Raw genomic sequence first — 144,179 nt, forward strand, 5'->3', positions numbered from 1 at the left:
CTGAGTTCGATTGCTCAACCAAGGGGAGCTTTGAGTCTGTTTGTGAGGGAATACAGGGTTGAGTATCTACACCGGGTGGTAGTCCATAAAATTTCTTGATATGACTCGAGTGCAACCACCCTTTTCTTCCCTCGATTTTCACGGCTGTCCTTGTGGTGAGTAAAACCAACTTCGGTGACTTCCACCTAGGATCCAGTTGGGTCTTCCGGTCAAAGTTCCTGACCAGCACCAGGTCACCAGGAACCACGTCATGGGGCTTCACCTCAGTATTATCGGGAAAAGCTGCGGATACCTGTGAACGACAAGATTGTAGTGCAGACATCAAGGAAGCCAGGTAATCTGTCAGCATATTACAGTCAACGTCAGTGATTTTACGAGGTATAGGCGTCCCCTACATATTTGGTGGTCTACCGAAGATCACCTCATACGGGGATAGCCCTGTTCGAGAATGTGCTACCATTCTCATGTAAAAGAGCGCAACTGGTAAGGCTACTATCCAATCGACTCCTTTTTCTCTACATATTTTGGACAATCTAATTTTCAAAGTTTGATTATGGCGTTCTACGAGACCTGCTGCCTCGGGATGTCGGACACAGTGAAATTTCCATTGATAGCCTAATAGAAGGGAAACGTGTTTCATTAGTTCGGATGAGAACGGCTGGCCGTTATCTGAGTAGACAACACGTGGTAAACCGTACCGTGGGAAGAATTCTCGAACTAACTGTTTGGCAGTAGTCGGGGCAGTGTAATCTGAAACCGGGTATGCTTCTGTCCAACGGGAAAGAGCACAGACAACTACGAGAACATATTTGAATCCTCGACATCGTTCCATCTGGATATAATCCATCTGGAGGACTTCAAAAGCATGATCGGGAGGTTGAAATCCACCCTGCTCTACGGGGATGCTTTTACCTGGATTAAACTGACAACATATCATACAGGTACGAACCTTTTGTTTAGCTGCGGCTCGCAAGTGTTTGTTGAACCAAATGTGTTGAATGCTGTCTAGCATAGCTTTCTCTCCTAGGTGTGCTGGACTATGTATTGTGTTAATGATGACTTGGACCATAGAGTCGGGAAGAAACCATATAGATTTTTCCTTCGTCATCCATCCCTGATCTGTTTGGATCCCTCCTAATTCAGTCCATTTCTTTATTTCTTCTGGTGTAGCATGTGTCTGTATGTCAATTACATCAAGGGCGGGATCCTTAACTGTCATGCAATGTGTTAGTGTCGGGACTATTGTCTTTGTCGCGTCAGTTGTGAGAGTCTGATTCTGAGCAGTCTGTTTAGCTGTTCTGTCAGCTAGGTCATTACCCTGAGAAATAATATCGGTAACTTTTGTATGGGCTTTGCATTTCATAATCGATATTTCAGTAGGTAGATGAATCGCATCTAATAGGGCTTGAATGAGGGGTCCGTGTTGGATGTGGGCACCGTGAGAAGTTAAATAACCTCTCTCTCGCCACAGTACGCCGAAGTCATGGACGACTCCGAAGGCATAACGTGAATCTGTGTATATGTTGACCTTTTTGTTTGTGGCTTGAATACAGGCTTGTGTCAGAGCGGTGAGCTCTGCTGCTTGAGCTGACAAAGTGTTAATACAATTTGTTTCAATGACTTCAGTGTCTGTTGTGACTGCGTAAGCGGCCACTAGCTCTCCTGTACTTGTTCTCATACATGACCCATCTACATACAATGTCAAGTCTGGATCTGACAAAGGGATGTCTGTCAAGTCTTGTCTGGGTTTCGTCGTGATAGTAATAACTTCAACACAATCATGTGCCAATGGATCTGTTCCGCTCACTGGTAACAGTGTGGCAGGATTTAACGTATTACAACGTCTGATTTCTATATGTGGCTGAAACAATGTTAATTCGTAACCGGTGAGTCTCGCTATAGTCAAGTGTTGTGTTTGTGTGCGGTTCAAGAGAACCTCTCCTGCGTGGGGTACTTGTACTGTTAATTGATGTCCTAACACTATGGCATCGCTTTGTCTGATTGCTAAAGCTGTTGCTGCCACTGATTTCAGGCACGCAGGAAGAGCCTGAGCTACTGGATCTAATGTACTAGAGAAATAAGCACATGGTTTGTGTGATCCTGCTTGTTCCTGAGTGAGTACTGACAAGGCAGTACCTTCGCGTTCTGTAACAAAGAGTGTAAACTGTTTGCTGTAACATGGTGTTGCTAGGACAGGTGCTTGGCATAAAGCTTTCTTTAAGCTTTCAAAGGCGTGTGTATGTTCTTGAGTCCAAGGGAGGACAGTCGATGTGGCTGCCTCCTGTGTTGTCAACTGGATGAGTGGTTTTGCTAGAAATGCATATTGAGGGATCCACTGCCTACAGTATGAAGTGAGGCCTATAAAAGCCCGCACCTCCTTTTGTGTCTTGGGTGGTGGCATGTTAGCGATTAACTGGATGCGGTCGGGTGTAAGCTGCCTTCCCTCCTTGGACAGCGAGTGCCCAAGGTAAACAACTCGCTGGACACAGAATTGCAGCTTAGAAGGGGACACCTTGTGCCCCTTGTCAGCCAAAAATTTTAAAACCGTCAGTGACGCTTTTTCACATTCAGGTTCGCTTCGGGCGGTGATCAGCAGATCATCGACATATTGAAGCAAGGCAGTGTTAACTGGCATGTGGATACTGTCCAGTTCTCGTTTCAGTGCTTGGCTATAGATGCTGGGGCTTTCTGTAAATCCTTGAGGTGCGCGTGTGAATTTAAAACTTCGTCCATTTAAACTAAATCCGAATAAATATTGACTTTCCGGATCAATTGGGACACTAAAGAAAGCATTCTTGAGATCAATTACAGTGAAGAACGTTGCTTCTGAGTCAATAGCTGTGAGTAATGAAGAGATATCTGGGACCACGGGGTATTGTGGCACAATACATTTATTTAATTCGCGCAGATCAATAACTAATCGATATACTGGTGGAGCTTTTGGATCCGTTCTTTTAAGAATCGGAATTATCGGAGAATTACATACATTGGAGTCGGTTTCGACAACCACTCCTTGTGCAATGAGCTCGTCAATTATTTGCAGCAAAGCCACAACAGCATCGGGTGGTAACTTGTATTGTCGTATTCGTGGTAGTACTATTCCTGATTTCAGTGTAACTCGATATGGTGTAATATTCAGGCAACCAACATCAGTGGGGCCTTGTGCCCATAAATGTGTAGGTAAATTCTGCAGTCGGTGATCCATGTCTCTGGATACGTAGTGACCTTTAAAGTCACGTAGAAATAGTCGTACTCCTTCCGGAGAACAACATATTATAGCTCCTAGAGCTTTCAATGTTTTTATACCTAATAAGTTTTCTGGACATGATTTAGTAAGCAATAAATCTGTAGTACGTGTCAATGGACCAATCGTAAGTGGAAGAGGTTGTGTTACATCATTAATTATAGGTTTTCCTGAGAATCCAAGGGAAATATTCTGTGAGCCTGAGAGGGGTGCCCCTGGAACTTCACTACGTCTTATAGTTGTTCTGCTTGCCCCTGTATCAAGTAAAAACTTTCTGTCTTCCCCTAATAATTTGCTATGTACATAAGGTCCCTCTTGGTCTACAGGAACCTCAATAAGGGGTAAGCCAACTTCCCTCTCTAGGCTATCTCATGAGTATCGCTGATAATCGGGATAATCTGCTTGTGCATACTGATACATCTGTTGTGTCGTTGCTTGTGTTGCAGCAATAGGCTGCGCTTGTGGTGGTGCTATAGTCTGTTGTGGAGCTCCCTGTTGCGGAGCTAATTGTTGCGGAGCTAACCTAGGTTGTGCATGCTGAGGTATTTGTTGTTGATTCTGATCCTGTCTAGGTGGACGTGGTCTCTCATGCGTTCTACCTGTGGCAATATTATGTTTCAGGACTGGACAATCGTGTATATAATGACCTGGTTGTTTACAATAGTTGCATGTCCCTTTCGCAGGGCCTGCGGAATCACCCTTTTGATGACTATCGGCTGGAACTGACTGTGCAACAAGCATTTTCATTTTTGTATCTTTCATACGTCTTTGTTCGTGTTCTTGTTCTTCTCTAATTCTATTGTGATGATATTGTAACATCTGTAGCATCTGTGATGGGGTATTACCTTGCCAGGTACTTTCGAATTTCAATACTCTATTCTTAACTTGTATCAGAGAATTTTCAACTAATTTTGTCACAAACAGATGTGGGTATGACTCACTACTGGCTTTTATGCCACTATTTATACCAAAACATTTTTCAAATCGGGAATAGAAATCACTAGTATCTTCGTCTGGCTTTTGTTTACAGGCTGAGATTGCACCCCAGTCTTCCTTTTTCGTAGTTAATAAACGTGGCAGTACCTGTATTAGTAATCCTGCTAGTGCTGTAGTCTTTTCCCCAAGCCCTGCTCCTGCAGCTCGGGCCTTTTCTTCGTTTTCTAATGCTGTCCAATCTATCTTTTGGTCTCCCACCTCCCATTCTTTTTCTTTGAGTTTTTCATAAACACCGGCGGGTAGTAGGACTTTTAATATTTTCATAATGTCGGGGTAGGTATACTCTCCCATGAGTAACATGTCTTTTATCTCACGGTGGAAACCTGCTGGGTCTTTGTCATGGCTGGGTACTACTTTCTTCATTTCTAATAATTCTAATTTAGTTATAGGTGTGTACACAAATACGCGTGTAAAATTATCACCGGCACCTCTAATTGGGTGTACTTCGCGTAACGGGTTCTGTCTATCTATGTGATACATTTTTCTTCGCATTATGGGAACTGGAACGTGTTCTGGGCATACGAAATTTAAATATTGGTTTCGGGATTCTAGTATTTCTTTAATCAAATCAGTACCTGACCCTTTCCATATGTTCGTGAGTAGTTCTGTCAATATGTCAGGTAAGGGTCCTGGATCGGAGTGTTGGCTTTTATATAATATAAGGAGGTGTTGAATCATGTATATACTAGCTAAACGCTGTTCATATGGATCTAGATTCAGAAACGTGTGTGCAAGTACATCGTCATTGTATTCGCTGGGACTGTCAGCCCATTGTACTGCTGACCTGGCTAATTCTTGTTCGTCCATGGAATCGAGCATATGGTACCCCCTTCGATCTCGGAGTAATTTATCAGCGGCTTGGAATAAGTGTTCGGGGGATTTTGTATTTAACATAGGGTTTGGAAAATGTCTATTATATTCTGGACGTATTGGACGTACCGGATCATTAAAACCTCTGGTATTATTATGGGGTCTTCCTCTACCTACATAAGCTATCGTTTCTACTTGCTCTGACTCTTGCTCCTCCTCTTCTCTGTTTAGGTTAGCGGCGTCTACCTCTAATCTTTCTTCGTGTATTCGTTCTACTTCTTTGCGGATCTTTCGGTACATAGCGACTATACATAACTGTTTATCATGTCTCCCTTCTGATATATTCTGACCCCAAGTGACAAGTTTTTGCATTTCTTCCGGATTTACCCCAGGCCGGTCTTGATTTCTGATTACACAGTTTATGAGGAAACGTAACAGTTGTCCCTGTACCTCCGCTTTCTGGTACTCCATGGCTCTGCTAATACTTTCAGGACTTCGCCCTGACTGGACAAAGTGATACATATTTTCTAAATGTGTAGTCATTCCTGGTAGCTTCGTTAAATATATTGCAGCTCGTCGAATACGTAATGATGACAGCAGCATTTCGTCCCGTTTACCGGGCACAGGATCATATCTACAATCTACTAGAAGTTCCTTAAGCATGTCGGGAGTTGCTAGTTTGGGCGTACGTTGGAGGGCTAAATCTCTAAGAGTCTGTTTATTTCGCGGCGGAGTGGCAAACATGTCTGTCGTACCCCCTGTAGCACCGTCTGAGGTGCTAGGCACGAAAGGATTCGTTGGGCGTAGGATAGAGATTGTAGATGCGGGAAAAACTGTAGAAACGGACGGGTCTGTTGGAACTTGTGTAGGAGTTTGTAATTGCGGGGATACAGACGGATGCTCTTGGTGTTGAACACCATCGGCAAGCGGTGTGGGTGGTATGGCATTAGCATACTCGGGAGCTGCGTCATCTAAATAGGACGAAAGAAAAACGTCCTTTGCTGTTTTGGGATGTGATTTGGGATGTGCTTTTATCGGAAACAATGGAGGTGGCAAGTCATTTGGTATTTCCGGAGTAGCCTTAGGTAACCCTTCGACCAGAAGTGGATACATACCATTCATAAGGGCGTTTCTTTGTCTATCTACTTGTTCTGATTTTACTCGGGTACCTTCTTCAAGTAATAGATTTTCTCGTGTTTTATTTGAATTCTCTCTACCTTTCTCTTCCTGTCTGCGTGCTTTTTCTGTACGTCTATATGATTCTTTACGCCATAATTCAATGGCATCTTTCTGTGACTGTCTGGCTTTCTTTTTCCATAATTCTTCTTCTACTCTCATGATGCAATCTGCATCCCAGGTCCCCGCTGCGGGCCATCTCTGACTCTCTGGTAATTCTTTGGTGTAATCCACCCATAAATCAAGAAATAATACGGCATCTAGGCCATGCTTATGATACATGAAGTATCCTGGAGTATCCCTAGGTGGAATGGGAACGGCTTCTTCGAGTACACCTTTTCTAGTTTTGATCTGTCTTAGTTTCGAAAAGAGCGGCATTTTTAGATCTTGTTTCTAGAACACACTTTATACAAGAAAACACAATAATGAACAGTCATTCACACCACAATATATAGAACGTATTTAAAACATTTTAACATTTAACAGTTTTAACGAACAATGATAACTAATAGAAAACTAGTTACTGACATAATACTGACACTAGATGATACTTATTTATATGCAAGACATACTATATTACTATATATACTGCTAAGCAGTACAGATACACTGCTAAAACAGTGCAGACCGGATTTGTGTACCCAAACCCGTCTTGACCGGCACAGACTATGTGCACGTAAAATGCCTCCCCGATAATGGTACTCACCGGGTAGCTCGGAACGGAAGGCCTCGAAACGGAACTGAAACGGGACCGGACTGGACTCGACTCGACTGGACTCGGAACTTCGGAACTCGGTGGGACTCTGTATACCTCGGATCTTGCTCTCTCAGCTAGGCTCTGGTCGGGATACTTCGCACTTCTCACCGCCTCGTCTGGGTGTTGATCGCAGCCTCAGTCGTCCCCGCTTGGCCGGAGGGAGATACAGGAAATCCTGCGGGTACGCGTTTTTGTCCGTTCAGCTGTGGCAGGAGACCGGGCCTGCAACGCACCGCCGGCGCGTGAGATGAGAAAGTGTCCCTATTCGGGCGCCAATTTATGTGGTAAATATTTCGTTACCGGTACTATTTTTTATGCGGTAAAGTCTATCAAGAATAACTCAGTAAATAATAAGAGGCAGAATCCGTGGTATTAGAGGTTTAAAAATGCTTTATTCCTATCAAAAGGAAGACAATTCGAATTGTGGGCCTTCTATTCCATCACCACGAAAGTTCAGGAAGGAAGGGAGCATATATTATTGACAGATAGGCAGTTTTATAGAAAATACATTACAGTGAAACAGATGCAAGAGGCGTAACAGCTGATAAAAGGTGCATACGTAGCTAATAGAGGGCGTAATTCAAGAAACGTCATTAAACATGATGTCACAAGTGGGTGGATCCATAAAAGAATCCTGCAATGTCAGCAGAAATGTTTGGCAAAGATGCGCACGCAGCCGCATGACGTGTGATTGACGTGCAACTAGAGGGTGAAGGGGACTTGACATTTAGCTCTACATGTGGAGACAGAAGTCTGGGGTTATGTCAACCTAATTCCAAATCATATCTAATATCCTATGTTTAAAGAACTGTGTTATCCAAAAGGAAAGGTCTCTTAGGATAGAATCTTATTCTATACTGACTATACTGACTGTTAGTGCGTGTACAAGCGTCTAAGTGTCTACACTAGATGCGAGGGGGTAGGAATATTCCATGGTAACGGGGCTATGAATTACTTGCATGAGGACAGCGAGGCCTGGCCCCTTTGCATGGTAGCTGGAGGAATGTTTACCTAAACTACTAGACAGGAATGCATCGGATGAGGAGCGAAGGAGATAATCTCGAAGGTGAAATACAGTTTTTGGCAGGCGACAGGCTGGATCAGGCACCGTTAGCCGCGCAAGGAGTAAGACAAAGTTCATGGTCACAGATGCAGGCTCAGACTGGAGCTTTCAGAGGCAGAAGGCAGGAAAAGGCTTGATGACAGAATTCGGGCCTACTCGCCTGAATCTGTGAAATGTGGAAAGTGAACCACATAAAGTCGGTGGCCTTTCATACTTAGGAATGGAATATCTGACCCATTCATGGCGGATCTGAAAGAGGACATGTTGACGGTGGACGCACATATATTTGCGTCTTCAGAACTGGAGCAGGAGGGAACATACATGTACTTATAGCATGCACATGGAGCCGTTGGGGTCTACGATAGGGGACATAACTGATCACAAAATTCATATTTCCTCAATAAGTAAGACTGTTAGTGCTCTAGTTGTTCTTTAGAGCACTCTGGGAAGCTGCAGTAGAACACAAAGGAATCAACTGACAGTCTCTGCCCTTGTTGGATGTACATGTTTTACTGAGAATGTCAGACTTCATTCTTACATGACTGAGAAAGAGAATGTGAATTTACAGAAAATATGCTCTCAGTTTAGCTTATAGATCACCTTCCAAACCTCTGTGGGAAAAGCATGAGAAAATAGTTTTCTCTCAAACATGGTTCATGATATCACAGCAGAAGGCTTTTTCACATGGTAAAATCACCTTAGAACCCACCACAATTCCTAAAATGAGTATGGTACCATCAACAAATGATTTATAATGTAACTAAAGTCTTAAAACCTTCTATTAACTGCAATGCTTTTTAACGAGGTGCTATCATGTATATTGGTCCCAAGATGGCTGCCAACACTTCTTGGATGAAGTACTGACAGCCAATCAGATCTCACGATGAGATGTGTCGTTAGGCTCTGCCCAGATATGTATGTGATTTTACTTTTGATTTTCTCAGGAACTACTGAACAGATTGACACCATATATGCAAAAGGCACATCCCTGAGCTGAGGACTACCTCTCTGCCAAATTTCAAGTAATTCTGTTCAGCCGTTTGGGCTGTACCTTGGACTAAAGGTCCCTATGGAAAATTGCATGGGAAAAACGTGTTTTAGGACCCCCCTTTTTTCTCAGCCCCCGCTTGATGAATCCACCCGAGACTTTCAGGTCTTTAATCCCACTGTACTGAACTCTAAACTGCATCCGAGAGTGCGTTGCTTATTTGCGCATATTGACGCTGAACCTTTGTAAATATATATATATATATATATATATATATATATATATATATATATATATATATATATATATATATATATATTAACTGCTTCCCACTCCAAACACGAAGAGGTAGAGGCCACTCGGGGATAAGTGCTGGGAAATCTTTATTCGATACAGCTCACGCATAATGCATTTCGGCCGTTATGGCCTTTCTCAAATGCCGCTGTGTTCAAGAAGCAACTCCTCCCTCACTTTTCAATGTTCAGAAGTCAACCCCATTGGCGGAAATCCGTTGACCAGTGGTCACTGCTCGCAACTGCACTGTGGTTCGTAAAGATACTACAGTTCCCAAAATGCTGTTTTTCAGGTAAGTGTTGCTTGGGGGGGACCCTTGAAAGTAAAACCTCTGTAGGTGCTGGTAATAACAAGAAAAGCGTTGAGTTTTGGAGTAAGGAGTCCTTGACAAGATGAATGCACGATTTTCCTCACGTCCCCTTGGATGCTCCAGCCGTGTTCTGCATCTACCAGCCGGGCTGAGAGTCACGGTTTCAGTAAACCTAACAACATCGTTTAGTAACGATCCGCTGTGCGCAGCAGCCCATGGCATGATTTGCAGTTCGTGGCGGGCCGGAGTGATGTCAATACCTTGACAACAACGAAGACCTGCCGTAGCAGACGGTGCCAGTGAAACTCCAGCCTCTTTGTAGAACAGAGCCTCCAACGCGCCTCTGGCAGGCGCGACAACATTAACTGCTTCCCACTCCAAACGAAGAGGTAGAGGCCACTCGGGGATAAGTGCTGGGAAATCTTTATTCGATACAGCTCACGCATAATGCATTTCGGCCGTTATGGCCTTTCTCAAATGCCGCTGTGTTCAAGAAGCAACTCCTCCCTCACTTTTCAATGTTCAGAAGTCAACCCCATTGGCGGAAATCCGTTGACCAGTATATATATATATATATATATATATATATATATATATACCCCCAATAACACAGTCATTAAAAAAATACAAATATAATTACAATTAAAAAAGTAAACAACATACATTATTACATACACAAAAAATAATAATTTAGGCCCTCATTATGATGTTGGATGGACCACCACCGACAGGTCCTTCTGATTCCCCTGGAAGCAGTCTGACCACCAGATAACGATACTGGAGGTCGGAGCGCAGTTGTTGGGGGTAAGGTCTATCGCTTCTGACAAGCTCAAGGAGTCCATCGGTTTTGGTGGTCGGACTGTAATCCCTGCAATGGAGGCGGTGCCTGCACCGGCACTGCCGTAGTGATTATAATGTCCCTTTCCCTCAGCCTATACATGGCGGTTTCCACTGCTAAGTGGCCAGGGGGGGGCACATGTGATGCCCCCCCAAACACCCATGCAACGTGGGCCAGGCACCACATGGTGCCTGGTCCACGGATATGGATAATGTGCTCAATAACATAGTGGCTTGTGCTGCGGCCCTTTTGCAGGGCGGCAGCACAGCCTGCAGCATTATTGAGCACATTCAGACCGCCGTGCTGGCGGTTCTATCGTAATAAGGCGAGTAGGACCTCCAACTCCAGGCGCCATTGAAAATAAGCCCCTAAATTTTAAATAAGGAAAACTAATCTATACACTCCAGGCTATGCAACAGTATGGGCAATGTTTAATTGTGGAGGGGTAACACCCTATACCCCTATAAAATCCACAATCTGTACCTGAAACCTAACTTTAAAAACAATTACTCAATAGTATAAATATTTATCAATTAAGTGATTTATATTAATTAAATATGTATTATTAATTAATTATAATTAATTAACTTCCCACCCTATACTCCTACAAAAACCACAACTCGCACCTAAAATGTAACATAATTAACACAATTAACATAATTAATTATCAAGAATTAATAATTAATATTAATAAAACATTCATTAATAATTAATTATAATTCATTTACGTCCCACCTTGTACCCCTATAAACCACACAACCCACTATGGTACTAAAGATAACAAAAATGTATTCAACTAAATGTAATAACTACTAAAAATAACAACTTTAGTAAAAAACATAAACAATAATTAAAAAACAATATCATAAATAACTATTTTTGGTAAAAGATATTAATGATTTTGATATTTTCAAAATTAATATTACTTACCTTAAAACCGATATTCTTGGCAACAATATTCGTGCAGATGATATTTCTATATCAAAATATTTTAGACACGATATTTTAGTATAATGTTATTTTTTGTTGTTAAATGTTTTGTCTAAATACCCTGTAAATCAAATGCTACTAGTGTGCCTGCAGCAGTGGTGGTGCCACCCAAATGGGTAGCTCTGTAAACAAGTCTCAGGCTGAAGAACCAGGGCCTTATGGGCCTGGCCGCGCAGGGCACGCCTTAATCTCCTGAGTTCACCTGCTTTGTTGAACAGAGACACAGGACATTCTGTTGAGCGTAGAAGATGAGGTTTATTAGCTGCAGCTAAGTACAGTTGACCCAGAAGTACACTCACTATGTTCTTAGGAGACTGCCACTTTACTCCGTGGCGCACAATCTTTTATAGCACATAGATTCACCAAGAACACTCCCAATGCATATATGGTTATCCAATGAGAAGAGTTCGAAAACAAGATATAACCAATGAGAAAAGTTTGAAAACAAGATATCAAGTAACCCAAATAAACCTCTCTTCCAACTGTTTTTGTCACCACTCCCCACAAGTTAATCAGTGGTAGTGTCTACAACTCAACTTGCAGGTGGCAGGACATATTTGTATGCTTTGGAGGACAGTTGTGAAATGAGAGAATACAAGTAGAGAATAGCGAAGGCCAGAAGATAAGATAAAGTCAGGAAAGAATGGTGTGAACCAACAGACAGTTGAGACAGGGTTTAGTCAAACCAGACGAGGATTAGTGGACTCAGCCAGTCCCTGACATCAGTCTCGTAAACAGAGGCAGAAGGTTATTTGAACGTCGCAGTAAGATCAGCAGAAAAACTTTGTTCATTGTGCTGCCTGAGTGAGGGCAACACAAAATGGCGGTGGAACACAAAGAAATGGTGGCTGAATACAAGCGAGATCGAAAATCGAATTTCCTCAGACCCTCCTTTTGCCATAACTCAGGCAAAACACACAGATTCACGTTAATCTGAATCAATGTCAATAGCCATGAGGTCGTCAAACTGTTGCTGCAACATCATTTTAATGTTCTCTGTTTTCTGTGACTTAGGTCTTGGGACACACAGAGTGGCACAAAGACGGCAGATGGCGGGGCCACACTGCATACAGAGACAACAGGAAAAAATGATGGCCAAAACCACTCCAAGGAAGGTTAGTACCTTCCATCCCCATTTAGATAGTAATCCCCAAAACCATCCTAATAAAGACCAATCTCCTTCATCTTGATGAATCGATTCGGAGATCATGTGTAATTTGGAGATGGCTTGGTGTACCGTAGGGGCGTCGTCAGGTATATAAATACAACAGCTAGATCCGATCAATTTACAGACTCCACCACGATCTGCAAGAATAACATCTAGTGCAATACGGTTCTGCAAAGTCATGAGACGATCCGCCTGAAGTTCAGCTGTGAGCTTACTCAACGCTCCCACAGTGACATCTATGGTAGTCTCAACAACACGAACCAGCTGTCTCATGTTTCTGCTGTTGGCCATTGGGCCCCAAAAAGGAAGAAATCCTTTGAGGAAATCACTTCCCTCTTGTCCTGCCGTGTCTTTAGAATCAATAATCCCTCTGCCATATCTGTTTCTATGATGGCCTGAAGGAGCAGTGTATGTAGGAGGGAGAAGAAAAGCTATATAGCATGTTCCTGAAAAATCAGTTGGTAGCCATGTGTAAGCTCTATTGTGGCAGACAAAATATGTGCCCTGGGATGGCACTAACGGCGGTGAATTCTGAGACGTGTAGATGTATGTATGGGAACAAAAGCTTTTTCTTTGTCCAGTGTCAGTAGTCTGGCCATTCATTTGTAAACAGAAATTACCTTGATGAGGGATAGTCCAAATTGGTGGAGATTTTCCCTGTTTAGTTTTATCTGTAAGGCTAGTAATGTAACGAGTCACGTTCCAATTAGTATATGTTTGTCTCTCGTCAACAGGAACCTTATTATTCTCCACAATTTTAGTCATAGCCACCATTCCCTTTATCAGAGAATTATCACTAAATTCTGGCTTACTACCATAGGAACCAACTGGACGTCTAAATCGGCTCTGATATGCATTTGAAAATATTACAAAATAGGCCCAAGCGGAACCTTCATAAGAAAATGGAAGGACTAAATATGGCATCCCTTTATCTGTGGTATGAGGCATAAGTCCACACACCCAACAGTCGGTTGTGTTGACTACCAATTGGTGTTGGTGCAACAATTGGATAAATGAATTATTAAAATATTCTGTTCTCCTGATTAGTTCATGTTGGGGAAGTGTATATAATTGATGTGGGGAGATAGTAGAATGAAGAGGCAAGGAGATAGAATTAGGGACAACTTTTTACTGCATAGCATGAATAACCCAACCTACACAAGCCAATAAGATACACAAAAATATAGAAACACACAATGTTACGCCACATTGACTGTACAATATTTTACAATATTTCTTTCTCATCTCTTCCTTATTATCCTTCTTTCCTAATTTAACATCCATCCTCTAAAATTGTTGCTCACGGCAATCTTCCTTACTCACTTGGCTGTGATTATTAGCCTTCCTATGACACTGCAAGTCCTGGGGGCCTAGCCATTATACAGGTCACAAACCAAGACTCCTACCGTGACCCTGCAACCTGGACAGATGATAAATGTAGTAGAAGAGATGGAAATCTCAGGTGTCCTTGACCAATCTAGGTCTTAAATTGTATCTAGTCCTTGTTGGTACAGTTTGGTCTTGAAATAGGGTCTGTGGCTCTGTAGTGTTTAATCGGAGATGGGAAGGTACGGCTTCTTGTAGAATGTCGTCATCTTCTTTCTCCGATCGAGTTCCATCCAGGTGTGCACTACTGAAAGGTATGAATCGGGGGACTTTTTCTCCTTCAGAATCACCTATACCCTTACGAACCCACTGATCAAAAGGCAAGGGCACTCTTGCAGTGCACGCCGTGGATCCAGTTCTTTTTCCCTTCGACTTTTACTGCTGTGCGAGTTGTCAGAAGAACTTGTCGAGGCGCCTTCCAGCGAGGTTCCAAATTCTTTGTCCTCTGAAAAAAATTTTTTCACACAGACCCAGTCTCCAGGTTGGATAGAATGACCTGGGTCTGTGGAGGCTTCTGGTAAAGCGTTTCGAACCTGTTGGTGAAGAACACGTAATTTAGTGGTGAGGTCATGTAAATAGTCAATCAGCATTGGATACTGTATATCAGAATACTTTCTAGGGCGAGGGACTCCCCATACATTAGCTGGGCGCCCGAAAACAATCTCGTATGGGCTGAGTCCCAAATGAGAATGTACAGCTGTTCTAGTGGACAGGAGAGCCAAAGGTAAAGCATCGGGCCAATCAAGACCTGTGCTGGCTTGTACTTTTGCAAGCTTAAGTTTGAGAGTGCCGTTATAGCACTCTACAAAACCCGCGGACTGAGGATGATTTGCCGCATGAAACATCTGCCTTATACCAACACCGGTACACACCTTTTGCATAATTTGGCCTACAAATTCACTTCCATTGTCACTCCAGACAATGCGCAGCAAACCAAACCTAGGGAAGAACTCTTTTATGGTTTAAATGTTTTTATTGCATTTCCAATATGAGTATATGCATGTAACAGCTCTCATACAGGCTAAAATACGAACCCCCACCGTGCCGGTCAACATCGTTTCTCACATAAGCATCATGCACAGGAGTTGCGCACTACCTTGCTGAGACCCCGCTACTTGTATATGTCACACATAACAGAACATAACATAACCCCCCCAAAAAGGAAAAACCCTGACCCCACCCCACCCCCCCGTGCTCCGCGTCATTACCAACCCCCCATTGCGCTGCTAGTGCCCTCCTTCCTCCGGGGGTTCCGCAATGCGCATCAATCTCAAATATCTGGGACAAGTGACTTCCCTAAATTCATCGGCCAAAATCGACAGGAAGGGCCACCACAATTCTCCAAATTTCTCCCCTTCCCCCTGCATGGACAGCGCTAGTTTTTCCATACCCAAGACGTACCATAGAGGATGCAACCACCCCGTAAAAGTCGGCCCCTGAGGAGTACCCCAGTGACTGAGAATATTTTGGATAGCAGACCCCAGTGCAATGGCCATCAGCCGTCCCCTACGGGACCGCAGCGGGTAAGTCAAGGGATTGGGCAGGCCGAGAAGCACATATGCCGGAAAGCGTGGTATCTCCGTCTCAAAATGCCTGTCTATTTCATCTAACACTTGCTGCCAGTAGGATCCGAGCTGGGCACATTCCCACAAGACATGGGTGAGACTACCCACCACTCCACAACCCCTCCAGCATCGTGCCTCCCGCGCCCGGTCCATCTGGTGCAAGCGCTCCGGGGTGTAATACCAGTACGTCACAATCTTAGGGAGTGTTTCCGTAAGCCCCATATGATATGCAGAATGTCTCGCCCTGTAATATATATCCTCCCACTCCTTATGGCACAAAGTCCTCCACAGTTCTCGGTCCCATCTATTCCTGCTAGGGTTATAGGAGTGTTTATATAAGATCTGCAGTTGCTTATAAAGATCAGAAATGAGGTGTTTATCAGTTGTGCGTGTGATGAGCCACTGCTCATAAGAGGAGAGGCGCCGCTCCGCCCCAGCTCGAACTTGTGGCTGAAGTGCCCAGTGTCTCACTTGCAGATAGCGCAATCTCTCCGTCTCCTGCAACCCAAAGTCCTCCCGCAGCTGGGAAAACGAGTGTACCCCCCCCCCCCATAAACATGGCAAAGGGACCGGCAACCTGCCTCCTTCCACCCCGCAAAGGCGGCCTCCTCCAGGCCAGAGGTGAAGTCAGGATTGCCCGTCAGCGGGGTAAGCGGAGACGGAAAGGTGGTCAACTCATGCAGAAGATTGGTGGCGTCCCAAACCTCGAGAGGGACCCGCATGATATAAGAGGCATATAAATTCGGGGGCCTATGGGGCTTGCGTAAGAAGGGGATCTCCTGCAGAGGGCGTGCTGCGATAGCCTGATCTTGAAACAGCCAATGTTTCTCCGATTCCCATTTACTCCATTCTACCAAATATCGCAATTGGGCAGCTTGGTAATAGAGTCGCAAGTTCGGAACCCCAAGACCCCCCGTCTCCGGGCTCAGCATCGTCAGTGCCCGCCGCATACGTGGCCTCCGCCCCTGCCAGATAAAGCGGGACAACTCCGATTGCGTCGCCTTGATCCAACCTGTCGGCGGACGGAGAGGTATAATACGAAAGAGGTAAAGAATCTGTGGAAGGACGGTCATCTTCACTGCTGCGATCCTGCCCAACCAGGAAAGGGGGCAGTGCCGCCACCTATCAAGCTGACGACGGATTCTGTCGTGCAGTAGCCTATAATTTAGGTCCACCACCGCGGGCAGCGATGGGGCCAATTGGATCCCCAGGTATGAGACCGCAGTAGTCGACCAGCTAATGGGAAGGCAGGTCTGTAATCTCGCACGGGTAGAACTTGACAACGATAAGTCCAAAGCCACGGACTTCTCTGCATTCACCTTAAACCCGGCCGCACAAGCAAACACCTCCAGCTCCTCCCAGGATGCCGGGAGAGCCGACAGTGGATCAGACAACGACAACAGAACATCATCCGTGTATAAGCTTATCGTGTGAACATAACCCCCGAACCGGATCCTGGCTACCTCTGGGTTCTGTCGCAGCCTCTGTGCCAAGAGCTCCATATAGAGGGCAAAAAGGAGGGGAGACAGTGGACATCCCTGCCTCGTGCCTCTCTCAATTCGAAGTCTGGAGGACGTGAAGCCATTCACTCTGACCACCGCGGTGGGAGACCTATAACAATTGAGGAAGTGCGTGCGAAACCGCGCACCCAAGCCCGCCCTCTCTAACACCTGTTCCAGGAAAGGCCAGTGTACGCGGTCAAGCGTCTATGGCCAACATCATAAATTCCCCCGGAACCCGAGTAGCCTTTTCAATAAGATGCAGAATCCGTTTCGTGTTGTCTGCCGTTTGACGTTTGGGTATAAAGCCCGCCTGGTCCGGATCCACCAGAAGTGGCATCTGGGGGCCAAGGCGGGCAGCCAGAATCCCGGTGTATAATTTAAAATCCACGTTAAGGAGGGAGATTGGGCGGTAAGATCTGCAGCGCGAGCCGTCCTTCCCAGGTTTGGGGATGACTGCAAGCGAGGCATCCAGGAGGTCGCCGGGAATCGCTCCCTGAGTGGCAAAAGAATTAAACAGCCGAGTGAGGATTGGGGCCAACTGGGGGCAAAACTTCTTGTAGGAGATAGCCGAAAAGCCGTCGGGCCCCGGGGCCTTGCCAACCTTAAGACGGGAAATGGCGGATATGACCTCCTCCAGCTGAATACTTCTATCTAAATGATCTGCTTGCGCCTTAGTGAGAGCCAGTAGTGTAACCGAGTCTAAAAAAGCCGAACCGTCCCGACGGTCTAGGGGGGCCTCTGCATATAGATTCTCATAGAACTCCCGCGATATCCCCGTCCTCCGTCACCTCCACCCCGTCCGCCCGAGCAATCATCTTGACTCCCTGTCGCTGACGGATCTCACCGAGCTTGTGCGCTAACAGGCGGCCGCATTTGTCTCCCCCTGTATAATAGGCATGTCGTAACCGCAACGCCGCAAACTCTGCCCTATCCTGGTCAAGGGCCGTGAGCTGTTGGCGAGCGGCCTTAAGCTGCCGCCAGACTCTTGGAGCTCCCGCCCGCTGATGTATCCGCTCCCATTTCCTGACTTGCTGCGTAACCTCGCACCGCTTGCTCTCCCGCTCCTTATTGTCCACCGCCGAGATGGAGATGAACTCCCCCCGAAGTACCGCCTTCATCGCCGACCACTACGTAGCAGGCGCGGTGTCCGAGTTATCATTGTCTTTGAGGAAATCCCGAATCTGACGCTGTATTTTTTGGAGCACTGCCTCCCGGTGCAACAGGGCATCTCGCAGGCGCCAAACCCTAGATGGACGCGACACAGGAGGGACGGTGAAATTTGCGGTTACCGGGGCGTGGTCCGACAGAGACGCCGTGCCTATCTCCACTGCCGTAGAGATCGCCCTCGCCGACGAGGAGACCAAGAAATGGTCTAGTCTGGCGTAGGTCTTATGCACGTTAGAGTAAAAGGTATACTCCCTATTCCGCGGATGCAGACTACGCCATAAATCGCAGAACCCCAGCTCCTGCAGGTATAGGAGCCCCTCTTTAGAGATCGCCCCAGTCTGGTGAGAGCGCTGGCTAGATCGGTCCTGGGCATTATCAAAAACCAAATTAAGGTCCCCCCGATGACGATATTTCGATCGGGTGTAGTCGTGGCCTCCAAAAGTGCCATCCTTAAAAAACGCTCCGCCCCCTCATTCGGAGCGTACAAGGAACCAATCGTGAACAACGCACCCCCAAGAGCAAAGCGGTATACCAACAATCTTCCCCTGATCTCCGCTACCTTGTGCAGTACCTCCTCCCGAAACCGCTGTGCAACCAGAATCGCCACCCCCGCTGCTTTGGCTGGTCCCGAGGAGAAGAATTGTGTGGGAAACCTTCTGGACCGAAGCCGATGACAATCCCGCCCCAGTAGGTGCATTTCCTGCAACAAACACAGATGCGCGTGTGAGTTTTCTAAGCAAGATAAAATGGCCCTCCGCTTAACAGGATTGTTAAGACCCTGAACATTCAGGGTCAATATCGTAAGCGTGGTGGATGGCATATTATGTAACCCCTAGACTACCCTGACCCTGTGTGGTGTCCCGTGCTGCAGCGCAAGGGCCTCTGCAGTGTGAACCCGTCAGGCATTTAAAGGCACTCAGGAGCACCCCCACTGTGAAGGAATGGTAGACGCGGAGCCCCGTCCCCCCCCTCCCCTACCCCAAAAACCCCGAACCCAAACAACCCAACCTTAGAATAACTTAGAACAAAAGGTCCATCATTCGTCCATGATCGGTAGTAGGACATTGGGGAATATCCACTAAAAAGTGGAAAGAAGCCCTCCCTCCCGCCCAGGTCTGGATTCACGAAGCAAAGTCACTCAGATACCTTGCGTAATCAGTTCAGTCGTGGTTAGCACCCGAAAGGTCCGAAGAGACAGCCTCCAGCGCTGACAGGCGGCCCCTTGATATCTCTGCGGCCGGCGGTTTCTTGGACCGGCGTTTACACCCCTGTTGACGCCAGCGAGGCCCAGTGCTCTCTCCCCCAACTGTGGGGGACTCCGCCGTGCCGCCTCCTCCAGAAGGTCCACCCCCAGCAACTTGCAGGCCTCCGACAGTGAGCGCAGCTGGTAGAGTTTGTCCTCTTTCCGATACACCAAACGAAAGGGGTGACCCCAGCTGTAGGGGATATTGTTCTGCTGAAGATGTGTCGTAACAGGCCTAAAGAGACGCCGCTTCTGCAACGTTAGGGCGGATAAGTCTTGATACAACACCGGGTTGTGGCCACGAAACTGCAAGGGGTGCATCTTTCTCGCTTTTTGCATTATCAGCTCCTTGGTGCGAAAATCTTGCACACATACCAGAATGTCCGACGGGGGTGAAGACGGAGCTCTGGGGGGTCCCGCCCTATGTGCCCGGTCTAGCACCAACTCCGTGTCCAGAGGGCACTCCAGGATGTGATTAAAGAGCTCCCTCACGTAAGTAAAGAGATCCTTCGATGTATCATCCATCTTCACCCCCTAACACGGATGTTATGGCAACGGGAGCGGTTTTCCAGATCTTCAAGGTGGCCCTGAAGGTCCACTTGCTGGTCGTGCAATCGAATGATCTCTTGCTGCAGTGTTGCGACTTCCTCGTCTCTCTCATCACTCTTACCCGCCAGCTCCGCGACCCTCTCGCCGATGCCATCCACGTCTCGGCGGACCTCCTTAAGTTCCGACTTGAACTCTTGCTTAAAGGACTGTATGTCCGCCCGCAGCGCGGCGAACATCGATTCCATAAACGCCTTAGTAATGGGCTCAGACCCTCTATCTTCCGGGGCCGCCCCGCTCGAGCCCCCGCGATCCGAGGCCGCGGGCCTCTTCCCGTCTGCCCCCCTGACGAACAGGTCTTTAATGGATTTGTCTTGCCTCTTCCTCTGGGTGGACATCACTCCACGCTCCAAGCCCCGGGCAGTCTCGTGGGAGATCCAGGCCCTCTCCGCCCCTCCTCTGCTGGGGAGCCGCCCACTCCCGAACCCCCGTGTCCCAAGGCGCACCGCCGCCACCACCAGCGTTCCCGGCTCCTTCAGCAGCCCGTAAAGATCTCCAGCTCCCCCGTGCACACCAAGTGCTCCTGTCCCTCCACTCAGGCCGCCAGCGCACTCCGGCCGCCGCAGGCTTCAACTCCCACACGCGGCGCCCTTCTCTTCTGTCCGGCACGGGGCCCGTCCCGTCCCGCAGACACCCCGGCACGGCAATAGCGGTTCTCTCTGCAACACTTCACGCTGGTCCCTTTCTCCGCTGTCCATGGAGGGGGCAGAGGCGGGGCCCCCACTGTTCTCCACTCGAGGTCGGCTACTAACAACCCAGCCGGCGCTCCACACACCAGATGCCACTCCACCAGGTCCTCCGTCTCTGCTCTCGGCGGTCCTGGCGATGCAGCTCCCCGGCAGCCAGGGTCAGGCCCCGAACCCCAGGCCTCACAGCCAGGAGCCCCAGACCTCCAGGCGACGCTCCCCATGTGGGTCCGGACTGGGGCTCTGCCCCCGCGGGGGAGAGCGCAGGCAGTCAACTCCCTTCACCGCCAACTCCGGCCCGACCGGCCGGCACGGCTCGCCCTCCCGGGCCTCTCTGCCACTTGCAGCTCCTCACCTCCTGTGCCGCCGCGGTGCTATATGTGCCAGGAGGGGAAGGAAAGGGGGGGCACCACTTCGGGATCCCACACCAGGCGCAGCTGCACGTTGCGAGGCTCCGATCCCCCGGTCCTGGCTCCTGCGTCTCTCCCGGCCGTCCAAGATGGCGGGTCGGGCTCCTCCTCAGCCACGGCGTCACTCCGCCGTTCCCGGGGACTCTCGCCTCTATCTCGGCGGCCCCCTATGAGTGCAGGCGTTCACCACCCCGGAGGCCAGGGGGTCCGTTCGCTGTTGCTCCGCCCTTCGCTCTCCACACCGGGCTACTTCAGCCGCGCGGCTACAGCGCTCACCTGCACTGCCTCTCTCCGCTCGCCCCCTCGTCCACTCCCGATCGCCAACCTTCACTCCGCCGCCGCGGACCCTCCTCCCAAGGGTCCAGGGGGTGCCACTTCAAGGATCTAAGGTGCTATAGTCGGCCTTATGGCCGGTGCTTTTTCCGACCTCGGCGGGAGCTCCGGAGCAGGACGACTGCTCACACCGCCATCTTGGCTCCTCCCGGAAGAACTCTTTTAGAAGAACCTTGGCAGTGGATAAAGCAGTGTTGTCTTTCAGGGGGTAAGCCTCTATCCATCTGGAAAAGGCACATACCACTACCAGAACATATTTAAGATTGTTACATCGATCCATGTGAATGTAGTCGATTTGCAACACCTCAAAAGGATATGTTGGGGGAGCAAAATGACCTGCCGGAGATGGGGTTCCCTTTCCCGGATTGTACATCAAGCAAATGATACAATGCTTCACCACATTATCTTCACATTTTGGAATCCCTTCGTTCAGCCACACTGGAGCCAGAAGTTTACATATTCCTTTTGCACTGATGTGGGCTGGACCATGCGCCATAGTAACTACAGGCAGTATGTAGGCGTATGGTAATAGCCAACGCTGGTGTTCTGACAATTCTATCCAACATCCTGTTGCGTCTAACATTCCTGTACTCTCTTTCCACTTTCTCAACTCTTTCTCTGTAGCATCTCCCTGAATCGATCTCACACTTTCTATTGTGTCCTCACACATCCCTCTTTCCCTGACCCAATTCGCAGGGCCCGCAACATACATGCGACTTGTAGCATCTCTGGCTGTCCTTTTTGCTACCTCATCCGCAAAAGCATTTCCGCGACCAACATCATCAGTAATCTTCTTATGCGCACTACATTTCACAATTGCTATCTGGGTAGGCAAAACAAGTGACTCAAGAAGATCAGTTACCAATTGACCATGCTGTATTTTAGTACAGTGGGAGGTAAGGAATCCTCTTTCCTTCCACAAATGACCGAAGCTATGCACCACACCGAACGCATAATGGCTGTCGGTATACACATTAACTCTTTTTCCTTTAGATAACACACACGCTCTGGTCAAAGCTTTCAGTTCAGCTGCCTGAGCTGAATTATGTCTGATGCGCGCTGTCTCCACGATTGTATACAAGGTGGTAACAGCATAAGCTGAAGTTGTCTCACCATTTGGGAGTTTGAAACAGGACCCATCCACCCATAGGATCCCATCTGGATCCACTAACGGCGTATCTTTCAAATCAATTCTGCCTTTTGTCTCCTCCTCAGTATGGAGAAAACAATCATGTTGTTTACGAATATCTTTCTCTTCTGGAAGAGGTAAAAGTGTGGCTGGATTTAAAATATTACATCGTTTGATGTGCACATGACTAGCCAAGAGCGTCAGCTCATATCCAGACAATCGAGCACTTATAAGATGTTGTGTTTTCGTCCTATTTAGCAAGGTATCCACTGCATGTGGTACCATAACAATGAGAGTATTATCTAGCACCACTCCAGCAGACTGACGAATAGAAATCGCTGCTGCTGCTGTAGCTTTAAGACAACTAGGCAATGCCTTGGCTACTGGGTCTAACGTAGCTGAAAAATAGGCACATGGCCGCTGTTTGTCTCCAAATCGTTGTGTTAAGACTGACAACGCACAACCCTCTCTTTCATGGACATAGAGCGTGAAGGGCTTACTGTAATCTGGAGTACCCAACACAGGAGCAGAACACAGAGCAGTACGTAATTCAGAAAAACTCTTCTGACATTCGTCAGTCCAAGGAAGGGGTTGGGGTGTGTCTTTCAAAGTGAGTGCTAACAAAGGTTTGGCCAACAATGACAAATTCGGAATCCACTGTCTACAATGAGAAGTGATGCCCGGAAAGGCGCGCAGCTCTCTTTGTGTAGATGGCACAGACATTTGCGCAATTGCTTGAATTCGTTCTGGGGTTAATCGCCTTCCCTCCTTTGATAAGAGATTACCCAAATAGGTAACCTCTTGACGGACATATTGTAGTTTAGAAGGCGAAACCTTATGATTAAGATCAGACAAGTGACGTAACAGTGCAACAGTCACATTCCTGCAGACACCCTCTGAATCAGCAGCAATCAACAAATCATCCATATATTGAATAAGAGTAGCACCTGGGGGCAAAGGAAAAACATCGAGCTGACATTTCAGAGCTTGACTATAAATGGAGGGGCTTTCACAATAGCCTTGGGGTGCGCGCTTGAACCGGAAACTTCGGCCTCCTAGAGAGAAACCAAAAATATCCCTACTCTCTTTGGCAATGGGAATGCTGGGGAAAGCATTTTTCAGATCAATAACAGAAAACCAAGCCGCTGAGGCAGGTATCATAGTTAACAGGGCAGTGATATCTGGAACAACAGGAAACTGTGGTACAACAATTTTATTGACCTCCCGAAGATCAATCACAAAACGATAAACAGGAGGCTTAGAAGGATCAGTACGTTTAAGAACAGGAAGAATAGGACTATTACATACATTTCCTCTCGTTTCCTCAATCACACCCTTCTGAACCAAATCATAAATGATATCCAAAAGCGCTCTTTCACCTTCATTGGAAATTCTGTATTGAGGAATGCATGGCAATTTAGCATTGGGCTTGAGAGTAACAACATAAGGCGGGATCTCAAGACAACCAACATCATTTGGACCCGTAGCCCAGAGTGTTGCAGGAAGAGAGAGCAATTCAGGTGGGAATTGATCTTTAGACAAATATATTGAAGAAGTCAATTTCTGCTCTAAAGTAAGATGCACACCAGAAGGAGAGCAATATATTGTTGCATGCATTCTTTTCAATAGATCCAAACCCAACAGATTCTCGCCGCAACCAGTCGTTAAAAGAAGAGGAGCTTCCATATCATAAGGGCCAATTGAAATAGGCAAAGGACAGGAGACCGGGTTACGAACTGGGGCGCCAGAAAATCCTACCGATACATTTGTTAAGCCAGACAAAGGTGCCCCAGGGAGTTTAGAGTGAATGATAGAACTTCTCATCGCACCAGTATCTAAAAGTAACGGCTCTGAAACACCCATTGTAGTGACATTGACATAAGGCCCATCCTGATTTACTGGAATCGATACAACTCCCTCACTTTGTCTATGGCTGTCCTAGTTAGCGTGAATGCTTTCATTTTCACCTTCAACATGATAATCATCATTGTAATACTGTGTAGACTGAGTATTCTGCTGATCGAAGTAGTTCGTAGAATTTGGAGGGGGTAAGGAACGCTGTTCTTGAGGCATCACACCTCGACCTCTACCCCTGTATATTATCTGGAAACCACCACGGCCTAGTGGAGCAGATAGTTCTCCCTTACGTTGCAATAAAACCGGGCAGCTATTCTTAAAATGACCTTCGTCTCTACAATAGGCACATTGGTTAGGACCTAATAAAGGTCACGGAATAAAGGGCTCAGGCTTTTGATACACCCTCTGAAACTGTGGAGGCTGTTGAAACTGGCGCTGAGTATAACGAGGAGGATAAGCTTGTTGCAGAAGAACCTTCGTTTTTAATTCTTTCGTCTTCTTCTCTTGCTTATCTTTCTCCTCTTTATCCCTGTTCTCATAATATTGAGCAGTAGCCAATATCTGGGCAGAAGAAGAAACAGCCCATGAACTCTCTGAGTCTTTCAACTTATGTGACAGTTCGGGAAGCAAATTAAATACGAATTTATCTACAAATAATCGCTGTCCACCCTCCGTAGTCATATCCTGAGCACTGTGATCAATAAACGTCTCCTCAAAACGAGTGAAGAAATCAGAGACACTCTCATCTTTCTTCTGCTTACACGCAGCTAATTTATCCCAATTAACTCGCAAGGCGGGCATCATCGTTTTCATTAAAGTAATAATCTTACCAGGGAGTTCTGAAATCAAAACATCAGGCTTGGCACCACTCACTTGGGCTGCATCCGCGGCAGTTATAGTAGCCCAATCGCCACCCAATGCTTGGGCGTGATCCTCTCTACGAATCCAAGCCCATAATGCTTGTGGGACTACATTTCCCATCAACATATCAATATCGGCTAAATTCATAATACAGGCATCAACAGTCTGGGACAACTCCTTATAATAGCCAGCAGGGTTTTTAAGGGGATCCGGTAGAGACTGTTTAAGAGCCAAAACTTCAGATCTCTTCCAGGGAACATGTACCCATATACGCTGGAAGTGCGCGGGAACAGCTGGATTAGCACCTGCTTGTGCAACCGCTTCTCTCCACACTGGAGGAACCTCTCTCATGGAATAATGTTTGGATGTCAGCCTAACAGCAGGATCGGAATCAAAAAAAGTCTGTGAGGAAAATAAGGACCTAAAAGTGACAAGTGTCCTTACGGCATCCTCAACCTTAGAACCCACAATGAGTCTCTTATCGAAATTAGCCTGAACATCTAACAAACCCTGAGGAAGTAAACCCAAATCCATATCCTCCCATTCTTTAGCGAGAGTGTCACACATAACATTAAATACATATCTCTGCGTGGGCGCCTCTCACTGATGAAAGGTGGTCATGATATCTTTCACACTATACTGGGGACCCTTCTCGATCCATTTGCGAGCGAGAGAGTCCAATACCACCCGTTCGTCGGAACCTGGGAGTTGACTACGAGACTGTCTTTGAGAAAAAGCCGGGGACATATTCAAAGTCTCAAAGAAAGGAGACAGAAACCCAGAGACAGTATCTGTGATTCGTTTGCGCACAGTAGAAGAATTAGACATAAGAACAGGGGACAAGGTATTAGGTGAACTAACAGAAGAATTAACAGTTATAAGGGGAGCCGAAGGCAAAGGAGATTGATGTTCAGGAAATGGAGGCAAAGAAGTCGGTGGCGGAAGAGGTGGGGGTGGCACTACCGGGAGGGGCAAATGCGGAAGAGCCGGAGCAGGCGGAGGCGCAACTAATGGCTGAACTGGTTGTAACAATGGGGGTGCATTAGCACCTTGTACATAGGGAGGACGCAATCTCAATAAGTGAGACATCAAAGGGTCTTCCTCCGGATCCTTACTTTTATCAGAAGGGGAAATAGGCAACACTGGATAGCATTTATCTATCGCCATACGATGCTGTCTCTCTGAAATTTCCATTTCATGATTAATCTCATTATCTTTAAACTGCTGGGCAGCCTGTATAATCATCATACTTTGTGTTTTCTTATCTCGTTTTGCCTGTTTAATTTCTCTCTGTTTGGCTTCCTTACGCCAGAGGCAGAAAGAGTCAAACATTGCCGGCCGGGTTTTTCTTTTAAACAAAATTGCTTCCAAATTATCTAATATGTCAGGCTCAAAACTACCATTCTGTGGCCACTGTAGAACACCATCGTTCTTCGTGTATAGGATCCATGCCTCATTAAAGGCAATGGGGCCAACACCATGTTTAGAATAAAGCTCATAAGTGGGAGTTCCAACCGGAGGAATTGGACAAGAGTCCTCCAGCCGGGAATCCCTATCACAACCAAAACAACAAAACTTTCTAAACTTACTCAGACCAGGCATCGTTATTTCACTGGACTGTTCACAAACATCAAGGGGTTAAATCAAATAACACAGCACAATCTGTACTCACCCCTCGGCTTCGGCTTTTGCAATAGCCGAATCAAAGGCCCAAAACAAAAAACAAAAAACGAAATAGTGGGAGCTACCCACCAATACTTAACTAAGTGTCTTCTTACGCCAACAGAGGCCCGTCTAACGTCTCGCGATACCATACATCACCAAAAGGGGCCAAAGCAAGGCGGCAGTCAGGGCAGCAGTCATCAGCAGCCGTCAGGAAGGAGAAACCGCGCTGAAAAAGACCTTCGGACCACTTCGACATACAGGGGTCGCTTGACGTGGTTCGCGATTCTTCCAGAATTTTCTTGCGGGGTTCCTCACGACCCTCAGGCAAAATCGCTACCTCTGAAGCCGCCTCACAGAGGGCACCAATTGAAGAACCAGGGCCTTATGGGCCTGGCGGTGCAGGGCACGCCTTAATCTCCTGAGTTCACCTGCTTTGTTGAACAGAGATGCAGGACATTCTGTTGAGCGTAGAAGATCAGGTTTATTAGCTGCAGCTAAGTACAGTTGTCCCAGTAGTACACTCAGAGTGTTCTTAGGAGACTGCCACTTTACTCCGTGGCGAACAATCTTTTATAGCACATAGATTCACCAAGAACACTCCCAATGCATACATGGTTATCCAATGAGAAGAGTTCGAAAACAAGATATAACCAATGAGAAAAGTTTGAAAACAAGATATCAAGTAACCCAAATAAACCTCTCTTCCAACTGTTTTTGTCACCCCTCCCCACAAGTTAATCAGTGGTAGTGTCTACAACTCAACTTGCAGGTGGCAGGACATATTTGTATGCTTTGGAGGACAGTAGAGAATAGCGAAGGCCAGAAGATAAGATAAAGTCAGGAAAGAATGGTGTGAACCAACAGACAGTTGATACAGGATTTAGTCAAACCAGACGAGGATTAGTGGACTCAGCCAGTCCCTGACATCAGTCTCATAAACAGAGGCAGAAGGTTATTTGACACGTCGCAGTAAGATCAGCAGAAAAACTTCGTTCATTGTGCTGCCTGAGTGAGGGCAACACAAAATGGCGGTGGAACACAAAGAAATGGTGGCTGAATACAAGCGAGATCAAAAATCGAATTTCCTCAAGGCCTGCCATTGCAGTGTTTGTGAGTGCAGTTTTAAACTGCCATATCGAACTGGCTAGTGCACCCACTTGCCAGGCCCAAACCTTCCATTTTTCTACATGTAAGGCACCCCTAAGGTAGGCCCAGCTTAGCCCTAACGGGCAGGGTACAGTGTATGTGAAACGTAGGACATGTGCTGGCATGTTTTACATGTCCTGATAGTGAAATACTGCCAATTTCACTTTTCACTGTTGAAAGGCTATGCTACCTCTCTCATAGCTTATCATTGGAGCTACCTTGTAACATCTTACAAGTGTAAGTTTCAATTGGGAAGAGATAGAGAATTTAAAAATACATATTTTAGTGAAATTGGTTTTTAAATTGTGTGTTTGAAAATGCCACTTTCAGAAAGTGGGTATTTTCTTGTTTAACCATCCTGTGCCTCTTCCTGTCTGTGGAATCAATGTCTGGTTTAGACTGACAAGGGGGCCTGTTTATGCATTCTCTCTAGACAGTCACGCAAATGGAGCTGAGGTGTGTCCTGCATATCCTGATGGTTCCTCACCTGACTTATGGGTCTTCCTGGGCTAGAGTGATGGGGGGAGTTGTCACTGACACTTGAAAATGGCTGTGCCTGTCCTCTCGCAATGCTGTCTTTACCCCCCTAGAGTGTGCTTGGAGCCAAGGCTGGTCAAGGCAAGGACTTGTGAACAACAAAGACTTTCTTTTGAAGTATGCCTACTTCAAGGGCCAAAAGTGGTATAAGTATTGGACCTAAAACCCCAGACTTTTAGAACACTTCTGGATCAAGAGGAACCTCTGCCAAGGAGAAGAGCTAAAGAGCTGTAAGGAGGAGTACAACCCCATTTCTGTGTGTTGCTTTTCTGGGTTGACCTGCAGTTGCTGCTTCTGCTTTGGAGAGAAAAGGACTGGACTTTGGCATGTATCCTGCTTGTGAAGTTTCGCCAAGGGCTTGTGTGTGCTTGCCTCCTGTTAAGAAGTCTCAGGGCCATCAAAGACTTCATCAGCAGCATCATTGAACTCCACTGAAGTTCTTACCTAAAAATTGATGCATCACACTTCCAGCGCCTGTTTTCCAATGCAGCAACGTCGTGCTGAAGAAATTTCCATGCACTTCCGCCATGCGGCCAAAGAACTCAATGCAGCGCCTGCCTGTGGCTGAAGAAACTGCCGCAGCATGAGTTCAGCGCCAGTGTCTCCGAAGTCTGAGACCACTGCACTGACTCCAACACAGGCCCTGCTATGCGGCTAAAAGAATTGACGCATTGTTGGACCGCAGCTGAAAAAATGATGCAGAGCCTGTTTACCGCCGCTACATCGACTTCCAGCTTGTCCAGGTTTTCCATCCATTGCACCTGTGTGCTAATTCTGCATTAATGCTGGGATTCAGTAAGGAACCGAAGACTGTGTGTTTCCTGTAGAAACCAATGCATCAACTCCCTTTGCAGTAAGGAACCGACGCATCACCTCCCCTGCGTAGCAGTAAGGAACCAACGCATCACCTCCCCTTGAGCAAGGAACCGAAGCATCACCTTTCCTGCCCGTAAGGAACCAATGCATCATCTTCCCTGAGTGTAAGGAACCGATGCATCGCTATGCTTTCCGGTGCTTCACCTCCCCTGCACCTGTTTTCACTTTGTGATTTTGACGCATGCAAGGTACTATGTACAAAAAGTGAGGCATCCATATTTATATATGGGCAAGTGGTTTTACAATGTAAAAGTGATATTTTGATATATGTATGTTGGATTTTTGTCGTTTTGTTCTTGTTTGGTTTAGATAAAGATATTTTATTCCTCTAAACTGGTGAGGTGTCCATTTGTAGCGCTTTCACTGTTTTACTGTGTGTGTTCTGTTCAAATACTTGAACAAAAATAATATCAATTTGTGTGGCACTCTTTGAATTCCTTTATTTCAACTTAGTAATCAAAAGTGTTCAACTCCTTTAAGTCGGTAGGGTGCAGGCGGGGGTCCCCCTCTGACCAGAGGGCATCAAAGTAATATAATAGAAGATTGCACTGTACAACCCTTGCACAGCATCCCCACTCAGCATTCCATGGGGTTTCAAAAACCCTTCTCTTTCCAGTCTTTCAAAGAACAATTTTTACTCTGTTTCAGGAAATTCCTTATGTTTCTTTATTCACAATGTTTCATCACATTAGTAAACTGTAATTGAACATTTCATTTGCTTCAAGCAAGCCAGACAATATCTTTTATTTTAATCTGTGGCAACTTTAGTTCATTCAAAATATATTTCCAACTTCCTGATGCATTTCCGGACAAAGTCCTTCTTCAGGGGAATGATTCTAAAAATTCAATATGCATAAAATGATTCAAGGGATCCCTCCCCTACACAAAATGGTTCTTAAATTAGTAACTTATAGCTGCAAGTGCTCAGTGTGCTAGCATATGAATAATCAATACTGGTGAAAGCAAAGTGAAAGCATTGTCACTCTACCGTAGTGTTGAAAAAACTTGTTGACTTATAAGTACCGTAACCAGTGTAAAATCGAAAATAACTAAAGTAATCGCAAATTTATTCCAAATGAACGTGCAACCATGAACTATTTATTAATGGTAAATACAGACAACCTCTGAGTGCTCCTCTGAATTTCTACAAGAGCGTACCAGATAGGTATCAATGATGGGTGTCAACACTAGTGGATGCGGAGCTCAGTTCTAGAGGTCGAACAATCTGTGTAAAACAATTTGAGAAGCATGAGTACCTTCACTCAGGTACCCCCCGATTTCACGATCCTTAGTACATTAGAGAACCTGAGGTCTTACCTGTCTATCGTGTGTGGTGTTGCTAGTTTCTACAGTGATCCTGTTGAAACTAGCATATTTCTCGAGCTCCCCGACAAATGCAGATGTAAAAAAGAAGCGTGCAAACTACCGAAGTTAAAGACCAGCTGAGACGTGGTCACTCAACTTAGCGCATGCGCGCAGTTCTAAAAGTCGAACTAGTCAACCAATGGCCATCTTCTAGTGGATAAATTAAACATGAACCGTATTCACAATTATTAGTCATCAAAATAAAGAATACATTACAAACATATTATTTGAATGCACGGTGTAAAAAACGATCAATAAGTGGTAACATTTCAGATAAACGATAAAGACATGTGAAATAATTACAATAATTTGAATGGACTCCGTGTCTATGGTAAAACAACAGAACACAACCTATGTCATAACATGTGCAAGAAGACTCACAGCAGAAAACCCACAGCAAAGAATTAAACATCGGTTACAATACTTCCAATAAGTGACTTCAGAGAAAACAGCTATATTCAACCCGTTCATTCAATCCCATAGGGTAACAAGCGTCAAGTTTTTTTTATCCAGAACAGCTCCCGTTGTAATAACCTTTTTCTGTTGTCTTTGCCTTCTAACAATGGAACCAATTCTAATACCAGAAAACTTAGTTGGCTAATGTTGTATTTGTTGCTGGTAAAGTGTACAGCTACAGGTGATTTTTCAAAATGTTTCCTAATGTTGTTTTAATGTTCAGTCAAACGGATTTTGATTATTTGTTCTGCTTTTCCAACGTATATAAGCCCACATGGGCATGGTTTATCCAATATCTCTTTTTAAATTTCTTGTGCGTTGGTATGCAAACAATGGAAGATGGTCAAATATTCCTTTAAAATCAGTCTCATAGCGGATCATAGGCCAATATTTTAACATGATCTTTTTTATTTGGTACCTCCTTGCAGAGAATTTTGAAACAAAAACCGATCTGTTGCAAGTACTGTCTCTTCTCTGACTTGTCAACAATTGTCTTCTGTCAATTTTTTCAGCTCTTTCTATGGCATAATCCATTATTTTTACAGGGTATTTCCTTTCCTTGAATTTAGTAATCATCTTCCTTTTGTTGACTTCATAGATTTCACTTTTTGACGAGATCCTTTTCACTCTAAGTAACTGCGAGTATAGTAAATGTTTTTTAAGAGCCATCTGGTGACAGCTATTGTAATGGAGTGTATTATTTCTGTCAGTGCTCTTGGTGAAAACATCAGTTTCAATTCTGTTCCCATGCTTTGTGATTGCCACATCCTAAAATGTAATTTGTTCAGTACTCGTAGTGTTGGTAAATTTAATGTAGTCATCGATGTTGTTCAGATGGTTCAAAAATCCTGCTAATTCAGTTGTGGGACCTTGCCATATTAAAGAAATGTCCTCGATGTACCGCCAGTATACAAGTATCTTATGTGACCAATTCGGGTGTGTTAAAATGTTATCAATTTCGAATCTGTGCATGAAAAGGTTTGCGTAGCAAGGCACTGTGCTATTGCCCATTGATGTCCCTGATAGTTGAAGATAGTATTCATTGTTCCACCGAAAATAGCTATGAAACAGCGTGAAGTGAAGAAGTTCTAACAAGAACACTTTCAAGTCTTCATCATTATTATGATTGATCAGGAATGATTCAACCGCTTCGATTCCTCGATTATGTGGAATGGACGTGTAGAGTGAACATACATCGATGGTACATAACGTCACTGTGCTGTTTTCTTCAAATTCCAGGGTGTTGATTTTGTTGAAAAAAATCAGTTGTATCACGTAGATATGTAGACATATTCTGTACAATGGGTTGTAAATATCTGTCGAGATATTTTCCTGTGGGTTCATGGATGGAATTTTTCGTAGATACAATAGGACGAAATGGAGATCTCTGAACATTTTTATGTACCTTCGGTAACATATATAAGTGTGGACTCCTGGGGTATTCTTGTATAAGATATATTTTTTATCCTTTTCTGTAATAGTTCCCAAGTTGCATGCTTTTTCAACAATGGTCTTCAAAATTTTCAAGAAATCTTCAGTGGGAGTTTTTTGCAATCTCATGTAAATTCTATTGTCTTGTATATGGGCGTCGACACTTTGTAAAAGGTAGTATACAAAATAACCAGTGCTCCTCCCTTATCTGCCTTACACATAATGTCAGGATTATTGGCTACTTCGGTGATTGCTTCTCTTTCTTTCACGCTCAAATTCATTTCTTTAGGTTTAGGTTTCTTGTGAATTTCTTTTAGTTCCTTAAGAACTATTGTCTCGTAGGAGTCAAGAATTTTGTGGCTACAGTGCCATAAACGTGCTTTTAGTTTTTAAACCCTTTAGAGTTCCTTCATCTGATGGTATTTGTGTGGTAAGAACATTGTTAAAAAAATGTTTCAAATGTAAATTTCTCATAAATTTAAACCTGCTGATTTCAGTTTCAAGTTCATTAGAATGATATGTCGGCACAAAAGATGTTCCATTTTGTAAAATGTTTGTTTGAAATTTGGTTAATGTAGTACTTGAAATGTTGATAATTACATTCTCTGACTCCGTGTTGACTTGGCTATAAGTTGGTCTTTGCTTTATGCCGCCTTGTCCCCTCCTGGTTCGGCATCTGGATCTTGTCCTCGCTCTCAAAAACGTGCTCCTGTTGACGAGCTGGTGGATGGTTTGGTGGAGATCTCTACTCCAATCCTTATATCTGTTCTCTGGCGGTCTCCTCTGGGACCTAATCTGTCAACAGAGTCATTGGAAGGAGAAATGTCTCCATCTGAAGATCTTGTTGAAAATGATCTTTGTTGTCTTTGTTGGGCATAGATCTCAGCCCATTTCTAAACCTCTCCCAGCTTATAATCTATAGTGTCTCTTTTGTATTTCCTGATCTTTCTTTCATTAATTTCTTTGGTGTAACTTTCACGTTGTTTATTGATGTCATACAACATGTTGTCCAATTCATCTTTGGATAAATTGCTGTTCAAATCTCTTTTTATTTGGTTAATTTCTTTATCCAGTTCTTCAATCACTTTAGATTATTCCTCCACTATCAATAAAATGAAATCCAGTGAGCACTTGTTAAGTATAGCGTACCTATTTTCGGTGAACTTTGGATTGTTTTTACATAACTTAGACTTCAATGAAATTCTCAAACCCCTTGGTATCCTTTGCACTCTGTGGTATCTTATTAAAGTGCTGGCGTGTAGACGTTTAATTGTCTCCCTGTTTGAAATGTATAACAATTGTTTGATCATACTCTGTGTGGATGCCGTACTGCTTGTAGAGGGATCAGTTTCTTGAATCAAGGAATATATACAATTTGTTTCTTCCAAAGTAAAACCAAAAGTTTCTGCTCGATTGTCAGTAATGTTCGCAATTTCTTCATAAGACATTATTACTCGGTAGGTGCTCACAGACAAGGGGATCAGTAAATTTGAACAAAAATAATATCAATTTGTGTGGCACTCTTTGTATTCCTTTATTTCAACTTAGTAATCAAAAGTGTTCGACTCCTTTAAGTCGGTAGGGTGCAGGCGGGTGACCCCCTCTGACTAGAGGGCATCAAAGTAATATAATAGAAGATTGCACTGTACAATCCTTGCACAGCATCCCCACTCAGCATTCCATGGGGTTTCAAAAACCCTTCTCTTTCCAGTCTTTCAAAGAACAATTTTTACTCTGTTTTAGGAAATTTCTTATGTTTCTTTATTCACAATGTTTCATCACATTAGTAAACTGTAATTGAACATTTCATTTGCTTCAAGCAAGCCAGACAATATATTTTATTTTAATCTGTGGCAACTTTAGTTCATTCAAAATATATTTCTAACTTTCTGATGTATTTCGATGTATTTCGGGACAAAGCCCTTCTTCAGGGGAATGATTCTGAAAATTCAATATGCATAAAATGATTCAAGGGATCCCTCCCCTACACAAAATGGTTCTTAAATTAGTAACTTATAGCTGCAAGTGCTCAGTGTGCTAGCATATGAATAATCAATACTGGTGAAAGCAAAGTGAAAGGAGTTTCACTTTACCGTAGTATTGAAAAAACTTGTTGGCTTATAAGTACCGTAACCAGTGTAAAATCGAAAATAACTAAAGTAATCGCAAATTTATTCCACATGAACGTGCAACCATGAACTATTTATTAATGGTAAATACAGACAACCTCTGAGTGCTCCTCTGAATTTCTACAAGAGCGCACCAGATAGGTATCAATGATGGGTGTCAACACTAGTGGATGCGGAGCTCAGTTCTGGAGGTCGAACAATCTGTGTAAAAAAATTCGAGAAGCATGAGTACCTTCACTCAGGTACCCCCCGATTTCACAAAACTTAGTACGTTAGAGAACCTGAGGTCTTACCTGTCTATCGTGTGTGGTGTTTCTACAGTGATCCTGTTTCTATGGCATAATCCATTATTTTTACAGGGTATTTCCTTTCCTTGAATTTAGTAATCATCTTCCTTGTGTTGACTTCATAGATTTCACTTTTTGAGGAGATCCTTTTCACTCTAAGTAACTGCGAGTATGGTAAATGTTTTTTAAGAGCCATCTGGTGACAGCTATTGTAATGGAGTGTATTATTTCTGTCAGTGCTCTTGGTGAAAACATCAGTTTCAATTCTGTTCCATTGCTTTGTGATTGCCACATCCTAAAATGTAATTTGTTCAGTACTCGTAGTGTTGGTAAATTTAATGTAGTCATCGATGTTGTTCAGATGGTTCAAAAATCCTGCTAATTCAGTTGTGGGACCTTGCCATATTAAAGAAATGTCATCGATGTACCGCCAGTATACAAGTATCTTATGTGACCAATTCGGGTGTGTTAAAATGTTATCAATTTTGAATCTGTGCATGAAAAGGTTCGCGTAGCAAGGCACTGTGCAATTGCCCATTGATGTCCCTGATAGTTGAAGATAGTATTCATTGTTCCACCGAAAATAGCTATGAAAAAGCGTGAAGTGAAGAAGTTCTAACAAGAACACTTTCAAGTCTTCATCAATATTATGATTGATCAGGAATGATTCAACCGCTTCGATTCCTCGATTATGTGGAATGGACGTGTAGAGTGAACATACATCGATGGTACATAACGTCACTGTGCTGTTTTCTTCAAATTCCAGGGTGTTGATTTTGTTGAAAAAAATCAGTTGTATCACGTAGATATGTAGACATATTCTGTACAATGGGTTGTAAATATCTGTCGAGATATTTTCCTGTGGGTTCATGGATGGAATTTTTCGTAGATACAATAGGACGAAATGGAGATCTCTGAACATTTTTATGTACCTTCGGTAACATATATAAGTGTGGACTCCTGGGGTAATCTTGTATAAGATATATTTTTTATCCTTTTCTGTAATAGTTCCTATGTTGCATGCTTTTTCAACAATGGTCTTCAACATTTTCAAGAAATCTTCAGTGGGATTTTTTTGCAATCTCTTGTAACTTCTATCGTCTTGTATATGGGCGTCGACACTTTGTTTGTCAAACGTAGTATCCAAAATAACCAGTGCTCCTCCCTTATCTGCCTTACACATAATGTCAGGATTATTGGCTACTTAGGTGATTGCTTGTCTTTCTTTCAAGCTCAAATTCATTTCTTTAGGTTTAGGTTTCTTGGGAATTTCTTTTAGTTCCTTAAGAACTATTCTCTCGTAGGAGTCAAGAATTTTGTGGCTAAAGGGTGTCATAAACGTGCATTTAGTTTTTAAACCCTTTAGAGTTCCTTCATCTGATGGTATTTGTGTGGTAAGAACGTTGTTAAAAAAAATTTTCAAATGTAAATTTCTCATAAATTTAAACCTGCTGATTTCAGTTTCAAGTTCATTAGAATGATATGTTGGCACAAAAGATGTTCCATTTTGTAAAATGTTTGTTTGAAATTTGGTTAATGTAGTACTTGAAATGTTGATAATTACATTCTTTGACTCCGTGTTGACTTGGCTATAGGTTGGCCTTCGCTTTATGCCGCCTTGTCCCCTCCTGGTTCGGCATCTGGATCTTTGCCTCGCTCTAAAAAACGTACTCCTGTTGACGAGCTGGTGGATGGTTCGGTAGAGATCTCTACTCCAATCCTTGTGTCTGTTCTCTGGCGGTCTCCTCTGGGACCTAATCTGTCAACAGAGTCATTGGAAGGAGAAATTTCTCCATCTGAAGATCTTGTTGAAAATGATCTTTGTTGTGTTTGTTGGGCATAGATCTCAGCCCATTTCTAAACCTCTCCCAGCTTATAATCTATAGTGTCTCTTTTGTATTTCCTGATCTTTCTTTCATTAATTTCTTTGGTGTAACTTTCACGTTGTTTATTGATGTCATTCAACATGTTGTCCAATTCATCTTTGGATAAATTGCTGTTCAAATCTCTTTTTATTTGGTTAATTTCTTTATCCAGTTCTTCAATCACTTTAGATAATTCCTCCACTATCAATAAAATGAAATCCAGTGAGCACTTGTTAAGTATAGCGTACCTATTTTCGGTGAATTTTGGAATGTTTTTACATAACTTAGACTTCAATGAAATTCTCAAACCCCTTGGTATCCTTTGCACTCTGTGGTATCTTATTAAAGTGCTGGCGTGTAGACGTTGAATTATCTCCCTGTTTGAAATGTATAACAATTGTTTGATCATACTCTGTGTGGATGCCGTATTGCTTGTAGAGTGATCAGTTTCTTGAATCAAGGAATATATACAATTCTTTTCTTCCAAAGTAAAACCAAAAGTTTCTGCTCGATTGTCAGTAATGTTCGCAAATTTCTTCATAAGACATTATTACGCGGTAGGTACTCACATACAAGGGGGTCAGTAAATTTGGACAAAAATAATATCAATTTGTGTGGCACTCTTTGTATTCCTTTAGTTCAACTTAGAAATCAAAAGAGTTTGTCTCCTTTAACTCGGTAGGGTGCAGGCGGGTGACCCCCTCTGACCAAAGGGCATCAAAGTAATATGATAGAAGATTGCACTGTACAAACCTCGCACAGCATCCCCACTCAGCACTCCATGGGGTTTCTTCTCTTTCCAGTCTTTCAAAGAACAATTTTTACTCTGTTTCAGGAAATTTCTTCTTATGTTTCTTTATTCACAATGTTTTATCACATTAGTGAACTGTAATTGATCATTTCATTTGCTTCAAGCAAGCTGCCAGACAATATCTTTTATTTTCATCTGTGGCAACTTTAGTACATTCAAAATATATTTCCAACTTCCCGAAGCATTTCAGGACAAAGCCTTTCTTCAGGGGAATGATTCTGAAAATTCAATATGCATAAAATGATTCAAGGGATCCCTTCCCTCCACAAAATGGTTCATAAATGAGTAACTTCTAGCTGCAAGTGCTCAGTGTGCTAGCGTATGAAAAATCAATTATAGCGAAAACAAAGTGAAAGGAGTGCTGAGTGGGGATGCTGTGCAAGGTTTGTACAGTGCAATCTTCTGTTCAATTACTTCACACATTGCCTTTGAGATAGGCCTGACTGCTGGTGCAAAGCTACCAAGGGGGTAAGCAGGTGTTATCTTGGGTGTGTAATCCCCTTACCCTGACTAGAACTAAAGCTCCCTACTTGTACAGGGTGAAAGTCACTGCCTACTAGAGACCCCCATTTCTAAAAATCATACACATGCACAGTTTCTGAAATATAGTATAGCGAGGGAACAGAGAGTGGTTGCACACACGGGGGTAGTTTCATTCATCAGTCCATGTCAGAAAGAATGAATGGGGCTGAGTCTGCAGAAGGCTTCTAAGTCACCCTCCAGTTGCACGAGGCCAGCGAAAGCTGTATCCACGAGAAGACGTTGGCACAAATTTGAGACCAAGGAGGAAGTCAAAAATAACAGAAAAAAGTGTATCCCTCTGGGTATTGTGCTGTACAGGAGGAGGAGAGGAGACCTGAGGTCAAGCAGAGGTACCATCATTTGAGTCCTCAGAGTTCGACTGGGAGCAAAATGTAAGACACGCTCTGAAGGGTTTCCAAATACCTTTTGGTCTGGAGGTTGACAACTGTAGTAGAGCACATTTTTCAGTTCATTCATTACTGATTAACATGTCCTGCCAGTCTGAGCTAGTGGGAGCCCTAGTCTTTCCCAACGCCATGACCAACTGCCTCAACATCAGAAGGAGAGGGATTGCAATGAGGCTGTATGTGCCTGGAGGAAAAGATATGGCATAACCCAGGAGTGTGACAAGAGGGGTGGGTTCTATACACCACGAGGTGACATCCTCTATTAGCTGTAGGACAGATAACCAGTATGCATTAATGTGTGGACTTTTCCAAGCCAGCTGTAAAAGGTCTGCATAGTCATGCCCATAGCGGGTGTAATTATGAGGATATGTGTGATCAATCCTATGCTGATGTGTTGGCATGAGGTATGCACAATGCAGAAACTTAAAATGTAGTAGCTTGCACCTATAATTCTTAGAAATATGCTCCTTTTGTGTACATCTGAACGTCCAACAAGACTCAGTGATGGGCTCCCCATGCTCCATCCCCCAGACTGTCTGTGTCCTGCCTGTTCACAAAGACATGCCGCATGATATTAGGGAGTAAAGTCTAGTAACCCGTCTGGTGATATAAAGGGAAATGATGAGTTGCGTCAGTGGAAAGAAGTCCGAAGACTCCCCAGGGCACCCAGAATTTTCTTTCTTGACCGTATCACGGGCCTCTGATAGATAGATACAAATATCCTATGCCGTGGCTGCTCCACTAGAGCAAATGGGCTCCACAGAGAGCAATCTGCCATCTGGATACAAATGGCCCAGCTCCATGAAGACCATTTTAGTGAGAGTGCATTGGACCGGGCATTCCTTGATCAGGGGCAGTAGGAGACTATGATTAAGTTTAAGAGCAGGGGAGTAAAGAAAGGTCCCACCCATCCGGCAGCACAGGCTCTTCCCACCCAGCAGTTGGTCGAAATGGTTTTTACCTCGTTTCGAGGTTTAGGCAGGTCAAATGGGAGGAGGGAGGTGAGTGAATTACCTTCTGTCTGGTCTCGTTTTTGGATGGAGTAAGGTATGAGTGCAACTGGGTTACACCAAAATAATCCATTTCCGTATCAGGTATCTCGAAGCCATGACACGAATATGGGTGCATTATAATATGCCAGGCTTTTCTGGCTGTCCTAAAAGTCCAGACCAGGGTGGGAAGGAGAGAGGTGAAAAGTGTGTATTGAAAGGTATAAGAATAGTTGTAAAAAAGTACTGTAGCTTGAGAAAAATATCCATCTTTATCGGGGCACCCCGGACCATCAGGAACAGCTTCTCCATTAGTGGACCATAGTTTGACTAGACCGTCGGAGAAGGTAAGCGGTGGAGGACGATACCAAGATATTTGACCTGGTCTGTGGCTCAGGAGACTGGATACTCCAGAGTGCAAGGGGTTGTGTTGTCAGTAAGTGGGAATAGGTCAGATTTAGCCCAGTTGATAGAAATGCCAGATTACCCTCCAAGTTAGATGATCTCCCAGATTAACAGGGAGAGATTCATCTTCGGGTTTTTGAGAAAGAATAGGATGTCAACCACATATATGGACATCAACAACCGACTGTGGTGGAATTGCAGACCCCTATAGGCATGGCTGTCCTGTAACGTTCGAGCCAAGGGGTCCATGGCCAGAATAAATACCAAAGGCGACAGATGGCAACCCTGCCTGGTGCACTTGGCCACAGATAATGGGTCAGCCATCAAGCTATTCACATGTACCCGCACAACAGGCCTCGAGTATAGAAGCTGTGTCAGGGTTATTATGTTGTTAGGTATGCCATTCCGTCTCACAGTTTGCCATAAGAAGGACCCTTCCAAAAAGTCGAATAGTTTCTATGCATCAAGCAGCACAGCTACCACCTTGAGTTTTGGATTGACCTGATTGACTACAAATAGTGTGCGCAGTTTAAGTGCAGTTGATCTATGTAGGAGAAAGCCCATCTGTGCTGGGGTGACAAGCTATTCCAACAGGCGAGAGAGCCTAGTGGCCACTATCTTCGCCAGTACTATATCATCAGAATTAATAAGTGAAAGAGGACAGTAGGAAGAGCATATAGAGGGATCCCTACCAGGCTTAGGAAGGATGGAAATGAAGGCCTTATCCATGGAGGGGGAGCGCCACCACTTGAAGTGCATCGGAGTAGACTGACATGAGGTGTGGACTCAGCATATGTTTATAGGCCTTATAAAATTCTGCTGTGAGTCCATCACTGCCTGGCACCTTCCTGCTTGCCAAAGAGTTGATAGCTGCAATGAATTTGTCTTGTTCTATGAGATGGGAAAGAAATTGATGATGGCATTCCTCCAGCCAAACCAAAGCGACCTTATCGAGATATGCATTGATATGATCTTGTGTGTATCTGGTGTTGGTGGAGTAAGTGCTTTAAATGGGGAAAAATAAGTGCAGGTACTCATTAAAATAGGTGTGGCAAGTGGGCGGGGCTAGGGGCGGGGCTAAGGGCAAAATATCATCAAGCCTAGAGACTTCTGTACCAGTTGCAGTACATATTAAAACAAATGAGAAATGTGTTATGTAAAAAACACAGATTAACTCATAACACAAAATGAAAGTCATGATGGCACTTTCACTAGAATGGTCGCTGCGCACCTGATTGACAGTGCAGGGTCTGTCTAGAGACCCTGTCCTGTTAATCACAGCCTGACACAAGCCCTCTCACCTCCCTGCAGTTTGGGGACATTCAAATGGGCGCTGCTGGAATCTTCACCAGCAACTCTAGAATAGGATACTTCAGCCGAGTTAATTACAAGCTCCTCGGAAGCAGAGCGGCCTCTGCCCTGCACTGGAGCTGAAACCTAATCTGAGCCTGCCATGCCGTGGATCAGGGTACCGGTACTCTCCCTGGCTACAGAGAAGTGCCGGTACTGACGGCAAAAATAATCGGAAGTGCCTATACTCAGTACTGGTGAGTACCGGCCCATTTAAAGCACTGGGTGGAGTATAGCTGGGTATTATAACTGACAAATTCTGTGAGTATATGGTCATCCGTGAGGAGGGTGCCAGAGCCACCCTCTATGCCACTGATCCCACCTTTGTGCCTGTCTTTCCTAAGAAGCCAAGCCAACGTCCTCCCCAGTTGCGCGCCTTTGAGGAGACATCCATTTCACCACAGTCATTACAACCACCTACCTTTACAACGCAACTGTTACAACGCAACTGCCTTTACATCACATGCCATAACAATGCATGCCATTACAACGCATGTCACTACAACACATGCCATTACAACACATTATAAAGTAAGTAATGGAGATTTCTTTTAGCATTAGGGTGGGTATGGGTTTTGGGGTACATGGGAATAGTAATTTTTACCCCTACACTATCCAACACTTTCCCTACTGTTGCACTTACTGGAGGGGGAATAGTAATTTTTACCCCTACACTATCCAACACCTAGTAATTTTTACCTGTACACTATCCAACACTTGCCCTACTGTTGCACTCACTAGAGTGGGAATTGTAATTTTTACCCCAAACTATCCAACCCTTACCCAACTGTTGACCTAAAAGTATTATGAGTTGTAATGGTATGCATTGTAATGGTATGCGTTGTAATGGAATGCATTGTAATGGCATGCGTTGTAAAATCATGCACTGTAATGGTAGTTGCGATGTAAAGACTGTGTTGTAAAAGCATGTGTTGTAATTGCATGCGTTGTAACGTCATATATTCGCGCCTTTACAATGCTTCCTGGTCTGAGCATATATCCCACAGTTTGCTCTCTCTCTGTGTGCCACATCCCTATATTGTCAGAGGAGGTCACTCTGCCTGTGTAGGAGAGCATTAGAGGACTGGGAAGCAATTTTCCACTCCAATGTGGCCAGGTCCAACTTGAGGTGTGCCAATTTCTGCCAGATATCCTGAAGGACCCCAGAGTGTTTAACGATCCTCTCCCCTGATGAAGGCCTTGAAGGCCTCTCATAGAGTTGCATGTTTACTGATATTGCCATCATTGAACTGAAAGTATTCTACTATGGAAGTCCTAAGGTTGTCTCCAAAGGGGTGGTAGAGTAGGAAGTTAGCCTGGAAGTGCCACATCGGCTTGGCTTGAAAAGGCATCAGGTACCTCGTCAGCTAAACAGGTGAGTGATCAGAAAGGGTTCAGGGAAGGTGCATCACATTAGTCACGAGTGTCAAATATCCTGAGAATCCAGCCAGTAATCTATTCGGGGTGAGGGTTAGTGGGGTGCAGAATGAAACGGGGCCAGTAGGATGGCGAGAACACCACACATCCCTGAGGTTGAAGAGTTCCATGATGTCGTGCACCGTCTGTGTGTCCTGAGTGTGCTGGGAACGGGATGTACCAGAGCAATCCACCTGCATGTCTAGAGCTAGGTTGAGGTCACCCCGCACCAGATCAGAGTGTCATTCTGAAGCTGTTGCAGCTAAGTGAATACATATTCATGAAAAAGGCTGGATTGTCAATGTTGGGGGCATAAGCATTAGGTATTGCCAACCGAAGGGATTGAAGAGTACCTAGCAACATGAGGTAACACCCCTCTGGATCGTCAAACTTTTGATGTAAGGTGAATAAGTTGTGTGGTCAGATACGTATGCAGACCCCTCTTGCATAATTCCTATAATTTGAGAAATACCAATGTTGAGCCCAACGGGATGCAAATGTATTGTGGTGTTTAGGGGAGCTATGGCTGTCCTGTAGGAAGGCAATATTTACAGAATGCCTGGCTAGATAGGACAATACTGTAGTGGCCTTCCGACAATCATTATGTCCCAGTATATTCCACGTGAGCCAGATAACCGGCTTCTTAGGGTGGGTCATGATGCCAAAAGGACAATGAATGCCTGGGACATGTACAAACAGTGTAGTGCATGTGCATAGAATAGTAACAATGAACCACAAGTCAATAAACAGAACCACATGAAGCCCCATCCCTCCCCCAATACACTGAATGCCCCAACCTTCAGTGCCAAACCATCCAGATGAGCCTCAAAGGAAAATAAATAGAGAGAAATAATAGAATGAAACAAAAAAAGTAGAGTTGTCAAACGGTGATCCATACCCTGGGACGTGACATAGTTCCAGGGCATACTGTAAGTTATATGAGTTAAGTCACCATTGAAGGGGGGCCCAGAGTGGCGATTAGTATCAGGCCCCCAAAGGAGCAAAAACAAGGAGAGTCACATCCGGTAGAAAAGCAAATGGGACTACAAATGCCCCACATAGAAGAAAAGGAGCGGTCCGCAAATATCAGCAGTTGTCACTGCCGCATCCTGTTTCAGTAGAAGCATTCTGATAAAGGTCCTGTGGGCTCTCATGTCGTGGAGTACTACCTGCAGAACGGGCAGACAAGCAAATGTGTCTTGCAAAAGGCCATCACCTCAGTAGGGGTCTCAAATACGCAAGTCTTCCCGTTCAGCTGAACCCTGAGCCATGTCGGATACAGCATGAAATATTTGAGATGGAGCTTTTGAAGCGTCTCTTGAACCAGGGCCGTAAAGTCAGCAAAGATGGAGATATAGGATCCCTAATACCACAATGGCTCTTTTACCCGAGCCAGGCATAGAGTAATTTCATGGTTTCAGAAATTATGTAACAAAGCTATAATAGGGCAAGGAGGTATGCTGGGTAGCCGATGGGGGTCCAAGGAGCAGTGAGCGCTCTGAAAACAAAGCTGTAAAGTTGTCACAACCGAAGAGTTCAGTGTGGAGGGTTTCCACAAAGATGTCTATCTGTCCTGTGTTGGTGGATTCGTCTATGCCAGTGATGCAGAGGTTATTACGTGTAGAGCGCACCTTGAGGTCCTCATTTTTCACTGAGACAAAATGTAGTCGCTTCTCCAGTTTGTTAAGTCTTGTCCGCGTACCAGTCCCATCATCTTCAAAATCAGATATACAGCTCTCATCTCCCTCCCTTTTAAATATTCAGTCCAGTCATGCCGTCACGGAGTCTATTTTGACATCAATAGACTGTATCCCAGCCCGCAGCTCCAGGAGAATTGAAGTGAAGGGGTTGTAGGATGGCTCATTGTCCAGCCTGCCTGTTGCACCCTCCATACCCACCACTGAGATCTCTGCTCTGCGGGGGATGCACATGGTATTAAAATTATTCTTCCTCTGGCGGTGTTGCCCTTGGCCATACTGAGCTTGGGGGTGAGAGTGAAGCATGCAGTTCAGGCAGATGCTGGAGTCTTTCTTAATTGTCGTGGGATAGTATCTTTCATACTGCCATTCTGAGGTGCTTCCCGGGCAGAGACCCCCAGCCAGATGAGGACGGCTGGGAGAAGTTTTCAGTGGGAACAAGGCAAACACACACCCATCCAACATCAGGCAGGATCCACAGGCAAATCACAGGCCTCAGCAGGCCAGCTCAGTGCAGCAGGCAACCCCAGCAAGGATCTCGACCCTGTCCGACTCTGATGGTTGAGGGAAGGTACCAGACACAAAATGCAGCCGGCCAACTAGCCCTGCGGTTCACCCCCATGGTCGGCCTGCCCTCACCATCAAGCAGGAAACATGGGACAACCGCAGCCTCAGGCAATCTAGATGGGGGAGGCACGAAACCTGCCCGGCAGGGCTGATGGGAAGGATGGCGGCCTAAGGTTGTCCAACAGCCCGTATCACTGCCAGGCCTCCGAGGAACAACCCTCCAAGTAGGCTGCGTACGCAGCCCACAGGCTACAGGCCATCCACCTCAGTGCACCATGTTGGCTGTCCGCAGCCACCTCCATGGCCCGTCTAGCCACACTGCCAAACAGGAAATGCATGCCATCAGTCGCCCCAGGTAATGGAAATGGGGAGGCTCACAGCCCGTCCCACACTGCAAATAGGAAGGAGGCAGCCTCAGGCCCACCAACTGCTGCTGTACCTCCGAGAACTGGCCCTCTGAGTATGCCACAAACTATGGAACACTTAATACCCTCCCCCCCCCAGGGAACTCCACCATATTCCTCTGGTCCGTTACAGTCAGAACAGCCAGGTCCCCCCAATGCCTCCTGTGGGCCCCAAGGATGAAGCATGCCTTGCAGAGCGCCACACTAGGCTGCCATCTTGGTTACCTGAATGGCCACATCCCCCCTTTGTGAATCATGACAGCAGCATTTTCCCAGTTAGGAAAACACTTTTTTTTAAAGCAGCACCCACACCTTTAATGGACACAGGCTTCTAAAATGTTTCCTGTTTTGGAAAAAAAATGCTAGGAAAGAAGTCTATCGTGTCTTGCAGGCCTCCATCCCTGCATTGGCAGCCAATCACAAGGGGTGGCAAAAGTATTATTTATTAGGCAGATCATTTTGCGACCCCCCTGCGCTTGGACATTTTGTGTTCGAATCGGTTAGCACATAGGTTGCATTGCAAACTGCATTCCTATTCACAAACTAGTTGGTTTACATATTGCACATCTAATTCATGTGAATAAGAATGAAACCTTTGGCCCCTAGTATAGTGCATCATACCTTTATCCTTTAGGATCAGTATAAAACCTTGGTGCTTTGTCAATTAGTCTAGTCAGCACTCAATTCTGGGCACGTCAATAAACTGCATCCTTCTTGTGCTCAGTGCATAGTATTATTTGTAGTATCCTGTTCCTGCCCTCTAACTTCAACATTAATATGGTAAAGCAATCATTCAGAGAGGGACAAGTGTAGATGTAGTTCTCTGATATACAATTCCAACATGTAACATGAATAATGCATCACTGTGCATTCATTTGCTACCCTAAATCCTAAACACTATTTGTGCCTAATGTGAAGTATCACGGATAAACTCAGGGAATTCCAGCGTGCACAAACATGTAGCTAGCATAGGGCGCATCTGTAATAATTTCTTCACCACACAGTGATAATACCACCCACTTCATGAACTTCAGTGTTCTTACATTATCCTCAGTTGCTGGAACAGCCAAATCTAGTAAAATAAACAGCTGAAACAATGTATAAAGTAATAAATTCAATAGCCCTTCAAAGAATTAAAGCCAATACGTCTTTCGTGAAACTTAATTGCTTCTTCGGGGCTGTCAAATGTGAGAATGCATAGTGAAGAAATGAAGATTTTGGAATAAAAATAAGACAATTCATTTATAAATTTACCAACATTTCCTGTATCTTAGTTACATACTGCAAAATCGAAACACCATGTATTCTCACATCTGACAGCCCTGAAGAAGCGAATTAATTTTGCAAAACACGTGTTGGCTTTAAATCTTTGTATCTGTCAAATAAGAATTTTGCATCAAGGCTTGGCTGCATTTCCTTGTATTTGTGGAAGATTATTGCATGAATTTAAAAATTAACATCAGAAAGATGAATTGTGTGAACACGCAAGAATTTTGTTTAATGAACTATGTCAGAAGAAATTCGTATTATTCTCAGTACATGACTCAATTTATGAAATTCCCTGGAAGGAAAACGGGGAACTGAGAAGTAGCGATAGGCAATTTTTCTCTTTTTTCCCTTGTTAGAAGCAGTAATAAAAACATAATTTCCCAGAATAACAATGTATTACATTACAGCAATCATTCATTTTTCTATTCTATCTGGCTGGTTACAAACGTGGACTCTGTTTTACTAGGTGCTTGTGTTTTAAGATGAGGGGAGGAGGGAAGTTAACTGTATTTAATATGAATTCTACACATTGGGGATATCAGTCTCATTTTTAATCTTTCTCTCGTGTTGTGGTAAAGTATTGCCTAGCAGTAGTTGCTACGTATTAGTCTTATTTCTACCTTTTTTGATGGAATAGTTGATGTTCAGAGGTGTTTTTCGTAAATTGGACAAATACTTGTAGCACATCATCCCAATCCCCTACTATCTGTTGTTTCCTTATCTCTCTCTTTAAGTCTCTTTGATGGGTTTAATCTTCTCTCGCTGTCCATCGTTTTACTGAACTCTTCCACGAGTTGGCCTGGATTCAATTTCCAGCTCATTGTGATGGTTCTTTTTGCAAATAGTGATGCCAGGTCTAGGAATCACAAGAGCTAGATGTACCAAGCATTTTTCCGGTGGTGAACAGCCTGAGTTGCAGAATCGAGGCATTTATAACCGGAAAAATGCGTGTTACCGAATCGCATTTTGCATTTGGGATTTGAAACGGGCGTATTTAGCATGTCCCTTCCAAATACCAAATCAGTATGGTATGATTTTTGCTTTGCAACTGAGTTCTGGTTGCAAAACAGTAAGATTACCACCAGTTCAAAACTGGTGGTAACCCATTCGCAAAGGGAAAGCGGTCCCCAAGACAATGTGCATAATAATATTTTTTCAAAGCAGGCAGTGGTCCCACGCACCACTGCTTTAATTTTTTTTCTTTTTAAATGCATCACGTTTTGCTTTAAGGAAAACGGAATGCATTTAAAAAGAAAAAAAAAGATGGTTTTATTAAAAACAATCAGAGACATGGTTGTCTGCAGACCTCATCAGGCCACCATCCCTGTGATGGATGTGATTCCTAATAGGTCGCTAATTGCGACGTACTTCATTAATATTCAGGAGGTAGATTGATTTGCGACCCACAAGAAATCCCTAAATGAATCTCAATGAGTTTGATACATAAGGAATACCGATTTCCTAATTGCGATTCAGAGAGAATTGCAATTAGAAAATCACTATTCCTAATGTTTGTACAAATGGCCCCAAGATCTCACCTTTCTTCTTTTGGGGTGTCGAAAGGCTTTCAGTATGCCGTTCTGCATTGTATTAAAGTCTCTGCGATTCAACCACTTTTCTCGGAGTCTCTGTCACTTCATGCCAGCAATCTCAGGACAATCCTATATCACATGGTCTAACCCTGCCTGTTCCGGTCCAGGTCTATGGTCGCATGTTCTAGCTTTATGTACAGTTTACTTGGCATTCAGGGTATATACGTTCTTGTGTAAACCGTTGAATTGAATATATTTACATTTCTCATGACGTGAAAATGTATCTGGGTACTCTAGAATTGTATCCACTTATTTTTATGTATGGCAAGGCACGTCTCCAATTTGTTCTTTAGTTGTTCTGGGGAAGCTATAGGGAGAGCCATGTTATCAGCCTCCTCCCGCTCTGCGGCTTCTCACCCCATGTAAAATATACTATTGGTGGGTTGTGGTCTGAGGTTGTTCAGTTTAGATTTTCTACCTTTTGAATTTGGAATTCCATCAATTTAGAGCTTGCTATGCAATCAAATTCGACATGTAGATCCTAAACTGGGGAAGAGAATGACTAGTCCATCTCCTATAGGTGCTTTTCTCACCAGGTGTTCACCATTGACCAGTTATCTAGCCACTCCCTGAGCGATGTTGCTATTTTAACTGTAAACGTGGCAGTGGGAGAGTTGAAAGATCCTGCTAGTCACACCTCCTATCAAGAGCAGAATGTGAGTCAACTTTGCTAACAATTTGGACAACAGGACTTTGGTATCCTTGCCGCCTTTAGCCATTCATTTTTCTAAGCATCAAAGCATGTCAGAAAACTGTAATTAAACCTAGCAGCACCTACTGGCACAATCCAGCCTCTGTTGACAAACAATATAATATCCCTTGGGGCTTGGTGAGTTCACAGTCTCCTGGCCTGTAGGGTCCACCCCTTCCCCCTAACCTTTGGAGCTACAGTGCACCCACCACCAAGCGCCAGCCGGAGTGTTCCCACCGCCATGTCTGCGTTGACAGCGCACAGGCTCCAGTCCAAGCCTGAGTAGCTGGTTCCAAAACCTTTGACCCAGTAGTTTAGAAAGCTCTTTGTTTCACGCTGCAATAGCTTCCAGTGTGAAGTATCCGCCACAAACTCTTTTTGGGTAGCCATCTCTCATTCGGCAGGGGTGCTGCAGCCGTTCCACTACCTACGCTCCAACCCTCCAACCTTCCTGCACTTCTACATTAACAGTCCATTACTTTGTTAATCCATAAACCATCGTGAAGAAAGGACATTTCCTGGTGCAGTGTCTCCCACCAGTCAGTAGACAGTATATTGAATAAGGGAGGCACATGCCTCAGCAGATTTTGATGGATTGTGTATTAGGTTCGTAGGCTTTCCCAGATTTTGCCCATCGTTGTTGGTGGCTCCTTGGCTCCCTGTCACTACATCTTTAACATGGTAAAATTCCACGCACTCTATAAACTCAAGTAGATATTTAAATTGCTTCCCACCAGCACAAGCAGAACTGTCACCCAAGACCTCGTCACCAGCAATCTAGACTATGGCAACAGACTCTATACTGGAATCAAAGCTCAACTGACCAGAAGACTCCAGTCCACAATAAATTCAGCAGCCAGGCTCACCCTCAACCTTCCACTTCGCACTAAATTCAACCTCACCTCAAAGAGCTCCATTTGCTTCCAATCCACAAACCAGCACTCTTCAAACTCCTTGTGCACACATACAAAACCTTACACAACATTGACCCCATGAACCTCAACAACTGCACAAACTTCCACAAACCTACTTGACACCTCCTGCTTAGCCAGACTCCTACTCGCGCCCATCCCCTGCATACGCAGAATCAGACCCGGCGGTCGTGCCTTCATCTGCCTCAACTCTTAAAGCCTGGAAGGACCTGCCACTGTGCATCAGAGCTATCTCATCAGTTCTTGAATTCCGCAAGAAACTGAAACTTCAACAAGGCCTAGCCCTGGCTCAGCCCATCCATCTCCGCCTTCAAAGCCAGGATACCCTCCCGGGTGAGTCGTGTGCTATACAAATACATATAACATAACAAAATAACATAACAGGCTTCCCAAATGTGACACGGAACTGGCAGACTGAGCAGCATTTGCCACATCCTTGTTTTTTTCCTTACATTAATGTCCTCTGGGTACCAGGAGGTAACCCAATGTTTATGTAATGGGCAGGTTGGATGCCCAATTCATCAGATATGTTCCCTCTCGACACCCCAACATCTCTCGTTTCTGGTGCACCGTCAAAGAAGCTGTTGTGATGAAAATGTCCCCTGCATGGCTCTGGAGATCATGCACCTCTACCCTGTGTTCAGCTATTGGAAGTCATTGAATGTCTTCGAAAGCTTTCTGATGTTTCCCTCGGCAAACGCAACTATCTTGCATTTTTACTGGCCGCCATCTTGTTTAAATGGACTGAGTCCCAGAGTAGGTCATTAGGTGCACCGAAAGTGTACCCTTCATGCAGGTAGTGACTACTGCCCTCTTACTGGGGTAAGGGAGACTAGTAACTGTGGAACCACTGATCTATAGTGGAAGGGGCAGGCCTTTCTTTCCTGTCTCCTTCCTAGGAGAGATGCGTGTACTGCCTCGCCTTTTAAAAGGAGCTGCTAGTGTTAGCCAAGTCCTTAGCCCCTTCGGTGTGAGACATGGATTGTGAATATGGGACATGGATTGAGAATGTTTGATGGTTGTAGGGTTTTGGTGGTCACTGCCAGTGCACGGGAATTATTTTTCTTTAGTTTCCATTGGTCGTTTACCCGATTTTTAGAAAGAGGTGGACATAACTTTTTCTAAGGCATTAGCAAACTTGTATCCCGTAATTCTGCTTTACCACTGTGGCACCCTGTCCCTAATTATCCGCATATTCTATAAAATACTTCTATTATTTATTCATGCCACTCTAACACTCTACCTCACATCTAAAGGGCAAGTTGAGATCTCTCGTTTTGAGGTTTTAAGAAAATACAACATTTTTAACCAAATATCAGCTCATTAATTTGCAATCGAAGATAACAATGCATTAGTATTGCTTGTGCAATTGTTATTGTGTTCACAGTAACTCGTTGATTTCACGTTGTGGGGATGTTCCAACCTTACTTATATCGGTACATTTTTTTAAATATGTTGTGGCTAAATAAACTTTAGCTCAGTGGTCTAATACTACATTGAAAGAAGCTGTCGTAATTACTTTGTATTTCATCGCACAAACCATGATAAAATATGCAAGTTAACTCATTTTGATGAAACCCTGTTCTGTGCTAAACCAAGCAGAATTCACTGAAAGTATTTTATTCATACGATTTAGACAAAATGTATGAGCGTTCCATCTTGCCCTCTATATCTTCTCTATAAGTTCAGTGTATGCAATGAAAGACGTATTCAATGTCTGCAATGATAATTCTCGTAAACAAAGGACTTTCTCGGGGGGGAAACATGAAGAAATAACAATAGAGCAAGAGAAACCTAGGAATGGTCGACTTTTCTCTCTTGAACGTGCTAATAGCTGCAGCATTTATCAAATAACCTAGGGGATTTCTTTATCTAGGAATCTTAAAATAAAGCATCTAACTTATTTAGCACCACTAGGGTAACACAATTATATAAACTGCATCACCTTGTCATCCGTAGTAAGCATTTAACAATATGTTTACTATCATAATAGTCGGGTCTTAGTCCACCTGTAGTTATCCTGGTGACAGGCACACATCAAAGTGCATAAAATCTTTTTTGTTCCCAGTAATGGTCCTGTTGGTATGAACTGTCACCTCTTAGCTGTGCTCAACAAAATCTATTCTCTGGATTTATCTTCGAACAAACCCTTCCTCTATTAAGATTAGTTTTCTCAGACAAGCATCATTGCTCATTCATAGACGAAAAAAGGGATTCTGTCTCTCAAACAAGGTCAAGGGGTTAAGGTCATCTCAAATTTGCATGGTAGAACAAAGACAGTTCTGCCTGTATTATTCTGCTGCTTTGTATTATCCCCCGCCTCCCAAATAATTAAGATCATTATTTTATACAGAATAAGTCGTCCATGTCGCATTGCAAACAAAGAACCGATTGTAAGGTGGTAGTAAAGCAGATTACAAACTTTGCTCTGCCGGCCTGCAACATCTCCATTGAACAAATGCATCTGCAATTTGTGTGCTGTCATTTCGCCTCTGAGCGGTAATTGCGGCGCAGGACCGAATTTAAAAAAATGGAGGAAGCCATAGATGCCAATTACAAAATGAAATATATAAGAACCAGGCCTACTTACGTCCACTCTCCTTGCCCCATACGCCATAAGCCCAGAACGATGAGCAAATGTACAGCAGGCTTCCAACCGGGACTGAAATGCGTGTTTTCCCTGAGCCAGAGAAGTGGTCTTTAGTATGTGTTGGCACAGTGGCATATTTGAACCGCTAAGGTGAAATATATTCTAGGTAGCATAGGAAGCATCACATTTTGCACCTACATTCAAAGAGCGCATCGTGCTGTGTTGCCTCTAGGTGGCACTGATACTCTTGCATTAAGGTTGATGTTGTCTCCATTTCTTAATAAACCAGCCATCTTCAAATATTGGTTTTCTTTGATAGTCACTTGTAAAGATACTTCATGTTTTTTGCAAAGAAAGAGTCCAATTTGGGATTTTTCTTCTCCTGGATTTGTAATGCAATACACTGGTGGCAACAACCTTCAATACATGGCAGTGTTGCTTGATGGGAGGAATGACCACTGATAGGAGTGACCAGGAACTATTTGGACATCGAAGGGAAGGCAGGTTTAGATCTACCAGCTGGTAAGAATGGTCGGTGCAAGCTTTGACTGCCTGTTGAAGTGCCATCTTCAAATTCTGAACAGGTTGGTCCATCTTGTGTGCTCTATGACCTGGCGGTGGTAACTGCAGATGAAAACGTTGACAGCAGCCAGAAGTGACAGATGCTGACTACGGCACCCATTGAGATCTAGTTTAAGTGACTGCCGAGGCCACTGACTGCTTTAACAAGTGGTTGGCATTCCTTGTAAAGTTCTGACAGTTCACATTAGTGAAAGCTCGTTCAAGTGGCTGCCACAGGGAATGGCTTTTTCAAAGTTAAACTGGTATCAGCATCAAGTAGTGTACATCCTGACAGTTTGTTGGAGAGACCAGATCAAATTATACGTGCATGGGTTTGTATAGATAGGCAAGTAGATGATGTGAAAAAGATTCAGTAGATCGATGGACGGGATTGGTGAGTAGGTGGGAGAGGTAGTACATGGATGATGGCTGTGTGATTTAATCCATAGATAGATGAATCACTCATGCACTCACTCATCTATTCATGAATCCATGCAAGCTTTAATCCATGCAGTCCCGTACTCATTCGCCTATCCTTCCTCTGATCATTCACTCACTCCTGAGTCCATTTTTCAAACCATTGATTCCTTCTTACATTCACCTAATCACACATCCATACAACCACAATCACAAAACTCACAATCCATTGACATCTTTAGTGGCATGCTGCAGAGACCTGTGCATGACATGCAAATCAAAGATTCCAGTCCTGAAAGTGCAGATTATAGGGGTCACTGGGCCTAATGTAGCAATATGTGCCACTGTACATCCTTAAAATGCCACAGGGGGTTTTGAGCACTTCTTTCACAGATCTCTGCCCAAGCTAAAATTCTCAGATTTGAGTCCTGTTCATATAGCACAGAGAATTGATGTGCCTGCTGCGGAGACCAGTATGTAAATTTCCTGTCACATGTTTGAATCTTTGTCAGATAACTCATGGGCTGGTGCGCCTATGACCAACCAGCAACCGTGTTTACACTTATGCAGAACATGTTCCTCATCCTGAGTACTGAGGCGACATCGGGCTGGTAGGCACCACGGGGACCGTGGGTAAGCCACACTTCTTTGGGCTCTGACGGGGAGTAATTATGCTACAGCATGCTGTGAAGGCCGGACCGCGGCATTGCAGCGAGGTGGGCAAACTCTCCTGCATCTCTCTACTGGACTTTTCTCCCTTCTCCCCTTCACCATACCCTCTAGCCCCCTCCTCTCTACTCTTCTCCTCTTTCCAGCTATTGACCTTTGCCCTCATCCGTCCTTGCTCATAGTTCCCACCCTGTTTATCCACTGGACTTTCTTCTGTGAACTTTCCCTCGTCAGTTGAGACCTAGCTATTTGACTGGTGCCTGATGGAGCTACCTGGTTTAGCTATAGGGGAGACGGGCTGTGGATTCCCTCCTCGGACGTTACCTACCCAGTCGGTTTTTGGGCAGACTTCCTTTCGTCTCCCCTGCCGTCTTTTCCCTCATCCTCCCCTTCACACTTCCCCCTTCCCCCCCACTCTATTTGTCTCACCTTTCTTTCCTCTCTCAATATGTTGCTTCATTTTGATGTAATGCGTAATTGTTATCATTTTCTGTAACATTGTGTAACCTAATGTAAAGTGCGCTGATACCTACAGGTCTGGCCAGCGCTATATAAAACTCAGAAATAACGTTCCTCTGGTAAAGCGCTCTGATACCTCCGGGTCTAGCCAGCGCTATTTAAACTTCTCAAATCAATTAAACTTAAAACTTGTTTTTCTGAACGCTGAGACCTGATCAACATGGCTGATGCCAGGTGGGGCTGTTAGACAGCTATTGAGGAGATTGGCCCTGGTTTCCCCCTTGACCGTGACCTACCCAGCCGGACATTGGGCACAGTTCCTCCGCATCTCCCCGCTTTGACTCCTTCCTCCCCTCCCTCCTACGAATTCTCGCAACATTGTTTTAGTGTACTGCACCTTACTACGCTCTTGTAACTGTAATGCAATGATCCTAAATGTAAAGCGCTCTGATACCCTCTTGGGTCAAGTTCGTGCTATATAAAACTTTATAAATAAATGCTCCACCCAAGGTTATAAGAGAGCTGTTCGTTATTGTGGTGGATACAGCAGAGGCAGAATGAGTGCAGCTTTCCTCTAGCATACAATAGGCACATCATAGGCAGCGTCAGGGAACGAATACCTCACACAAACAAGAGATATCCCAAGCAGCCACAGTGCAAGCCTCTCTCATTCAGAGAACAGGCATACAGCTGACAGTGCATGGAAAGCTTCCCTCACAAACATCACAGGCAGCAGCTTTGCAAACTTCCATCACTCACATAGCAGGAGCCCACTGAGACAAGAAGAAAGCCTGTAGCTGGTCTAATCAGCTGGGCCTTGTCTATGAGCCTTTCTGTTATCAAGTGAGATAGCAGGGCCCTTGGCTGCAGCACAGCCACGCAAACCACTCTGAGTGGTGTATCACAGCAAGGGCTAGTCATTCTGATGGACTGACGCTGCTATCAGGAGCAATCAGTATTCTGCAGCATACAGGAGCACTGCTGTTAGATGTTTCCCCGGCAGCCGGTCACCTGGGAGCTGGTTACTCTGCTTTGTCCCTATTGGACTAATTTTATCTTAATCTTAAAGAACTTTGAACCCCATGGGTTTGTGGAAAGCCTTTTTACACTATTTCTTTTAATGGCCTGTTACAAGTGCTTATTTTAATGTTTTTATTGTTGAGGTTTTCAAAGTATACAACAGTATGTTGGGCATTCTCACCAACTATAAAACCAGTTATAGCCCCCCCTCACAAACTCCCTCGCTCAAATTCCTCTCCCAGCCAACCTCCTCCGACTCCGCTCTACCACTGTCTGCTTCAGTCGATTGAGGTAATATTCCTCCTGGTGTAAGCCATCAAGTGGTTTCGCTTACACTGGGAAGTCACTATCGTCCACGAGGCCCAGAACTCTCAGATACTTCAGGCAGGTGAGCGCTCTGTGATCTCTGTTGAGATATTAAACTACCGATTTCCATAGTGTGATCAACATTTCTTGAGTATCCACTATTTCGTAGGACATTCCCTTCATGCCCCACCGTAGTCACTAAAGCGATGGTTATAGGCTGGGGTTGTTTCTGGCAACAACGAGAAAGAATCGCCGATTTTGCAACAAAAAGATGATGAGATATTGTTTTTCCTCTCCTGAAACGCAGGTAATAGAGCCAACTAGCAGCCCTGCCTTAAAGGACAGTCTCAGGGGTTTTCCTGGCAGTTGTCTGAGAAATGCCTTTCAATGCTTCCACCCAGAAGCATCTTATCTTTAGGCATGGCTTTAGTAAATGTATTATTCAGCATGCCTTCCCCCATAGTCTCCAGTAGTTTTGTAATTTAGTGTGGTCAGTTTTATTGAGTCTCACTGTGGTAGTAAAGTGCCATCTTTTCAGTATTTTGAAAAATGCTTCCTCCCCTGAGCAGGGTGATTGTAGCTGTTAGTCCTGGTGAAAATCTCGCCCCATTGTTCATGATCTAATGCTATGTGAAGTTCTTTCTTCCACTGTTCCTGATAACTGAATTTCTTTATGAGGTGTTGCATATTTAAAACAGCATATATATTGGAGACAAGGTGCTTACGAAAGGACAAGGTTTAAAGGAAATTTCTGAGTTTAGTCCCGAGTCCGCCTCTCTCCCCCCCCCCCCCCCCGGATGCACAGTACCTCAGTAGTTGATAGCGGAAGACCCTTTTGATCTCCTCAAATAATGTATCTTTCCCTGCTCACCGAGGACTTGAACTTTCTAGCATCTGTGCACTCTCCATTTCCCAAAGGCATCTTGCTGCGTGCACTGTGAGGGATACGTTGTCAATCGTGCCCGTTCGACCAGGTTATCTCAGTCCAATCACATAGCACGTGTCTCTCGGGAGTCGGGAGACATGCAAGGTCATCCCCTCCCTCTGACACGTCTGAACTCACAAAACGCCCCCCGCCGGTCGAGCGGCTAAGTTCTGCTCTATAATGCACTAGGCCTTATCCATTTCGCCTTTTATCCATTTAACTACACATCGCAACTGAGAGACCTGATTATAAGTCGACAGGTTTGGAACTCCCAGCCATCTCTGCTGGGATAGCGCCGTGACGACCTTCCAGATATGTTTAGGTGTTTTCCAACCCCAAATAAAGTTATTGGACACCAACTGAAGGCGTATTATATTGTCTCTAATAAGATATAATGGTAAGGTTTCGAAATTATATATATCTTGGCAGGATGATCGTCTTAAAGGTGACAATTGTAGTCCATCAAAAAGTAGTGGTAACCTGCAAACGGCCGGCCAAAGACCTGTCACCCAACAGCACCATCCCCGCACATTTTGTTAAATTATCTGAAGCTCATGCACATTTCTATACTCCTCCAAACAAAGGGACCAATTCCTGTAAAGGAATTGTTTGTGTTCCAATACAGAGCTAAATATGTCATTAACAAAAGCACATATTGTACACGTGTTCATTCGAAAATTAATGCCGTTACTTATTGGTTGTTCCTAATAATTTTCAACTAAGAAAGTAGAAAAAAGAACAAAAATAAAAGGGGACAGAAGACAAGCGATCATGTCTCAATCCCCATGTGAATTTGTGCTGAGGTCCTACCGTTCTGTCTAATCCTCGGCTGGGGGCAATTGTATGATGCCACTAATCACTGTGTATTGCTTGCATATCCACTAGTGTTAGAACAGGGATTCCTGGTTGGCTGAGACATTCACCCAGGCGTGGCAGGAACCACCACTCTAGTTAGGGTAAGCTAGATACACACCTATGCTCACCCTTTGGTAGCTTGGCACAGAACAGTCAGGCTTATCTAAAGAGGCAATGTGTAAAGTATTTGTGCAACACAGACACACTCACACTAACACAATGAGCACACCACAAAAATACTCCACAAAGGTTTAGAAAATAGAGAACATTTATCCGAACAAAAAAACCCAAAACAACAAAAATCCAATTAGTAGAAGTCGAGATATGAATTTTTAAAGATTACATTAAAAAATAGTGCTTAGAACTCACTGACTGTTGAAATGTTACTTGAGGTTGAGAGGGACAGTTGCAAATCCAGAGTTCAAGCCAACTGCAATGGAGAGCAGGCCGGCTGCAGGACTCATGCAGGGCCCGCTGAGAAAGTACCTTGGAAGGAGCAAGCGTCAATGCTGAGGGCTTGATGCGTTGATATTTTCCATGCGGTTGGGTGGCTGCTTTGTTGTCGAGCTTTGCTGAAGTGAAGGCAATGTGCTGTCATTGGGCCACGCAGCCTGTAGAACCGCTGTCGTCGAACAGTCTCTGCGTTGGCATCAAAAAGGGCGATGCATTGGTTTCGAACAGTGCAGTGGTGATGATGTGTCGGTTTTGAAGAAAGCAGCTGCAGAACCCACTTCTGAGGCCTGGAACTTGGGGGGGGGGCACCTCTGGCAAGGGTTGAAATCAGAGAAGGCACAGTCCAGCAGCACCATCAGAATTGCAAGAAGTCTTTTGTAAATCTGAGATTTCAGAAAACAGGAGGCAAGCAGACAAGCCCTTTGAGATCACTTGGAGGGAAGGCAGAGTCCAGCACCCCTTCAGCAGAATCAGGGAGAAACATGCAACAGGGCAATACGCAGAAAACGAGTCCTTCCAGAACAGCAGTGCAGTTGAGTACTTTAGGCAGCACAGTAGTCCTTCTGACAGAGGTTCAGTCCAAGATCCAGAAGTGTCTGATTTGAGGGGGCCAGAGACCCAGTACTTATACCCAAAAGTGGCTCTGATGTAGGGGGTGACTTGAAAGCAGCTCTCTGAAGTGCACAAGGATCCCATTCAATCCAGTCCTTTCTGCTAGGTGGGTAAATCAGTGCTTTCTGTGTGGACAGGACAATACCCTTCTTGTATTTATGTCTGTCTAGAGGTAATGTACAAAGTGTAGTTGCCACCCAACCCAGACGTGTATTGGAGACAGGCTTATGAAACAAGAAAAAGCTACTACTCTCTGATCAGGGATTACAGCCTCATAGTGTATTAAGGAGTTCCCAATACTGGCGTATGAAAGGGTAGGCCTCACAGTTGTGAAAAATTAAATAGGCTGTTTGTCACTACCAGGACATGCCAAACCTACAGGTACATATATTACCTTTTACTTACATAGCAGCCAGTCCTTAGGGTTACTTAGGGCCTAGCTTAGGGGTGACATATGTAATAAAGAGTTCAAGGCCTGGCAATAGTTTTAAACGTTAAGTCAAAGTGACCGTAAACTGCACACACAGACACTGCAGTGGCAGGCATGACACAGGTTTGAAAGGCTACTTCTGTGGGTGGCACAATCTGTGCTGCAGCTCACTAGTAGCAGGCCTGGGTATATGGTATACCACTCTACAAGGGACGTACCAGTACAACAAATATGCTAATCAGGTATACACCAATATCATCATGTACAAGGGAGAAGCACATGCACTTTAGCACTGGTTAGCAGTGGTAAAGTGCTCAGAGTCCTAAGGCCAACAAAAAGAATCAGCAAAATGTGGAGGCAAAAAACAAAAATTACAGGGGAAGACCACCCTAAGGATGCCTGGTCTAACAATTAGTTTGTCGGCCATTTTTCCATACGTCAGCAAAGACATAGGGCCTGATTTAGAGTTTGGCGGATGAGCTATTCCATCACAAACGTGACAGTTAACCCATCTGCCATATTACAAGTGCCATAGGTCATAATGTACTTGTAACACGGCATACAAGATATTTGTCACACTCGTGACACAGTAACCAGTCTACTAAACTCTAAATTAGGCCCATGGTCTCAGAGATTAATGGTTATAGGCCTGGGGTTCTTTTGGGCCCCAATGAGAAAGAATCACCTGCTTTGCCACCAAAACTTGATGAGAAATTGCCTTTCCACTTTCCACTCACAGAACTCAGGAGTTAGAGTCGATCAGCAGCCCTACCTAAAAGGACACTCTCAGGAGTCCTATTGGATGTGATCTGAGAAAAAGCCTTGAGTACTTCAACCCAGAAGTGTATTATTTTTGGACAGGATCATAGTAAATGTGTTATTGTGCTTGTCTTTCCACATAGTCTCCAGCAGTTTTGTGATTTAGTGTTGTGAGTTTTATTGAGCCTCATTGGGTCATAGTGCCATCTAAAGAGGATTTAGAAAATTGCTTTCTTCCCCGTAGCATGATGGTGCTTACTAAATATTAGGGTTTAAAGGAATTTTTCAAAAGGAATGTAGCCAGGAGTGCCCCCCCTCATGTTTGTGTTGCACAGTGTCTCAGCTGGAAATATCGGAAACACTCTGTTTTTGGGAGGTTATACTCCCTGTAAGAAATCAGGTAATTGGGTGAGGGGGTGGAAGCCCCACACAGGCAGCAACCACAGCCCTTGTCAGGGTGAACCACAAAAGTCACTAAATTAACATGTGCTTATCCCTCTGCTAGCTTGGCACAATTCAGTCAGGTTTAACGTAGAGGCTGTGTATGTAAAGTATTTATGTAGCACACAAACAGTAATGAAGCGAAAACACAACACAAGAAAAACTGCAAACCAATTTAGAAAAATAAAGTGAAATTTACTAAATAAAATGCAATCAGAATGACAAAAATCCAATCAGTACAACCGAAGATGATTTAATTTTAAAGTTTTTAGTGAAAATAGAGCCTTGAAGCACAAAGTGCCACTCGCAGTCATCTGGTCGTGCTAATCCGAGAGAAAGTCACAAGTTCAGGCCTACCGTAATGGAGCTCAGGACAGGTAGGCCTCAGCTGAAAAGAGTTACAGTCTCATAGTTCGGCGCAAAAAGTTTCACTCACAGTGGAGGAGGCCACGAGGAGCAGGGAGAATGTTGCAGGTGGTCGTCACTGTAGCACAAAGAGCAGGCTGGATATTGCAGGCTGTCAGCACTGTAGTGCGAAGAGCTGGTCCGACGTTGCAGATGGTCATTGCTGGGGCTTTGCGCAGTTGGTCACCGCGGCCTGTTGGTGCTGTAGTGCGGACTGCAGATCTCGGTTTGCCGGCGGTTGCCGGTGGTTGCTGTAGATCAAAGCGCAGGTCCCACCAGAGCCTCACAGTGGCGGTCATGGCAGGCGGCAAAGTCTTGGCGTGAAGGGAACCGTTTGCGGCCGCAAACAGCTCAGACTACAGGATTTGACCTTTTCTTCTTCTTTGAAGGAGTCCAACTGATGCCAGCCAAGGGGTTCAGGACCTGGGGGCACTTCTTGCAGATCAAGAACTCACTCAAGTGGATGCCGACAGGGATCAGGTAGGTTCAGTGTAGCTGGACAGCTAGGCAGCTGTAGTAAGGCCTCCAGAGCTTGTTATGTCCCTGTAGCCCACACAGGAGGTCAGCCAACTGACCCTGGGAGTCACTCAGGTTAGGCTGGTATGAAGGTAATGTTGTGTTTCGATTTAGATGCCCGTATATAGGTTTTCCGAAATCAAGTCCTGATATAGGCACAATTTGCATTGCCCTTATTTAGGCATAGAATCCCAGTCCTTATTTAGGCATTAGCCATGCTATCCAAATACAGGCATGGTCACCTACATCCGTTCATCCCCACGTCACAAAGAGTTCTTAGAAACCAGACCCATAAGCCATTGGGACTTTCCCTAGCTAGGATTATTGATTTCTCCAAGAACTCATCTATTATGCATGAACTACTATGCCTTAGGGGTTCATTCATGACGTCTTTCTCTGCCCGACTTTATGTCAATGCTCACATTCCTAACCACCTTCCAGGTATAAATATACCTTCCTTTACCATAGCAAACCACGGCTCGGCTGCACAGTTCGATACGGCTCGCCACGGCAAGTTCGGAAGAATTCGAGTCCCCGCCTGACGCACTGACCAGACGCTGTCATCCCTGCTCGCAGAGAATCCAGCTTTCAGTGTTCTGACTCCCTTCGCGGGGTGTTAGAGTTTGAGACCCGGAAAGAGATTCCCACCTCTCTCATTCTAAGGTATGGAGCTGACTAGAACCTAGAGGGACTCTTGGCATATGCAAAATTATAGCTTACCATACTATAGAATACGACACCTACTTCTTACCTTGTACTACACTTAGGTTAGGTACACTGGGGTAGAACTATTTAGAAGCATCAAACCAGTATCCACTTTTTAGCCTATGTTATTTATGTATGTGTATATGAATATATGTCATAGCTAGAAGACAATGCTATTGCAGTATTATTTCTTCTTACTGCTTACGCTGTACGTATTATATCTCGCATTCTGTCTTGCGATTGTAACAGCTCATATCTCTTACACGAGAAACAAGACTGTTCAATGAATCCTTTTATTGAAACGCCCGTCTATCTATTTCTGTGCAACTCTGAAGAAACTAAGCATGCAGGATTGACTGAGTGAAACTGTTATCTGTTGTTTCCACGATTCTGAGACATGTTCCGATTCTAAGGGAAACAAAGTTGTCATGTTTACGCGGTTGCCTGAAACTACTCACTTCTTGTTTATTCAAGGAGTTTCTAGTGGCCTCTGAGTTAGCTGGCACACAAAGTAATTGAGTTTAATGTACTCGAGAGAGGCATACTGACCTCAGTCCTATGCCACAACTATAGTGTATATTATTCCAATGCGCAGAGCCTATAAGGGAAATAGGAGCTACACTACATGGCACCCAACGTGTTTGGTAAGGCACTAATTTAACACTAGCTACTGAAGTAACTCAGTCGTGCTTTTCTCAGAGGCCCCTACTCATAATATTCCATAAAACGTTTGGAGTGGGTAGGGTTAATATCCGCCATAGCTGAATAGGACGAAAATCCCATGTATTAGCTGTTTGATTGGTTCAACGTTGAAGGATTCAGTGTTCCAAAATATTGTGCACCTTATCTTTGTTCGCTTATAATTGTTTCCTTGAAACTTGTTCTACATTTTTCAAAACCAATGTCCCAAAACATAGATAATAATACCGTTACCGGTGGGGCTACGACTGACCAAGTCGTAACAGTTTTTAATCTTACAGGTTTAAATGAAACCAATGAGGGTGTTATAAACATCCATCCAAATTTAAGGAGAGCCATCACTCTAAAACTTATAAAACATGGCCTAACACCAAGAGGTGGTAGAGCAGTTTTCGTGATAGAGGCACATGAATCTTTTCAGACTGAGGTATTCTATTCATGGATAGTATTCCCAGAATCAAATCCAGTAACAAAAGTGTTTCACTTCTATAAAGAAGATGATCCACCTGAGGAATATATTCCCTTCGAGGATGTTGAAATTCCACTCACATACCAGGAACATAATCTCTGGTTTAAAGGCGCCCTAAAACATTACAATCACATTACCAGGCTTGGTCCACTAGGTAGACCAGGAGCAACATGGCCGATTTTAGCCGGCTACACACCTCATCCTGACATCGAAGAGATGTCAGACGATGAATTACTCACTCAACTTAAAGAGTTAATAAATTTAGTCCAATATGTCATGCGGAATTTCACAGTCCAACCACCATTAACCATTCCAAATCAAACCCCTCACCAGGGCAACACACTGTGGTAAATAATTTAATTACCGGGACTTAATTTGATGCGGAAAATCTATAATAATAGCTCAGTAAAATAAGAGGCAGAATCCGTGGTATTAGAGGTTCGGAACGGGCTTTATTCCAAAATCGATTCAAATCGAGGACTCCATATTCCATCACCACGAAGGTTCAGGAAGTGAAGGACCAACTTTATTGACAGATAATCATTTTTATACAATAGGCATTACAGTGAAACAAATGCAGGAGGCGTAACAGTTGATAGTAAAGATAAGAACATACATGCGTCACTAAAGTAGGTGTAACTGGGCGTAGCTTAAAGAACGTCATTGGATATGACGTCATAAATGGGTGGTTCCATGAAAGAATTTCGCAATGTCAGCAGAAATACTTGGCAGAGATGCGCACGCAGCAGCATGACGTGTGACTAACGTGTAACTAGGGGATGAAGGGAACTTGACATTTAGCTCTACATGTGGAGACAGAAGTCTGGGGTTATGTCAACCTAATCCCAAATCATATCTAATATCCTATGTTTAAAGAACTGTGTTATCCAAAAAGAAAGGTCTTCTTAGGATAGAATCTTATTCTATACTGACTATACTGTCCGTTAGTGCGTGTACAAGCGTCTAAGTGTCTACACTAGATGCGAGGGCAGAAATCTTCCATAGTAATAGAGCTATTAATTACTTGCATGAAGACAGAGAAGCCGGGCCTTTGCTCGGTAGCTGAAAGAATGTTTACTTAAACTACTAGACAGGAATGCATTGGATAGGGAGCGGAGCAAAGCAGATAATCTTGAAGGTGAAATACAGTTTTTGGCAGGCAACAGGCTGGAGTCAGGCACCGTTAGCCGCGCAGGGAGTAGGACAAAGTTCATGGGTACAGATGCGAGCTCAGACTGGAGCTTTCAGAGGCAGAAGGCAGAAAAGACTTGATGGCAGAATCAGGGCCTACTCGTCTGAACTGTAAAATGGGATAAGTGAACCATATAAAGCCGGTGGCCTTTCATACTTAGGAATGGAATATCCAGCCCATTCATGGCGGATCTGAAAGAGGACATGTTGGCGGTGGACGCACATGTGTTTGCGTCTTCATAACTGGAACTGGAGGAAACATACATGTACTTATGGTTTATACATGAAACCGTTGGGGTCCAAGATAGGGGACATAACTGACCAGAAAAATCCATATTTCCACATTCCCTCCTTGTCCCCTACTTGCCCGTCAAGAGATATCAATCTTCATTAATCCATCGATCTGTTCATATAGCATCATTTGTTCTTCTTTCTTCTTCCGTGATGAATGAAATCTTGGTGGTGGAATACACGATGTGGCACACAGACCACAGATCGCTGGTCCACATTGTAGACATAGACAGCAACTGAATAGTATGAGAAAGCCAATACCTAGGAAGGATAGGACCCTCCATCCAAAGGTAGATAATACACTCCAAAACCAACTGGACCAAGTCCAGGTGCCTGGATTCTGGTGTATCTGGCTTACAATCTTATGAAGGCGAGTTATGGCTTTATATACAGATGGCGAATTTTCTGGTATGAAAATGCAACAGCTTGATCCGATGACCCTACAAGCTCCGCCCCTATCGGCCAGGATGACGTCAAGGACAAGACGATTTTGAAGCACAACAATCCGCATAGCAGACTGCTCTTCTGTTAAATTGCCTAAGGCGGAAATAGTTTCGTTCACTACTGCTTCAAGGGTTCTGGTTAATCTACGTATCAGCTTACTATTGGTAACTGTACCTATATAGGGAAAGAGACCTTTATTGAAATCTGTGTATTTTTCCCATGCTGTCTCAGTGTAATCGACTATTGGGAGATCTCTCCGTTCTCTATTGTGTACTAAATGAGTATTTCTATGATAATCAGGAGGAGCTAGAAAAACAGGTGGCAAAAGGAATCCAATATAGCAGGTACCATCCCAATCTAGAGGCAAACGTATATATGCAGTCTGACCACATACAAAGTAGGAATGGCGAGAAGCTTTAAATGTAGACTTGCCTTGATCACTGAATTCTATTACAGTGGTGCATTTACTGTGGCCCATGTGTATAGAGCCATTCTTTCTTATACATAATTCACCTTTAACTGGAAATACTGACATAGCGGGCAAAATTGGTGCAGATTCGGATTCGACATTCAGGATCATGAGATTAAGCGTGAAATTACCTAATCCATATACTTCATTTTCTAGATCAGTTCCTGTTCTTTGGGGAAGTCCCTTCTTGTCAGGGTAGCAGACTTTAAGTAAAACTAAGTGCAGGTTTCCCCATACCCAGTTGTCTTGATAAACTGCGGAATTCGAATCTTGGGAATTAATTAAACTAAACCATGCTCCACAGGAGCCATTGTGTGTGAACGGGTATGGGAAGAGAGGCAGAATTCCTTGATAGTTCTGATAGGGAGGGAGTCGGCCACATATCCAACAATTTGTAGCATTGCTAACCTGATGGGAATGATGTAACATACTAATAAAAGTGTTGTTGCGCAGCGCAAATCTATATGACAACTCATGCGGGGGAAATTCACTAAAAGAATGTTCAGCAGTAACATTATGAACATGTTTAGAAATAGGACAATATATGTGCAACAATATACTTGCAGCTATTATTAAAAGACATAAGAAAAACAAAATTAATAACGTCACTGTACAATGACTACGCAGTGATTTACAGTACGCATGTTTTTTCAACTGGGTTTGATTATCTCCTTCTCTATTCCGGTCCAGAGGATACATGTCAGAGACAAATTCAACCGATTCACCTTGGAGAGGACTTAAACAATCAAATTGTCTGACTTGTTGGACCGTAGTTTTAGTCTATATTGTTCTGAGTTATTTTGTTCAACCAAAGGAAGCTTTGAGTCTGTCTTTGAGGAAATACAGGGTTTAGTCTCTATATCGGATGGTAGTCCATGAAATTTCTTGATATGACTTGAATGTATCCAGCCTTTTCGACCTTCGATCTTCACGGCTGTCCTCGTTGTTAACAATACGAGCTGAGGCGATCTCCACCTAGGATCCAGCTGGGACTTCCGGTCAAAATTCCTCACTAACACCAGATCCCCTGGAATTACGTCATGGGGTTTCACCTCGGTGTTGTCGGGAAAAGCTGCAGCTACCTGTGAACGACAAGATTGTAGTGCAGACATCAAGGAAGCCAAGTAATCTGTCAGCATGTTACAGTCAACATCAGTTATTTTTCGTGGTATAGGCGTCCCCCACATATTTGGTGGTCTACCGAAGATCACCTCATAAGGGGATAGCCCTGTTCGAGAGTGTGCTACCATTCTCATGTAAAAGAGTGCAACTGGTAGGGCTACTACCCAGTCGACACCTTTCTCTCTACATATTTTGGACAATCTAATTTTCAGAGTTTGATTATGTCGTTCCACGAGACCTGCTGCCTCGGGGTGTCGGACACAGTGGAATCTCCACTGATAGCCTAACAAAAGTGAAACGTGTTTCATTAGTTCGGAGGAGAACGGCTGGCCGTTATCTGAGTAGACAGCACGTGGTAAACCGTATCGTGGGAAGAATTCTCGAACCAACTGTTTGGCAGTAGTCGGGGCAGTGTAATCTGAAACCGGGTATGCCTCTGTCCAACGGGAAAGAGCACAGACAACTACGAGAACATATTTGAATCCTCGACATCGTTCCATCTGGATATAATCCATCTGGAGGACTTCAAAAGAGTGATCAGGAGGTTGAAATCCACCCTGTTCTACGGGAATGCTTTTACCTGGGTTAAACTGACAACAGATCATACAGGTACGGACTTTTTGTTTAGCTGCTGCTCGTAAATGTTTGTTGAACCAAATGTGTTGAATGCTGTCTAGCATAGCTTTTTCTCCTAGGTGCGCTGGACTATGTACAGTGTTAATGATAACTTGGACCATTGAATCAGGAAGGAACCACACAGATTTTTCCTTCGTCATCCATCCTTGATCCGTTTGGGTCCCTCCTAATTCAGTCCATTTCTTTATTTCATCTGGTGTAGCATGTGTCTGTATGTCGATTACGTCAAGAGCGGGATCCTTAACCGTCATGCAGTGTGTTGGTGTCGGAACTATTGTCTTTGTCATGTCAGACGTGTGAGTTTGAGCAGTCTGTTTAGCTGTTCTGTCAGCTAAATCATTGCCTTGGGAAATGATATCAGTAACTTTCATATGAGCTTTACATTTCATAATTGATATTGCAGTGGGTAGATGTATTGCATCTAGTAAGGCATGAATAAGGGGTCCGTGCTGGATGTGGGTACCGTGAGAAGTTAAATAACCTCTCTCTCGCCACAGCACGCCGAAGTCATGTACAACTCCGAATGCATAACGTGAATCAGTATATATGTTGACTTTTTTATTCGTAGCTTGAATACAGGCTTGTGTCAGAGCGATGAGCTCTGCTGCTTGAGCGGACAAGGTATTAATACGATTTGTTTCAATGACTTCAGTGTCTGTTGTGACTGCATACGCGGCCACTAACTCTCCTGTACTTGTTCTCATACATGAACCATCTACATACAACGTCAGGTCTGGATCTGACAATGGGACATCTGTCAAGTCTTGTCTAGGTTTCGTCGTGATAGTGATAACTTCAATACAATCATGTGCAAGTGGGTCTGTTCCGTTTACTGGTAACAGTGTGGCAGGATTCAATGTACTACAACGTCTGATTTCTATATGTGGCTGAAACAATGTTAATTCGTAACCAGTGAGTCGTGCTATAGTCAAGTGTTGTGTCTGTGTGCGGTTCAAGAGAACCTCTACTGCATGTGGTACTTGTACTGTCAATTGGTGTCCTAACACTATGGCATCGCTTTGTCTAATTGCTAAAGCTGTTGCTGCCACTGATTTCAGGCACGCAGGCAGAGCCTGAGCTACGGGATCTAATGTACTAGAAAAATAAGCACACGGTTTGTGTGATCCTGCTTGTTCCTGAGTGAGTACTGACAAAGCAGTACCTTCGCGTTCTGTAACAAAGAGTGTAAAATGTTTATAGTAACATGGTGTTGCTAAAACGGGTGCTTGACATAAAGCTTTCTTTAGGCTTTCAAAAGCTTGTGTATGCTCCTGTGTCCAAGGGAGGACAGTCGATGTGGCTGCCTCCTGTGTTGTCAACTGAATGAGTGGTTTTGCTAGAAATGCATACTGAGGGATCCACTGCCTACAATATGAAGTGAGGCCTATAAAAGCCCGCACCTCCTTTTGTGTCTTGGGTATTGGCATGTTAGCAATTAACTGGATGCGATCTGGTGTAAGCTGCCTTCCCTCCTTGGACAGCGAGTAACCAAGGTAAACAACTCGCTGGACACAGAATTGCAGCTTAGAAGGGGACACCTTGTGCCCCTTCTCGGCCAAAAAATGTAAAACCGTCAGTGAGGCTTTTTCACATTCAGGTTCGCTTCTAGCGGTGATCAGCAGATCATCGACATATTGAAGCAGGGCAGTGTTGACTGGCGTGTGTATACTGTCAAGTTCTCGTTTCAGTGCTTGGCTATAGATGCTGGGGCTTTCTGTGAATCCTTGAGGTGCGCGTGTGAATTTAAAGCTTCGTCCATTTAAACTAAATCCGAACAAGTATTGGCTTTCCGGATCTATTGGGACGCTGAAAAAGGCATTCTTGAGATCAATTACAGTAAAGAATGTTGCTTCGGAATCAATAGCTGTTAGTAATGAAGAAATGTCTGGAACTACGGGGTATTGTGGTACAATACATTTATTTAATTTGCGCAGATCAATAACCAATCGATATACTGGCGGAGCCTTTGGATCAGTTCGTTTAAGAATCGGAATTATCGGTGAATTACATACATTGGAGTCGGTCTCCACAACCACTCCTTGGCCAATAAGCTCGTCAATGATTTGCAGTAAAGCCACTACAGCATCTGGCGGTAACTTGTATTGTCGCATTCGTGGTAGTACCACTCCTGCCTTTAGTGTGACTCGATATGGTGTAATGTTCATGCAACCAACATCTGTAGGGCCTTGTGCCCATAAATGTGTGGGTAAAGTCTGCAGTCGGGAATCCATGTCTCGGGACACATAGTGCCCTTTGAAATCACGTAAAAACAATCTTACTCCTTCCGGAGAACAACATATTATAGCTCCTAGAGCTTTCAAAGTTTTTATACCTAACAAGTTTTCTGGGCATGATTTAGTAAGCAATAAATCTGTAGTTCGTGTCAAAGGACCAATCGTAAGGGGAAGAGGCTGTGATACTTCGTTAACGATAGGTTTTCCTGAAAACCCAAGGGAAATATTCTGTGAGCCTGAGAGGGGTGCCCCTGGAACTTCACTACGTTTTATTGTTGTTCGGCTTGCCCCTGTATCAAGTAAAAATTTTCTATCTTGGCCTAATAGTTCACTGTGTACATAAGGTCCTTCTTGATCTACAGGGACCTCAATAAGGGGTAAGCCAACTTCCCTCTCTAGGCTGTTTCATGAGTATCGTTGATAATCAGGATAGTCATACTGTGCGGTCTGGTACATCTGTCGTGTCGTTGTTTGTGTGGCAGCAATAGGCTGCTGTGGTGGAGCTGGCATGGACTGTTGCGGAGCTGGCATGGACTGTGCATGCTGCGGGGCTCCTTGTTGGTTCTGATCCTGTCTAGGTGGCCGTGGTCTTTCTTTAGTATTACCTATGGCGATATTATGTTTTAAAACTGGACAATCGTGTACATAATGACCTGGCTGTTTACAATAGTTGCACGTCCCTTTTACAGGACCTGTTGAAACACTGGACTGTGTCATACCCTTTTTATGACCGTCAGCTGGAACTGTCTGGGAAACTAGCATTTTCATTTTCGTGTATTTCATGCGTCTTTGTTCATGTTCTTGTTCCTCTCTAATTCTATTGTGATGGTACTGTAGCATTTGTAACATTTGTGACGGAGTGTTACCTTGCCAGGTACTCTCGAATTTCAATACTCTATTCTTAACTTGGGGCAAAGAATTTTCAACTAACTTTGTCACAAACAGATGTGGATACGATTCGCTACTTGCTTTTATTCCACTATTTATACCAAAACATTTTTCGAATCGGGCGTAGAAATCACTAGTGTCTTCATCTTGCTTTTGTTTACAGGCTGAAATTGCACCCCAGTCTTCCTTTTTCGTAGTTAATAAACGTGGCAGTACCTGTACTAGTAAACCTGGTAGTGTTTTGGTCTTCTCCCCAAGCCCTGCACCTGGACCTCGAGCTTTTTCTTCGTTTTCTAATGCTGTCCAATCTATCTTTTGGTCTCCCACCTCCCAATCCTTTTCCTTGAGTTTTTCATAAATGCCCGCAGGCATTAATACCTTCAATATCGTCATAATGTCTGGATAGGTATACTCTCCCATGAGCAACATGTCTTTAATTTCACGGTGGAAACCCGCTGGGTCTTTGTCATGACTGGGTACCACCTTCTTCATTTCCAATAGTTCTATTTTAGATATGGGTGTGTATACAAACACACGTTTAAACTGATTGTCATCACCTTTTATCGGGTGCACTTCGCGTAAGGGATTCTGTCTATCTATATAGTACGTCGTTCTTTCCTTGATGGGCAGTGAAACATGTTCGGGACATACAAAAAGAATGTACTGCTTTCTGGATTCTAGTATTTCTCTAATTAACTCAGTACCTGAACCTCTCCATTTATTCGTGAGTAATTTAGTCAATATATCAGGTAATGGACCAGGATCGGAGTGTTGGCTTTTATATAATATAAGGAGTTGTTGAATCATATAGGTACCAGCTAAACGCTGTTCATCTGGGGCGAGGTTCAAAAACGTGTGTGCTAGTGTATCATCACTATATTTTCCGGGACTGTCAACCCAATGAACGGCTGACCTGGCTAATTCTTGTTCGTCCATAGAATCGAGTATATGATAACCCCTTCGTTCTCGGAGTAATTTGTCAGCGGCTTGGAACGAATGTTCGGGGGACCTTATATTTATTATAGGAGTTTGGAAATTTCTGCTATTATCTGGACGTACCGGACGTATCGGATCAGTGAAGCATCTAGTATTATTGCAAGATCTTCCTCTACCTACATAGGCCATGGTTTCTAACTGTCCTGTGGGCAGTTCTAATTCTTCCTCCTCCTCGGTTTGTTCAGGTTCGTCTACTGCTAATCTGTCTTCGTGTATTCGTTCTATTTCTTTGCGGATCTTTCGGCACATAGCTACTATACATGATCGTTTATCATGTCTCCCCTCTGATATATTCTGACTCCATGTGGTAAGAATTTGCATTTCTTTCGGATTTACCCCTGGTCGGTCTTGATTTCTGATCACACAATTTATGAGGAAACGTAACAGTTCCCCCTGTATTTCCACTTTTTGGTACTCCATGGCTCTGTCAATACTTTCGGAATCTCGTCCTGACTGGACAAAGTGATATATATTTTCTAAGTGCGTAGTCATTCCTGGTAGCTTCCCTAAATATATAGCAGCTCGTCGGATACGTAATGATGCTAGCATCATTTCGTCCCCTTTTCCGGGCACCGGGTCATATCTACAATCTATTAGAAGTTCCTTGAGCGTGTTGGGAGTTACTAGTTTGGGCGTACGTTGGTGAGCTAATTCTTGAAAGGAAAGTTTATTTACTCTGGGTGGCGTGGAAAAAATGTTTGATGCACCTCCGGTAGCCCCACCTGGGGTGCTGGATGTGAAAGGATTCGTCGAACGTGATATAGCAACTATCGGTGTGGATACAGATGTCGAAGCAGATGTGCTTGCCTGAACTTGTGTCGGAGTTTGCTGTTGCGGAGGTACAGACGGAAGAGGGTCTTGGCGTTGAACCCCCTCTGCAGGCGGTCTATGTGGCGCAGCATTAGTATACTCGGGAGCTGCGTCGTCTAAATAAGAGGAAAGAAAAACATCTTCTGCGGTTCTGGGATGTCCTTTGGGATGTACCTTTATCGGAAACAATGGGGGTGGCAAGTCTTTTGGTATCTCCGGCGTAGCCTTAGGTAATCCTTCGGCCAGGAGAGGATACATACCATTCATAAGGGCATTTCGTTGTCAGTCTACTTGTTCTGATTTTACTCGAGTACCTTCTTCAATTAATATATTTTCTCGAACTTTATTTAAATTCTCCTTACTCTTCTCTTCCTGTCTACGTGCTTTTTCTGTACGTCTATACGATTCTTTACGCCATAATTCAATGGCGTCTTTCTGTGATTGTCTAGCTTTCTTTTTCCATAATTCTTCCTCTACTTTCACGATGCAATCTGCATCCCAGGTCCCAGCTGCGGGCCACCTCTGACTTTCTGGTAATTCCTTGGTGTAGTCTACCCATAAATCAAGAAATAATATGGCGTCTAGGCCATGTTTATGATACATAAAGTACCCTGGAGTGTCCCTAGGAAGAATGGGAACAGCTTCTTCGAGTAACCCTTTTCTAGTTTTGATCTGTCTTAATTTCGAAAAGAGCGGCATTTTGAGAACTGATCTGATCTGATACCTAAATTTTGAACACGTTTAATACAACGAAACACAATAATGAACAGTCATTCACACCACAATATGCAGAACATATTTAAAACATTTAACATTTAATGAACAACAATGATGGCCATTCACTAAGCATAATACTCGATACCAACTAGATAATTCTGACTTCATATACTAGGCATACTTGATATACTGCTAAACAGTACAGATACACTGCTGAAACAGTGCAGACCGGATTTGTGTACCCAAACCCGTCTTGACCGGCACAACCTATGTGCACGTCAGAACGCCTCCCCGACAATGGTACTCACCGGGTAGCTCGGAACGGAAGGCCTCGGAACTGAACTGAACTGGACTCGGACCGGACTGGACTCGACTCGATACTTCGGAACTTCGGAAACTGGTGGGCCTCTGTATACCTCGGATCTTGCTCTCTCAGCTAGGCTCTGGTCGGGATACTTCGCACTTCTCACCGCCTCGTCTGGGTGTTGATCGCAGCCTCAGTTACCCCCGCTCGGCAGGAGGGAGATACAGGAAATCCTGTGGGTACGCGTTGTTGTCCGTCCAGCTGTGACAGGAAACCGGGCCTGCAACGCACCTCCGGCGCGTGAGATGAGAAAGTGTCCCTGATCGGGCGCCATTTATGTGGTAAATAATTTAATTACCGGGATTTAATTTGATGCGGAAAATCTATAATAATAGCTCAGTAAAATAAGAGGCAGAATCCGTGGTATTAGAGGTTCGGAACGGGCTTTATTCCAAAATCGATTCGAATCGAGGACTCCATATTCCATCACCACGAAGGTTCAGGAAGTGAAGGACCAACTTTATTGACAGATAATCATTTTTATACAATAGGCATTACAGTGAAACAAATGCAGGAGGCGTAACAGTTGATAGTAAAGATAAGAACATACATGCGTCACTAAAGTAGGTGTAACTGGGCGTAGCTTAAAGAACGTCATTGGATATGACGTCATAAATGGGTGGTTCCATGAAAGAATTTCGCAATGTCAGCAGAAATACTTGGCAGAGATGCGCACGCAGCAGCATGACGTGTGACTAACGTGTAACTAGGGGATGAAGGGAACTTGACATTTAGCTCTACATGTGGAGACAGAAGTCTGGGGTTATGTCAACCTAATCCCAAATCATATCTAATATCCTATGTTTAAAGAACTGTGTTATCCAAAAAGAAAGGTCTTCTTAGGATAGAATCTTATTCTATACTGACTATACTGTCCGTTAGTGCGTGTACAAGCGTCTAAGTGTCTACACTAGATGCGAGGGCAGAAATCTTCCATAGTAATAGAGCTATTAATTACTTGCATGAAGACAGAGAAGCCGGGCCTTTGCTCGGTAGCTGAAAGAATGTTTACTTAAACTACTAGACAGGAATGTATTGGATAGGGAGCGGAGCAAAGCAGATAATCTTGAAGGTGAAATACAGTTTTTGGCAGGCAACAGGCTGGAGTCAGGCACCGTTAGCCACGCAGGGAGTAGGACAAAGTTCATGGGTACAGATGCGAGCTCAGACCGGAGCTTTCAGAGGCAGAAGGCAGAAAAGACTTGATGGCAGAATCAGGGCCTACTCGTCTGAACTGTAAAATGGGATAAGTGAACCATATAAAGCCGGTGGCCTTTCATACTTAGGAATGGAATATCCAGCCCATTCATGGCGGATCTGAAAGAGGACATGTTGGCGGTGGACGCACATGTGTTTGCGTCTTCATAACTGGAACTGGAGGAAACATACATGTACTTATGGTTTATACATGAAACCGTTGGGGTCCAAGATAGGGGACATAACTGACCAGAAAAATCCATATTTCCACAACACTAAAAATTACTCCACAGACTTTACACGCAGTCATGGGCAAAATGCCCACAAAACATGAACAAATTCCATTCTGGATAGCTCAAAAAATTACTCAAATCGAAGCAGTATTTCCTAATACTAGCCCTCATGAGAAACACAGAATCCTAGCAATCTGTTTACCAATGGGGATCACACCACATCTGGAAGACTGCACCACTTGGGGCACAGTCTTTGCTGCTATCTATACTAAAACACATGGCGTTCCGTCTATTGCGGTAATATCCGATGTCCTGAAACAAATTCAAAATGAATACAGGGCGGAGCCTGCTCTGAATTTAGGTATGAAATTACTAAAAAACTTTGACCAGGTCTCAACAATAACATTATCTAATATTAAAGGGGAGGCAGCATCAGTGGCGATCTGCCAACGCTCAAGGGAATTTGATGTAACAGAACATCAACAAGAACTACCCAAAATAATAGAAAAATCCTATGAAGAATTAGGCAAAGATAGTTTGGGTGGGAAACCTGTTAAACCACAACTGTCTGAAGGTCCTGAGAAGAACTCTATAAATCACAATCCTACATATTCTAAAAAGAAGTGGGAAAATAACAAGCAACATTCAAAAGAAAAACGTTCTCAATCCCGAGGTAGGTCTCCTCAACAGGAGCCCTCTGAAAGGAGGTATAACCTCAGGAATAGGGATAATTTGAGAAAACCTGACAGGTATCAAGATACTGATACACATTCCTCTCGTACCTTTCAGATATTGTCACAGACATCCAAAAGAAGAGGACGGTCAGATCACAAAGAAGAACACGTTCAGAAAAACAAACCAAAACCTCAATGCACTAAGAAGAAAGTAGCATGTCTGAAGATCAGACATGCCAAGAATTCTGAGAACACAACTCAAGAACGGAGAATGGACAGTGCAGCAGTAGTAACAAAAGCTCGCCAGAACATGAAGGAACTTATGGAGGTAGTGGACTTGAATGAGTACATCACAGTTGAGACTGTAGACACCATAGAAACTGAATCGTGTAACAGAGACTTGATTGTTGCTGGTGACTTCAACGTCACATTTGAACCCCTACTGGATCCTGACCTAGAAAGTGGCCTTGATCCCGAAGAGGATAGTTTATGGGGCATTCCAGCACTCTTACTTTCTCCCATTAAAAGGTGGTCTTCGGTAGCAGTGCAGGTAAATGCACTCTGCCTCGAGAGGGGCCTAAGGGCCCTGAATGGTAGGACCCCAGGGATAGGCTGGGAGCTTCCACCTTTGACAATGGCCGCTCAACGAGCAGGATAGACTGTGCTCTGTGGCTTGAGCATGTGGCGCAAACTCATTGATATGGTGGTCAAGATAAGATTAGAGAGCGACCACAATCCTATTTGTGTCTCCCACAGTTGGTGGGGGAGCGATCATTCGAGGTGTGAGGAGACACCCATGGTTTCCACTGGATGCGTTCTGTCTAATGATATGCGGAGGTTAAAGTGGCCCCAGGTAATGACCAATCCCATGACCATTGCTAGTATTGATACCGAGCTTACCGCAACCATTTTGAGGTTGGAGACGCTTCGAACGACAAAGGAAATAGTGACCAAGTAACCAGAATACATGAATCCTTCTTTGAAGGTCTGTGCGGCTTTTTTCTCAAACCACTCAATAAGGGCAATAAGCCACTGCGCAAGCAATTGAGGTGGTATGATAATGAATGTAAACGCGCTAGAAGTACTCTTCCATTAGCTGTCTCTAGCGGAAATAAGGTATACATTCAGCAAGCCAGGTCCTCGTATAAGAAGTGTATAGATAAAGCTAAGAAAAGATGGGACAAATCTTTTTGGCTAGATCTGAAGGAGGCTTGTTATGCCAGGGACACTAGACTGTTGTGGAATGTGATCAAGTGGAACAGAGGTGGTTCCCTCGAAAAACCTTCAAACCATGTCACCCAAGAAGATTGGCTGGGGTATTTTAAACCCCAATATGCACGCGACCCCCTCTATAGTTGCTTGAGGGCAACCCCATATGTCTTCTATTCGCCTGGTCCTTTTAGTCCAAAGGACGTTTTAGCTGCTTTGGCTCGCGTAGCCGCCGGGCGGGCACCAGGGGTAGATGGGGTTCCATCTGACCTTTTTCTTAACAACAAGATACCCTGGAGTAAGTATATTGCTCTCCTGGCCAATGCTGTGGCTGAAGGTGCCCCAGTACCTAAATCGTGGGGGGGCGCCATTATAATTCCCATTTTCAAAAAGGGCGATAAAACCCTCCCAGGAAACTATAGGCCTATTAGCCTTATTGATACCATCCAAAAAGTTATCGGGAGGATGGTATTGAACGAGTTACTGGTCTGGATCGAAGATAATCAGATCCTTTCTAGTCTCCAAGCAGGCTTTAGAAAATTTACCAGCACCGTGGACCAGGTGTTCCGCTTTGAACAACTGCTTTGGAAGACAGTCACGCTAGGCAAAGGCAGTCTCTATGTCACTTTCGTAGATCTAAGAGCTGCCTTTGACCTCGTCCCTCGTGAACAACTCTGGTGGGTACTCGCAAAACGCGGCCTTCCCATGGAACTCCTGACTCTAATCAGGAGGCTCCACGAACCTAATTTTGCCAAAATACAGTGGGGAGGCCTGGGGGACACAACCCCCGAGTTTCCGGTTGAGCGTGGTGTGCGCCAAGGGTGTGCCATGGCACCCACACTCTTCTCTTTGTATATTAATGGCATAGTTGATTATATGCTTCAAACTAGCACTGACGCTCCAAAGTTGGCTGGAGTCCCTACCCCAATACTAATGTTTGCCGACGACACCCTCTTAGTATCAAAAACTCCGAGTGGCATGCAAAGGGCTCTGAAAGTCTTTGAAGACTTTTGTAACAAACATGGACTGGAGGTCAATGTGACCAAGACCAAGCTCATGACATTCAACCCGCACCCAAGCTATAGAACAGGTAAACTTACAATGAATGGCCAAGTCCTCGAGGAGGTAAATAACTTTGCCTATTTGGGCATCCATGTGTCACACAACAATAAGTGGAATAGACACCTGGAGGTGTCTGCGTTGAAACTCTCACAGATCACGGGAACATTGATCAAAGAGCATAAAAAATCCTCCACCAAGCCGGTCAAGCCCGTGCTCCAGGTTTACGAGGCAAAGGCCCTTAGTGCAGTGTTGTCTGGGGTTTTGACGTATTATCATCTCTTACAGTTGTTGAAAACAAATTCTTCCGCTGTATAACAGGTCTCCCACAAAGCACGCCTTTGGTCCCACTGCGCTACGACCTAGGAAGGAAGGCCCTCAAGGATTTGGCCAAACTCCGCCCAGTCTTATACTGGAGGAGACTGTGGACTACGCCAGAGCTTCGGCCATATGCAATGGGTATCATGGATGTAATGCAGGCCGACAAGTTTCATAAAATAGGGTGGCTTAGGAACGTACGGGAAACCTTGGCAGATTTGGGACTGGCAGACATATGGAGCGACCCCGCTACTGCTGGCTTTCCCGCTAAGAAGCTTTTGAAAACGCTTTATTGGGAGAGGGTAGATCATAGGGTGTGGAGTGACTCTGCCTCCTCTTCGATGACTAGTTGTTTTTTGGAGGCAAAGGCCACCCCACTTTTTGAACCCTACTGGGATTTGATCACCTCACCTAGAGACAGGAAACTTTATTTCCAACTTAGAGCAGGCTCCCTTCCACTCAGGTCCCTAACTAGTGGGTGGTTTGGTATAGGCAAAGACACTTGTCCTGGCTGTGGTGACACAAAAGAATCTATTGCCCACTTTTTGTTTGTCTGCCCTGTTTACGTGAATCCCAGACGAAGTGGCTCACTCCTTTGTGCAAATTATTGGGCACAAGCACTTTTCCAGTCCACTCAATCGCCTTAGCTAAATACCTGGGATGGGCATGGTCCTTAAGATGTAATGTTATACGGGGAATAGAGGCGCCACCTTCGTAGGGTTCTATCTTGGGACGCTTTATTGTCCAGTCTTTTTCTTCCTTTTTTAATATTTTGCTTCATCTGTAGTCAGCTGATATGTTTAATTCTCAATTTAAAACTGTTTTTAACTATTTATTGCAAAATCTTTTATAGCCTTAGTGAATTGGATTTTATACTTTTGTCTTATGTATATTATTGTGTCTTGTATGAATTATTTTTAATTCGAATAAAGACTATGATGATGATGAGTACATCACAGTTGAGACTGTAGACACCAGGGTTAGTGCTCCACAAAGGTTATATGAAATAACACTCCAGATGGAGGGAGACATACTAAGAAAAGTGAGAGCACTCTTTCGGGAAAAACTTTCAAGGGGTTATGATATACTTCTAGCAGAAAAGGACTGGCCACCAGAATTTGTCAGGGAGTGCCCACATGGCAAAGACATCATTATACCAGCCTTCTCTAACTATGTTCCAATACACCTAACATATACATATGCCAGGAAATGGGCAGTTGCCCAGGCCCCAGCATTATACAAAAATCATGTAGGATGGGATGAGGACTCACCTCACTACAAGATACAGTTAAAAAATCGACCTACTGCACAAAGGCAGTACCCAATTAAGCAAGAAGCTAAAAAACAGGTCAGGGACATCTTAGATCAACTTGAATACCAAGGGGTGATTGAAACATGCACCTCATCAATGAACAATCCTTTGTTTCCTGTCTCCAAACCAGACAATACATATTGTCTAGTTTTGGATTACAGACACCTGAACACTTGTTCTAAGACATTTGCAGTGCAAAATGCACCAGTACAGCATTAATGAATAACATTGTGCGTAAAAAATATAAAACCACATTAGCCATTTCAAATGGGTTCTTTTGTCAAAATATAGCACCTGAAAGTAAGTACTTGACAGCTTTCTCAATAATGGGGACACAACGTCACTTTTGTCGACTGCCTCAAGTGTTCAAGAACAGCCCGGGGTTATTCTCAGCAAGAGTAACAGAGTTACTACAAATTTATGATGAAGAGCCATTGTCATCTGTCGATGATATCTTTCTGACAGACGATGACCTGGATAGGCACTTGAACAGGGTGAATACCATGATACTGGGCTTCGTCTCTGAGGACTACAAATTCAATTAACTAAAATCAAGAATTGCCCATCTCAATGTCTTTTTCCTAGGATATGAGCTTTCAAGTGAAGGCAAAAGCCTGGCAACTAACTTTTTAGAAAGTTTGCTCTCATTTCTTCATTGCTTGGTCTGGTCTCTTATGGTCTTTGGATTTGCTTGTGCCATTTTTCTATCACTAGTTTGGAGCTTCCAAGGCCTGTCCGCTGCTCATTTCTCCTTTCCTCTTCATCAGTGGACAGCAGAGCCCAAATCTCCGGGAGTGTTAGACCTGTCAGCCCTTTGGGTGGTCCCTCCTCATCATTATTTATTTTGTCCCACTTCTGCCTCAAACCCTGTTATAATTTTTCCTTTTTGGGAACCACCAGACTTTTTAGTGTTGATGCAGGGTCAGGGAGCCATTTTCCCTACCCCTGGAACTTCTGTCTGAGGGCCTGAGACACAAAATGGTGGCCATCCATTGTCACCTGTGACATCACCAGAACTCACTGGAGGTTTCCAGAACCTCCTGGAACATTCTAGAATCCTGAGATAGTAGGAGGCAGTTTAGAATGTTGGGAGGCCATCTCAGAGTGGCAGTTGGCATCTGACTGGAGAGGAGAGAGGAGCAGAGATATAGAAGGAGGACGGAGTAAGGCAGCAGGGGTGGAAACCAGTGCGTGGAGTGGGGTCCAGAAACCCACCCTTGATGCTAGTCCCTACTGACCAAGCCCAGCCTAAAGCCCTGTGTGGGACCAAGTCCAGAAGAACCATCTTAAGGACCTGAATAGTTGGAACAGGCCTTAAAAAGGAAGAACAGCAAGCTCCTGACCTGTTCAGCAGTGTCCTCCTGAAGTCCTGATGTCGAGAAGCCTGGAGACCTGGGGCCTGAGGTAGAGAAGCTGCGCTGACAGAAAGCAGACGTCGTACCCGGAGCCGTCAGAGGTCGAGTGAGGGCGCCGACGGAGGTCGTGGAGAGGCACCGGAGGTCGAGTAGGGAGTCACCGGAGGTCGAGTGAGGGCGCCGACGGAGGTCATGGAGAGGCGCCGGAGGTCGAGTAGGGAGTCACCTGAGGTCGAGGTGAGGCGTCGACGGGGGAGTGAAGTCCGCCCACCGGAGTCGCCGGAAACTGAGGTGAAGCGCGACGGAGGTCGGGAGTGGAGATCGCACTCCGGAGACACCCGGAAGTGGGGAGTCCGTGTCCCTGGGACGCCGGAAGACGACATCGAGACGAGGCCGCCCAGCGACATCGAGCCGAGGCCGCCCCGCGACATCGAGTCGAGACCGCCCAGCGACATCGAGTCGAGACCGCCCAGCGACATCGAGTCGAGACCGCCTAGCGACATCGAGTCGAGACCGCCCAGCGACATCGAGTCGAGGCCGCCCAGCGACATCGAGTCAAGGCCGCCCAGCGACATCGATCCGGAGCCGCCTCACGACGTCAACACGGCGTCGAGCGGAGCCGATCGTCGAGGAAGGGACAGTAAGTGTTAGAGGGGGCGTCTAAGGCCCCGTGGAGCCCTAAAAGACCATTCTAGGGGCTAGAGGGGTGTTAGAACCAGCCTGGGAGTGCCAGGGGTGGTGCACTGACATCTGTGAGGGGCTGTGTAGTTTGGAGGGCCAGATCATTAAGTTACCCTTGTTCTGCCTCAGCTTAGGCCCCAGCCTTGACCAATCTAGGTGGGACACCCCCATGCCATCCAAATGATCACAAGCTGTATATGGGCAAAGTAAGACCAAGTTACCTCATGAAAGTGATCTGATCTGTAACTGTCATTGATTGCTTTTCCTTATTTATTGAAGGTGCTTTATTTATTGTCTTCCACTAATTTATTCTTGCACTGTATTTATTGTCTGACTTTATTTATTTGCCGTCTATATTTATTGCACATCTATTTATTCTTTGCTTAATGATGACCTGAACCTATTTGTTGAAATTCCGAAGTAGCATTGTTTATTTGACCTGCTCTTTTGAAGGGAAATCCTAGTGTATTGTATTTATGATGTGAAACTTGCAACTAAGAGAAAATAAGATAAAGACATATATATTTTCATCTTGTCTTTCATAATTTTTACGGTGTAGTGTCGTTTTTGGAACGGATGAACGCATGGTTATTGTGAGGGTGTGACGTACGCTTAACACGGTGCCTGACCCCCAACCGCTCGAGCCAAGCTACCACTGTGCTGGGAACCTGGTGACTGCTAACCCGGTTGCCCGGTTTCCAACATAAAATTGGTGTTCAGCGGTGGGATAGAGCTGTGCTTGCGTCTACTCGACAATAACTTTGGGTAGTCCATAGGCCTACACCGGGAGTTTTCTCCAAGCGGACTTCCTAATTTTGAGTTTTGTTTTTTCCAAATTTACTTCTGGTGGTGGGAGGAGGTATTACAAAAGGTACCCCCCTGCATAGCTTCTGTAAGCAACTGTCTTCTATCCTGAGTGGGCAAAATGGAGTTTGTGTTGGAGGATGTGGAAACTTACACTGTGGCCCAACTCAGAGAGTTTTGTCAGCGAGAGGGGGTGTTTTGTCCCCAAGGTGCAAAGAAGGGTGAGCTCCAGACCAGCTTGAGGGCTTGGGGGGAGGCACGGCGAGAAAGTAAGGTTGAGAAGGAGGACAGGGATGGAGAGCCTGTCAGCGAGGGGGCTGGTTTGTACCAACCTGAGGTGGGGAACCTATTAGAGGGGCCCGGAACACCTTCAAGGAAGGGCAGCAGTGTCTCTAGTGGCGGCTTATCAGAAGCAGAATTAACTGACCGGAGGGAGAAAAGACAGCTCACATGGGAGTTGGCGAAGCTGGAGAAAGAAAAGGAGGAACGGAGGATGGCTCACGAGTTGAGGCTCAGGGAGATAGATCTCCAGATCCTACGGGTCGGGGCACATACTGTTCCTAATGGTGGCAGTGGAAACAGAGAAATCACCAGGGAACCCAAACCCTATCTGCCAAAAGACATAGTAGCCAGCTATAGTGCGGGAGATGACATCGCCAAGTGGCTAGCGGCCTATGAGGTCTCTTTAAGAGCCCATGGGGTTCCAGAGAAATATTGGGGAGGGGGATTGTATAAATACATGCCTCCAGCTGGCAGGGATACATTATTAGCCCTGGAGCAGGATGAGCAGACCCACTACCCCACCATGAAAGTGGCGCTCGTGAGGAAGTTTGGACTAACACCCGAGAAGTACAGACAGAAGTTCCGGGGTAGCCACAAACTGGGCACACAGAATTGGGTGGATTTCCTGGAGTATGCAAAGAAGGCATTAGAGGGTTGGATACAGGGCAGCGAGGTGAGGGACTACGAGGGGTTGTTTGATTTGATGTTGAAGGAACACCTGCTCGAAAAATGTTTCCCCGAACTGCGTCAACACCTGGTGGATAGCAAGCTGACCAATCCCCGGAAGCTTGCTGAGGAGGCAGACATTTGGGCTAGTACCCGGGTGTCCACAAGGGGGACTGGAGGGGACTCTCAAAAGACCGGACAGGGCGCCCCCCAGAAGAAAGAGGGAGGGGAAAAGAAAACGGAGTTCTCTAAAGGCCCCCAAAATAGTTTCCAAGGGAAGGGAACGGGATTCACCCCTAGGGCTAACCCACCTAGAAACCCTAATCCTGGCCAGAGTCAGCAGCTAAGGGTTGTCCATTGCTTCGAGTGCAGTGGTGTCGGACACTATAAGGGAGATGTGAAGTGCCCGAAAAGACCACCCCCTCCCATCGGAGGAAAGTCCCCCGGAGTAGCTAGTGTAGTGCTCGGGGAGGAGATGCCTTTAGATAAGGGAAGGGAGTGGGCGGTTGTCACTTTAGTGTCCCTGGGAGAACGGGAGATGGTTCCTAAGATCCAGGTGCCCGCAAATACCACAAAGTATGGGCAGTGGGTCACCATCAACGGCCAAAGAGGGGAGGCTCTGAGAGACACAGGAGCCAGTATGACTATGGTACGTAGCCAACTGGTGTCTCCAGAGCAGGTGATTCCCAATGTACTCCACCCTGCCGCGATGGCTGACAGCAGAATGGGCCACTATCCGGTGGCCGAGGTTCCCTTTGAATGGGAAGGGGTTGCAGGTTTGCTTCGAGTTGCCGTAAGCCCTGCCGTGCCAGTCGATTGTTTGCTGGGGAATGACATGGAGCATAATGCTTGGAAGGAGGTGGAATACCGGACTCATGCTGAGATGCTGGGTACACCTGACTGGGCCTGTGTCAGCACAGGGTCTGCGACTACCCGGAAAGGGAGTTCGTTTAGGCGGGAGCCTGGAACAAAGGCACCGCTGGCTGCCGACCAAGGGAAGAACCGAGGGCAGGAGGAGCCTGCCTCGGCATCCGCGCCCCGTGTGACGGATAGGCCACCGGAGGTGGTGGACCAGGAGTCCGCGGAGGGGGATGTTACCGAACTGGAGAACCTACCCATCCCGGCCGAGTGGCATGTGGAGGGAGGGCCGACCAGGGAGGAATTCTGCAAGGGCCAGAGGGAGTGTCCTATCACTGAGGGACTGAGGCGTCAGGCCGAAGCCCAGGCAGCAGGGAACGTTGAGGGGAACTACAACATTTACTGGGAGGATGGCCTCCTCTACAGTGAACCCCAGGCACCCATGCACGGATCGTCACGGGCCTTGGTTGTCCCTCAACGTTATCGAGCCTTTCTCCTGGAATTGGCTCATGAGATCCCCTTGGCAGGACACCTGGGGCAAGACAAGACCTTTGCCCGGCTTGTCCCACACTTTTATTGGCCTCAAATGAAAGTGTCGTCCGACACCTACTGCCGGATGTGTGTGTCTTGTCAAGCCAGTGGGAAAACAGGGGTGAAGCTGAAAGCTCCCCTGGAACCACTTCCTGTTGTTAACACCCCCTTTGAAAGGGTGGGCATCGACATTGTGGGTCCGTTAGATCCGCCTACTACAGCTGGTCACAGGTTTATCCTGGTTCTGGTGGATCATGCCACACGGTACCCAGAGGCTATACCTCTGAGGACCATTACTGCACCTGTTGTGGCTAGGGCCCTGATGGGAACTTTACCCGAGTGGGTTTTACCAAGGAAGTTGTGTCTGACAGGGGGACCAACTTCATGTCAGCATACATGCGGGCCATGTGGAAGGAGTGTGGAGTGACCTACCGGTTCACCACTCCTTACCACCCCCAGACCAATGGTCTGGTGGAGAGGTTCAATAAAACCTTGAAAGGCATGATCCGAAGTCTGCCTGAAAGCCTGCGGAGGAAATGGGACGTCTCCTACCCTGTCTATTGTTTTCTTACAGGGAAGTGCCACAGAAGGGAGTGGGCTTCAGCCCCTTCGAGCTTTTGTATGGGCACCCTGTGCGTGGACCTCTCGGCCTGGTGAGAGACGGATGGGAAAGAACTCCCAGAAAGCTTCCCCAGGACGTGGTGAGCTACATGCTGGCCTTCCGGAGCCAAATGGCTAAGTTGTGGAAGCAAGCTTCTGACAACTTGGAAGCCAGCCAAGCGGTGATGAAGGCGTGGTATGACCACAATGCTCATCCGGTGGAATTGGAGCCTGGCCAGAAGGTGTGGGTGATCGAACCAGGAGAGCTTAGCGCCCTCCAGGATCGCTGGTCAGGACCCTTTGAGGTGTTGGAGAAGAAGGGTAAGGCTACCTACTTGGTGGATCTGAAGACCCCTCGCCAGCCCCTACGGGTGCTGCATGCCAACCGCCTCAAACCCCACCATGAGAGGCCCGAAGTCATATTGCTGATGGTGACTGACGGAGCAGAGGACGTGGAAAGCGAGCCTCTCCCCGACTTATTTGCGTCTCAAGAGAAGGATGGGTTGGTGGAGGGAGTGATTCTCTCCCCGTCCCTAACTCCTGAACAGCAGGAGGACTGCCGCCAGGTCCTGGGGCAGTACTCTTCGTTGTTCTCCCTTGTTCCGGGTAGGACTCACCTGTGCGTCCATGACGTGGACACAGGAGACAGCCCACCTGTGAAGTCAAAGATCTACCGGATGACAGACAAGGTGAAGGCCAGCATTCACAGTGAAGTCACTAAGATGCTGGAGCTAGGAGTGATTGAACCTTCCAGCAGCCCCTGGTCCAGTCCGGTGGTATTAGTACCAAAAGCTGTACCACCGGGTGCCCAACCGGAACTGAGGTTCTGTGTGGACTACCGGGGACTGAACTCAGTAACCAAGACTGATGCTCATCCGATTCCAAGGGCGGATGAACTGATTGACCGGCTGGGAGCTGCCCAATATCTGAGTACCTTTGACCTTACTTCCGGGTACTGGCAGATCTCTCTGACTGATGGAGCTAAGGAAAGGTCAGCCTTCTCCACGCCCAAGGGCCACTACCAGTTCTGCGTGATGCCCTTTGGGCTCAAGAACGCACCTGCCACGTTTCAGCGTCTGGTGAACCAGATCCTCACTGGAATGGAGAGTTTCTCTGCTGCTTATCTGGACGACATTGCCGTCTTCAGTAACAGCTGGGAGGATCACTTGCGTCACCTGCAAACTGTTCTCCAGGCCCTGAAGCAAGCTGGTTTAACGATCAAGGCCAGTAAATGCCAGATCGGGCAGGGGTCGGTAGTGTACCTTGGACACTTGGTGGGTAGGGGAGCGGTGCAACCCCTCCAGGCGAAAATCGAGGCCATCATGGCCTGGGAACCCCCCAAGACTCAGACTGAGGTCCGAGCTTTTCTGGGCCTCACCGGATATTACCGCTGCTTCGTGAAGGGGTATGGTACCATTGTGGCCCCCCTCACGGAGCTTACGTCCAAGAAGCAACCTCGACGGGTAGTCTGGACGGAGGCTTGTCAGCAGGCCTTTGTGAAACTGAAGCAAGCCATGTGCGAGGCCCCGGTCTTAAGGGCCCCAGACTTTTCCAAGGAGTTCATTGTCCAGACGGATGCATCGGAACATGGCATTGGGGCAGTGTTATCGCAACTCAATGAAGAGGGTCTGGATCAACCTGTGGTCTTCCTATCCCGGAGACTACTTCCCAGGGAACAGAAGTGGAGTACAATAGAGCGTGAAGCCTTTGCAGTGGTATGGGCTCTGAAGAAGTTGCGGCCATACCTGTTTGGCTCGCACTTCCTAGTTCAGACCGACCACAGACCCGTTCGGTGGCTGATGCAGATGAAGTGGGAGAATCCCAAGTTGTTAAGGTGGTCTATCTCCCTACAGGGAATGGACTTTCAGGTGGAACATCGGCCTGGAGTGGACCACGCCAATGCAGACGGTCTCTCAAGGTATTTCCGCCTTAGTGATGAGAACTCCCAAGGGGTTGGGTAGCTCTCCCCACTTTCAGCTGGGGGGGACGCGTGTTAGACCTGTCAGCCCTTTGGGTGGTCCCTCCTCATCATTATTTATTTTGTCCCACTTCTGCCTCAAACCCTGTTATAATTTTTCCTTTTTGGGAACCACCAGACTTTTTAGTGTTGATGCAGGGTCAGGGAGCCATTTTCCCTACCCCTGGAACTTCTGTCTGATGGCCTGAGACACAAAATGGTGGCCATCCATTGTCACCTGTGACATCACCAGAACTCACTGGAGGTTTCCAGAACCTCCTGGAACATTCTAGAATTCTGAGATAGTAGGAGGCAGTTTAGAATGTTGGGAGGCCATCTCAGAGTGGCAGTTGGCATCTGACTGGAGAGGAGAGAGGAGCAGAGATATAGAAGGAGGACGGAGTAAGGCAGCAGGGGTGGAAACCAGTGCGTGGAGTGGGGTCCAGAAACCCACCCTTGATGCTAGTCCCTACTGACCAAGCCCAGCCTAAAGCCCTGTGTGGGACCAAGTCCAGAAGAACCATCTTAAGGACCTGAATAGTTGGAACAGGCCTTAAAAAGGAAGAACAGCAAGCTCCTGACCTGTTCAGCAGTGTCCTCCTGAAGTCCTGACGTTGAGAAGCCTGGAGACCTGGGGCCTGAGGTAGAGAAGCGGCGCTGACAGAAAGCAGACGTCGTACCCGGAGCCGTCAGAGGTCGAGTGAGGGCGCCGACGGAGGTCGTGGAGAGGCACCGGAGGTCGAGTAGGGAGTCACCGGAGGTCGAGTGAGGGCGCCAACGGAGGTCGTGGAGAGGCGCCGGAGGTCGAGTAGGGAGTCACCTGAGGTCGAGGTGAGGCGTCGACGGGGGAGTGAAGTCCGCCCACCGGAGTCGCCGGAAACTGAGGTGAAGCGCGCCGGAGGTCGGGAGTGGAGATCGCACTCCGGAGACACCCGGAAGCAGGGAGTCCGTGTCCCTGGGACGCCGGAAGACGACATCGAGACGAGGCCGCCCAGCGACATCGAGCCGAGGCCGCCCCGCGACATCGAGTCGAGACCGCCCAGCGACATCGAGTCGAGACCGCCTAGCGACATCGAGTCGAGACCGCCCAGCGACATCGAGTCGAGGCCGCCCAGCGACATCGAGTCAAGGCCGCCCAGCGACATCGATCCGGAGCCGCCTCACGACGTCGACAAGGCGTCGAGCGGAGCCGATCGTCGAGGAAGGGACAGTAAGTGGTAGAGGGGGCGTCTAAGGCCCCGTGGAGCCCTAAAAGACCATTCTAGGGGCTAGAGGGGTGTTAGAACCAGCCTGGGAGTGCCAGGGGTGGACTAAGACTGGTGCAGTGACATCTGTGAGGGGCTGTGTAGTTTGGAGGGCCAGATCATTACGTTACCCTTGTTCTGCCTCAGCTTAGGCCCCAGCCTTGACCAATCTAGGTGGGACACCCCCATGCCATCCAAATGATCACAAGCTGTATATGGGCAAAGTAAGACCAAGTTACCTCATGAAAGTGATCTGATCTGTAACTGTCATTGATTGCTTTTCCTTATTTATTGAAGGTGCTTTATTTATTGTCTTCCACTAATTTATTCTTGCACTGTATTTATTGTCTGACTGTATTTATTTGCCGTCTATATTTATTGCACATCTATTTATTCTTTGCTTAATGATGACCTGAACCTATTTGTTGAAATTCCGAAGTAGCATTGTTTATTTGACCTGCTCTTTTGAAGGGAAATCCTAGTGTATTGTATTTATGATGTGAAACTTGCAACTAAGAGTAAATAAGATAAAGACATATATATTTTCATCTTGTCTTTCATAATTTTTACGGTGTAGTGTCGTTTTTGGAACGGATGAACGCATGGTTATTGTGAGGGTGTGACGTACGCTTAACACGGTGCCTGACCCCCAACCGCTCGAGCCAAGCTACCACTGTGCTGGGAACCTGGTGACTGCTAACCCGGTTGCCTGGTTTCCAACAGGGAGGATAAGGCTTGTTGGCGACTGTAGGAAGCTGGGTCTGTATATACTATACCAAAGTAAATTTTATTGTGCACCTTGTCCAGTGGATCACCAGATGCTCACAGAGGCTTAAGTAGATAATACTAAAGGCTCAAACTGTGGTAGTGTGGTCTAGCAGTTAGGCTTCTCAGAGGGCTGTGATAAACATTTGTTATACAAACTAAAATATTACACACACTCAAACACTGGATCCAAGACCAATCATTTTGTATAAATAGTTATTAGTTATTTTAATTTGGTTTTGCTTTATTTTATTTTAGAACCAAGAGGAACTCAGTTGCAGGTCAGTAACAGTTTCAAGAACAGCAGTGACACTTTTCAAGCTGCAGGAGGAATTATTTTGTAAGGCAATACAAATGCTTTATAGTACTCAAAATACTTTAGTATTGTCAATCAGCAATTGTAGAAAATAGCTATTTGAATGCAATAGGAGAAATGTAATGCAATCCTATGGGAGGAAAACAGCTATATGCATTAACAGGTAAGAACACAACTCACTCCTCCAGTCTTCGGGGGTTTAGAGTAACACCGGGCAAGGTCCATATTGAGGTAGGTACTGCACCACCATCTGCACTGGGGCGGACTGGGTGCAGAGGTCACTGGGTCCAATGTTAGACAATGGAGACTGGTGGCAACCACAAGAGTTGCAGTTTGTGGATAAGTACCCGTGGTTTCAGGGCACAGGCCCCGGGGGGTTAAAGCAAGCAAAGGGGGGCTACACGATTGCACCGACCTTGCACCACCAGCGGCACAGGTACAAATCAGCGTTGGGCACCCAACGTGTTTCAATGGAGAATCTTGGTCACACAAAGAGGCTGCAGCTTGGACCAGGAGGATAGATGTAGGTGAGCACCAGCAGGGCAAGTAAGTTGAGATGAGAGCTGGGCACCGCTGGCTGGGCTCCCTATGGTCGGGGGGCTGAGGATGCTGGGGTGCCCTTTGGTGTTAGATTTGTTTCACCGGAGCCGGTTGCTGTCAGAGGGACCATTCAAGATGAGGCTGCAGGCGTCTTGGTGAAGTCCAGGAGAGGTCTGCCAAAGCTGGATTCGAGGTCGGGATCGCTGAGGAGACTTCACTGGACAGTTGAGCCAGTCAGACTAGGGCCGTGGGTGTTGGGTGCCGAGTGGGCAGAGGACGCGGATCCACATTGATCCGGAGTCCTTGAAATTGGAGTTCTTCTGGACAGGGCCGCTGTCCTCAGGAGATCTGGTCTTTGTTGAAGAGTGGCAATCTTCCTGGGGATCATGGAAGTCGCTGGCCACAGGACAAGTGTTGTCTTCTTCGCAGGCTATTTCAGCTGGAGATAGGCCGGTAGGACTGGGGCCAAGCCAGTCGTTGTCTTCAAGCTTTGCTGTACAGCGTCTTCTTCGTAGGCTGCAGGAATCTGAGGATCAGGGTTCACGGGTGCTAAATGCTAAATTCAGGGCATTACAAGTACTTGCAGCTGGTAGCCAATGGACTGCTTACCTTTTAGGGTGACTACACCCTTTGTATTGTGGTAAATATTTCTCCTTTACCTGGACTGAATTTGATACAGGAACATAATAAAATAGCTCAGTAAAATGAGAGGCAGAATCCGTGGTAGTAGAGGTTCGGAATGGGCTTTATTCCATGAATTCGATTATAATCGGTTGCTCCCAATGTTCCGTCACCACGAAGGTTCAGGAAGTGAAGCACACACATTATTGACATGAAATGGCTTTTATAATACATACATTACAATGAAGCGAATGCAATAGGCGTAACAATTGATAAGGAAAATGACGAATTGTCTGCGTAACCGAAAATGGGTGGAACAAGGAGTAAAAAGGAACATAATTGGTTATGAGATCATATATAGGTGGATCTATAAGATAATATTCGGCATAGATGCGCGCGCAGCAGCATGACGTGTGATTGACGTGTAACTAGGGGGTGAAGGGGACTTGACATTTAGCTCTACATGTGGAGACAAGAAGTCTGAGGGGTCAAGTCAACCTAATCCCAAATCATATCTAACATCCTATGTTTAAAGAACTATGTTATCCATAAAGAAGGACTCTCGAACAGAATCTATTCTATACTGACTGTGTGTGCGTGTACAAGCGTCTAAGTGTCTACACTAAATGCGAGGGCAGGAATCTTCCATAGTAACAGGGCTATGAATTACTTGTATTAAGACAGAGAAGCCGGGCCCTTTGCTTGGTAACTGGAAGAATGTTTACTTAAGCTACTAGGCAGGAATGCATCGGCTGAGGGGGAAGCAGATAACTCAAATGTGAAATACAGTTCTTGGCAGAGAATAGGTTGATGTCAGGCTTCGTGAGCCGCGCAGAGAATGAGACAAAGTTCATGGTCACAGATGCAGGCTCAGACTGGAGCTTTCAGAGGCAGAAGGCAAGAGGAGTTTTGATGACAGAATCAGGGCCTACTTGCCTGGACTGTAAAATGGCATAAGTGAGCCATATAAAGCCGGTGGCCTTTTGTACTTAGGAATGGAATATCCGGCCTATTCATGGCGGATCTGACAGAGGACATGTTGACGGTGGACGCACATGTATTTGCGTCTTCATAACTGGAACTGGAGGGAACATACATGTACTTGTGACATGCACATAGAACCGTTGGGGTCCAAGATAGGGGACATAACTGACCAGAAAAATCCATATTTCCACATTCCCTCCTTGTCCCCTACTTGCCCGTTAAGAGATATCAATCTTCATTAATCCATTGATCTGTTCATATAGCATCATTTGTTCTTCTTTCTTCTTCCGGGATCTTGAATGAAATCTTGGTGGTGGAATACACGATGTGGCACACAGACCACAAATCGCTGGTCCACATTGTAGACATAGACAGCAACTGAATAGTATGAGAAGGCCAATACCTAGGAAGGATAGAACTCTCCATCCCCAGGCTGATATCACACTCCAAAACCAACTGGACCAAGTCCAGGTGCCTGGATTCTGGTGTATCTGGCTTACAATCTTGTGAAGGCGAGTTATAGCTTTATATACAGATGGCGAATTTTCTGGTATGAATACGCAGCAGCTTGATCCGATGACCCTACAAGCTCCGCCTCTATCAGCCAGGATGACGTCAAGGACAAGACGATTTTGAAGCACAACAATCCGCATAGCAGACTGCTCTTCTGTTAAATTGCCTAAGGCGGAAATAGTTTCATTCACTACTGCTTCAAGGGTTCTAGTTAATCTACGTATCAGCTTACTATTGGTAACTGTACCTATATAGGGAAAGATGCCTTTATTGAAATCTACATACTTGTCCCATGCTGTCTCAGTATAATCGACAATTGGGAGATCTCTCCGCTCTCTATTGTGTACTAAATGAATATTTCTATAATAATCAGGAGGAGCTAGGAAAACAGGTGGCAAAAGGAATGCTATATAGCAGGTACCATCCCAATCTAGAGGTAGACGCATATATGCAGTCTGACCACATATAAAGTAGGAGTGGCGATAAGCTTTGAATGAAGATTTGCCTTGATCACTGAATTCTACTGTAGTAGTGCACTTACTATGGCCCATATGTATGGAACCAACCTTTCTTACACACAATTCACCTTTTGCTGGGAATACTGACATGGTGGGTAAGACTAGTTCAACTTCGGATACGACATTTAGAATCATGAGATTAGGTGTAAAATTACCTAATCCATATACTTCATTTTCTAGATCAGTTCCTGTTCTTTTGGGGCGACCCTCCTTGTCAGGGTAGCAGACCTTGAGTAAAACTAGGTTTAGGTTTCCCCATACCCACTGATCTTGGTAAACTGCTGTGTCTGAGTCTAGGGAATTGATTAAACTAAACCATGCTCCACAGGAGCCATTATGTGTAAATGGGTGTGGAAAGAAAGGCAAGACTCCTTCATAATTCTGATAGGGAGGGAGTCGGCCACACACCCAACAATTAGTTGCATTACTAGTCTGATGGGAATGATGTAACATACTAATGAAAGTGTTATTGCGCAGCGCAAGTCTATAGGACAATTCATGCGGGGGTAAGTCACTAAAAGAATGTTCTGCAATAACATTGTGAACATTTCTGGCAATAGGGTAATATATGTGCAACAACATACTTGTAATAATTATTAAAAGACTTAAGGAAAACAGAATTAATAATGTCCCTATACAATGGCTACGCAGTGATTTACAATACGCCTGTCGTTTCATCATTTTTCGCGACTGTTCATGATTCAGGTCTAGAGGATACATGTCAGAGACAGATTCAACCGCTTCACCTAGGAGAGGACTTAAACAATCAAACCGTCTGACGTCCTTGGCCTTAACTTAACTTTGTAAAGTTCGCTTTCAGTTTTTTCCACCAAAGGAAGTTTTGAATCAGTCTGTGGGGGAGTGCAGGGCACAGTGTCTATATCCGAGTATTGTCCATGATATTTCTTTATATGACTTGAATGAATCCAACCCTTGCGGCCCTCGATCTTCACGGCTGTTCTTGTGGTCAGCAGAACCAACTTGGGTGTCTTCCACCCGGGCTCCAGCTGAGTCTTTCGGTCGAAATTTTTCACAAACACAAAATCCCCCGGAACTACGTCATGGGGTTTCACCTCAGTGTTGTCGGGAAAGGCTGCAGCTACCTGTGAACGACAAGATTGTAGTGCAGACATCAAGGAAGCCAAGTAATCTGTCAGCATATTACAGTCAATATCAGTTATTTTGCGTGGTATAGGCGTCCCCCACATATTTGGTGGTCTACCGAAGATCACCTCATACGGGGATAGCCCTGTTCTAGAGTGTGCTACCATTCTCATGTAAAAGAGTGCAACTGGTAATGCTACTATCCAGTCGACCCCTTTCTCTCTGCATATTTTGGACAGTCTGATTTTCAGTATCTGATTATGTCTTTCCACGAGACCTGCTGCCTCGGGGTGTCGGACACAGTGGAATTTCCACTGATATCCTAGCAGAAGTGAAACATGTTTCATTAATTCGGATGAGAACGGCTGGCCGTTATCTGAGTAGACAGCACGTGGTAAACCGTAGCGTGGGAAGAATTCTCGAACTAACTGTTTGGCAGTAGTCGGGGCAGTGTAATCTGAAACCGGGTATGCCTCCGTCCAACGGGACAGAGCGCAGACAACTACGAGAACATATTTGAATCCTCGACATCGTTCCATCTGGATATAATCCATCTGGAGGACTTCAAAAGGGTGATCAGGAGGATAAAATCCACCCTGTTCTACGGGAACACTTTTTCCTGGGTTGAACTGACAACAGATCATACAGGTACGGACTTTTTGTTTGGCTGTTGCTCGTAAATGTTTATTGAACCAAATGTGTTGAATGCTGTCTAGCATAGCTTTTTCTCCTAGATGGGCTGGACTATGGATAGTGTTAATAATGACTTGGACCATTGAATCAGGAAGGAACCATACAGACTTTTCTCTCATCATCCATCCTTGGTCCGTTTGGATCCCTCCTAATTCAGTCCATTTCTTTATTTCGTCTGGTGTAGCATGTGTCTGTATGTCAATTACGTCAAGAGTAGGATCTTTAACTGTCATACAATGTGTCGGCATCGGGACTATTGTCTTTGTCATGTCGGATGTTTGGGTTTGAGCAGTCTGTTTAGCTGTTCTGTCGGCTAAATCATTGCCTTGAGAAATGATATCAGTAACTTTCGTATGAGCTTTACATTTCATAATTGATATTGCAGTAGGTAGATGTATTGCATCTAATAAGGCATGAATGAGGGGTCCGTGCTGAATGTGGGCACCGTGGGAAGTTAAATAACCTCTCTCTCGCCACAGCACGCCGAAGTCATGTACGACTCCGAATGCATAACGTGAATCAGTGTATATGTTGACTTTTTTACTTGTGGCTTGAATACAGGCTTGTGTCAGAGCGATGAGCTCTGCGGCTTGAGCTGACAAAGTATTTATACGATTAGTTTCAATGACTTCAGTATCTGTTGTGACTGCATAAGCAGCCACCAACTCTCCTGTACTTGTTCTCATACATGAACCATCTACATACAATGTCAGGTCTGGATCTGACAATGGGACATCGGTTAAGTCTTGTCTGGGTTTCGTCGTTATAGTAATAACTTCAATACAGTCATGAGCTAGTGGGTCTGTTCCGGTTACTGGCAAAAGTGTGGCAAGATTCAATGTGTTACAGCGTCTGATTTCTATGTGTGGCTGAAACAATGTAAGTTCATACCCTGTAAGTCGCGCTATAGTCAAGTGTTGCGTTTGCGTTCTATTCACAAGGACTTCTACTGTGTGTGGTACTTGAACTGTCAATGGATGTCCTAACACTATGGCATCGCTTTGTCTGATTGCTAAAGCTGTCGCTGCTACTGATTTCAGGCATGCAGGCAAGGCCTGAGCTACGGGATCTAATGTACTAGAAAAATAAGCACATGGTTTGTGTGCTCCTGCTTGCTCCTGTGTGAGTACTGACAAAGCAGTACCTCCGCGTTCTGTAACAAAGAGTGTAAACTGTTTTCTGTAACATGGCGTTGCTAAAACAGGTGCTTGACATAAAGCTTTCTTTAGGCTTTCAAAAGCTTGTGTATGTTCCTGAGTCCAAGGGAGAACAGTCGATGTGGCTGCCTCCTGGGTTGTCAACTGAATGAGTGGTTTTGCTAGAAATGCATATTGCGGGATCCACTGTCTACAGTATGAAGTGAGGCCTATGAAAGCCCGTACCTCCTTTTGTGTCTTGGGTATTGACATGTTAGCTATTAACTGAATGCGATCTGGTGTAAGCTGCCTTCCCTCCTTGGACAGCGAGTGTCCAAGATAAATAACTCGCTGGACACAGAATTGCAGCTTAGAAGGGGACACCTTGTGCCCCTTTTCGGCTAGAAATTGTAAAACTGTCAGTGATGCTTTTTCACATTCAGGTTCGGTTCGGGCGGTGATCAGCAGATCATCGACATATTGAAGCAGAGCAGTGTTAACTGGCATGTGTATACTGTCAAGTTCTCGTTTCAGTGCTTGGCTATAGATGCTGGGGCTTTCTGTAAATCCTTGAGGTGCGCGTGAGAATTTAAAGCTACGTCCATTTAAACTAAATCCGAATAAATATTGGCTTTCCGGATCTATTGGGACGCTGAAAAAGGCATTCTTGAGATCGATTACAGTAAAGAAAGTTGCTTCGGAATCAATAGCTGTCAGTAATGACGAGATATCGGGAACCACAGGAAATTGTGGCACAATGCATTTGTTTAACTCGCGCAGATCAATAACCAATCGATATACTGGCGGGGCCTTAGGATCTGTTCGTTTAAGAATCGGAATTATCGGGGAATTACATACATTGGAGTCTGTTTCTACAACTACTCCTTGGGTAATGAGCTCGTCAATGATTTGTAGTAAAGCCATCACAGCATCTGGCGGTAACTTGTATTGTCGCATTCGTGGTAGTACCACTCCTGCCTTTAGTGTAACTCGATATGGTGTAATATTCATGCAACCAACATCAGTAGGGCCTTGTGCCCATAGACGTGTGGGTAAAGTCTGTAATCGGGGATCCATGTCTCTGGACACATAATGACCTTTAAAATCACGTAAAAACAATCTTACTCCTTCCGGAGAACAACATATTATAGCTCCTAGAGCTTTTAACGTTTTTATTCCTAATAGATTTTCTGGACATGATTTAGTAAGCAATAAATCTGTAGTTCGGGTCAAAGGTCCTATCGTAAGTGGAAGAGGCTGTGACACTTCATTAACAATAGGCTTTCCTGAAAAACCCAGGGAAATATTCTGTGCGCCTGAGAGGGGTGCCCCTGGAACTTCACTACGTTTTATTGTTGTTCGACTTGCCCCTGTATCGAGTAAAAACTTTCTATCTTGACCTAATAATTCACTGTGTACATAAGGTCCTTCTTGATCTACAGGTATTTCGATAAGGGGTAAGTCAACTTCCCTCTCTAGGCTAGTTCATGCGTAACGCTGATACTCAGGGTATTCATATTGTGCGGTCTGATACATTTGTCGTGTTGTTGTTTGTGTGGCAGTAACAGGCAACGGTGGTGCAGCTGGCACAAACTGTATTGGCTGTTGTGCGGCTGGCATGGCCTGGGCATGCTGCATAGCTCCTTGTTCATTCTGATCTTGTCTGAGTGGCCGTGATCTTTCTTGTGTTTTACCTATGCTGATATTATGTTTTAAAACTGGGCAGTCGTGTACATAATGACCCGGCTTTTTGCAATAATTGCATGTCCCTTTTACAGGTCCTGCTGAATCGGAATGTGTCATACCCTTTTTATGTCCTTCAGCTGGAACTGTCTGGGAAACTAACATTTTCATTTTCGTGTCTTTCATGCGTCTGTGTTCATGTTCTTGTTCCTCTCTAATTCTATTATGATGGTACTGTAACATTTGTAACATTTGCGATGGAGTGTTACCTTGCCAGGTACTCTCGAATTTTAATACTCTATTCTTTACTGGGGGCAGAGCATTTTCTACTAATTTTGTTACAAACAGATGTGGGTATGATTCGCTACTTGCTTTTATGCCACTATTTATACCAAAACATTTTTCAAATCGGGCATAGTAATCACTAGTGTCCTCATCTTGCTTCTGTTTACAGGCTGAAATTGTACCCCAATCTTCCTTTTTCGTAGTTAATAAACGCGGCAGTACCTGTACTAGTAATCCTGGTAATGCCTTAGTTTTGTCCCCTAGCCCTGCTCCTGCAGTTCGGGCCTTTTCTTCTGCTTCTAATACTGACCATTCTATCTTTTGGTCTCCTACCTCCCACTCTTTTTCCTTGAGTTTCTCATAAATGCCAGCAGGCATCAATACCTTTAATATTGTCATAATGTCGGGGTAGGTATACTCTCCCATGAGTAACATGTCTTTAATTTCTCGGTGAAAACCCGCTGGATCTTTGTCATGACTGGGTACCACTTTCTTCATTTGTAACAATTCTATTTTCGATATGGGCGTATATACAAATACGCGTCTAAACTGATTGTCCTCGCCCTTTATTGGGTGCACTTCTCGTAAGGGATTCTGTCTATCTATGTGATACCTAGTTCTTTCCTTGACGGGCAATGGAACATGTTCCGAACATACAAAAAGAATATATTGCCTTCTTGATTCTAGAATTTCTTTAATTAATTTAGTACCTGCACCTCTCCATCTATTCGTGAGTAATTCAGTCAGTATGTCAGGTAAGGGAACAGGATCTGAATGTTGACTTCGATATAGTATAATGAGTTGTTGAATCATATAAATCCCAGCTAACCTTTGTTCATCTGGGGTAAGATTCAAGAATGTGCGCACTACTGTATCATCACTATATTTTCCGGGACTGTCCACCCAATGGACAGCTGCCCTGGCTAAATCTTGTTCATCCATAGAATCGAGAAAATGATAACCCCTTCGCTCTCGGAGTAACTTGTCAGCTGTTTGGAACGAATGCTCGTTAGACCTTATATGGACTTCGGGTGTTGGGAAACCCCTGTTATTGTCTGGACATATCGGGCGTATCGGGTCATTAAGACATCTCGTACGATTACAAGATCTTCTTTTACCTACATAGGCTATAGTTTCTAACTGTCCTGTGGGCGGTCCTGACCCTTCTTCCTCACTTTGTTCGAACTCGTCTACCTCTAATCTCTCTTCGTGTAGGCGTTCTATTTCTTTACGGATCTTTCGGCACATGGCTATTATACAATTTTGTTTATCATGTCTCCCTTCTGATATATTCTGGCTCCATCTTGTAAGAATTTGCATTGCTTCCGGGTCTACCCCCGGTCGGTCTTGATTTCTGATCACACAGTTTATGAGGAAACGTAACAGTTCCCCCTGTATCTCTACCTTCTGGTATTCCATAGCTCTGTTAATACATCCTGGATCTCGCCCTGTGTGGACAAAATGGTATATATTATCTAGATGCGCAGTCATTCCTGGTAACTTCCCTAAATACACTGCGGCTCGTCTGATACGCAATGATGCTAGGGTCATTTCGTCCTCCTTTCCAGGCACAGGGTCATATCTACAATCTATAAGAAGTTCCTTAAGCGCACGGGCACTAAGGAGTTTGGGTGTACGTGAATGTGCTGACTCTTGAAAAGTGAGTTTATTTATTCTGGGTGGCGTAGAAAAGATATTGGTAGCACCTCCCGTGGCCCCATCTGGGGTGTCGGGTGTGAAAGGATTCGTTGAACGTGATACAGCAACTACAGGTGTGGACACAGCTATAGAAGCAGCTGTAGGAGCGGATGCAGAAACAGATGTGCTTGCCAGAACTTGTGACTCGATTTGTTGCTGTAGGGATACGGGTGCCGGATCTTGGCGTTGGACCTCCCTGGTATGCGGTCTATGTGGGGCGGAATTAGCATACTCGGGAGCTGCGTCATCTAAATATGAGGAAAGAAAAACGTCTTCTGCGGTTCTAGGATGCCCCTTAGGATGTACCTTTATTGGGAACAATGGGGGTGGCAAGTCTTTCGGTATTTCTGGGGTAGCCTTAGGTAATCCTTCGGCCAGAAGGGGATACATACCATTCATAAGGGCATTTCTTTGTCTGTCTACTTGTTCTGATTTCACTCGGATACCTTCCTCAATTAATAGATTCTCTTGAACTTTATTGGAATTCTCTTTACTCTTCTCTTCCTGTCTACGTGCTTTTTCTGTTCGTCTATGTGATTCCTTACGCCATAATTCAATGGCATCTTTCTGTGACTGTCTGACTTTCCTTTTCCATAACTCTTCTTCTACTTTCATGATGCACTCTGCATCCCAGGTTCCCGCTGTGGGCCACCTCTGACTTTCTGGTAATCCCTTGGTGTAGTCTACCCATAAATCAAGAAATAATATAGCATCTAGGCCATGTTTATGATACATAAAGTGCCCTGGAGTGTCCCTAGGAGGAATAGGAACGGCTTCTTCGAGAACCCCTTTTCTGGTAGTGATCTGTCTTAATTTCGAAAAGAGCGGCATATTGAAAACTGACTTTATACTTGATTTTGACCAACTGACCTGATACTTGATTTTGAACAGACTTAATACAATGAACACGATAATGAACAGTCATTCATACCACAATATACAGAACGTATTTAAACACATTAAACATTAAACATTAAACCTTTAACTGAAACAACAATGATGATCGTCTGCATAACTAATCACCAAGCTTAATTCTCGACAATAACTAGACAATGACTAGACACTTCGGAATACTTCGGAATACTTGATATACTGCTAAACAGTACAGATACACTGCTAAAACAGTGCAGACCGGATTTGTGTACCCAAACCCGTCTCGACCGGCACAACCTATGTGCACGTCAGAAATGCCTCCCCAGCAATGGTACTCACCGGGTAGCTTCGGAAACGGAAGGCCTCAGTAACTTGAACTTGACACGGACTGGACTCGACTCGACTCGTCGGACACTGGGCTTGACTTCGGACTGGTGGGTCTCTGTGTACCTCGGATCTTGCTCTCTCAGCTAGGCTCTGGTCGGGATACTTCGCACTTCTCACCGCCTCGTCTGGGTGTTGATCGCAGTCTCAGTCGCCCCCGCTTGACCGGAGGGAGATACAGGAAATCCTGCTGGTACGCGTTATTGTCCGTCCAGCTGTGGCAGGAGACCGGGCCTGCAACGCACCGCCGGCGCGTGAGATGAGAAAGTGTCCCTGTTCGGGCGCCATTCATGTGGTAAATATTTCTCCTTTACCTGGACTGAATTTGATACAGGAACATAATAAAATAGCTCAGTAAAATGAGAGGCAGAATCCGTGGTAGTAGAGGTTCGGAATGGGCTTTATTCCATGAATTCGATTATAATCGGTTGCTCCCAATGTTCCGTCACCACGAAGGTTCAGGAAGTGAAGCACACACATTATTGACATGAAATGGCTTTTATAATACATACATTACAATGAAGCGAATGCAATAGGCGTAACAATTGATAAGGAAAATGACGAATTGTCTGCGTAACCGAAAATGGGTGGAACAAGGAGTAAAAAGGAACATAATTGGTTATGAGATCATATATAGGTGGATCTATAAGATAATATTCGGCATAGATGCGCGCGCAGCAGCATGACGTGTGATTGACGTGTAACTAGGGGGTGAAGGGGACTTGACATTTAGCTCTACATGTGGAGACAAGAAGTCTGAGGGGTCAAGTCAACCTAATCCCAAATCATATCTAACATCCTATGTTTAAAGAACTATGTTATCCATAAAGAAGGACTCTCGAACAGAATCTATTCTATACTGACTGTGTGTGCGTGTACAAGCGTCTAAGTGTCTACACTAAATGCGAGGGCAGGAATCTTCCATAGTAACAGGGCTATGAATTACTTGTATTAAGACAGAGAAGCCGGGCCCTTTGCTTGGTAACTGGAAGAATGTTTACTTAAGCTACTAGGCAGGAATGCATCGGCTGAGGGGGAAGCAGATAACTCGAAGGTGAAATACAGTTCTTGGCAGAGAATAGGTTGATGTCAGGCTTCGTGAGCCGCGCAGAGAATGAGACAAAGTTCATGGTCACAGATGCAGGCTCAGACTGGAGCTTTCAGAGGCAGAAGGCAAGAGGAGTTTTGATGACAGAATCAGGGCCTACTTGCCTGGACTGTAAAATGGCATAAGTGAGCCATATAAAGCCGGTGGCCTTTTGTACTTAGGAATGGAATATCCGGCCTATTCATGGCGGATCTGACAGAGGACATGTTGACGGTGGACGCACATGTATTTGCGTCTTCATAACTGGAACTGGAGGGAACATACATGTACTTGTGACATGCACATAGAACCGTTGGGGTCCAAGATAGGGGACATAACTGACCAGAAAAATCCATATTTCCACAGTATGTCCCCTCACTTTAGGAAGGGGGCATTCCCTTACCTGGTTCGATAAAACCCTTTTATACAAGATGGAGGATTTCCTAAGGAGGGAGTCACCTCGGTCCAGGGCACCTTAGGGTTGGTCCTGGCAGAGAGGGGACACACCTCTCCTGACTACTAATTTTCTCGCCGTCCTTGCTGTCAAAAGTGGGGTCTTGTCAAGGGGCGGGCATCTCTGCTAGCTGGAGAGGCCTTGGCTAACATAATAAAGGGCAGGAAGCCTTTGAGGCTCACCGTCCTGAACGTTGTTCTTGCTTGGGGGTAGGTGAGAAGCACCTTCACCCTAAGCAGGCTTTTTTCCTGACACACAAGAGCACAGAGGCTCCCACCTCAGGGGGTCAGAAACATGTCTGTGTGTGGCAGGCTGGTGCAGACCAGTCAGCTGGATACCACAGGGAGTTGGTTGTGTTTCAGGGGGCATCGCTAAGATGCACTCTAAGTGCATTTTACAATAAATCCAACACTGCAATCAGTGTGGGGTTGTTGTGCTGAAATGTTTGATACCAAACTTCTCAGTATCCAGTAAAGTCATCATGGAGCTGTGGAGTTCGTAATGACAATCTCCCAGCCCATGTACTCAATATGGCTTCACTGTAGGTGCATATTGATCATGCAGCTGCGCCCTCACCTGTGTTATAGTGCACCTTGCCTTAGGGCGTTGAGGCCTGCTAGAGGGGTAGGTGCATATTGATCATGCAGCTGTGCCCTCACCTGTGGTTTAGTGCACCCTGCCTTAGGGATTTGAGGCCTGCTAGAGGGGTGATGCACCTATGCCACAAGCTGTGGTTGTGGTCATGGCACACATGGATGTGTGTTGTCTGCACCACAACACACAGTCTGCAATGGCAGTGTGTATGTGTTTGGTGAGGGGTATTTATGGGTGGCACAATACATGCTGCAGCCCTTAGAGACCCTCTCTGGTCACAAAGCCCTTGGTAGCATAGATACCTTTTACAAGGCACTTACATGTGGGCCAGAGGTGTGCCGATTGTGGACACAAAGGTACAGTTTTGGGAAAGAACACAGGCACTCGGAACCTGATTGGCAGGGACCCAGCACACTCTCAGTCAAAGTGCATCAGATATCAGGCAAAAAGTGGGGGTAACCATACAAAAAGTTGCTCTTTCCTACAGTGACCCTCCCTTGAAAAATTTACTTGAAGGGATTTCCCCTTCTGTATTTGATGTTTTTGAGTTCAAGAAGTCCATTACTGGCTTAAAAGATATTCTCTTATATAATATTAATTGGGGAAAAGTCTTGATACAGATGGATCTGAGTACCGTTGAAGAAAATTGGATCACCATGCCTTGCTTTGGCCATCGAGGCCTCTTTGTCCCTAAAAGAATGGGCCTGTATGACACCTGGGGAATATGAAATTTTACTATGCACAGGAGCAACTCGATGGGTGCAGCCAAGTGGTATTGGTTTCTCCCTTGATCCATCCAATATCACATCAAAGAGATTTGGTGCATTAGTTGGCATTTCCTTTTAAGTAAGTTCCTATGAGATTCAGCAAATTCATAAGGTATTGCGCCTGGAGAGATTCTCCAGGTTATTACCTGGAGAATTAAATGTTGTTTTTCCAGAGCCAACATTGTCGTAGGAGCTGCTCGATTTCATCTACCTGACTGTCGAGAAAGATTTCCAGGGCATTCACCTTGTTCCCCAGGTCTGAGACATATTTGTCTACATCCTTCAAGTTGCTTTTCTGTCTGTGTGTCTTAGATTCTTTGATCACCTCCTTTGAAGACCCCAAAGACAAAGTCTTCTTGTAATGGTTTGATTTATTTCTCCTTGGGAGCTAGGGGTCTCTTCCGTGTCCATCCTGTGAGCTCCCTGGTCCCGCTGGTATAGATAGCGCCTCTCATATACAGTGGAGAACCCAAGTGTGAGCAGAGGAAGCAAAAAGAAAAGGGAGATATAGACATTGTTGAGAATAAAAAGTGTTTACTCAGCCAACAGGTCTGTCTTTTTCTATAATGAACAACCTTCATATGCATTTATGAAGACATATAGTTTGTATATTTTCTAAGACTGTGTGCTTGAAAAGTGTTGTGTAGTAATTTGGTTGGCCACCTGGATTGTAATCCAAGGCTCAGTGTTTTGGATTGCACTGTTTAATCTTTTGTAGATCATATCATCTCCATGTAGATCAATTCCTACATTGTAAAACATAAAGGACAGGATTACAAATTGCGTGGATCACTATCCTTGCGGGCTTAAACGGCCCGGCTGGCTCTGAGTTCACAGTGTGGTGTCTCTCCTTTTGTTTTCATGCAGAAATTCCTTTTTCTGTAATCAGGAGTAATTTCTGTGAGTAACTGAACCCAGAGTCAAGACTACATATGCTGTAAAGGCCTGGCCATGATAGTCTTGATTCCAGGCGTAAAAGGTAAGTAAATGGAGCTAGGGTAGAGCTATCGTCTGAAATTGGTGATTCCAGCCCAGGTAATTTCATGGCCCCCAATCACACAACTTGTAATCAGGGTCATAGCTTGCTTAGAATTATGTTGGTATAAAGTGTTGTATACATAACTGCACATTGCTATGATTTCTTAACAGTATCAATCCGAGTGGCTAAGGATTAAAAGGTTATGGCACCTTCACCCTCACTTTAAATTTCTGAATAGATATGAAGCACACTGGATGCGACTATGGCCTTCGACCGAATGGAGTGGCCCATTCTCTTCGCAGTGCTCGTGCACATTGGTTTCGGGCCCAAATTCTGCGCATGGGTGCGGTTGCTATATACAGAACCCCTGGCGCAGGTGGTGGTGAATGGCCGACTCTCGAGAGACTTTGTATTGGGGTGAGGAACGAGACAAGGCTGTCTTCTTTCCCCGCTGCTTTTCGCCCTAGCGCTGGAACCGTTGGCGGCATGGGTAAGGCAGGATCCAGTTATATCGGGACTAAGATGGACGGAGAACTGGGACGACAGTATCTCGCTATACGTGGACGATATCTTAGTATACTTGACACGGCCGGAGCGATCCATAGGTAGCCTACTTGACATCTGCGAATCCTATGGTAGATTCTCAGGTTACTCGATCAACTGGACAAAATCAGTTCTTTTCGTCCTACACGGGCCCACACCACAGCTCCCCAGGGGTGTGACGATATTGGTGGCGAGAGAGGGTTTCACATACCTCGGCATAAACATCACGCCTGACCCAGCATTATTCCTTGAACGCAACCTGCTTCCGCCCCTGAAAAGACTAAAAAGTGACGTCAAGCACTGGCCCTCTCTTCCGCTGACGTTGCTGGGGAGAGCGGCATTGCTCAAAATGATGGCTCTACCTCGTTTCCTTTACGCACTGCAGAACGCGCCCACGTTGGTCCCAGAATCTTACTTTAAATCGGTCGAGGCAGTGGGAGGGTAAACCTCACAGAATAGCTTTCTGTAAACTGGTGTGGAGTGGTATGATGGTGGAATAGCTCTACCCAACATACGTCTATATTACTGGGCCTCCCAGCCAATGTTCCCTCTAATTTCTTTCCTCTGTGTGCGGCAGTGGAGGGTCTCTGTGCGCTGTAACTATGGCTATGTGCGCCAGGAACCAGACCGCGCGTGTGCGCGGCGCCAAATGTCACTCAGAACGTTTACTTTAAAAAGTGAAAAGATGGTGCATTTTCACACATACAGTGCCACAATAAGGGTCTTAAGGGTAGTTTCCAAATTGGATAAACACGCCATGACATGAATTGGTTACACAGGCAAGTACACTTCAAGTTTAGAAGAGCACAAGACTTAAACGGTGGTACCATCATAAGATTTTAATAAATATTCTTAACTTGAGCACTGTTAATTGGGTGGGTAAATGTTGTGAGCCTATACGATATCACATATAAACAATTGTGTAACGAATTAGCACATTTTGGTTTTTTTCATACATTCCTCACATGTTTTGGTATGTCCTGCAACTGGCGTAAATGCCCTTCTCTGCACATATGAAAAGTTTGAGAAATGTTTTTGCATCATCATGTCTCACCCCGCCTCTAACCTCTAATCTGTCATGCCCCTAGCTCAATTGAATGAGTACCTGAACTTATATTTTCCCCATTTAAAGCACTGGTAATACCTATTGCTGAGATGTGTAGAAAACATCAAGAATGACAGTGAACCTTCCACACACGTACAATAAGTCAAGACCTACTACATTAAAATGTCACATGTGTAAGTGAAGGACAAACTAGTTATTGGTATCCTATTCCTAAATGACACTTTAGGGCTTTCATGAACAAAATCGTTTCTAGTTTGAATAATCCCATTGTTTTTCTGTAGGTTATTAATCAAATATTAAGAGAGACAACAGATATCAAAAAGTGAAAATATTCTATTGTGTTAATATATCTGGGCGTGTGTGTGTACCAATGAGATTTCTAAAACAAGTTGTCTTCTTTTTTGCTCTTTCCCTCAATTTCCTCTCGGCAGTGAACAGTCCCTGTATGATCATCCACCTATAACACGTACCTAGTATCCAGTGAACCATAATCTCACTGAATTCAATTATTCTCAAATATATCAGACATTTCTTACTGCAGCATAAATAGTGCAATACATTTGTTAAAAAAAACCAAAAACATTTATAGTGTTTCAGAATCAATTTAACAAAACCATGCCTTTCTTTGTGAATGATCCCTGTTTTAATTAAGTCATTAATTTGTTCTTCAGAATCAAAAATTCTGGGCAAATCACTTAATCTCCCCGTGCCTAGCAAAAATGAATGTGTTCTTGTGTACCAGAGCTGGTGCTCATGTAAAGCGCTCCGATACCTTCGGGTTAACTTTGTGCCATATATAAGTATGGGAAAAAATTGATTATACATGAGCAGGTGTCCAAAATATGCCAGTTTGTGCATTTGACCAAATTTAAAGTGCAGCCACAATACCACATCTCTGACCCATGATTATGCCCACTATTTCCAGCTGATTTGAAATGTACTTCTACATAATGTGCACGTGCAGCAAAGACAACACGCTAGGCATCACAGAATATCACTTCTGCTTACTTTTGTGAATTAGGCTTGTTTCATTCATGCATGCATTATGATTTTTCAGAGTTTAGAAGTTTTCGTTGATTGCAGGGAAGCTAACCTTAAGGGATTGTATATCTAGTTTTAATTAAGCATTATTTGAACTTCCAGGTAATCTTAAAATAAAATCTTGTGGTCAAACAACTGTACGCCTCCCCGCCAACCAAATTCCAACCATTGTACATATCTTTTGCATTCATTTCATTTTTTGACTTGATTCTGTATTTTTTAACCCATAAAAGTATACGACACATAGGTGGATACACATATAATGAATACATTTAAAAATCCAGTTAAAAAAGACATCAAAACTTTAACTACCAACCCATTATACATTACAAGTTCAGCTCCATAGAACAAATATATGAAAATGTATACTAAAACAGCGAATCTCAAAGTTGAGCTATAAAAAGGGACATATCTAGAGACATAACAGAGTCCGCACAGGGAGATTAAGTGATTTGCCCAGAATCACAGGATGTGGACGCGACCTCGAGGCTCGAACTCTGGCACCAAAGTTCATCAGATAATATGCCCCACGGTGTTTTGGGAGCTGGACAAGTTCTTAACTTCCTTAATGTGGGCCGGGGGTCGAATCAGGGTCTGCCTGGAGTTGCTGAAATTAAGTAGAGCGAAAGGGGGACTCTGTCTGCCGGATGTAGGGCTTTGCGACATGACATCTCAACTACAGCACGTGGTGCAATGGTGCGTGACTGAGCCCAACTAGGGGAAGTATCTTATGAGCGGGCTGGTGGAGGTGGACATACACCCTGTCTACCTAATGAGGGGTCGGAGACAGGCTGCTGGGGTGATGCTGGTGGTGGCGCGGGTTGCGGTGGTAAGGGACAGGGTTCTCTCTCGCCGAACTGACTTTGGCCGTACCAACATATTATGGAGATCATGACACTGCACGAGTGGATGACGGGAGGATGCCTCCTGCTGGGGGACTTATATCTGGCAGAATTGTTCATCGCATTCGAAGAGGCCAATTTGGGGTCAAAGTGGGGCAAATCTTGCAGTTTGTGAAGACGGGGACGATTGTGGCCTCTTGTTTAAGTATTGATGGTAATCACAGCCCGTGAAGGGGCTCCGATTACCATCAATACTTAAACAGGAGGCCACAATCATCCCCGCACTGCGCTTTACTAACAAAAGAGTAGAGCCAGTTTAAAAACACAGCGTGTACATTGGTACACGCTGTGATTTTAAACCGACTCTACTGTTTTGTTGGTAAAGCGCAGGGACGATTGTGGCCTTTTGTTTAAGTATTGATGGTAATCAGAGCCCCTTCACGGTGTGTGATTACCATCAATACATAAACAAAAGGCCACAATCAGCCCCGCGCTCTGCAGCCACACGCCCCCGAGCCCCCCCCAAGCCGCCACTAGCCGCAACAAGCCCCCCCAAGCCGCAACAAGTTCCCCCCAAGCCGCCACAAGCCCACAAGCCCCCTTACCTGCACTCTCCACGACTCCTCGCCGGCACCGCTGGAAAAAGTGCCTGCTTTTCGCGCCGCTCGCTTCTTAAAGCGGCGGCGCGGCCGGCGCCTCTCCGCCAGGACGTCCTGGAATCGTTGTGCACGCTCCACATCCGTGAGTGCGCGGTGATGTCGGGTAAGGTGCGCGCGCGCGCTCGCCTCAAAGGGAACGTTGCTCCCAGCTCATTATAGTCAATCAATGGCTACACACGCCATAAGACGACCCAGCTTTACGAATGGAGAGGCACCTGTTGGGACTACAGGGAGTCCTCCACGCCCTATACGACAATACCAAGAAGAATAAACTAACGGGCCCCACAGCGCACACCATACAGGTTTGGTACATAGCACAGAGAAGGTTGGGATGGGAGGGTGTGATCACGCAGCAGACGCCGCTGTGGGTCTCCCCTAAGATAGGTATGCTACACTTAAGTAAAGACTTTGTGGGGTGGTACCTCATAGGCATCTCCAGGGTCGGCGACCTCTGGAAGAAGGGGGAGATGATATCTTTTGGGAAGCTGCAGACAGAGTTTCAGATGACACGGACAGAGCACTTTAGATTTTTCCAAATACAACACGCGATCAAGAGAGCCATACCTAGAGGGTCTATCCTACCCGAATCCTCCCCACTTGAGGATCCTTTGCTTACGGACCACCTAACCAAGAAAGCTATATCATTGACATACCGTAAGCTGGTGAACCATAAAAAATCAGGAGGAGCAAAAGAAAAGGAAAAAGATTTGGATGCCCGGAATCTGAGGAGCAAAGGCAAACCCTTACCATAAACATTTCATCTGTTCCTTTATCTCCATTTCAAGAGAAAGTTTTGAACAAAGGTTTGTCCTTCGTTCCTGTTTACCACACTAATTCCCTAGAGGTAGAAATATCCTTGTTTAAATTCATGAGGAATCTCAGATTGAAACACTTTTTTTCAAACATAGCACCTTCTCAGGATCCAATTGAAGGACAAATTGAAGATCCTAATCCAGAATTGCAACGTTTCAAACCCAAATCTACCTTTATGCCACCCATGTCTCACAAAACTCTGGACACGTTCGAAGCACTCATCCGCAGTGATCTGTCGAAACTCAACTTCAAGCAACCATTTCCTACTAACCTGAAAAAACACGAAGCTGCCATTATCAACAATCTAGCCAAGGACAACAGGCTTACATTGCAACCAGCAGATAAAGGCGGCGCCTTGGTTATTATGGACCGAGCATTCTACGAATACAAAGTTAATCTTCATCTACAAGATACCACCACCTACATAAAACTAGATGAAGATCCTACATTGTTATTTCAACATACCTTGACTCAGATTTTAGATCACGCTGAAGAAATGGCTTGGATAACTCACAAAATTCGCAGTTTTCTCACAGTTTCTCATCCCAGACGACCTAAACTCTACATGCTGCCAAAGATACACAAAAATTTACAAGACCCACCGTTCAGGCCCATTGTGTCTGGATGTGACTCGATCTTTATGCCAGCAGGCCAACTCGTGGATCACTTCCTTCAAAAGTTTGTACAAACATGGAAAAGCTTCATTAAGGACACTACTCACTTCTTGTCTCTTCTCAATCAAGTCCATAATTTTTCAGAATCATGGGTTCTTTGTTCGATCGATGTGACATCCCTATACACATCGATCCCACTGTCTGAAGGTTTGGAAGCCAGCGAATGGGCATTACTCCAGTTACCAGAAACTGCCATAGACAAAGTTTTCATCTTGGAGCTCCTTACTTTCTGTCTCCAACATAGTTATTTACAGTGGAACAATGATTTCTACCTACAGATAAGCGGCACGTCTATGGGTTTTTCCGGCGCTCCTGCCTATGCCAACACGTTCATGGTAAAGTTCGAACATGATCACATTTTTTCAGACAGCATCTGGAGTGACAACCTTGCATTCTATGCAAGGTTCATTGACGATATTTTTGATCTGGAAGAATTCTGAAGCTTTACTGGTTCAACAAATCAGTAAACTTAATCAAAAAAACCCACGCATCCAGTTCACATACAACATCAGCACAGAACAATTGTCTTTTTTGGATGTACTGATCATGAAACAATCCAACTCTCTAGCAACGTCAGTCTATTCTAAACCCACGGACAGAAATAACCTTCTACTTCACTCCAGTTTTCACCCTCCGTCACTCATCCGCAACCTTCCGTACTCCCAGTTGATCAGGATCAAGAGAATCGTTTCTGACAGTCAACTTCTGGATTCATCACTCCAAAAACAAGTTACGAAATTCAAAGAGCGTGGTTATCCTGAAACAGTCCTTGAGACAGCCATATCCAGAACTTCCACAAAAACGCGTACAGAACTCCTCACTCCTTCAGAGAAAAATCCTCAGAATTGCCATGTATTTGTTTCCACATTTTCCACGAGTTCACGGCGCATCCGTCAGATCATCAAAAACAGATGGGAAGTTCTTAAACAGGAACCAGATTTCAACGGTCTATTTTCCTCTGAACCAATTTTCGCATTCACTCGCAGCAAAAATATCAAAGACATACTGTCAGCTACACCCACAGTTGACCATGAAGAGTTTAAAGGCATGCAGAAGTGTTACAATTGCGTCAATTGCCATAATGTTATCACTGGCAATGTCATTCACCACCCACGTTCAGGTAAAGTTATCAAACTCAGATACACTGGCACCTGTGACAGCACTAATGTCATTTACACCATTAAATGTCCCTGCGGCTCAATGTATGTTGGCAAAACTTCCCGCAAAGTCAAAGTCAGGATTTCAGAACATAAAAGTTCTATCCGCACTAACAGTCTCAAATCTCCCTTGTCTGCACATTGGTCAGAACACCACCACACTATCGCACAATTAAGATTCACCATACTTGAAATGATGCCTCGCAACACCCAGATTAACACAGAAAGGTTACTCTCACAGAGAGAAGTTTGGTGGACCAAGTACTTACAGACTTTGTCACCGTTCGGACTTAATGACAGATTAGAAATGCAATGCTTTTTATAACATATACTTGTGTCATTTTGTCTTTCTTCACCGCAGTTTGCACGTCCGTCTCAGACTGCGTTACTCAGAACTGTTTCCATTCTGGGTTCATTTTTATGTCATGCGTGTTATCTATACCCATTGTCCGCAGATTGTACGTCTGTTTCAGACTGAGCAATTCAACACTGTTCTTATTCATTCATTTTAGTAATCATGATTTCTATCTTTCATTCACTTTCATCTGCAGTGCACTCTGCATTTCCAGTTATCATTCACCCTGTCTCACATTGGATTGGTAGTTTATCTCTCCACATCTGCCACTGCTCGTATCACTGCTCTCTCATTATCTTTTCCTTTTTTCTTACATTCTAGCACTTCATTACAATTCTACAATTTCTTCGACACTCTCCACCTCTCGTCATTTACCATGACTTTTTCAGATCCACCACCAGCGCTCCACTTTTGGTTTTCCATTCTCACCTCGTTGCGCTACATCCACATTTTTTTCCCAGCGGTTCAATTCTTTTTGCTTATTTTACTCTAAACTTTATACACATGACTGCTTTCCATCTGTGCAGCACATTAGAGTTCAGCTTTCTTGTCGGCCCGCAGCCCACACCGCAGTCCCCTTTCTATTACTTCTGGCTTGTCTGTACGTGCTCACGCAGTTGTTCATTTAACTTCCTGGTTCCGTTTGCCCGCGTCACTTTCCTATCCGGAGGTTCCCAGCCTGTGTAGCTTTCTCGTCCTACACCACACGTCCTAGTGGTAAGTTCCTTGCTTCTCTCTTGCAGCATTCTGTGCAATTCGCAGCATCAGCGTTTCTTGCTCTATCCTGCTTGAATTTTCGATTTTCTTCGTTTACTTCACAGTCCGTCAGCGTATTCTATCATCCACGCCTTCGGGCATTCATAGAGTTCCACTTTGTTTTGCGGCACTCAAGCACGTCACCATCCAGTAAGTTTTGCTCTGTTTTCTGTTTAGCACCTAGGTCATTATTCAGCTGGCCTTTGTTCTCAGATTTTCTCTCTTTATACAGCGCTTCGACGTATATGTTTCCCACCTGCTGCCATCTCTGTTAACCAAGTATCGAGTAACATCGTCTTTTCTGAATCAGTAAGAACTTCTATTTCTTCATGCCTTCTCACTCTGTTCAGCTTCACGGGAGACTCCTTCACCTTTTTTTTCTCGTCACATTTTCATTTTGGCAACCTCTGGGGTACTTTGCACATATTGTTCAGGTTGTAAAACACTTTGGACCTGTTTGTTTCTATCTCCAGCTTGACATCACTTCTAATTTTTTTTACGATGTTTCTGGTGAATTGCTTCTGCCTGATCTAGACCAGTTCTTCATTTCCTGTGCCTTGATACGATGCATCTTGTTATTGTTCATTGTTCTAGTACGAGAACTTTCAGTTTTTTGTAATGTATTAGTTTCCAATGTTATCTCCTTTTTTCCCACAGCTGCCCCTGAAGAAGGGATGTGAACCATCCCGAAATGCATTGGGCTTGTTTGCTTTAAGAACTGATGATTAAGTTCACTGCCTTTGTGCAGTCTGTCACTGATTGTATCGATATGGTTTCTTTTCCTTTGCGATTCGCATATTGATGCTATGTTTAATTGAATTGTTGTTGTGTGTTTGACTTACAAATACAGTCATTCTGCCACAAGCTTGTGTTTATTGACTATTAGATTGCTGTTTCAAAGAGTTCAAACTCATGTTGATTTTCTCCAAACGTAAAAAACATTTTAATTGTTGCTCATAATAGCAGTGCACTCAGTATACTGGTGTCTGTTCACCAGCAGTTTGCTGTTTTAGTTGCGAGGTGGGCTTCCTCGACTCTGAGTTGCACGCCTCATTTGTTTACTTGTACGAAATGTGACCCCATGTTTACACTTGGTGTGCACTAACTTACATTCAATTGAACCATCAAAAAGACCCTACAGAGATCCTTAAAAGGAACTGGGAGGTAGAGGTGGGAGAAATGGACGAACATGAGTGGCGGGAGGCGCTTGCGTCTCCGTGGGAGGTGGCGGTCCCATCAAAACTAAAGCTGGTGCAACTTAAAATACTACATCGAGTATACTACACGAGACCCACACTTCACAAAATAGGGAGGGCAGTAACTCCGTTCTGCCTACGGGGATGCGGCCTGCAAGGCACCTTCTATCATACCATATGGGAATGTCCCGACATCGCCCTATACTGGAGGGAGGTCATGGCAACAGTCTCCCGGGTGAACGGTCACGATGTCCCCCCGGAGCCACGGATGTGTCTGCTGAATGTGTGGGACGCCACAGATCTTAACCGCGCCGACCAGACCTGGGTGGCCCTCGGTCTGGCATTAGCAAATAGGAATATTGCACAACATTGGGGGCGCAGTCAGCCCCCTCACACACGAGGTGGTGACGGGATCTAGACGGGGCCATGTCGGCGGAAAGGGTGATGTGTAGTAACAGGGGGTGCCCCAGTAGATGGCAGCGGATTTGGGGAAAATGGAACACATTCAGAGGTAATATCTGTGAACCCCCTCGGTCGGCCTCAGAGTCCGAGCTGAGCGAATAAAAGATGGGCACCATTGCATTATAGGGGATAACATGACTAGAGTATGGGAGGGGAGATGGGAAAGACTGCGGGATGTGTAAACATGTTAGTCACACGGGCAGAACAATACTGTTAAGAGTGTTGTAAGATGATAATTTGGATAACGAACTGTGTCGTGAGGATGAAGCCTGTATTGACAAAACGTGTACGTTTCTTTCAATAAAAATTGTTTCCCAAAAAAAAAAATATGAAATTGTTGGGCTTCAACCATCCACTAATTTACAGATTATCTATTCAAATTCTTATTTGTATCATGTGGTTGATGTAAATAATGGGCTTAGATGAATGAGCTATAACAAGCACGGACAAATAATTAAGTTAAACTTATACAATTTTTAAATTGAAAACGAACCTACACCAGTAATAACAGACAGATTGAACTTTAATGTCATTAATACAATTTTTTTGAAAAAATATATTTATCAGAAAATGCTATGAAAATTGTCACACAATTTTACAAGACAATATGTAGCCCAAATGTAAGTTGGACAACCGAATTGACAGCTTGTGTGAGATCAGTGGTTATGAGTGTGGATGGCAACATTTGGTCATTATCTATTGGTATGACCTACAATATTTTTCTCAATATTTCCCAATATTAAACATTTCCGTCAGCACAGTTGCACTCGTATCTGAACTCTTTTTTAGCTGTTTGAAATGTAAGGCAGCACAAATTTGGAACAAACTCTCAAATTCTCTAAGACTAAATTCAAGTTTGCTAAGTTTCAGAAAGGGTTTGAAAACATAGTTCTTCCTCAAATAAGCGAGACCTAATACAGTCTTCCTACCCGTTAATTTTGCTGCAAGTAAAACCTTCTGTGCCAGCGGACATTGCAACAGTGTCAAGATGCCCACTGGGTGAATGTTCTGTGTTATAAATATTGAATATATATATGAATATACATAAGGCGATTAAAGTCAGTAATAGGTATATTTTTTATTGCCCTGTACTAAATGAATTTTTGGATCAATTAGAAAATGAGTAAAATTCTTGGGGTGGAAGTAATATGGAACAGACGCGTGAATGCGCAAAAATAAGATGGCCGCCTCCCGATAAGCTCCGTGATGAAGGGGCACGTTTTTAACGACGATCTCCTGAATTCCAGTCAGAATCTACTGGAAAACACTTTAGTAGCTCTGTGATGCCTTACCTGCTGCTGTGGTGCTTTTTCCTGGAGCTTAGGACGTCGGTTGTGGTGCTTTTCTTCCTCCTGATTCAGCTTGGAGCTCTGCTTAAGGTACTGCCCAGATTTCCTGTCAGGGGGTGGAGCAAGTATTCATGAAAGGGCCTGGCTTTGGTCTAACCACTCCCACAGTCTGTTTTAGCTGCTGCACCAGCTTTTTCCTTGCTGCATTTGTTTCTGCAATTATCTTATGTCCTTGTACTTTGCATTTATTTACTCCTTTTATTTTTATAATACGAAAATGGAGAATAAAAATGCGCAAAACCCCAATAATAAGAGGAAACAACAGATCTCTCCTCCCCCTGTAAAATCTAAAGTCGTGGAATCTAATGAGCCTTCTTCGGCATTAATTCTTGACGAACTTCATGCGTTGCCTACCAACACTGATACCATTGCGTCAGAGATCAAAATCCTACGTAAAGATATGGTGAGTATGTCAATGAAAGTTTCTGATAATTTCATTTAAATACAAGATAACAAAGTTAAAATTGACGCCTTTACACCACTTGTGGCACAAATTTCTCCTATGTCTGCTCATTTTCTCAAAATCGCAACAGGCAATATAATCTGCGTATTTTTAATTTACCAGAGGATGTTGAAGGCTCTAATTGCAGACTATATCTGGAGAATTTGATCCCTGGTCTTTTAAACATTAAATGTCCGGAGAAATTTGAAATCGATAAAGCGCATAGGATTCCATCCCATCGCAATCCTCATCATACTAAGCCAAGACAAATCATTTTTAAGGTTCTACGTCACCATCATTTGGTTTTGATAAGAAATTCCATCCTTAATGGCTAATGGCAATAAAATCTTTATTCACCAAGACTTTGCCAAAGAGACTGTTAAGATTCGTAAAGAATTCACTGACATGCGTCCTCAACTGAGAAGTCTTGGATTTAAATATGGCATATTTGATCCTTCAACGATACGAATCTGGAAAGATAATTTTTCTAAGTCCTTCCAACGTCCGGAAGATTTAAAATTATTTCTGGAACAGCCTTCACAGCATTCTACGGATACGCACGACTCTGCTTCTTGAATATTGATCTAGCATGTATTTCTGACTAATTTTGCAGTTCTCTTTGCGCTGGGCTCAAACAGGTCAGTCATGCCTGTAAAGCGCGTGTGCGTTTCATATCTGTTATTAATGTTTATTTTTGGTTGACTTTTTTATGTTTGTTTGTCTTTATTCTTTTCCCTTCTTTTCCTTACACATTGTTCTAGAACTACTATTTTCTATATTTTTCTTCAACTTTTTCTCCTCTTCTTAAATCTTTCTTTTTTCTCTCTATTCTATTATGGCTAATATTCATAATGTTAAAATATAATGTTCATAATGTTAAAATAACCTCTTTAAATGTCAAGGGTTTAAGACATCCGGTAAAAGGTACAAAGATTTTTGATTATTTAGGAAGTTGTAAAGCAGATATTTGTTTTATTCAGAAAACACATATTGAAGATAAAATATTAGACTATATGAAAAAAAAATGGGTTGATACTATTGTCTCTTCTGCCAAAGGTAGGAAAAATGGTGTCTCTATTCTTTTTGCTAAAAGATTACATTGTCAAATTTTAAGTAAATCATCAGATACAGAAGGTAGATATGTCTTAGTAAAAATTCAAATTTATGGTGGGGGCGGAGCTAGCCACGCCTGGAGATGGCGCGCTGTAAGTGAGCTCCTCTGGCCGTGTCCAAATCCTGCAATTATCCTGACAATGTAACCTGACAATTGTACCCAAAACGAAGATACCTGCACCGGAAGAAGGCAGCGACTGGTGGGCTTGCTCTCTGCCGTCGACATCCACGCTGTGAGGGGGAAAGCCATGGCGGGGCACGGCCTGTGCTGCAGGGGTGCGCGTGCCACGGTGGGTCATTTACGCGAGCCCCACGGGCGGAGTCGAGTGGGTGCTGCAGGCCGGATCGCGTCACTCTAAGGCTAGGGCTGGCCGAGGCTGCCGTTGCGGACATCAACCTGCCTCGCCATTCGCTGCTCACTGCCTCCTTATGGGTTGTGGACTGGCGGAGGAGGAGACCGAGGAGTCGGAACACCACCATTGCTGGGATCGAGGGACAGGCCTGGGCGTGAGGCCCGCGCTGGGAGACCCCCGCTGGGGTGTTGGATCTGCTGCTGAGGCTGCTGTCCTGATCTGCACGGCTCTTTGAGGTCCTGTGCGCTGCAGGGTGTGGCAAGGAAGACTGTGGCAGCCGACTAGCGCCGATACTGCAGGTGAGCAAACGTGGAGTGTGGCTTGGGACTTTGCATGCAACTTCCTGCAGCGTGGTTTGAGGTGCTGTGGGACCGCAACGATGTTCTGCCTCCATAGCTGGTGGCTCTAACTGTGCCAATACTGCCCCTCTTATATACGTGTGAAAAAGGAAGACTGTGACCCCTGCAGTTGGCCCGCCTCAGATAGCTGCTACCCCGGCGATGGTGATTGATACTGCTGAGGCTTGGACATTGTGCGCAGCTTGGAATATGCGTGGTCACACGTCCCACAGGCACTGTGGGGCGACGTGTGTTCCGGCCTGAGAGGGAGAGGGACCTCTCCTTGGTGAATATTGGGCACGGACAAACTGTGTTATTTACCGGTTCCCTCAGCTGAGGCTGTTGCGAGGTGGCGTGTCGCGCCCTGGAGGGGACCAGCTGTGCACTCCTGCGTCAGTAATGCCCAGGAGTGTTGTGACCCTAGCTGTGGAGACTGGGCTACTTCCTCGCCATAACTGGTGATCCCTGTCGCTTAGGGAGACCGAAGATTCACTGTTTGAGTTTCCCTAGGGAGGCTATAAGCATACTACATATAAGAGCAGGAGGACTTCCTGGACTGGGGCAGTGCAGAACACAATGGTCACGTCTGCTTACTGCTCATCACCCACTAGCTACAGGTGTGGTCAATTGCCCCTGAGAGGCGTTGATTGGGCGTCAAACTCCAGCACGACTCGCGGCTCAGAATATGGGGAAGCCAGCTAGAAATCAACCCAAACTGCATTTTGAGCAGTCAAAGAAGACAGTGGAGAACAACTCAGATGACCCACCTAGCAGCCAAGCAAACACGTCGGCGGCGGGCCCTGACACGACTGTGGATTTTCATACTATGATCGCGACGATTCAATCAACACTGTCAAATATTGATGGGAAAATAGACTCCTTAACATACTGAGTAGACCGCATGTCTGAACGTCTCGATAGACACACGGAGAGGATTGACATGGTAGAGCGCCACATTTCAGACTCGGAAGATGCACAGCGCCAAATGGAGAAGAAACAAGTGAAAATTGATAAGGCTCTGACGGCAATAATGGCAAAGGCGGAGGATTTGGAAGCAAGGTCACGCCGTCATAATCTGCATTTCATGGGTGTTGCAGAATCAACCAATACAGGCAACATGGAACACTACATTGATACTCTACTGGTTGCTCTTCTTGGCAGGGACACCTTCTTGGATGTGTTCATCGTAGAGAGAGCACACAGATCTCTAGCGCCACCACCTCCGCCAGGGGCGAGACCGCGCCCTATAATTGCGAAACTCTTGAACTATAGAGACCGCGATGCAGTGCTCTGCAAGGCCCGTTAGTTGGGTCGCCTAAACCATGACGGAATGGACATTTCCATTTACTCGGATTTCACCTCGCAAGTTCAGGAGGCCCGGAAGAAATTCCTGGAAGTAAAAAAGAAACTGCGTGAGAACAGCATCCCGTACGCTATGATCTACCCAGCTCGTCTGCGAGTTATGGACGGCAGCAAGTGTAAGATCTTCAATGACCCCAAGGAGGTGGTTAAGTGCTTGCAAATAAAAAACTTACAACCTATGCGTCGGAAATCTTCCAGAGGTGCACAAGAACAGTACCTCTGATGTTGAATGAAATTCGGCCTCCTCTGCGCTACCTGTGTTGAAGCCGGGGAGAAATGGGGCTGCTCCAAGAAACACTATATATGGACTCAGATAAGTACTGGACATGGATGTTTGGGTTATAAAACTGTTGTGGAGAAAAGTGGACAATAATGTACACTTATATTGCGCAGATGCATATGTCACAGTTGTGATCTTCATCCTACAATCTGGGTTGATTGCCCCTTGTTATTCTTAGGTTATGTTGAATGTATTATCCTTTTTTTCCTAAATCAGATAGGATTGGACAGACTACCCCCCACGTGATGTAGTCACCAGGGATCACGGCTAGTGGCTCCCGCCACCTTGTGTACACCACAACTCTTTAGTTTTTTCAGTATGGGTATGATTAGGGGTGGGGGACATTGTTATCAGATTCTTGGGTTTGTCTTCGCTATGATTGGGATGGGTGGGGGGGTTGGGGTGGAAAGTTCAGAAAAATGGTCAGTGTAGAGAAGTTTGTTGCTGCATACATTGTGATGTACACATGCACACAACATTACCCTGTAAATGCAGCCACACTCACAGGGGATAGAGGATCTCGGGCCACGAGAAAATTGTCGTTCGCGACATGGAATATACGAGGACTAAAAAATCCACAGAAGAGTAGGAAAGTCTTTGCGTATTTGGACCGTCATAACATAGATGTAGCCTGCCTTCAGGAGACTCGCCTCACTAGTGCCACAGAGTGCAGAATTGGAACTAGGTGGGCCACATATAGACTAGCATCTTCCTACTCTACTTATGCAAGGGGAGTAATGCTTCTTATAAAATGAGGTATACCTTTCACGCTGCTCCATTCGCTTAAAGACGACCAGGGGAGGTATGTCATTGCACAGGGAGATTTTGGAGGCACAATCATAACTATAGTCACTGCATATGGACCCAACATTGATGACCCCTCCTTTTTTGCAGATATATGGACCAAGCTGTGTACACTTCCACCATCTGCGATTATATGGGGAGGGGATTTTAATAAATGTCTAGATCCCCTGGTGGATAGGTCCACGGATAATGACAGGTATGGGAGACACTCTACAAAGATACTCAAGGACGGTATGGATGACTATGCTATGCTAGACATCTGACGACTACGTCACCCTCACTGCCAGGAGGGCACTTGCATCTCTACCACTCACAACACATGGTCCAGGATTGACTTATGGATGTCAGTGCCTGAACCACTGGTATAAAACACATGCCCAAAACCCTTTCAGATCATGCAACAGTCCGGTTGGAACTTGCCATCCCCTCACATACCCCCCCCACAACAGTATACGTGGCACCTACAACCCAGCACATTACAGGACCAAGTATTTAAATCTGAACTATGACAAGCTATTACTTACTACTTTGTGCATAATGTGGGCTCAGTGGACAGTGCCAAGGTGCGATGGGAGGCTTTCAAGGTAACAATCCGCGTATTCTGTATTGGCAAACATGCAGGTATACTCAAAGATATCCAAAGACAGCTATCCATGGTTGAGGCGGATATTACAAGACTAGAGACTGCATACATAAACACCCTTGACCCTAAGCTCCTGGATGAAATTAGGGGGAAAATCGACACCTACCACGAGTTTTCGGAAAATGAACTCAAATATATCTCACATAAATACACGGCACGGGTATACGGGGAGGGCAGTAGGCCAGGATGAATGCTTTCCAGTAAGATAAGCCCCATGCACACCACGTCTTACATAACCCAGATAATAGACGCACAGGCTCTACCCAAATACGATACCACCTCTATTACGCATTATTTCTCGGACTATTACACTCGTTTATATACGGCGGGAGCAACTCTACCGAGTTAGGTCACTACCTAGATGACATAGCCCTGGCGTGGTTGTCTGATGAACATCGTGAATACTTCATCCACCACTTAACGGAAGATGAGATGCGAGAAGCTATCAATTCCCTCCCAAGTAAAAAAGCACCGGGCGTGGATGGCTTGCCCGGGCAATTTGACAAGGAATACAAAGACTTACTGATTCCTCACCTAGCGGCTATGTATGAGGAAGCATATGAAGATGGCATGTTGGCCCCTTCTGTGCGCAAGGCATTATTAATCACTCTTCTTGAACCTGATAAAGACCCGGTTAAATGCGAGTCCTATCGCCCTCTGTAACTACTCAACATGGATGCCAAAATTCTAGCCAAAATCATCGCCCTTAGACTAAAGCCACTAATGCAGAAGCTGGTTTTGCCAGATCTGGTGGGTTTTATTCCGTCACGCTATACGACTCAAAATTTAAGCACCATATTTGCCACGTTCCACCACATAAACCCAGAACTGCCGGCTGCTGTGGCTTTGTTGGACGCAGTAAAGGCGTTCGACTCTGTGGAATGGCCATATATGTTTTATGTCCTATAACATTATTATACACAGCACCATGTGCACTGATCCCTTTAACATATATCGAGGGACGAGACAGGGATGTCCACTGTCGCCACTTCTATTCACGCTAGCGATAGAGCCGCTGGTGTGTTAGATACGTCAAAGGCACACTGATACAGCGCTACAGTTCCAATTGCGCCCTGTTAGTATATCGCTATATGCGGAAAACATGGTTCTATACACCAGATACCCGGATACTAACTTAAATACAAGTATTCGTGAATATGTTAGGTTTGAATTTGTTTTGGGCCTTAGAATTAATTGGGACAAGTCAGTGGTCATACCGCTCACTCCAGTGACGCCTAAACCATCCCTTGACTATCCGCTGCAGTGGCACACAGAACCAGTAAAATACTTAGGTGTCTGGATACACCGAGATCCAGAATTAGTGCGGCGCGAAAAATATGGCAAAGCAATAGCCAAGCTGGAAGATCAAATAGATAGATGGATCAGGCTGCCCCTGTCGCTTGCTGATAGAATTGCGATACAGAAAATGGTGATGCTGCCCAGGTTTCTTTATTTATTTATGAATATACCGATATGGCTCCCACAGGTTTTGTTCACCAGACTGCGCCCGGCTCTGCTTCGCCTGACATGGGAGGGAAAACACACCCGGGTAGTATGGAAGGAACTGACAAAACCCTACATTCAAGGCGGTTTTGGTGCCCCCGACCTCCAACTATACTATTATTGTGCGCAGGCGCAACACTCCCACTATTGGCTCCAATCTGCACGGACATATACTGCATATAGCAGTAGAACACTAGAGTATGCACCCTACTCCCCTACTTACACTTAATTAAAAAAATAAAAAGATGGCCGCCTGACAGGAGATCTCCTATGAAGCTCTGGGGCTTGGGATCACAAATTTGTGAAAATCCCTGTCTATGCCCCCCATCCACCCTCTTGCTCGACATCACTGCACTGGTGGATACAACAGCAACACTACGATACTAATCCAACCATCTAGCGGAGCAACTACAACTGCAAATATAAACTATTGGCAACATCCTACCTGAAGCCTGCTGGTCTTGCCGACGTTCCCGCGGGGTCCACTGCCGACTTGTGAAGGGATCTGAGTCAGGACGTGTCTGGTGCGAAGCCTCACCGCAGCTTCCACTGGTGTGGGCCTCCCCCTGGCTGGTTATCGTTCTGAGCTGCCCGGATGGTGTCGCTGACCTCGGGCCGTGATGGGGTCACTCCCTCTTCCTGACGCCATGACCCTCGATGCTGGACGATCTTGAGGGCTTGCGGGCCGGACATCGCACTGAGCTCCCAGGGCTTTGAGGGTGAGCCTACGCTCACGGCTTGCCGAGCTCCTCCTGGCCTCTCATTGTTCTGAGCTCCCAATAGCCGGGACGGGGAGCCCGGATCACGGATCCTGATAGAGACGAGCCCCCTCCCGCCGTTAAGTCCTGGAAGGCGGGAAAGACTTGGTGGCTGCCATCCTGAGTCTGCCTGGGGTTCCGGAGGTGTCTCTGTGTGCTCAGTGTTCCTCGCAAAGTGAATGCCCCACCCTGCAGCTGAGTTCCTGGGCTCTGGGTGGTCGCTTCATTTGGTGTCCCCTATGAATCGTGGTGGGGACGTCTAAAAGAATCCGGAACACAACAACAACTCTTAGTAAGAGAGGCGACAAAGTGCTCCTGAAGTCGGGCGCCTGATTTTAAAATGGCGCCCGGCGACGACGATGACTGCCTGAACTAGGAAACCTCCCAGCGCGCTCCAGGCTCCAAATGCCACGGAATCTGAAAAAAAATGAAAAGGTACCCTGCTGCATCTTAAGTGCCCCGTCCACGCATCCACTGGTGAGTCATGGAGCATCACAGCGCACCCTGATCTGCCTTGCTGCGTAGAATTGAAACCTGAGGGAGCTGTGTCTGCATTCCACACGCATTCAATGTCCAAAAATGTCCCACACACAGACTCACATTGGGATGGTCCTAAGAGGGAAGCCTCTAATAACTCTCCCGGCATATGTGAGACTTCTATTGAGGAATTTACAGAACAGATCGAAACAGGTGGCCATTTTACTCTGTCTGTCCCTGCCCTGCTCAACTCCAAGCAGAAACTGAAAGAGGACTGATCGAAGAGCCTCAAAGTAACTATAAAAATAGGACTGGCCGAACCCCAGCAGTGGCCATCTTCTCATGGGCATTCGAGCAAATACCCTCCCAATATACTCAGATGAAGGAGACATAATAACTCCCACTATACACTAGGATGGCATAATATCTATTGCAAGTGATCTTAATTCTCTATAACCTTACCGTTAAGCAATTTTTAGAGTGGCAAGACATCATCTGTTGCAACTGACGGCAATTAACTCCTCCACAACCCTAGGTCCAACGACAACGGCGCTATAGTGCCACTTCTCTTCATAAATCTAGTAGGAATCCCCGAGCCTAATCCCTCCCTAATCGATCCCCACATGGCTCCACCCCCCCGGCACCTACCTCTCCAGTCAAGGCAGAGCGCAACAAGGCACAGCTTACCTCTAACGTCCCCATCCCACTAACCTATCCCGAAACCCCCCTGCCTAGCCCCCCTTTTCCCCCTCACCCCTCAATCAGAAAGATGCCAAACAACCGAAATCCCCTCCAGACCACCCCATCAACCCCCATCCCACGACCTCCCTCGAACCTGAAACCCCACGAGCCCCCACTCCTTCTACATAATCTACTCAAGCAACACACTGAAATACTCATAGCAAACCTCTACCACAACTCCTCCAATGGCAAGACTAAAACAGACCTTATCTTCTACACCACCCACCAAGCCAAATGGAGAAATAACCTACCTAACCACCTGCAAGTTACCAAAACCACCAACATCCCCCACGGCCAAAGACTAACTATCTCCAAGTCTTCCCCATTCACAATTAACGCTACCATAACACTATACAGAAATGGCAAAGTCATGGTCCAAGCCAACGACTTCAACCTACACCAATTTGAACTCACCTTCCCCAAGCTGTGAAACTCCATCCTGACCCCACCCAACTTCCCCACCCCTCCCGACCTAGACCCCCAGACCTCAACCCAAGAAAGAACGGACGCAAATCCTACCCCAAGCCCTCAACTACCTAACTCCGCAGACTTGCCCCCCTCCCCCAGGCCAGACTGCCCTCTACCCCCACTCCCATCCCCCCAACCACACCTCCCGCCCCAAGAACCAGCCCCCTGCCCCTCCCCCTTAGCTTTCTCAAATAATCCTCCCTAATCCCCCCACTCACACTAACTCGAGCACCCGCCTAACCTACACCCAGCCTCAGTCGGATATGCCACCCAAACCCACTCCTCCTCATACCCCGGTGACGATGGAGGTAATAACTGAGCGCCTCTCACGCATAGAAAAACAACTCAACTCCCTCCTACCTCTCAACCATCACAGAAAACCTGTCCCTACTACACAGCCAACTCAACACTATCATCCAGGCCATCAACAAAATCCTCCTCAACACCACTGCGCCCTCCTTCCCCACCAAACACCTAATACCCCCTTAAACTCTTAAACACCAGTGAGCCACCTCAACAGCCTAATCTCCAGATGCCCAGCTGGCGCTCCTCCCCTCGCAACACCCAATCCCTCAGACCAAAAAGAACGATCCCTGATATGTCTCTGAGAGAGGCAATAACACTCGCTAACAGCTATGACCCCAGAGAAACCCAAACCCCCCTCCAACATCCAAGTAATCACCGGAATAGGTAGAGACAACAACCAACCTCGGCCCACAAAACGTCCCTCCCAACGCACAAGCATCCCCCAAGCTCCAGCCCCCTCCCAAACCCATTCCAACAGCAACATGGTAAAGTGCATGCTCATAAACTGCAGATCCGTAGCTAAGCACGCAATAGAGCTGGCTGATGCCATACTGAATAACAACACTGACATCGCGTTCCTCACCGAAACCTGGCTCAATGAAACGTCATACCCGCTCCTTGACCTCCTAGTCCCCCCTGGCTTCTCCATCATTAAAAAAGACAGAATAGACCAACACGGTGGCGGCAATGCCATCATCCATAAGAACAACATCAATATAGTTGAACTCAAAACTCACTCCTTCTCAACCTTCGAATACCTCAACACCAACATAACACGCACAAACAACAAAGTAACTAAGTTCCATCTCATCTACCAACCCCCAGGTAACTCTCCTGCTTTCAGTGATCAAATCTCGGACCTACTAACTTCAACCTCCCCTGGAACAATGAAAATGACACTGTTATACAGTCCCTAAATGAACTCCTTCTCACAAATGAGCTCACCCAACAGTGCAAGGGTCAAACACACAACAAGGGCTCTACCTTAGATGCTATCATAGCCAAAAGTGAAACTATAACCATAAATAACATTCTCCCGATCGACTGGTCAGACCACCACATCATTTTATTCAACATCAATCAAACAGTAGCTCCACCAATCAAAGCTCAAATCACCCACCAATGGACCAGAAATTTCAATGACATCCCCCTCCCTGCCCTTCAAGATACCATAACATCACTGCTCCCAACCTGTACAGACAACCTCAACACGGTTGTGCTCACTACACTGTACAACATGAAAATGACAACTGCCCTCAACCAACTAGCCCCCCTAAAAACAAAAAGAGTCAGAGACATCCCCTCCCGAGCTTGGTTCAATAATGACCTCAACTCCGAACGAAGAGAAGTAAGAGCCGCTGAGAGACTCTGGAGAGGGAACCCATCCACAATCAACCTCACCCAACTCAGGAAAGAACGCAGTAACTACAAAAAACACATAATCAAGGAGAAAGCCTCCTTCTTCCGGAACGCACTAGACAAAGCCAAAAACCGCCCCGAAGAACTTTTCAACATCATTCAGAAACAGACATCCAAACCCACCAAAGCTAACCCCACTGCCTCCAAACTTCAGTGTGACAACCTGGCCAAATTTTACGATGACAAAATCTCCAATATTGAGCTCTCCCTAGACCCTCACCCTCAATCCCAACACGGCAAATCCTCGCCCCGAATGGAACCTCACCCTTCCCCAGCTCACAACATGCTCCCTGAAGTCGAGACTGCTCCTCTGCCGACCCCCAAAGTCACCCCTCACCCTAGTCCCCCATCCCCTCCCATGCGGTGGAAAGACTTCAATCCTCTCTCCGAAGAGGACATCTCTAATGTGATTGCCAACTCCAAACCCTCCAACCATTATGCAGAACCTCTGCCCGCCTCCTTAGCTAAGAACCTCAACCTCACCCTAACCCCTCTGTGGACTAAGATTATCAACAGCTCACTAAACAACGGACTGATGCCCGACTGCCTCAAACAAGCCAAGTCACCCCCCTTCTAAAAACGGATGCTGACCCAAATGACCTCAAAAACTTTAGGCCCATCACCAACCTTCCTTTCCTAGCCAAAATCCTGGAGAAATGTGTTCTCTCCCAACTGAACCAACACCTGGAATCTAACAATCTACTTGACTCACACCAATCCGGGTTTAGGAAGGGATGCAGCACAGAAACCGCTATACTGAGCATTATGGACGACATTCACAACTCCCTTGACTCCAACAGATGCTGTCTACTTGTCCTCCTCGACTTTTCAGCTGCTTTTGACACGGTTGATCATAAACTACTCTTAGACGCTCTACAAAAACGTGTCGGAGCAGATGGCATTGTCCTAAAATGGTTCTCCTCATTTCTACATGACCGCTCCCATCTCAAAAAAATCAAAAACTCAGTGTCCGACACCTACCCCTCAACTCGAGGTGTCCCTCAAGGCTCAGTCCTCTCCCCCACACTCTTCAACATTTACATGGAACCGCTCACTGCCATTCTAAAACAAGCAAGCATCGCCTACCACCTCTATGCTGATGACACCCAACTGTACCTCGAGATCTCCTTCCTCAATGACATCCTCCGCCTCAACTCCACTCTTTCAAAAGTAGAAAATTGGCTAACTCTCAACCACCTCAAACTCACCCAAGAAGAAAACGAAATCCTTGTCTTCTCCAATCACGAACAACCCCCTCAGATCCAAGAATGGATAAACAACCTTGACTCTCTAAACTGCAAACTCACTCCAGCAAACACAGTCAAATCACTAGGGATCTCTCTAGACTCAAGCCTCAACATGAGCTCTCACATCAAGTCCACGGCAAAAGGCGCCCTCTACTACCTAAAACTCCTCAACAAAATCAAACCTTTCATACCCCCCAATGACCTAAAAATTGCAACCCAATCTCTAGTTCTGTCCAGACTTGAGTATGGCAATGCTACACTAACTGGGACAGCAAAACACATACAGCCCCCCTGAGAGCCACCCTAAACGCAGCAGCAAGAATGGTCTCAGGTACCAAGAAACACGACCACATCCCCCCTGCATTACAGGCCCTTAAATGGCTACCCATCGAAGCACGCTGCACCTTCAAAACTGCCTGTCTCACCCATAAAGCCCTGCACACAGGCAAACTGGACAACCTAGCTGCCAAACTCACAAAAGCTGGACAATCAAGAAACCTAAGAAGCTCCAACTCGCTCCTCTTAATCCCCCCCAAAGAGACACAAACAAAAAGCCCTCTCCCGCTCTTTCTCTGGGAATGCCCCAAAAATCTGGAACTCTCTCCCTACCCACATCAGGACTAATCCCTCCTTCACGATCTTCAAGAGACAACTAAAAGAACTTCTCCTCAACCGCCATCTCTATGCATCTGGCCAATGACCTCGATCTTTTTGGCCACCATATCACAAATGATACTCGCTGTACTATTTTGTTTTGTTAATGTTTTTCTATTCATTTATGTTGTAAAGCGCTCTGATACCCCCGGGTCTTGTAAGCGCTATATAAAACTCCGAAAAAATAAATAAATAAATAAAAAATAAAATTTCGTCACCTAGACAGTATGCTCTGAATTCAGGGATACACCCAGCGATTTGTACCTCGAGAGCATGGCACGCACTAGCGAAACGTGGGCACAAACTCTCAACATATGCACCGGCATTACCTCTTCGACATCACCCACAACTTATGGTGACACAGGAACGCAAAATGCTACATTTGTTACATGAGATGGGGCTCCACACACTATGGGGTATGTCTTTCCGAATAGAAAGTGTATATCACAGGATGACGCTGCATTGAGCACACATTGTACTCCCTTAAAAATCTTTGCATATCTGCGACTGCGAATGGCGGTCAAAGCTTTGCACCCATCATTCCCGAATGAACAACTGACACATAATGCACTACAGGTCCTATTAACATCCACTACACGGCAATGCCTGGTTACAAAACTGTACACTATGGCACAACGTGAATAGTTTCACGCCCTGGATAGACCCCTAACTAGATGGGAAGCAATGTTGGGCACAACCATTCCCAAAGAAGATTGGGATTATAGTTGTATGCAATTGCAGCTGTTTACGTCAAATTGCAACCTGAAAATTATACATTTTAAGTTTATACACCAGGTATATCATACACCTATGCAGCTGCATAAATATGGATTGAGAGCTGATGACCAGTACCACAGGTGTAGCGTCCCTAATGCAGACTTTTTACACATGGACTGGGTGTGCACACCTCCAACCTTACTGGCAGAAAGTAACTAACACTCTCAATCATATACTGTCGGAGCGGATTCCTAATGCGCCCTTGGTATGCCTTTTGGGTATTTACAATATCAAACTGGCACACAGACGTAAGTTCCTGGTGGTAGTGCTGCTGTTGGTTAAGAGACGAATAGCAATGCAATGGGGCAGCAGGCAGGTACCGAAATGTACAGATTGGCTTAGCGGTATGATGTATTGAAAAACACAGTTGGAAACATATACAGAGGACCTACCTCAGGCCTCTCGTCCACGAGATTTCTGGGATCCACTGATGCAATACCTCCTTTCCACGCAAACAGAGGACTGATTGTGTACATTAGTAAGTGCATATTTATTGTACAATGCAGGCTGTTACATTCCATTGTGGTCTGATGGTTGAAGACGATGTGGACTCTGTGTACTGAATGCCAAATCTGTTCCCTCCCTATATCTGTTTAATGATGAAAGGAGTCAAATTGCTCTTTCTGTTTATGATGTGGTTCTGCAAACTAAAGGAAAACGACGGTAGTGAACCTTGTGCATGTTAATATGATGACCCTATTGTGTACAGTACTCTGCAATTATGTATATCTATGATGTGAACACTGTACTTTTTGACTGACCAAGAAAATAAACATTTTAAAAATGGAAATGTATGATTCTGTTGTGTTTTTAATTAATGTTTATGGTCCAACTGCAGATGATCCTATGTTTTGGTCTAATTTTACTACTGAAGTACTCACGTTAGGTAATGTTCCTCTTATAGTTGGAGGAGATTTTAACCTTATTTCTGATCCTTTGTTGGATAGAACATCTCTCATTAAATTTCGTCCTCCAAAAGCCTTTTTTACTTTTATATCTTTCCTTAAAACTACAAAATTAATTAATATTTGGCGATTACATTTTCCTACGGATTTTTTTTTTTACCCTTTTCTCTAATCCACATAATTCACATTCGAGACTTGATTATTTACTAATTTCCAGAGAATTAATTACTTCTGTGATTACTCCTACCATTGGTAAAATTGATTTATCGGATCATGCTTTAATATCTTTTGTTTTGCAATTTAATTCAAATTTAAAATCACAATCCAGATGGAGAATGAATACTGATATTGTTCTTAATGAACAAAACAAATTGAAAATATTTGATGCTATTCAGGATTATTTTCATTTTAACCCGGACGGTTCTGCAACCCTGGTGACTAGATGGTACGCTTATAAAGCTTATATTAGAGGTGCTTTTATTTCTCTCATGGCACATGAAAATAAAACTTTTAATGTAAGAATTAAAGAACTGGAAAAGCAAATTTCAAAATTTAAAAGGCTATTTATTACTTCTAATGGCCCTCAGTATAGGTTGAAATTACAAAAACTTAGATATTAATTTAATTCCATTCTTAGCAGGAGAGCTGGTATTCAACTCTCCACATCTAAAGCCACATTTTGTTTTAATGCTAACAGATCTGGATGGCTTTTAGCTAATTATCTACGTATTAAAAAAGATAAACACCAAATAAATTTGATTAATGGTCCCAATTGGAAAATTGCCATATCGCAAAATGATATTGTTAATGAATTTCGAAATTATTACACTACTTTATATAATAAAACTAACTTTGATGATTCTTCTTTAATTGATTCCTTTTTATCTAGATGTGGATTACCCAAAATTTCCCCTTTAACTAAAAGTAAATTTGATCTGCCTGTTACTGAAGATGAAATTTGATTAGCTATTAAATCTCTTAAACAAAAGAAATCTCCTGGACCAGATGGCATTCCAGCAGAATTTTACAATGAATTTCATTACAACTTATTCCTCATTTATTTAAATTATTTACCCTTTTTAGCTCCACAGGGACTACTACAGGTTCTTTTACTGAATCATTAATTGCTGTTTTACCTAAACCTAATAAAGACCCTACACTTGTTTCAAATTACCTTCCTATTTACTTATTAAATCAAGATTGTAAGCTCTGTGCCAAAATACTTGCAACTAGTTTAAACTCTGTTTTAGATTCTATCATTCATCCAGATCAATCTGGATTTATAAGAAATAGATATTCTGCTAATAATAAAAGAACATTATTGCATGTTATAAAACAAGGGTTCAATTTACCTTTACCAGTAGGAGTGTTAGCATTGGCTACTGAAAAGGCCTTTGATAAAGTTAATTGGCAGTTTTTATTTCGTACTTTATTTGCATTTAATATAATTTTGGTGACATATTTATTCATATAATATCTACTTTTTATTCTAGTCCTACAGCTCGTTTATTTATTAATGGCCAAACTTCAAACCAATTTTCTCTTTTCTCCCCGCTCCTATTTCTTCTTGTAATTGAACCTTTGCTTGTTTCAATTAGGAAATTTAATGATAATAATGGTATTAAAATTAAAGAGGTTAATGTCAAAACGTTAGCATATTAATAACCTATGTATAATTGTTTCTTCTCCCTCCCTTTTTTAATTTTTTGTAACAATATATTATATAATATTGTACCTGTTAAACTTTATTGATGTTGATATTCGGCATATATACTTATTTGGTACTTTTATTGTACTATTTTTTTTATTATCTATCTGTTAACTAAAAAATGTAATAAACTATTCTGAACACAGAAGTAATGTGGGACTGCAGACTTCTTTTATTTGGTATAGATGACACATATACCCTTTCTCCTTAATTTACACAATACATGTTAAGCCTAACTATTGCAGATGTTGGTTACTTCCCACTTTCCCAATGCCTTAAAAGGAGGAGGCAACGTTTAGGCACGTCTGTGCACCTGCTCACCTCCATGATGAAAGATTCATAGAGCTAATGCCAGGCACTGAAACTTGAGTAGGACAAGCTCAGCTCTAAAAGGTTCAATTGCCCACAAGTACGTGCACATGAAAACAAATTTGTCTTTCCCTAAGTCTCCTTTTCCCCTTGTTTAAGAGAATCTGGCAATTCTTTGTTGTTAATACAACTTTCGTGGACAATTCCGAGGAAGTAATTTTGTGCATCCTAAGGGCACCATCTTCCTCCCAAGTGTGCTAGATGCGCTGTCTAATGAAGGGGAATTATGCCATCACCGCCACGTTACCATCATGATAGAAGCCTGGCACTTCTATGGCAAAGAAGGACAAGCCCACCAGGTATCAGGCAGTGTCGGTCCCTGATGTGAGGTAGTGGCAGGGCAGGTACACACATACCCTCACCCAGCCACATGCCCACTCACTCACACCATCCACTCAGGAGTGAGCACACATACATCCACCATTCACAAGCACACATACCCATTCACAGCACGCATGCACCACACATGCAAACACATACTTTCCTACATGCACCACATACCCAAACATTTTTTTTTTAAAAGGACCTGGTGACAGCAGGTCCAGCAGGTGGCTAAAGGGTAGCAGAAGGCAGTGAAAGAAACTGGGCGTTTCGGGAAGGGAAAACAGGATGATCCTGCCACCTACTCTTATCGGCTAACTTTGTCATGGGTCAGCCAATGAGAGGAGGACCTTCTTTACCTCTTCACAGAGTGGGATAGGATTAGTGAGAGTAGCTGACCTCACTCCACTCTGTGACGAACTGTCATCATAGACACTCAGCTCCTGGCACTTCAGGGCTTACAACTGAAGCTCTATGGTCTGAGGTTATCAGTGAAGCTTCCCCTCGGCATGAGGACAAAGGAATTTTCCTGGCTGATGAGATAACGCCCTCAAAGCCTGGCTGTGTGACCCGACAGTAAAGAGTGTCTATCAGGCTGACCTATGGGCAGCCTGACAGACACTCATCATGCTGTGCAAAAAGTGGGGGGCGGGTCCCGCCTCCCTTGATGGGAAGCTGATAGCATCAGGAAATACAGCCCACTGTAGCTTGGCTGCTGCTGCTAATGCAACCGAGAGAAAATTACAGAAATTACCCTCTTCTGAATTTACCAGGGCTATGCGATCATGGAAGTACCATCTCTGGATAGAAACTGAAAAAAATAAAATCTTGAATGGAAAGGGAAAGGAAAATACCTGAGGCATGGGTTAAGCTAAGAGAAAGGTTTAAATTCCTTCAAAACATTCAAAATAAAAAGCATTAATTTACATTGCCTATTGAGGTGCCTGTCTCAGGGATGAAGAATCTCTCTCATGTGGTAAGGACTGGAACGATGGGGAACTAATAAGTAAGTAATCTGTAATATTTAGCACAACTAAGGTGGGAAAAATTAACTTTGAGCGTGATTCATGCCTCCATTTGAGAAGGCAGTAACTCTACCTAGGTAGGAATGTGCATCACTAGTGCAGGCTTCCCTCGTAGACAGAGAAAAGAGTAAGGTGCCGATTACGATCCGGCAAAAACCGGGTACGAACCGTCGGTCGGAGAGTTTTCTCCGTCCGACTCGTACCCGGTCGTAAAACTTCACAAACATGGAATTACGATTCGCACGGAAACACCATTTCCGTATGAATCGTAAAAAACACCGACCGACGAAAATATACATACGAATGTGCTCCGGGAATGCTGCGACGTGACGTCGGGACGCTGTCAGGCAGCGTTTCACGACCCAGGAACCACGATTCGAACCGACAGCAGTCCGGACGGCAATATTTTCACGGCACCAAAAAAGTGCCGGAAAAGCGAAGTACGTCGCGAAACGACCAGAGTAGGTGGCCCGGTACGTGCCGTACCCCCCCCAGCACCCGTACGTACGCGCCGACCCCCCTAGCCCCCCCAGCCCCTGTACGTACGCGCCGACCCCCCCAGCCCCCGTACGGTCGAGTCGTACCCCCCGTGTATGTACACCCTTGTACGTGTCGAACCCCCCCGTGTATGTACACCCGTGTACGTGTCGAACCCCCCGTGTATGTACACCCTTGTACGTGTCGAACCCCCGTGTATGTACACCCGTGTCCGTGTCGAACCCCCCGTGTATGTACACCCGTGTACGTGTCGAACCCCCCGTGTATATACACCCGTGTACGTGTCGAACCCCCCGTGTATGTACACCCGTGTACATGTCGAACCCCCGTGTATGTACACCCGTGTACGTGTCGAACCCCCCGTGTATGTACACCCGTGTACGTGTTGAACCCCCCGTGTATGTACACCCGTGTACGTGTTGAACCCCCCCGTGTATGTACACCCGTGTACGTGTCGAACCCCCCATGTATGTACACCCGTGTACGCGTCGAACCCCCCGTGTATGTACACCCGTGTATGTTCGAGTCGTACCCCCACCCGTGTATGTACGGTGCGTAGGGGGTACGCACCGTACATACACGGGTGGGGGTACGACTCGAACGTACACGGGTATACATACACGGGGGGTTCGACACGTACACGGGTGTACATACACGGGGGGTTCGACACGTACACGGGTGTACATACACGGGGGGGTTCGACACGTACAAGGGTGTACATACACGGGGGGGTTCGACACGTACACGGGTGTACATACACGGGGGGGTTCGACACGTACAAGGGTGTACATACACAGGGGGTTCGACACGTACACGGGTGTACATACACGGGGGGTACGACACGTACACGGGTGTACATACACGGGGGTACGACTCGAACGTACGGGGGCTGAGGGGGGGTCGGCGCGTATGCGGGCACATGTCTCCATGGTTGCTATGGGAGTTCGGTGCGGACGGTGTTTTTTCCATACGGTTGTAACATCAGACGCACGGGATGGATCGTAATTCCTCGGTCGGACTTCACTTTTCACATTTGTACGGTAAATCGTCCGTGGACGTGTCGGACACATTTTCCGACCCGAGGACGTGTGGGGAATACTTCCCAATGCGATTCGTATGGACCTTTTACCATGCGAATCGTAATTGGCAGTTTGTACGGCACTTGTGCGATTCGTACGGTAAAAAGACCGGATACGAGTCGTACGGGGAATTTTTTTACCGGATCGTGATCGGCACCTTAGTATTTAAATTTTACTGTTTATAGGTCCATGTACGCACATGGACGCCTCTGTCTTGCTGTGTCTGCACTTGTGTGTGACTCTCTGTGCATGCGCAATGCAAAAGCCAGCTATGTACTTATCAGTGGTTATTAAGACATGGCAGCAGAGGACGACAAACTTTTATGGACATCATGAGATGTCACTGCCTTTGCCATACGCATCGGTCAGACTGAATCTACCCAGATCTATCTTCCCGCCGCAAGCATGACTGATATGTCATCAGAGTGCCTGAATGACATTGTCCCAGTCTTATTGACTTTTCAGACGTGGGCCTAGTATTTGCCTGACTCTACCCTAGTCCTACGGCTCTTTCATAGGTGTGCCTGACGTCTGAGCCACTGTCCAATAACCCTTCCAGCCAATCAGATGTGGGTACCAAACGTGGCTAATGCTTCCTCATCTCTACAAACAATAAATGGTGGCCCTGAAATGTAATTGACTCTTCTATGTCTGCCTCTCAGGAAAGTGACTAGCATGTCACTAGCTCTTTATCAAGGGAATGACGGCAGCATGTTGCTGGAGCAGTGCACAGATAGTCCTGACATTAAGCAACTAAAAGCCAGCCAGAGTTGAATGGGGAGGATGTTGATATATGGCGGTCTCTCTAACTGCGGAATGTGGTGTGATGTGGCACTGGATACAACCTAGGGTGGACACTCCTTGCTTCGGCTATATCTAACAGCACCTGAAGGATGGCACTGCCACAATAGTTTACTACTATTTCTGAGACTACGCTGGCTGTAGAATGTAAGGCATTGCGGTGTTGGTATCCAGTTTAAATGTGCCCACTCTTTTTTTTTTAAGTACAACATAAACAACAGTTCACATGGAAATTTAATAATGTCAGTGAATACATTGCACAGCATGATTGATGTAATGGCACAGGAGCGGTGGTTGAATCAATACCATGTCCCACACATTTATCGCCCCAGCAAGTGATACATAATGTGGCAGAATAGCTTTAGAGAATACATACTAAGAACATTTCCATAACTTTGTATGTTCCTGTACTTACTGTCTGATTGGGTAGACTGGTAATCTGATATTGGATTATGATCAAAGTCAAGTAGGTATATGTACAATTGAGCCCATATATTCCCTGGGGCCTGAAGTAATGGCTTTCAGCTCAGCACATGCCCCCAGCTTGACATTGTGATACACTAGATCACCAAACCATCTCACTTGTTTCCATGTACCCAAAAGGAACCTCCACTTTGCCGGCATCGCCCTCGCAGAAACTCCGCGCATCCGCAGAATCAGAGCTGGTGGAAGAGCCTTCTCGTACATCGCGGCAAAGGACTGGAACGAGCTCCGTGTCAGCATCAGATGCTACCCCACTCTGCACATCTTCAGGAAGAGCCTCAAGATCTGGCTCTTCAACCGATCTGGACCTGCATCCCCCCCATCTCCCCAGCGCCTTGAGACCCTCACGGGTGAGTAGTGTGCTTTAAATCCCCCGATTGATTGACTTGTTTGGTTATTGTGCCCCTCCTCAAGGAAAAACTACCATCGCCGTTATCATCTTAATTGTTGTATCCCAAATGGCCAGGATCCAGGGGCATAATCATGCCAGATGTATGAATCCTGCATTGGACCCACCATGTCTAGTTAGGTTCACAGTATCTTTTAGCTAGTATTTCATAGGCTAAGTGGGGAATTTTGCACCCTGTTTATGGTAATCTGCTGTTAGATGTTAGTCCACAACAGTAAGCCCAAACCTCTTTCATAAGTTGATCATGTAGCTCTAGGTTCTATTTATCTCTAGCATTGGCCTTATCAACTGGGCTTCAATCTGCATAGAATTGTATAAGCGTGTGGGTGTGATAAAACCTGTAGTTTAATCAGTTGTGAGGAGAAGAGAATGCGTTTAGAACTGCATGGTCTGCTGTGGAAAAGTATCATAAAGTGCTTGTCAAACTGCATGCATCCTAAAATATAACAAGCATTTGCAATGCAATAGGTCTCCCATTTACAAGAATTTAAGCTATTGGCATTGTAAATGATAATACCTTTTATTTATGTGTTTTTTTTAAAACAGATAAATAAACGGCATTGTGATTTACAATGCCATTAGCTTAAATTCTTGCAAATGCGAGACCTATTTCATTGCAAATGCATTCAGCGCCCGTGCCATTAAAACATTTTAAAAATCATTAGGAGAGAACATGTCCTGCCATCAACTGGGCTTCCATCTGCATAGAATTGTATTAGCGTGTGGGTGTGATAAAACCCGTAGTTTATTCAGCTGTGAGAAGAAGAGAAAGCGTTTTGAACTGTATGGTCTGCTGTGGAAAAGTATCATAAAGTGCTTGTCAAACTGCATGCATCCTAAAATATAACAAGCATTTGCAATGCAATAGGTCTCGCATTTACAAGAGTTTGAGCTATTGGCATTGTAAATGACAATGCCTTTTGTTTATATGTTGTTTTTAAAACAGATAAATAAATGACATTGCGATTTACAATGCCAATAGCTTAAACTCTCTCAAATGGGAGACCTATTGCATTGTAAATGCATTCAGCGCCCGTGCCATAAAAATTTTAAAAAATCATTAGTAGAGAGCATGTCCTGCCTGAAAAAGCAATTTGAGAAAATGGTGCTCGGGGACTGTAATTAAAGCCTACTGAATAACAATCCACGTAACGCCATGGGAGGTTTACTAAATGAGACAAGGCGGTAGTAAGGAGGGACTACTAAGCCTATTGACCAATGAACAGCCACAGTTTACAGTGGACAATGACACAAGTTAATAAAAAAATATGGGCGGAGAGTGGGTGGAGCTTCAAGTCCCTACCTGAATACAGCATACCTCGCAGAGCAGCACATGCCCTGCCCAGGCTCGACCTAAAAATACAATGCACCTGATCTCTCATTCCTTTTACCAGGTGGCTGTGTCGATGCACGAGTGAATTGTGGGATTCTTAAGCACTAAGTATCACTTGTTCTTTCTTACACAAATAGCAGCTTAGTTCTAAGTGTTGGCTGCATGTTCTCTTTGCACAAGGTGAGTAACCATATGCTCTGTACGCAGCGACATAAACCATTTAAAGTACAATGAACATGACAACTCAAGTTTCCCATGAGCTCCCATTGATAGCATTTGCAATGCAGCATGGGGTAGACACTTGAGCAACAGACACAGCACAATTGGAAAAATATCCAATTTGCACAATCCGTTATGCATGCATCTGCTTCATTCATAAAGTGACTTGGTAAAAGAATAGGGTGTACTGTAGCTCTTTCCAGCTAAACAAAATACAGCATACCACTTCATTACAGCTCCTTGACTGTTTGTACTAGTAACTAAGCCACTCACGACTAATGGCAGGTACATCCTCACCATCATCTGCATGTTTTCTTTGTATAATTCAACATGAGAGAGCCATCAGAACATAACAGCAGAATCACCCAAAAAACATTGCCAAGCAATTGATGCTGTAAGGTTGCCCTTGTGAGGCACCAGAACATTTTACAACACAACACAAAGAACTCGTAGCTATGTAAATACATGTATTCTATGTATGTGGTTTATAAAGACCACAATCTGTTCTTGAATGTAGATTAAAGGGACCATGCGGAGATGGAAATAATCAACAAGTAATTGAGTTACTTGGGGGTGGGGAAGAATATAAGTGTTATGCTTGGGAAGGCGGGTCCTGCTATGCATGAAGTGCAGTAGAGACCAGTTCCATGGGGAGGAGCAAACTTTGGTGTGTCCGACTTTCAATATTTTCATTTGCACAAGTGGAACAAATCCGGAGCAGCACCATTTATGCTCATAGAGTTGTGTTATTCACTGTGCACATGAGCTACATTATTTAGGAAAAACAGGACTTTGATTGTTCGGTTTATTTACCGCTATGGGCGATATTTATTGGAATATCTCCAAATCCAACTTAATTGTGGCTAATGCACCAATTATTTGCTATGGTTCCCTTTCAAAGGAAGGTGTCCAATGTACGCCAGGGAGGGGCGAGTGTGTACCAGGTTTTGAAGATATCTACATTAAATAAATTGCCGTACAATTAACTTAGAGGAAACTCATAGTCATTTACATATCTAGTGGTTTTCTTTGAAATCTGTGGTAGAGCCAGCCCTCTTGAACCTCTTTTGGAACTCAATCCTTTAAAGTGGACTGTCATTGTTTGCTTGTTTAAAAATACAAAACCTCGAGATATAACCAAACAAAGCCCCACAATTCTCTCAAGATCTGCCCAGCTTTACCACGCGCCCGGCTGATTACGACAACAATCGGTACAATAAATAATATATAAAGAAGGTGCAGTGCGTAACATAAATAAGTGCCTTCAAAGTGCATCACAATGTTTACTGAGAACCCTTGACACAAGGTGACCGTACGCGTCACCTAGTATTCCATTTGTGAAGAGTTTTGTCTCCGTAGAGAGCATGCTCCGTGCGGATTCACTCGAGGCATTGCTAAAACTTGCCGAAGTGCACCCTGGGATCTGTAGTTCCCCATGTCCGTCAGAACAGAACATTAGAAAGTGAAAAGAGCAGAATTAGTTAGTAAATCAGAGTAACTTTGATTGATGCCCTCTCGAGTGTGTGCCTGGGATAGGAGGGTACCTCTGGAAGGGGAGAGGCACCGTGTTCACTGGCCCTTGTCCAGGCTTTAGGTACGGGAGCCGAACAGGTGATGTATTCGGCAGCCTCCACGGCGCTTTGAAGCAAGGTCCTGGCCCCTCAGAGTCTGAAGCCCATGTGTTGGGTTAGGGACCCCTGCTGCTCCCCCTCATTTTGCTGGGGTCGCCTGAGGGAAGCCCTCGTTTCCATCTGATCCTCCTCAACTTCTGTTCAGTGCGAGCGCACGCTGAGTAGCCATGAGACTTCCTGTACCCAATGTTTTCAGCAGCTTGCCCAGTGGCCTAATGGATAAGGCATCAGCCTCCGGAGCTGGGGTTTGTAGGTTCAAGTCCCACCCTCGGAAAAAGAAATCAGCAAGATCGCGATATAAAAAGATATTTGGAATGCAATAGGTCTCGCATTTAAATGCGAGACCTATGGCATTGGATTCGAAGTGGTCGCCATTGTCCCAGCTGCTTTAGAAGTGAAAGCGCGCATGGTGCGCTGAATGTAAGCAGAGCATGTCGTCGTGCTTGCAGTAGGAGAAACTTATTAAAGAAAATAGAACACGTACTGTGTAACAACCAAGTAAAGGGGCCGGTAACCAAGGGAGGTTACAAATGACAACATGGCGGTACTAAGGAGAGACTAACAAGCTCATTACAAAATCAGAAGCCAGCATTTACAAAGGACAAAGAAACAAGCCAATGAAAAATATGGGAGGGGGAGTGGGCGGGGCTTCTCTCCCATACTGAACTACAACAGATCATCGCCAGAGCAGCGGTTGCGCGCTGGCTCAGGCTCGACCTAAAAAGGATTCTAGCAGGCTACATTCACATCTGCCTCTTGTAGTACAATAAATTGCCCTCCGAGAACAGGTCACTAAACGTGCTCAGATTCAAGTTGCCTAATCGCACCACATCTCTGGAAAACGATCAACTTCTCCTTCGAGACAGCGACCTTCCGGAGAGCTGGAAGCACGCAGAGATCAACACCTTACTCAAGAAACCCAAGGCGGACCCCAAGAAATTCCGACCCATCTCCCTGCTCCCGTTCCCGGCAAAGATCATCGAAAAGGCCATCAACAAACAACTGACCAGCTTCCTCGAGGAGAACAGCATCCTGGACCCGTCCCAGTCCGGGTTCCGCAGCAACCACAGCACCTAAACTTCCCTCATCGCTGCCACTGATGACATCAGGACCCTGCTAGACAATGGAGAAACCATGGCCCTCATCCTCTTGGACCTGTCAGCCGCCTTCGACGCAGTCTGCCACCGCACACTATGAACACACCTCTACGACGCCGGAATCCAAGAGAAGGCCCTGGATTGGACCTCCTCCTTCCTCTATGGCAGGACACAGAGCATCCGCTTCTCCCCCTTCCGCACCGAAGCCACCAGGATCATCTGCGGGGTACCCCAAGGCTCATCCCTCAGCCCAACGTTGTTCAACGTCTACATGGCACCGCTCGCCCACATCGCACGATGGCACGACCTCAACATCATCTCCTACGCCGACGACACCCAGCTGATCCTCTCCCTCACCAAGGACCCCCACACCACCAACCCAACCTGCACGAAGGAATGAAGGCCATCGCCGACTGGATGAGGAACAGCCGACTGAAGCTGAACTCGGACAAGATGGAGGTCCTCATCCTTGGATCCACCCCCTCGGCCTGGGACGACTCCTGGTGGCTGACTGCACTAGGAACAACCCCAACACCCACTGACCACGCACGCAACCTAGGGGTCATCCGCGACTCTACCCTCTCCATGATGAAGCAGGTCAACGCCGTCTCCTCCTCCTGCTTCAACACCCTCCGCATGCTTAGCAGGATCTTCAAGTGGATCACCACCGAAACAAGAAGGACGGTCACCCAGGCCCTCGCCAGCAGTAGACTGGACTACGGAAACGCACTCTACGCAGGAGCCCCGGCCAAACTCCTGAAACGGCTTCAACGAGTCCAGAAAGCCTCCGCACCCCTGATCCTCGACATCCCTCGCCGCAGCCACATCACACCCCACCTGAGAGACCTGCACTGGCTCCCTGTCAACAAGAGGATAACCTTCAAACTCCTCACCCACACACACAAGAAACTCCACAACACCGGACCAACGTACCTCAACAACCGACTCAGCCTCTACACCTCCACCCGCCAGCTCCACTCCGCAGACCGCGCCCTCGCCACCGTCCCCTGCATCCGAAGAGTGACCGCCGGCGGCAGATCATTCTTCCACCTCGCCGCCAAGACATGGAACATCCTTCCCATCCGCCTACGGCAGACCGCAGAACTTCTGACCTTCAGAAGACTTCTCAAGACCTGGCTCTTCGAACAGTAGCAGCTCCCCCCCCCTCCTTAGCACCTTGAGACCCTCACGGGTATGTAGTGCGCTTTATAAATGCTATGATTAATTGATTGATTGCTAGCTGCCCGGCTTTCCCTTCAAATGTCGGAGTGAGTCCGGGTTGGTGAAGGAGTGGTAGCTGCGGCGAGTATAAATATTTCAAGTGAGCTGTAGCATGCATTTCCCCCCAAGCTAGCAATGACCAGCTCACTGTATCCATCACCTTGTGCTTATTTTTGGCTGCTGATGTAATGTAGCCTAACTAGGAATCAGGGACATATTATCCTTCTACATGTGGTGGCCGTGGGGCGGTTGGTGCCAAAACTTCGCATAGTGTGCCTGTGCGCATAAATATTAAAAATCTACCGCTGCCAACTATCTCAGGCCAGCCTAACCAGCAAGGATCTAAAGGCCTGATTTAGAATTCGCTGACAGGAAAACCCATCTGCCCAGTGGACAAAGTGGGTGCGATCTGAGTGTCACAACGTGCCCATACATTGTTAGAGCAAGCCTGGGCAGCGCATGCGCTGCTCTGCGAGACATGCAGTATTCAGGTAGGGACTTGGAGCTACGCCCACTCTCCGCACATATTTTCCATTGGCTTGTGTCATTATCCACTGTAAACTGTGGCTGCTCATTGGTCAATAGGCTAGTAGTCTGTCCTTAGTACCGCCTTATCTCATTTTGTAACCTCCCATGGCAACACCCCCGTTACGTGTGTTGTTATTTGGTAGGCCTTAATTACGGCCTCTGAGCACTATTTTCTCAAAGAGCTTTGCCCTGCAGGACACGCTCTCTCCTAATGCATTTAAAAAATCTTTATAGCATGGGAGTTAAATGCATTTGCAATTCAACAGGCCTGGCATTTGCAAGAGTTTAAGCTATTGGCATTGTAAATGACAATGCCTTTTATTTATGTGTTTTAAAAACAACACATTAATAAAAGGAATTGTCATTTACAATGCCAATAGCTCAAACTCTTGTAAATGCAAGACTTTTGCATTGCAAATGCTTGTTTAATTTAAGTAAAACAGTTTCCCTCATTTTTGAGAAAAGACAACGGTCCCAGGAAGGTTAAACCCAAGAGTTTAAATGCTTCAGCTAAGGTGTAAGGCAGGGAGTCTCCTATGCTGTAAAACTGATGGAGGGGCAGGCAGGGTACCTGCTTGCCTGAAAGAAATGAACATGTTGGCAACTGGTCAATCTACGAATGTAGAGGTTTCTTGGAAGAGGGTATTGGCTTTTATTGATGGAATCACTTGAAGTTTTCTGATTACACAGATCTATTCTTTTTCTATGGTTTTGCAAGGGAGTTATCAGCTGAGTTATGAAGTGTGTGCCTTTAAAAACAATTGTAAAAACAATACACTGGTTACAGTTAAGTATTGCGTAAATCTTTTTTTTGCAACCAGATTTTTATCTAAAAATCTTTTGGCGCAGAATAGCATAATGAGGACGAAAAGCAAGATGGCGATCGTCTAGGATCACCGCAGCGGAGCTCCCGCCCCTGTGTCTTCCGAAGCACCTGTAGATGACCAGCAAGGCTTACCTGTAGTTTACACTTGCAGATTATCGGAGCCCCAACCAGATCATCTGACGCGGGCAGGATTCACCAGCAGCGGTCTTCCGGCGCAGAGGGTGGCAGCGTGCAGTGTGGCGTTCAGTTTGAGTCAGAGGAGCAGCCCCGGCACGACCCTTGGCGTGAGCGGTGCACTGGCCGTGAGGCTGATTCAGTCTTTCCGCGGCGCTCTGAGGGTGTGGGCATGTCTCGCAGCAGCTGTCAGTCAGGAATTTGCCTGGAGGGAGTAGGCAGCAATAATTGACATTATCTTGTCAGCAGATACAAGGGGAAAGACTACGAGGCAAACCAAGGAGCCTGTGGGGCGGAATTCAACGCAACCCCATGGGGCAAGACAGGAATCTCCATCGG

The sequence above is a fragment of the Triturus cristatus genome, chromosome 4_1, assembly GCF_964204655.1.
Source record: "Triturus cristatus chromosome 4_1, aTriCri1.1, whole genome shotgun sequence".
NCBI classification, from domain to species: domain Eukaryota; kingdom Metazoa; phylum Chordata; class Amphibia; order Caudata; family Salamandridae; genus Triturus; species Triturus cristatus.